Here is a 144179-nt window from a genome sequence, read left to right on the forward strand (position 1 = left end):
CACAAGGGATTATGGTACATTGTTTCAAGAGCTATTGAGCAACCCCAACCTACCACTCCTCTTCCAAATGATTGGGATCCTATCAAGCATGAGAAAGTTGTGATTACATGGGATTTAGATGATGCTCATGTATATTCCGCTCTTCTCTAATTGCATTTCTTAGAGGTTTTATTAGCTGTTACCTCGTGTAAGACATCTTCAACTGTGTGAGAGAAGCTTTAGAAGTTGTACAAGGCTCCCTCAAATGTGCATGTAGTTACCCTCTATTGATAGCTCCAACAAATGAAGTTTGAGTCTCAGGATATTGTTCAATCTTTCTTACTTTTGTGTTACATAGGTACATGATAAGCTTCAGCACATGTAGTTTACCCTTGTAGCCACTCAACCTATGGCAATTGTGCTCTATAAGTTCCCTTCAAAATTTGATGTAGTAGACAACCCAATGCCCATACAAACATGATTGACATCTATCAATTTCACTCATATATGCTCGAGGCTACTTGAGGATGAGGCGTCATTTTGATTAGAGGGGAGGCTTTCATCTTGGCATTGCAACCATGATGAGGCATTTACACCTTCAAAGAAGGGTGACAAGAAGAAAAATTTTGCGCGGCCCAACACTATCACTATGGTAAGTGCATGTTCGTCCAAATGGACCATATATTGGGTTCAATGGCTTTTTTATCTATTGATCAGTCTAACTATGAAAAGATTACTAAGTCAATGTATTGAGGGGAAGAATCTTCTATTTTGCAAATCTATTAAAAAACAAAGACTAAGCCAATAGATCGATGGATTGGATTTCTAATACCATTCAATACAATAGTTTTGGGAAAAATTGAACTTCAAAATAGCCAATATTTATGTCTCGAAAAGGTACTTCCAAGAGTCAATAATAGGAATAAAAATATTGCTTGTCTGCTTTTATGCGCTAATTCGCTAGTTTCTTGGTGCTTCTTTTTGCAGGTTTCTTCCCTTACATGGACTTCGTCGTTATTTCCTATAAGCTTTAGAGACATGTGTGCAAGGATTGTAAGGAGGTAGAGGCTCCAAGGAAGAAGAAGCAGCAACAGGATATGGATCCTATCAAAGAGTTATCCTCATCCTTCTTTGACTTTGACTCGGATCCTTCAACCGAGGGATAGATGAAGGCATGGAGAGGGTCATCTTCTTTATAGAAGGGGGAGGGGTTGTCTATCCCTCTCTCTACTAATTTCTAGTGCTATTGATGTGGTCATTTGTCACAAGTTTCCAATGTTAGAGAGGGAGTGTGAGAGGGTGGGGAGATGGGGCGAATGCACTTCATCTATACATGTATACAAGTGCAAAGGATCCAAAGAGGGACTTTCCTTTTGCTTTGGCATGTTTTGAAATCCTAAAATTGGGATTGACTTCTCGGTTCATGATGGGTTGTTCCTTGATAGAGAGCAGGATGGGCTCTAGCTAGTTCAAGCTCACATGAGGGGACACATTGACAGTTTGGTCGAAGGTAGGGAATCTATGGTCCTAACATTGTTTCACCTAGCAAATGACAAGGGTGGTGGATGCAAACGACAATGGTGATGGATGAAGTGGGTTTGAGATGATGAAGATTTTGGGTATGCTTTGAGATTAGTCTCATGCATTTCCAATTTTATTATCATCTAAGTCTAAAAGCAAGCATATAGGAATCCTTGTTCCCTCCCCCCACTCCCCTGTTCACCCCGAGGTGGCCCAGTTGTTGGATGAGTATGATTACATTCTAGAACACCCCTCGTGAAGCAAATGAAGCTTCTTAGACTACCCAATTTGCACAAGCGACACCTCTTCATGCAAGTGAGGTTGTGAAGTCGCATTTAGAGTCATGTGTTATTTCTAATGCAAGTTCTATACAATGGCATTAGCATATATTACTATGGCTATCGGGGTGAATGCTGATAATGTAGCTCTGAATGTCTTTAACCAAGCAAATTACGATGCAAACACGAAGTTGGTTTTATTGACAAGCTATCCAACTTTGTTGTACCATTATTTGTTGATATCAAAAACCAATGCATAAATCTCCTCATAGACATAGGATGGATTCAAACTCATGATGTTGATATCCTACATAAGCTGAGACTTATGGTATCAATCTCCTTGCCATACAGATCGTAAATTTAATGCTGAAAATGGTTATAGCAAATTCAATCGGATGATCACCCATGTGTCTCTTGCGTCTAAGAATGTCAACTTTTGCCAACCATGATAACGACTTTAGATTGCCCTTCTCACGGGGGCACATGAGAGACTTTCCAAAGGAACGAACGTTTGCACATGATTTATGAATGGTTTCGTGCCGAAAACGGTGTCGTGCCTTTATTGGCATTGGCTTCCCAAAAGAATGTTTGGATTCCGGATTCCAGAACGTTCAAAAGACCAAGTGAATATCCGTTTTTTTAAATATGTATGTAAAGATTTATCGACGGGCGAGGACGTGCCACGTGATAGGGACTTACGTATATTTCTCTTTCCAGGTGGCTATCCTGAAGGACCGTTCGTACGTAAAGTGATACGCTAGTTAGCGTGCAGCGGCCGCTATTCTGAGTCGTCTTCCTGAATCCTGCTGCCGCATCTCCGCGTAGAAGAACATCACGCAGAGAATCTCTCTCTCTCTCTCTCTCTCTACCCACCATCGCCGTCACCAAGCAGCGGTGAGCGCTTACATTCTACGTCCACGAGCATCGGACACCACCGAGACAGATCGCTTTCAGTACCACCTGCATCCTTCTCGTCATCCTCAGACGCCGCGCCGCAGCAGCAGCAGCACTACTACTACCAGTACTGCGATATGAACAACAACAACTACTACTGTAATACTCTCGATGAAATCGACATCCAGCGTGTGCTGGTGTCGATGGAGCTCCCGGCACCCCTGGCGTCGCTGCCACGCTGGGTGGCCGACATGGCCCGCCAGCATTTCCGCATCCTGGAGCCGAGCCCGCCCTGCCCGCGATGTACTCCTCCTACCACTCATCATCATCATCATGGGCCTGCTGCGGCCGGAAGCAACAGCAGCAGCACAACAAGGTTCCGTTATCTGAACAACCCCTCAGGCAAGTCGCTCCGCCTTCAGCCCGTCTTCCGCTGCGAAGCCTGCTCCAACACCTTCATCCTCTCCGGCTCTGGCTCTCTTCGTGGCAAGTACCGACCGCGCACCAGCAGCTGCACCACCACCGCGACCACCCTCCATGGCCAGAAGAAGATCACAGCAGCTAGTAGTACCACTACTACTAGCACCTCGTCCTCGTCAGTGAAGCGCCGCCGTAACGCCCTGCAGCAAACTGACAACATCCCACCATCTTCATCATCTGATCATCCTGACAATGGATATCATCCTGTTTGGATAACAAAACAGGAGCATGTGCAGCAGCCAGCGCCGCCCACCAGCTCTTGCAAGCGACCTCGGATACAGCAGCACATGTCCAGGCATGATGTTGACCAGCAGCAGCAGAGTAATGCAATTGTGCCTGATCGTCATTATAGTGGTACCGCTCGGCACAATCAGCTCGATCAGGCACACCTGCAACAATCATCATCAACGGCCTGGCCAGCAGCCCTCCTATCTGCAGGCCACGCCCCACGGCCTCAACGTCCCTTGTATTTTTACGAGCTGCAGCAGGCCGGTATAATTCAGCAGCAGCGACAACCGCCGCCACTATGCCATGATCATCAGCTCATACAGGACTCTCCTGCTGCAGCACAGCCACCACCTTTGGAGAATACTCATTCTGACCATCAGCACCTAGTCCTGCATCAGGACACCAATGCAGATGCACTCTTCATTGATGACCTTGAGAACATTACTCTCCCGGGCAGTGTGGCAGATGTACCTCCTGATCACATGACGTTAGCGGGCATTGACCATGACTATCAATCCTCTGAACAATGGCCACAGCTAGGGATTGCTGCTGACAATCTGCCTGGCATCAATCCAAACCTCTTTGATGCAGTTATCGATGGTGATCTCATGCCTGTTAATTTTGCAGATGACGAGTATCCACGCGCTGCTGCAGATGCAATCCCTGATCACAACACAGCAGCTGGCATTCATCATGATGATCAGTACTCCGAACTATGCACCCTACAAGACACTGCTGCTGCTCAGCTGCCTAACATGGATCCCAACCTCCTGGATGCAGCCATCGATAGTGATCTCATGCCTGCTACTCTTGCAAATGATGATCCGTGTGCTCCTGCAGATATAACCGATGATCAGGAGACGTCAACTGGCATTCACGATGATCAGTGCTCCAAAAGATGGCTGCTAGATACTGCTGCTGATCAACTGCCTGACATTGATCCCAACCTCCTTGATGCAGTCACTTATAATAGTGATCTCATGCCTGTTAATGTCGCAGAAAATGATCATCATAACAACTCTGACATTCAGCCGTCTGAATCATCCTGCTTTGTGCTACTAGATGGTGCAGATGATGCTCTGGCTGCCAGTCACATCCCCACCGTCCAGCTCGACCATCACATTTATGACCTGCCTGTTGCAGATGATCTTGATCTTGATCACAACTGTGGTACTCGCTATGAATCTACATCGACATGCTGGTTATTAGGGACCGGTCAGGATGATGATCTGTGGGGTATTCCCAGCTGCTTCCAGCTCAATGATCTGCCCGATTTACTCTCACCGACTGCTACGTACTACAGCACTGCCCCAATGAATGTTGCAATGGCCTCAGCAAGCAGCGGCTGCAGCCGGATCCCAACTGTTACAATGTCTCATGATGATCATCACATGAACTGTGATGATAATCATTTCCATGACGACATTGGTATCTTTGACTTACGCCTACCCTTGATGCGAGACCACACTGTTAGCTGCAGCATCCTCCCCCAACAATTGGATGCCAGTGGCTATATCGAATCTAACCTGGGTTCAAGCGTTCTAGCATATTAATGCCTCTAACCTTAAGGGGCCAAACTTTGCAGTCCCTTCACCTGTACTGCCTTTACAAAAAAGGATAAAGAGAGCAGCTCTCTTTCAGTGATTGCAGATTGAACTCAATGGAGCTGCACATTATCAAGTGTGTGCTAGGAGCTCAAATACAAGATTCTCAAGCTACCAATTATTATCGGTCAAAGCCTAATACAACCTCAGAAGAGCAGCAGGCGGATGACGGCCATCTTATCCCTAATTCTCTGTTATTTGGGACCAGCTAATTTGTTGAGGCATTCGAAACAGTGTAGAATTCGCTTTCAAGATGATTAGAGCTTGCCCATGCAATTGTACATTGTTGGCACATTTCAGAGTTGAAAATGGTATGTAGTATGTATGCAAAAAAGCTTCAAAGAAACAGTATGATATGTAGTCTGTATGCAACAAAGCTTCAAACAGACGGCCTGTATTTCATTAATTTAATAATGCGTACAATAGAAAAAATTGGCACAGTTCCTTACAACTCTAGCAGTGAAGGGCATCTTGGTATGTCTTACATGTGAGGATTGACAAACTGCAGCAGTGAAGGGCATCTTGGTATGTCTTACATGTGAGGAGTGACAAGCTGCAGAATGGTGATCACATCCAGGGAAAGAATATGTCCTATTAGAGCTAGTTGTTTGTGGGCTGAGCTAACCTGTTAATGTTGGAAGAAACTATGTCAACAATTTGGGATTTTTCTTGTGTTTTCTCCTACTAAAATCGAAGGCATGGGCTCAGACAAGGCAAGTATCAAAAACTCTAACTTAGTCCATGGTGTTAGATTAAGTGGACTGCTCTCTGATTTTGCTTTCAAATTTTTTGGCAATAGGCCCTGTAACTGCATTCACAAAGAAAACGGCTCCCCATATCTCCAGATTGGACTCAAACAGCTTACAGTTACCTATCCCTCTTGGTCTCTTCAACCTTTCCCTTCTGCAATTGCTGCAATCCCCCCTTCCTATTGTGGATCATGGACCCCCTTTTGATTTTGCCTAGTAGTCCCCCTTCCTATTGTGGATAGGTATTTTAAGTGCAGAGAATTTGACATTGTGACTGAGTTCCTCTCTACAATCCCTTGAATACTTCAGGTCACCCATCTTCTCCTGCTACAATCCCCCTTTCTTTCCACTACTTGCTAGTCTTGTAAGTAACATGCCTACCTTCCAATTCATTCGAAGATGTCCATCGTTTAATGGAGCTGCACTATCTGATCAGCATTTTCAGATCTGAAGGAGGGTAACTATATATTTCATTACTAGCGCAAGATTTGTGGTAACACCTACAACTGATATTAATCCGAGAGCATTTCATTCATGGCATAAAACTGAACTGAACTAACACACATAATTTTAACATACCCGCTAATCTAAGCTAGCCATATAGTATGGGCTAGCTAGAGCCGATGTTAATCAAAAAGGAAGGAATCCTCCACCGCAAGTGGGTTGATCAACCTCAGACGCCACATTGCTTGTGCTGCCACTAAAATGAGATGTTCCGATCACACAGGCTCGAATTCGGGATATGTGTAAAGTATTGTGCTAGTCGATAGCCTCGGCGCCTATGAAGCCACCAACCGAGCAACAACCGTCTCTTCTTCTTTTTGCTTCCTTCTTCTTTCTACTTCCTGGGTGGGAAGGCTCATCATGCTTCTCTGGGAGCACAAGGAACTTTAGACACTAAACTCGATGGTAAATAGACTTATATCTACTAATTGCATAAATTTTTTTCGTTAGTAACTAGGGTTTTTTAAATTGGAACTAGGTTTTTAATTTTACTAGATAGATGTGAAACTATAACTACTAAAATAAGTGTCTATATGGTAAATCAAGGTAAAATTTTATATATCACCTAATGTAGCCATGTTTATTGGATAAAATTATGAAGCTATGGATAGATTGATAGGCTTAACCATCATCAACCATGTAGTCAATCTCAAATTAGACAATGTGAATACACACTTGTAATGGATATGTTTGGATGCATCCAAAATGTACATGTGATGTAAGATACACTTGTGAATTTTGATAAATTTTAATTCCTACTCACATAGCACAAATAGTTTATACATCCACAAATAAACATTAAAACAAAGAAGAATCTTGTTCATTTCAACTCAATGATGTGGCTCTAAATCTTGAAATTCCCATCGAATTCCCTATGAAGTGTGGGATATACCTAGCATCCGTACAAGCGCAAATAGTTATTAAAAGTTATTTGAGCCCCTTACAAACTAGGAGCATATCCATCCATTAGCAAAATAAAAAAAGTTCAAGTTGTAATAGCCTTGTTCTTAAATGATTGACATAGAACCTCTTGAGTATGTGGAAACTTGAAGAGGGGAGTTCTCAATAGATAGTCATGGCACGTGGTCTATTCACTAGGGTAGCTTTATTAAGTTCATTAAAAGCAACATTTCCTACCAATATGTGGCATATGCTCCCCCTTTCATGCATGTAGGATATTTAGGGTGGTGAATAAGGAGTAAGAGATGATGGAACACATAGCACAAACACAAAGCAATAGAAGCAAGACAATTGGATGGAGATGGATTATGCTAGCATGAACATGGAAGAGCTAGAGAAGAAAATTTGGGGTGACAAAAAATATGTCAATGAGAATTAGAAGAGAGTCGCAATAGAATTTGGGAAGCAAGTGCTATGTGTATGATTGGTATCCTTGTTGCCATGCATTAAGCAAAGCAATGCTAAGTATTCTCTATGCAACATGTATATGTATTTTAAGGGAAGGTCCCCCTTGAGGATGAGTTTGCTAGATTGTTTTGGATCACCTCTGGATCAAAGCGGTGCTCACATTGTTTTGCTTATCATGAGGTTTCTTTTGGGTCTTGATTTCATCTAAAGAAAAAATAGATTGGGTTTTGGGCTCAGTTGTTTGGCTTAAACTAAGCCTTGTTTCGATGCTTCCATGGCATATTGATTTTATTCTTGAGGAGTCTTGCAAATTGAACACCCAATATGGGCTAGTTGTCATGGACTTCCTACTATGCTAGATGGAGAAGTTAATGTGCTAGTAGAAGTGCTAGGTAGAGTGCTCTATGTTCTTACAATAATATCAAGTAGTGGAGCAAGTGGCCTCTCATACTTTGAAATAAGAGGAAGAAGATCCTTGAGATAGTCTAGCTTTTTTACCCTAATGGGATTGAGTTGTTGGTCAATGTCAATTTCTCCCTCTTCTTAGATACATGTTTCATATGCAAAGAAGATGGGCTTAGATACATGCTTCATATGCAAAGAAGATGGGTGCTCTGCAAAGGAATGCCCAAAAAGTAATTGAGCTTTTTTACCCTAATGGGATTGAGTTGTTGGTCAATGTCAATTTCTCCCTCTTCTTAGATACATGCTTCATATGCAAAGGAGATGGGTGCTCTGCAAAGGAATGACCAAGAAGGAATTGAGCTAAGAAGAACCCAATGAGAAAATAGAGATAAGGAAGAACTTCAAAAGAAGCAAAAAGAAAAAATCTTATAGATTGAGAAGGGTTAATTCAAGGAAACAAACAAGCCTCAGAAGAAGGAACCTAAGGAACAACCTAATTATGAGTTGTGATCCTAGAGATGCCAAAGTTAAAGCAAGATGGAAACAAATAAATTCAACCACCAAATTCTTTGAAGTCTAATGGAGGTAAAAAATAAAAACTTTCCCTTTAAATTTTTATTGCAAATGTTTTATTGACAAGGCTATTTTGCTATTTTGGATTATGGAGGTTCAAACAAAGATATTATGTTAATTAGTTGGCTCACAATGATCTCTTGGAATGTGAGGTGCCTAGGAAGTCCATCTAAGAAGGATGTGTTTAGTAGGAGAAAGAAATGAAAGCGCCTCTCTTTCAACACCTCCTTTTTGGAAAGGAAAGGATTCAACCTACAGTTGAAGGATGCTTGGAAACAAACCAACAATTCAATGGCTAATCCAACGTAGAACTAGCACTACAAGATATAGGCCTTATACCGACGTTAAAAGCAATGAAAATGTTCATAAAGAAATTTACCCCCGTCGTCGCAAAAAGCATCGTTATGGGTGACGTCATAGAACAATCTTTATCAGCGTCAGTATCAAATGTGATGCTGATACCAACGCAAATAGCGAAGCTAATAATGAAGCTTTGCGACGCTAATAGCGACGCGCATAGTAAATTTGCGCCACTAATAGCGATGGTAATAGGAAAAAAAATTTGTGGCAAGGCTTGCTACCGTGCTATATATAGCACTATGTGCTTTATTTGGGCCATACAAAATAGTTTTAGTAATGTGTACAATGCTAATGTAAATAAAGGCAAAGTGTACTTAAATCATAACATTGATACATGAAATAAATACATAATCGTGTAATGAAAGCGACTGGTACAATCATGGCAAGATACTACTACTACATAGAAAATGTCTACATAGATCACGTGAACAAAAAATAAGAGTATGTGAGCTTTAGGGATCCAAGGGCGAGCTATAGATCCTAGCCATCCGAAACTTTGTCCCACCACAAAGGAGCATCGAACGGACTTTGCAAAAAAAGAAGCAACTACACATCAGTCCACCATATAATATGGTGGCAAGGAGTCATGGGAGGCTGAGTTTGTAACTATTATTTGATTTCTTTTTTAAAATTAAATTTCGTAATTTATTTCACTTCATTGTGTAGTGTGTTCTAATACGTTGTATGTTCAAATTGTTTTGTAGTATCATATTGTTGGTAGGATGCCTACTCCTAGAGAGGTAGGCTACCATCGAGGTCATAACCGGGCGCCCACTTGGCAGCATTTCTACGAGGAGGGACTCATCACGGAGGAGCAATATAATCACGCCATGAGGATTCCACCACTAGAAGAGGTATGCTTTATTTTTTACATGAAAAGTATAGATAACTCTAATTTATTATTTGTAATGGTATTTATATACCTTAATCCTTTGTGTAGGCGAATCCTGATGTAGTTGAGGATAGCAAAGGGGGGACTAGCAGTAGCGGCGGTGGCAACGGCATTGGCACAGGCAGCGGTGGTGGTAGCGACGATGATGCCTCTTTTGAGAAGATATAGAGGAGCCTCATGCATGCATGCCTCCCCTTGGCTTGTAATTTTCATTTTTGATATGTATTACTTTCAGCTAGTGCTTGCGACCATGACCATGCTTGAGGTCACAAGCACTAGAACTCATAATGTAAAAACGTTTCATCTATATATATGAAATTTCGTGTTCTACATACATTGTTTTTTTTTCAGTATCCAATCTTTGAAATAATCTTTCTATGTTTTCCCTAAGCATAAAATTTGATGTTGATGCTGGTTTTTTTCATACCTCTGTTTTGCGCGTCTATCAACGCGTCTAAATTGCAGGATAAATGCACGTCTATTCTCGTCAAAAACTTGCAGAGTAAACGATTTTTTAGACACGTAGATACACGCGTCTATAGACACACAATATGAATATATCCACTTTTTTATAAATATGATTATATATTTACATAGCACGTCAATAAGCGCGTCTATATGCACGTTGACTATAAGCGCGCTTTTAGACGCGATACTGTAGGCGCAGGAGTAGACACAGTAATAAATGCACCCGACATTTTTTTTCACAGTTCAACTATTGCGTCTACAAGCGCGTCTATGGAGCCTTTTTGTTGTAGTGTATGGACATGGCTGCCCTATAAGTCGCTCATCTTTCCTATCCGTAGTTACTAAGTTTAATTAAAATACATTATTGTATGGTGGACTGATGTGTACAGATTCTCCAAGACGTTGGAGACAGCGGTGCGAGGCGGCGAGGGCACGACTAGAGACCGGAGTGGTCCATCATCTTGGGAGTGGTAGCCATAGGACATATCTAGAGGACTTTGTAAGTTTTCTTTTGTTCTGCTTGCTTATTTTTTTGCAATATCCTTTGTATTGACAATAGCGTTTCTAAAAGTTGTATTTTGTTTTTTTTGCAGCACTCCATAGGAAACCGCGATCCCACCGGCCTTGAGACTGGATATTGAGAGAGGCACAGTCTCACTGCATTGATCGACTGATTGTATGGACGTGGTGGCCCTGTAAGTCGCTCATCTTTCCTATCCGTAGTTACTAAGTTTAATTAAAATGCATTATTGTATGGTGGACTGATGTGTAGTTGCTTCTTTTTTTGCAAAGTCCGTTCGATGCTCCTTTGTGGCGGGACGAAGTTTCGGATGGCGAGGATCTATGGCTCGCCCTTGGATCCCTAAAGCTCACATATTCTTATTTTTTGGTCACGTGATCTATGTAGACATTTTCTATGTAGTAGTAGTATCTTGCCATGATTGTACCGGTCGCTTTCATTACACGATCATGTATTTATTTCATGTATCAATGTTATGATTTAAGTACACTTTGCCTTTATTTACATTAGCATTGTACACATTACTAAAACTATTTTGTATGGCCCAAATAAAGCACATAGTGCTATATATAGCACGGCAGCAAGCCCTGCCATAAATTTTGTTTTTCCTATTACCATCGCTATTAGTGTCGCAAATTTACTACGCGCGTCGCTATTAGCGTCGCAAAGCGTCATTATCAGCTTTGCTATTTGCGTTGGTATCAGCATCACATTTGATACCGATGCTGATAAAGATTGTTCTATGACGTCACCCATAACGATGCTTTTTGTGACAACGGGGGTAAATTTCTTTATGAACATTTTCGTTGCTTTTAACGTCGGTATAAGGCCTATATCTTGTAATTCTAGTTCTACATTGGATTAGCCATTGAATTGTTGGTTTGTTTCCAAGCATCCTTCAACTATAGATTGAATCCTTCCCTTTCCAAAAAGGAGGTGTTGAAAGAGAGGGTCTTTCATTTCTTTCTCCTACTAAACACATACTTCTTAGATGGACTTCCTAGGCACCTCACATTCCAAGAGATCATTGTGAGCCAACTAATTAACATAATATCTTTTTTCGAACCTCCATAATCCAAAATAGCAAAATAGCCTTGTCAATAAAACATTTGCAATAAAATTTTAAAGTGAAAGTTTTTATTTTTTACCTCCATTAGACTTCAAAGAATTTGGTGGTTGAATTTATTTGTTTCTATCTTGCTTTAACTTTGGCATCTCTAGGATCACAACTGATAATTAGGTTGTTCCTTAGGTTCCTTCTTCTGAGGCTTGTTTGTATCCTTGAATTAACCCTTCTCAATCTATAAGATTTTTCCTTTTTTCTTCTTTTGAAGTTCTTCATTATCTCTATTTTCTAATTGGGTTCTTCTTAGCTCAATTCCTTTTTGGGCATTCCTTTGGAGAGCACCCATCTTCTTTGCATATGAAGCATGTATCTAAGAAGAGGGAGAAATTGACATTGACCAACAACTCAATCCCATTAGGGTAAAAAAGCTCAATTCCTTTTTGGGCATTCCTTTGCAGAGCACCCATCTTCTTTGCACATGAAGCATGTATCTAAGAAGAGGGAGAAATTGACATTGACCAACAACTCAATCCCATTAGGGTAAAAAAGCTCAATTCCTTTTTGGGCATTCCTTTGCAGAGCACCCATCTTCTTTGCATATGAAGCATGTATCTAAGAAGAGGGAGAAATTGACATTGACCAACAACTCAATCCCATTAGGGTTAAAAAGCTAGAGTATCTCAAGGATCTTCTTCCTCTTATTTCAAAGTATGAGAGGCCACTTACTCCACTACTTGGTATTATTGTAAGAACATAGAGCACTCTACCTAGCACTTCTACTAGAACATTAACTTCTCCATCTAGCAAAGTAGGAAGTCCATGAAAACTAACCCATATTGGGTGTTCAATTTGCAAGACCTCCTCAAGAATAAAATCAATATGCCATGGAAGCATGTAAACAAGGCTTAGTTTAAGCCAAACAACTAAGCCCAAAACCCAATCTCTTTTTTCTTTAGATGAAATCAAGACCCAAAAGAAACCTCATGATAAGCAAAACAATGTGAGCACCGCTTTGATCCAGAGGTGAGCCAAAACAATCTAGCAAACTCATCCTCAAGGGGGACCTTCCCTTAAAATACACTACAACAAAAACACCTCACAGACGCACATTTAGACGCGATTTTTGAATATAGAGAAATTCTTACGGGCGCATCTATCTACCTGTCTATTTGCGTGTCTATAAGTGCATGTATCAACGAATTTAAATGCACAAATAGACGCACAATAGACGCACATATACACGTGCATATAGACACGCTGGTAGACGCGCTTTTACAAGCACTAATAGACGCGAACGGAAAACAAAAAATATCCTTTTTTTTAAGATATTTAATTTCTTTTTTAAATTTGAATTATAAAGCGCATGTATAAGCGCGTGTAGTCTACATTATAGACGCGCATATAAACACGAATTATCTGCAATTTAGATACGTTGATAAACGCGCAAAACTATAATATTGGTGAACTATAATATTCCTCCATCCATGGCAATTAATAAGGGACATGTGATGTTGTCCCTTCTGATTCCTAAAAAGCACAAGGTAAAAAACATGGACATTTACTTAGAGCCTTTGATTGAAGAGTTAGAAATGTTATGGGAAGGTATTGAGGTGCAAGATATAAGTGCATCTGCATCCTCTAGAGATTTCACATTGAAGGCCATGTTGTTGTGGACCATGCACGACTTTCCAGGATACGAAGAGTGTTTAGGTACAAGTATATAACTCTATATTTGAAATTCAAGACTTGAATCAATTGCATTTTATTAATTCACTTGTTTTTTCAGGTTTAACCAGGTCAAGATATCATGCATGTCCTATTTGTGGTCCCTCTCTAGTTTCCTCTAGGCCGGCACGTTTAAAGAAGGTTATCTACGACAATCATCATCAATTTCTTCCTATTGACCATCCCAAATATGTTCTCCCTACTAATGGAATGACTCCACAATCTCTAACCATTCGAGATTGGAAGGAGAGATGGATTAATGCTGACAGCCACCCTCCACTCGGCATGGGTCGGTAAGAAGTGCATTTCTCTCGATTGACTTTAAGGTATTTAGCATGATGAATTGTTTACATAATATATTGTTTGTTTGTTAGGTTCTCTATATTTTTCATCCTCTGTACTGGACTGAACTCAAGATCAATCACCTGTTGGACCCCATGCACGTATTCAAAAATGTTGTATCTACATTATGGGATCACTTGATAGGGGCTCATGATTCAGTTAATGTAAGGGAGGACTTACGTAACATTGGTCGCATGAGACGAGCCTGGCCATGCATTCGACCCAGAGGAAAGATTGAGCTACGCCATGCACCTTGGATGTTGTCAAAGAACGAGGAAAAAATAGTGAAGGAACAAATATATAGCTTTCAAACACCCACAGGATGTATTAGATGTCTCAAGGGAGCCTTCATAAAGAAAAAGAAAAGAGATATGGAGCAACTATCTGGTTTGAAGTCCCACGATTGGCACAAAATGATTCAAGTAAGGGTATCTCTAACCATGAATATAGTAATTAGTGGAGTAACTATGTGTAAACTTTGGGGTATGATGACTTTTTCCTCAACTAATCATTTGATCTATGAATATTGTTTACATTCAGTTCGTACTTCCTACTAGCATATCCCATTATGCCTCCAAAGATGTACGTGATATCATTTATAAGATTGGAGAGCTTGTGAGGTGTGTATACATTGTATTTTTTCATTATATATCTTTGAATTTCTACACAAAAATAAACAATTCTCAAATACATCTTGACAGATATGTGAGCTCGAAGGAAATTGATCCAAACACATTGCAAGATGCTTGAGTATTATCTGTTGAGGTGGTTTGTTTGGTGGAGGAAATTTTTCCTCGATCCATTTTGACTACTCAATTACATTTACTCGTACATTTGATTGATGAGATCGCACTCTGTGGGGCAGCTCATGTAAGGTGGATGTTTTTTCTTAAGCGCTTCATGAAAACCTTGAAAGATTTTGTGAGGCAAAAAGCACGGCCTGAGAGAAGCATGGCTGAGGGTTGGTTAGTGCAATCATCCCTTGTTTATATCTCTGAATATCTTGCTGAAGTGGATCCCTCTCAACCACGACTATGGAAAGATGATGAAGACTTGAGGATGACCTCTATAGTACCTCAAGAAAAAGGAATGAGTAAAGTGCTAACAAAAGAAGAACTTCGTAAGTTAAATAGTTTTTGTGTGCTCAATAGTGATGTAATGAGCAAATGGGTGACACTATATAATGAAGCAAGTGCAAGTAAAAAAACAAAAGACAAGAATTTCACACTAGATATGGACGTAATGTCTCATTTCCAGATCATCTAAATGTGCTCCCACGTCATATTGATATAGATTGGTTACATGAGAAAATGGAGAGAATGGAAAAAGAGGAGGAAATTAATATATCTCAAGAAGAGTGGGAATACGCACGAGGTTGCTTATCAAAGGTGAGACATACTATCAATTAATTTGTTTCTATAAGTTTTATTTTATATAAATAATTGACATGTTTGATCTTTTATCTTTTACTACTAGTGCACATTATTCAATGCACTTTGGTGTGAGGGTAAACATCTTCAAACTCAACGTATAGATGAAAAGAGAAATACCCAAGATTGTGGTGTCCTTGCTCACTTCGAGGATGCCAATAGTACCATGGAAGGTTATTGTGGCTTGATCCAAGATATTCTAAAGCTTGACTTAAGGCGATTCTTTATATATGTACTGGATGTGAAGTGGTTTAAAGAAGTGGTAACAAATGGTGAGCATTACACAATCAGACGTCATCCAAGTGGTTTTGTAATCATTGACTCTACAAAATTTTACCAAAACAAGAATGACACATTAGTACTACCTCAACAATGCGAGCAGGTATATATGCAAAGGCTAATTTTTTTATATGTATACATGTGATACATATACACAATATAATAAGTACTTAAGTTTTTTGCTTTTGTTTTTCAAATACAGGTTGTGTATCATCCAACGGTAAACAATAACCGATGGTGGTATGTCATCCCTATGTCTAATCGTTCAAAACCAATATATGGTAATATTACCGACATAGAGATAGCAGATGACAATCCAACAATTAATGATGATGTGCATGATGACACCATAATGGATGATATGCGTGATATAGTACAAGATGAACCTCACGAGGATGTTCAAGGAAACGTAGAAGAAGACAATAATGTGATTGTCGATGATATTGATGAAGTTATTGAGCAATATAGCAACACATCTGATAGTGGGATAGACTTATTTGTTTCATTACCTCTTGGTAACATAGACCTAGAAGTAGATAGTTTAGCAAGGGCTGATCTCATTGAAGATGAGATGGATCATTCACTGTAACATACTTAATTTGCTTATTGATTCAATGTGTATTTCTAATTCTATGGTTTTTATCATGCGCACACGTGCATACTCAAGAATCAATAGTCAATTTTAAAGCTAAATTGAATTTTCCATAATAAAAAGAAAGTATCTTTTATCATCTTCAAGTACGTAGAGAAATTACGAGATATATATTGCAATGCTTGCTACTAATTGTAAGGTTTCTGTCGTTTGCCGCTAATTACTTATATCAGGCTTGTCAACTGGAGGAACTGCCATTCATTAGAGAGCAATGAAAAAGTAATTATTAACTTTATTTTTTTAATTCAATGATTCAATGTGTATTCTTAATTCTATGGTTTTTATCATGCGCACATGTGCATGCTCAAGAATCAATTTTAGGTGGTTAAATAATTATTAACTTTGGTTTTTTAATTATGTGAATTGCTAATTTTAGGTGGTTAAATAATTGTGTGTCTACCGGTGCATCTATATTAGCATCTATTTGCGCGGATATATAGACGCAAAATTTGTGTCTATTTACACACACGTTTACACACACTTATAGATGCTGTGATAGACGCGCCCGACTTTGCGCGTCTAACATGCACGTCTATGCCTCATTTCTGTTGTAGTGATGCATATACATGTTGCATAGAGAATGCTTATGATTGCTTTGCTGAATGCATGGCAACAAGGATACCACTTATACACATAGCAGTTGCTTCCCAAATTCTATTGCGACTCTCTTCTGATTCTCATTGAAATATTTTTTGTCACCCCAAATTTTCTTCTCTAGCTCTTCCATGTTCATGCTAGTATAATCCATCTCCATCCAATTGTCTTGCTTCTATTGCTTTATGTTTGTGCTATGTGTTCCATCATCTCTTACTCCTTGTTCACCCCCCTAAATATTCTACATGCATGAAAGGGGGAGCATATGCTACATGTTGGTAGGAAATGTTACTTTTAATGAACTTAATAAAGCTACCCTAGTGAATAGACCACGTGCCTTGACTATCTATTGAGAACTCCCCTCTTCAAGTTTCCACATACTCAAGAGATTCTATGTCAATCATTTAAGAAAAAGGCTATTACAACTTGAACTTTTTTTATTTTGCTAATGGATGGATATGCTCCTAGTTTGTAAGGGGCTCAAATAACTTTTAATAACTATTTGCGCTTGTATGGATGCTAGGTATATCCCACACTTCAGAGGGAATTCGATGGGAATTTCAAGATTTAGAGCCATAGCATTGAGTTGAAATGAACGAGATTCTTCTTTGTTTTAATGTTTATTTGTGGATGTATAAACTATTTGTGCTATGTGAGTAGGAATTAAAATTTATCAAAATGCACAAGTGTATCTTACATCACACGTACATTTTAGATGCATCCAAACATATCCATTACAAGTGTGTATTGGCATTGTCTAATTTGAGATTGACTACATGGCTGATGGTTAAGCCTATCAATCTATCCATAGCTTCATAATTTTATCCAATAAACATGGCTACATTAGGTGATATATAAAAATTTGCCTTGATTTACCATATAGACACTTATTTTACTAGTTATAGTTTCACATCTATCTAGTAAAATTAAAAACCTAGTTCCAATTTAAAAAACCCTAGTTACTAACAAAAAAATTATGCAATTAGTAGATATAAGTCTTTTTACCATCTAGTTTAGTGTCTAAAGTTCCTTGTGCTCCCAGAGAAGCATGATGAGCCTTCCCACCCAGGAAGTAGAAAGAAGTAGGAAGCAAGAAGAGATGGTTGCTGCTCGGTTGCTGCGCCCAGGCTATCGGCTCTGGCACAATACTTTATACATATCCCAAATTCGAGCCCGTGTGATCGGAACATCTCATTTTAATGGCAGCAGAAGCAGTGCGGCGTTTGAGGTTGATCAACCCACTTGCGGTGGAGGATTCCTTCCTTTTTGATTAACATCGGCTCTAGCTAGCCCATACTATATGGCTAGGTTAGATTAGCGGGTATGTTAACATTATCTGTGTTAGTTCAGTTCAGTTTTATGCCATGAATGAAATGCTCTCGGATTAATATCAGTTGTAGATGTTACCACAAATCTTGCGCTAGTAATGAAATATATAGTTACCCTCCTTCAGATCTGAAAATGCTGATCAGATGGTGCAGCTCCATTAAACGATGGACATCTTCGAATGAATTGGAAGGTAGCCATGTTACTTACAAGACTAGCAAGTAGTGGAAAGAAAGAGGGACTGTAGCAAGAGAAGATGGGTGGCCTGAAGTATTCAAGGGATTGCAGAGAGGAACTCAGTCACAATGTCAAATTCTCTGCACTTAAAATACCTATCCACAATAGGAAGGGGGACTACTAGACAAAATCAAAAGGGGGTCCATGATCCACAATAGGAAGGGGGGATTGCAGCAATTGCAGAAGGGAAGGGTTGAAGAGACCAAGAGGGATAGGTAACTGTAAGCTGTTTGAGTCCAATCTGGAGATATGGGGAGCCATTTTCTTTGTGAATGCAGTTACAGGGCCTATTCCAAAAAATTTGAAAGCAAAATCAGAGAGCAGTCCACTTAATCTAACACCATGGACTAAATTAGAGTTTTTGATACTTGCCTTGTCTGAGCCCATGCCTTCGATTTTACTAGGAAAAAACACAAGAAAAATCCCAAATTGCTGACATAGTTTCTTCCAACATTAACAGGTTAGCTCAGCCCACAAACAACTAGCTCTAATAGGACATTCTTTCCCTGGATGTGATCACCATTCTGCAGTTTGTCAATCCTCACATATAAGACATACCAAGATGCCCTTCACTGCTGGAGTTGTAAGGAACTGTGCCAATTTTTTCTATTGTACGCATTATTAAATTAATGAAATACAGGCTGTTTGTTTGAAGCTTTGTTGCATACAGACTACATATCATACTGTTTCTTTGAAGCTTTGTTGCATACATACCAAATATCATTTTCAACTCTGAAATGTGCCAACAATGTACAATTGAATGGGCAAGCTCTAATCATCTTGAAAGCAAATTCTACACTGTTTCGAATGCCTCAACAAATTAGCTGGTCCCAAATAACAGAGAATTAGGGATAAGATGGCCGTCATCCGCCTGCTGCTCTTCTGAGGTTGTACTAGGCTTTGACCGATAATAATTGGTAGCATGAGAATCTTGTATTTGAGCTCCTAGCACACACTTGATAATGTGCAGCTCCATTGAGTTCAATCTGCAATCACTAAAAGAGAGCTGCTCTCTTTATCCTTTTTTGTCAAGGCAGTACAGGTGAAGGGACTGCAAAGTTTGCTTCATTGGGGCAGTACTGTAGTACGTAGCAGTCGGTGAGAGTAAATCGGGCAGATCATTGAGCCGGAAGCAGCTGGGAATACCCCACAGATCATCATCCTGACCGGTCCCTAATAACCAGCATGTCGATGTAGATTCATAGCGAGTACCACAGTTGTGATCAAGATCAAGATCATCTGCAACAGGCAGATCATAAATGTGATGGTCGAGCTGGACGGTGGGGATGTGACTGGCAGCCAAAGCATCATCTGCATCATCTGCACCATCTAGTAGCACAAAGCAGGATGATTCAGACAGCTGAATGTCTTATAATGCAATTGTGCCTGATCGTCATTATAGTAGTACCGCTCGGCACAATCAACTGGATCAGGCACACCTGCAACAATCATCATCAACGGCCTGGCCAGCAGCCCTCCTATCTGCAAGCCACGCCCCACGGCCTCAACGCCCCTTGTATTTTTATGAGCTGCAGCAGGCCGGTATAATTCAGCAGCAGCGACAACTGCCGCGCACTATGCCATGATCATCAGCTCATACAGGACTCTCTTGCTGCAGCACAGCCACCACCTTTGGAGAATACTCATTCTGACCATCAGCACCTTTTCTTGCATCAGGACACCAATGCAGATGCACTCTTCATTGATGACCTTGAGAACATTACTCTCCCGGGCAGTGTGGCAGATGTACCTCCTGATCACATGACGTTAGCTGGCATTGACCATGACTATCAATCCTCTGAACAATGGCCACAGCTAGGGATTGCTGCTGACAATCTGCCTGGCATCAATTCAAACCTCTTTGATGCAGTTATCGATGGTGATCTCATGCCTGTTAATTTTGCAGATGACGAGTATCCACGCGCTGCTGCAGATGCAATCCCTGATCACAACACAGCAGCTGGCATTCATCATGATGATCAGTACTCCGAACTATGCAACCTACAAGACACTGCTGCTGCTCAGCTGCCTTACATGATCCCAACCTCCTGGATGCAGCCATCGATAGTGATCTCATGCCTGCTACTCTTGCAAATGATGATCCGTGTGCTCCTGCAGATATAACCGATGATCAGGAGACGTCAACTGGCATTCACGATGATCAGTGCTCCAAAAGATGGCTGCTAGATACTGCTGCTGATCAACTGCCTGACATTGATCCCAACCTCCTTGATGCAGTCACTTATAATAGTGATCTCATGCCTGTTAATGTCGCAGAAAATGATCATCATAACAACTCTGACAAGGAACTTTCAATGGATCCCCATATAGGAAAAAAAAGAGAATTCCCCATGGAATTCCCTAGTTGAAAATACATATAAGTGGGGAAAGTAAAAACTAGGGAAAATGGGACATTTCCTAGTGAGAATAAGTAGGGAATCACATAAGACATTTCCTATATAGGAAATATTTCTTATATAGGAAATTCCTATGTAGGAAATATTTCCTATATAGGAAAATACAAAATTTTCTATGTAGGAAATAATTCCTATATAGGAAATATTCCATATATAGGAAAAAAATTCTAGAGGTGATTCCCTAGGTACTCTCACTAGGAAATATCTCATTTTTCCTATTTTTTACATTCCCTACTTATATGTACTTTCAATTAGGGAATTCCGTGGGAATTCTCTTTTTTCCTTATCACTTTATCTACTTTGCCCTTACTCTTAGACATGCTAATATCAAAGAAGAAATTACACAATAAATTTTTACTAGAAATTTATATAGAGAATGTCATCATTTCTAAGTAAGGATCAATAACATACATCTAACGATCAAAATAGATTAAACAAATTAAGACATCAACATCTACTTCTAGCAACCAAAAGAAAAATGAAAATACTTTTAAAGGAGCATAGAACTAAAAACTAATTAAGCAACATGTGTGTCTTGATTGTTTTATCCCTTAAATCTCCAATATGTTGCAAAGTAATAAATGTTTGAGTAATCCCTCAAATCTCCAATATGTTGAAAAGCAATAAATTCTTAACTCAAAGTAGAAGTTATGCTAAAACTTCCACATCATCTAGACTAAGCACATTGCTATTTTTGTTTAATACAACTTTGCCATTTCCTAGTAGCCAATAAATAATCTCCTTAATCATATCATCACTTGTTGGCTTCTTTGTATCCTTAATCAAGACTCGAAAGCTAGCTTCAATCTTTTTGAGATTCATGTATGTACTCTTTAAAGAAAAGTACATATCATGAATTGTAGGCACACCAAGATACTTCAAAAGTATGGTTTCCATGTTCTCTTTTGTCATATTAACCTGCATTGAATAACAAAAAGAGAATAAGTAACTTATTATACTATGTATAGATAATTAAATGACACGAATTATAATATGAAAAGCCATAAATTTAACTACATGACTATTATATATATATATAAACATAAACTATAAAGCTACCCTTTAAGCATCATTTGAAATGTTAATCTCAAAGCTACAAATTGAACTACATGACTACAATTATATATATCTAATTAAAATATAAATTAACAATAAAGTTATCCTTTGAGTATCATTTGAAATGTTAATCTCAATGCCTTGGTTTGGGAGATCTTTAAATTCCTAATTCAAATAAAATAAAAAAAATAGATTATGCTTTTCATGTATGACATAAACAAAAATATAAACATTTACATCTAGCACCTTTGGTTCTTTTTCGTTGATATTGATACCTCGTTTCATGCTCCTTTGTTACAAAAGATCCTTCATCTTCTCACTTGGCTAGTCAACACGTAAAATAAATAGTTATGTAATAAATCATATCTTTAGTTATTCACTAAACTATGACGCTATTGTTCTCTCACAAACATATATCAAATACCTTCCTCTTTCTTTGACTTTTTTTAGATGTTTCATTAATGTCATCATCTGGATTAGCCTACATTCAAAACTAAAATTAGTGATCACATGAAAAACATTTATATAGAAAAAAAAGTTACATACCTTATCATTGCTTGAACTATGAATACTTTGTTCTAGAGTTTCTTGACGTTTAGTTGAGTACATTATTTTGTCTAAACCATGTGACAATAACTTTGAAAAGATGGCACAATTTTCCATATCAAGTGTCTCATCTTCATTTTCAACATCCTACATTTTAAGCATGTAAAGGATAAGATACTGTTAAGAACATGAATCATATGGTCAATCTTAAATTTAATATACAGCAAAGAACCTCATTGGATGTATAACATTGAAATTCTTCAAAGCTCTTTTCTTCCTCCACGAACATATTCATCTATGGGAAATGAAAGTTAATGTATAAGTATCTGTATAAGAGACATTCTTAAAGAAAGTTATTAGATATGAGCTTAAAAGCATTACCTGGAATGATAAATATATTTGCTTGCATTATTGTCCTTCAAAGGAACTACTTTCTTCAAGAGGCTACATCAACAAAATAAGATCATGTGTATACATCAAATGTCTCTAAAATATATGGAATCAAGTATAAAAATGATAAACATATGAGATTATAAGATACCTTTTCCAAACCTTGTTCATTCGCAATATCATCCATGCTAGGAATGTATACATCAAGTTGATTAGAATCAATAGTAGCAACATATGGTTCACTCTGCCATCAATAGACAGAAAAAGAACCAATCCTAGACTTATGATATCAAACTTATAAATCATATCATCTTACCATTGATGATGTTATGTCATTTTATACATTTTGAAGCTTATCTATATCATCCACTCCAAGAGATACGGATAATTCTCTCTATATGTCATAAGATTAATAGTTCAATAACTAAAAATCTACACCTCAAATATTAGGAAAGCCAATTAAAAAAAGTAATAATCAACTTATCTTCTTTAAAATATCTTTTTTCTTCAAATACTTTCTTTCATCTTGCTTTGTACTCTTCCACCAGTCATATATGTCGTTCTCTCTCCATATGTACTCACATCCAGTAAACTTCAATGGTAAAATCTCATGGTGATTCTCTGATATGATTTTCATGATATACTCTTTATCCGCATTTTTATAACGTAGATCATTTGGGTTTAAGGATTCAAACCACCTATGTACTCGATGATAATTTTCGAGCATGACAGTGTGTTGACTTTTAAAGTATTCAGCCAAGAGCTTTGTTCCATAAAGTCTACCCTTTTCTCTAAATTTCAACATGGGTGGCCGATAGATATGATCATATGATGGTATGCGTATCACTCCTATTGATACTCAAGTGATCAAATATCATTAGTTAGTATAACCATTTCAAAAAATGACTCATTATCAACATAAGAAAGCTAGTAATACCTAATTCTTGGCTTGAAGAAGTGTTAAGGCAGGCAATCTCAATGTCTTCCTTTCTTGCATTGTCTCTTGTGTTATCTTTAGTAACTTGTTTACCTATATATACATAGAGTTAACCAAAGCTCACAATAATACAAGGTTATGAAAATTTTCAATAACACAAAAGAAAGTAATTAGATATTTTGTATCAATTTGGGTCACCAAATTTGTACAAGTTTTTTATCCTTAAAGTTGGTACCTGCATCTTGACTTGAAGAAACATTATCGCAAGTAACCTCCTGATCTCCCTTTCTTACATTACCTCTTTTCCCACCCTTTGTTTTTATTTTATCTATGTTTATATATATACACACAATTACTCAAAGTTTAAAAATATGAATAACTATGAACATTTTAAATTAGGCAAAGAGACTAATTAAAGCCAGTTAATCTCAAAATGAGTCACCTAATAAAGCAAGATGTAATATATGTACAAATTTTAATTTTCAAAGTTTAGTAGAAATAAAGACATATACCTGTATCGTGATTTGAAGAGACATTAGGGCCAATGACCTCCTTAGCTTTTATTGTTCCATTATCTCTTGTACCATCATTTGTGATTTTGTTACCTTTATGTATACATAACAAACCAAAGTTTAGAAACATAAGAGACTTATATTTTTTAAAAAGAAGTGCTATATCAAACTAAATCACTTAATTTCTTAGCACTTGGATTAGAACACATGAATTAGTAATAAAATTAGGTATAAATTTAGTTATTAGAGTTAGTTACCTTTCACTTCTTCCACAACTGAATCCACAAGCCCAAGTAGTTTGGGATCCTCACTCATCATTTTCTTCAAAAGAGCCATTATCTCTAGATTAGAAGTCACATGGCAAACCTACATAGGCGTGGTAACAATAAGAAAGTGTTTGCAACGCATATTTGAAAATGTAAATTACATTAAGTAATACAAAAAAAAAGACTTCAATAAACATACCATCATAATGTTTGAAAATGTAAATTACATTAAGCAATACAAAACAAAAGACTTCAATAAACATACCGTCATAACATTGTTGCCTCATGCTCATGCGAACGCCACATGGTAGGTACAATCTTTCTTTTATTGTCAATTGCAATTACTTTTGTTTTGAGTAGTACTTGCCATTGCCTTTTCATGGATACACATAGCCACCAATCCTTCCAATCTTGATCCTTTATTCTCACTTTCCAAATATTTTCTTGCAAGTGTACATTAGTTAGCCAGCCCACTTTTACTTGCTTCATTTCATAGTGTACTACTCTTATAACGGCACATTTGAGGTCATTTGGCTCACATAAAGCATCTAGAGGAGACTTCATATAGACAACATCATTTTCCTCTAGCCAAGGAGGAATGCAACCGATGCAACCTATCTTAATCAAACGTGACCTTGGTCTCAAGTCTTTTGTCTCATATGTGATGATATTGTTTCCATGTTGAAGTGGAATAAATTTGTGTAACAATGATTGTATTGGTCTAATACAATCCCATGAAAATGGAACAAAATCATTTTTCAAGACACTCATACCTGTAGTGGTATCCACAACTAGACTTTCATGGTCACTTTCAACCACAATACATTGTCTGTAGTAATAAGCTCCAAAAAATAGTTTCACCTCACCATTGCATTCAAACGAAAAAATTGATGATATGCATGCTTTCCAATGGCGAACATCTATGTCCACTCTAGAGTCTTCATTGCATCTTACCACCACTTTATCTCCCACTTTATAAACTTCTCCCTTTAGAAAAACCTTTTTATATTCTGTCACTATTTCCACCTCTATGTTGAAGCTATGATGAACATATCTCTTTTCTTCATTAGTTGCATCCCTGCGTCTTAACTTCTTTGCTCCTATGGTTATTCCCTTTGTTAGAGCTACTCTTTTTCATGCACAATCATTAGCCTTTTCTAAAAAACTCCATATTTCTTTTGCTTTCTCCACACATGATACATGCATGAGACCTGATGCATGCCATTCTGGACATTCATCGTACCTATTAGAATCCACTAAGTATCCATCAGGTGGTAGTAAAGCTTTGTGGAGTTCTCTTGTCATCCTTTGATATGGTATAAGTCTATCACGTTGGTCTTTTGTAATATGCATAAATATCCATGATCTTTGGTAGTTTACATAAGAAATCTCATTATCTTTGTTATTTGTTTTGATATTGACATATACTGAGACCATACGCTCATAAATTTAACACCAGAAAGCATCATGACTACCATGTCAAATAATGTCATCCAAGAATTCTCCAAAACCTACATTTAGTAAGGCAAGAAAATATATACGATTAAAGTGAAATATAATTGCTATATAAATGAAGAAACTAAGAAAATAAAAAATATTTATACCTACAACATGTTCCAAAGGAGCTGAGTTTGATCCTAAGAGCTCCTCAGAGCTTACTCTCCATGAACCAAGCAATTCTCTCAAAGTGTCTATATTTTCTCTAGACCAACCATGGTCGCGAGTGTAGTTGTAAAAAGCATGAGCAATGTCTATCAGAATCAATCCTAGGTCATAGAATACCTTTGGGATACCTTCAATCTCACATAGTACATAAGGCAAACACCATTGAATCCACTTTTGATTTTCCTCAGCCTTGTAGCTCTCACAATACTTACTAGGATATCTTGGCCAACGACCATAACGAATAGAGTACGGTGTCACTTTAGTGACACGATGTGTTGTCTCATCAATTTTTACTTTCATCCTGTTATCCACAGACCTTATTAGAGCACATATATATTTTGAGAACAAATTTAGAGCCAAAATATGCATGCAATCATATACAAGGTCCTGGGATAAATCAAAGCCATAGAGTTCATATAGTCTCCATAAGCATGATCTACCAGAAAGTCCCGCATCTTTCAAAATCTCTTCTCTTTCTGCTTGGGTGAGGGCTCGATCTGCCATAGTCAAAGAACTAAGCATTTCATTGGTTGAATCTTTTAATTGGTCTATATCTCAACTAGAATCTATTTTGATCAAACAAGTAGCGTCCTGAGCCCTCACCCTCCAAAGTGGCTATTGCTTTTTCTCTACGACAAAACGATTGACCACCATCTTTGAAAGATCCAATCTTGCACTGAGCTGGATGGTCTCCAGTTACCATCATTAGCATAGCACGTGCAATGAATCTTCGACTAAGAGAATTTTCATGCTCAACAATCTGTGTGAGTGGATAATTGAAGTCTACTTCAAATCCATCAACAAATAGACTTTCTAATTCATCTATCAATGGCTGTATGAATATGTGAAAGAGTTTACTAGAGCTTCCAATAATTTTTTTGCAACTGAATGGAATAAATAAAACCGGTATAACTCCAATAAAGGAGCTCTTTCCAACATTGAGAATTTTGATTTCAATAACTCCACAATTCTTCTAGGTTGTCTTTGAGGCTTGGAATCCATCCCACTGTAATAACAAGGCGAAATTGCATGGATCACCCTATTTATCACAAAACACACCACATTTTAGTAACCTATATCAAATTTCATTTATATTAATTAAAAAGATGAGCATGATAATAAAGTGTACCTTACAAATCCTTTTGTACCCATGTATTTGAGTTCGACATGATTTGCAGATAAACTTGTAGGCACTCTCAATATCATCCCATGAATGATCAAGCAATGGTGACCTTTGGGCAGAAGGCCAAGCTGTATAGACTTGTTTGCAATGCATGTTATTACATATCAATGGAAGCTCAAAGTATGATTCAAGATTCCAAAAATCATTTACACTTTTGCATTTTGTACCATCCCAAAACTCATTTATTGTTGAATCACAAAGTGTATTGTCATGTATTAACCATTTGTTTTTATTTCTCCACATTTCCAACAATTCATGGCATAGAGTTCTACTTCTAGTTAGTAGACGCAATTGTTTTCTAATGGAGACATAGTCAAAAGAGAGCATATATTTTCTCGGTAGAGAACACTTGGAACACTTTTCACAACATTGTGAACAATCACGCTTTAACTTCTTCCTTCCTCCTTTTCTGGTGTTACACAAACATTCAATTGTGTCTCTAATGTAGTTATCCTCCTTGCTTGGCTGATAAAGCAATGGTGCATGAATAGAGCTCTCACTTCCTTGGCATACCCTGTAACATTGGGAGTTAACCATACCTAGCCGTGTAAACATGATACCAAGTTTCTCCCAACAAGTAGGAGTATTTATACCATTCAAGTCTCCATCCCATGTGTTAGGCATTTGCACTAGTAGTTTGGCCAAGCTTGGCATATATATATTGTCCATATGTGCTTGGGGGGGATTAGAACTGACCATATCACCAATAAGAATTTTAAGCATTTTATCTTGAAACTCAATTGAAGCTTGATGCTCATCCCAAAGTGCTTGCAATTGAATTATTCTTTGAACGATTTTGTCAAATAAAGATGATTCAACATCATCCATCTCGAACGCTTCATGTTATGGTTCCACCTCATTATCCTCCCTTTCGTCTAAATTGTCAATCTCATCTGATGGGTCATTATGGACCTCATCTCCCATGTCATTATGCTCTAGTAGAATGTCATCTTGTGGTAGTCCTTGAGAGTCACGCACTACAACAAAAACGAGGCATAGACGCGCATGTTAGATGCGCAAAGTTGGGCGCGTCTATCATTGCGTCTATAAGTGCGTGTAAATAGACGCGAATTTTGCATCTATATATCCGCGCAAATAGACGCTAATATAGATGTGCCAGTAGATGCACAATTATTTAACCACCTAAAATTGCAATTCACATAATTAAAAAACCAAAGTTAATAATTATTTAACCACCTGAAATTGATTCTTGAGCATGCACGTGTGCAGATGATAAAAACCATAGAATTAAGAATACACATTGAATCATTGAATTAAAAAAATAGAGTTAATAATTACTTTTTCATTGCTCTCTAATGAATGGCAGTTCCTCCAGTTGACAAGCCTGATATAAGTAATTAGCGGCAAGCGATAGAAACCTTACAATTAGTAGCAAGCATTGCAATATGTATCTCGTAATTTCTCTACGTACTTGAAGATGATAAAAGATACTTCCTTTTTATTATGAAAAATTCAATTTAGCTTTAAAATTGACTATTGATTCTTGAGTATGCACGTGTGTGCATGATAAAAACCATAGAATTAGGAATACACATTGAATCAATAAGCAAATTAAGTATGTTACAGTGAATGATCCATCTCATCTTCAATGATATCAGCCCTTGCTAAACTATCTACTTCTAGGTCTATGTTACCAAGAGGTAACGAAACAAATAAGTCTATCCCACTATCAGATGTGTTGCTATATTGCTCAATAACTTCATCAATATCATCGACAATCACATTATTGTCTTCTATTGCGTTTCCTTGAACATCCTCGTGAGGTTCATCTTGTACTATATCACGCATATCATCCATTATGGTGTCATCATGCACATCATCATTAATTGTTGGATTGTCATGTGCTATCTCCATGTCGGTAATATTACCATATATTGGTTTTGAACGATTAGATATAGGGATGACATACCACCATCGGTTATTGTTTACCATTGGATGATACACAACCTGTATTTGAAAAACAAAAGCAAAAAACTTAAGTACTTATTATATTGTGTATATGTATCACATGTATACATATAAAAAATTTAGCCTTTGCATATATACCTGCTCGCATTATTGAGGTAGTACTAATGTGTCATTCTTGCTTTGGTGAAATTTTGTAGAGTCAATGATTACAAAACCACTTGGATGACGTCTGATTATGCAATGCTCACCATTTGTTACCACTTTTTTAAACCACTTCACATCCAGTACATATATAAAGAATCGTCTGAAGTCAAGCTTCAGAATATCTTGGATCAAGCCACAGGGTATTTCTCTTTTTATCTATACGTTGAGTTCGAAGATGTTTACCCTCACACCAAAGTGCATTGAATAATGTGCACTAGTAGTAAAAGATAAAAGATCAAACATGTCAATTATTTATATAAAATAAAACTTATAGAAACAAATTAATTGATAGTATGTCTCACCTTTGATAAGCAACCTCGTGCATATTCCCACTCTTCTTGAGATATATTAATTTTCTCCTCTTTTTCCATTCTCTCCATTTTCTCATGTAACCAATCTATATCAATATGACGTGGGAGCGCATTTAGATGATTTGGAAATGAGACATTGCGTCTATATCTAGTGCGAAATTCTTGTCTTTCGCTTTTTCTTCTTGCCCTTGCTTCATTATATAGTGTTACCCATTTGCTCATTACATCACTATTGAGCACACAAAAACTATTTAACTTACGAAGTTCTTATTTTATTAGCACTTTACTCATTTCTTTTCCTTGAGGTACTATAGAGGTCATCCTCAAGTCTTCATCATCTTTCCAAAGTCGTGGTTGAGAGGGATCCACTTCAGCAAGATATTCAAAGATATAAACAAGGGATGATTGCACTAACCAACCCTCAGCCATGCTTCCCTCAGGCCGTGCTTTTTGCCTCACAAAATCTTTCAAGGTTTTCATGAAGCGCTCAAGAAAAAACATCCACCTTACATGAACTGCCCCACAAAGTGCAATCTCATCAATCAAATGTACGAGTAAATGTAATTGAGTAATTAAAATGGATCGAGGAAAAATTTCCTCCACCAAACAAACCACCTCAACAGATAATACTCGAGCATCTTGCAATGTGTTTGGATCAATTTCCTTCGAGCTCACGTATCTTTCAAGATGTATGATGTGCTTGTTTATTTTTGTGTAGAAATTCAAAGATATATAATGAAAAAATACAATGTATACACACCTCACAAGCTCTCCCATCTTGTAAATGATATCACGTACATCTTTGGATACACAATGGGATATGCTAGTAGGAAGTACGAACTGAATGTAAACAATATTCATAGATCAAATGATTAGTTGAGGAAAAAGTCATCATACCCGAAAGTTTACACATAGTTACTCCACTAATTACTATATTCATGGTTAGAGATACCCTTACTTGAATCATTTTGTGCCAATCGTGGGACTTCAAACTAGATAGTTGCTCCACACCTCTTTTCTTTTGCTTTATGAAGGCTCCCTTGAGACATCTCATACATCCTGTGGGTGTTTGAAAGCTATGTATTTGTTCCTTCACTACTTTTTCCTTGTTCTTTGACAACATCCAAGGTGCATGGGGTAGCTCAATCTTTTCTTTGGCCGGTCCAATGCGTGGCCAGGCTCATTTCATGTGACCAATGTTACGTAAATCCTCCCTTACATTAACTGAATCACGAGCCCCTATCAAGTTGTCTCATAATGTAGATACAACATTTTTGAATATGTGTATGGGGTCCAACGGAGTACGTACAACCTTCGTACAACGGAGTAGATGATGCTACATATAGTGGATCATCTAGCTTCGTAGAGTGACCTTCTCCCTGAACCGGTTGCGAAAATAGATGGTGTACAATGTTGTCCAAAATCTCATCCTCTACGACTTGATGGGGCATTTCATGAGGGCTACTATCATGGTCGTCAGTCTTTACTCTTCTTGAAGACTCTGCCTCCTCGCGTCGACATTTTGCAGCCTCTCGATGCCCAGGAGGGAGCATCTGAGGATGTGGCACCGCATCCTGCTCAACCACAAAAGGGAGTTTCATGTACGTTGATATATCATTCCCGTAACATAGACTAGCAATCTTAGTGGTAAAAAAAAAACAATGAATACCGGTGATTTTTCTCGGTCCCATTCTCCATACAAGCTGAGGTGTGACATTGCAATTCGATGTGCTGGAAAAATACACCCTCGACAACGATCATACATGCATTTAATTTTTCGTCGTAGCCATGCATCTCGATTATGAAGACGCAATGTTTCATCCTCACTTGAGGATGTGCTCATTGACTCATCAGCATGCACCGCACTAGGTGATGACGACGACATGATTAAACCTAATAATTCATGACAACATCAAATTAAAATATTTGTCATTCATATGTTTACATAAGATCTCAATTTTAAATACACAAAAATCATCATAAATACATTAAAACTTATGATAAGAATTCACTATTAAAACTTATCTTAAAAACAAAAAATTATGATAAAGCCTAAATGTGTGTCTATATTCGCGTCTATCCTCGCTGTCGTATTGCTGCGCATTCGAGGTGTGAAAACCACCCAAAAGTTGCGTGTGGGATTTGATACTTTGTACATATTTAATTGTTGTGTTTATATTTTTGTTCTACGTGGAAGAGGGTTTGGAGTAGGAGGAATTAATCCATAATGATCTGATTGACATGGGACTTTGGAACTTAGAGTTGAAGATGGCTTTATACAAAAAGTTCAGTAGATTCCTAATGATTTAAAAGCAGTTTACAGGAATGTTTTGGAGAGAGAACAAGGGATCAGTTGAATAGTGGTTCTCTGAATAGAGCTGGTTCTGAGATATCAAGTGTGGAGGAACACAAGTGTGTTGTGGGCTAAGAATGATGTGGGTGAAGCTTTCTATGTAGGAACTACTTCATTGAAGAAGGCTTTCACATGACCGTGAATGGAAAGAACATTACTTCCTTCGAGTATCGGCAGAACTTGAAACCATCATTGGTTGTAGATGTCAAGTTAAAAGGCAATGTCAAACCCATTTCAGTCATGGCCACTGGCCTGCTAACATCAGAGGATGTTAGACAAGTGGATTTTGAAGTTTCTCAAAAGCACCTCCTTTACCTCCCAAGAGGAGGAATGAACTCTTCATTGGTGTATTTTCTATTGGAAATAATATTGATCGTCGCATGGCAGTTCGGCGATCATGGATGCAATATGAAGCCGTTCGCTCTAGTCGTGTTATGGTACACTTCTTTGTTGGACAGTATTCAAATAAGCGAGTAAACAAAGAGCTTTGGAGGGAGTGCTTAATTGGGAGAAGGCGCGTTTCTTAAAAAAAAACAGGGAGCGCAATGTATCGAGAGTGTGGGGGAAAAAGCAAAGGACGAAAAAAACAGAGGGGAATCTACTAGGAAAAAGAGAGGGAGATTACCAATTATGCTTTGCTGGCTAACCATCAACAAGTGCAGAAAATTGCTGAAGGAGCTAAACTCCGAACTGCTAAGGCGAAAGAGAAGACAAGAGAATTGGAAAAATTGAAGGAGTAGAGATCAACCGGATGCTATCAAGACACAGAAGATAGAAGAACTTGAGGCTTTTGCTCTATCAAGAATAAAAAAAGATCTTCATGTTGAATGCTCGGCTTGCTGAAGCAGAAAGCATGACTCATGATGTAATTAGGGAGCTGAAGCTGATGCGAAAGGGTGCAGAGTTGAAGGGAGCGATTCGAAGAGGAAGAAAAGAGGAGATTCAATTTCTTTGAAGAGGAGATTGCAGGGGCTTCTGCAGCTCAAGGAGAACATCATTTATAGTACCAGTGGAAGAGATATCTCAGGCTTCGTCTTAGGAGCTCTGTTAAGTTGTCTTCAGCTGTTTAGTAGTGATGAGCTGGATGAGGATAGATCAGATCAGTTCGAACAGGTAGACAAATCTAGCTTCTCCGAGCGTGCTGGATTAGTCTCAGTTCAAAACGATTCTGTGGGATGACATTGTGCATGTTGTTGATCGCAATCTTAAGCTCACTTACAATTTTCAAGTTCACACTACATGTGTGCACTATATGCAGCAGCTAAAGCAGCGGAATGTGCTTGAGAAGATGTTGGTGATGAAAGGCTAAGTAGTGGAGGACTTGGACAGCAGTTCACTTCATCCAGTTCACAGAATCGAATTCTATTGCAATCAGCCTCTAAAATTGCAAAAACAAGTGGAAGTCAAGATGCAAGTTCTTTTGCAGTAAGTGGAATTATTGACACTAGAATTTTCACCCCAGGAGAACAGTGGAGAACCCCTTCAGCATTGACATTTCAACCTCTAGAATCTGGTCAATTTTCAAGATGTACAGAGATAATGCCAGATCAAAAGCAGAAGTATCTTCAACATTTACAGCAGCAGTCACAGTTACAGCTACTACAAAATCTTCAAGCCTCTCAAAATGAAGCATTTCAACATCAACAATTTTATCTTCAATTCTTTTTTTCTCAAAGAATCTTCCCATATTTGGAGATCCTTATAGACAGTTGGCTTAAGCACATATGCTAGAGCATACACTGAATCCAGTTGTAAAACTCTATCAAAGCTTGGTACTCCACATTCCTATGAAACTTTCAACCTGCAACAGAGATCTCAGACTTTCAGATTCTGCATTATGATCTGTAAACCTAGAGCCATTAAAACTGAATCAGATGTCTTTGAATCAATTTAAAACAATATCAACATGGCAATGAAAATGCATGTTACACAAGTTTGATCTTATCACAATTCTATATGGTGAAGAATTACGTATTTTGGAAGACCTATGACAGAGTTTTAACTGTACAAGAGCTGTGTATATCTATCCAAAATTACACCAGATCTGGATGGCTGCTACAGAAATTTTATCTATTCAAGAGAGTTGCAAATTATATGACATGAGTATTCATCAAGTTGTTTATTGGAGATGCTCCCATTCAGATGTAACTGGATATATGTCACATATTATCTAAAATTGAGCTTTCAAATTGAATCTGATCTCGCTTGATTGATCTTCTATCCTGAAATTAGTCAAGGTCCTCTGTGGTCGCGACTTTGCTTTCGAAAACCCTTTGACATCTTTGGTGAACCCGACGTGAAAGCATCGCAGAAATTTCAGGATGGGAGATACTTCAGCCTCTATTTCAGCCTCTTCCACGATTCCAGCTGCATCTTCTACTTCAGCTCCATCAATGACTGCTGCGTCAAGTACTTCAACAGAGGATCTAAAGTAGATTTTGCAGAATATGTCCATGTATATGCAACTCCAAAATCAGCAGACACAATTGTATATGCAGCAGCAGCAACAATTGCATCAACAGCAGTTGTCTCAGCAAAGGCAACTCTATTCGGAGCAGGAGAATGCAAACAGCGCGACTAAGGCTATTGAAGTAGTTGAGAATGAGAAGAAGCTATTTGATGGCCGTAATGTTTCAGCATATTTGAAGACCTATGAGATCAGGATGGGGTTTTTTGGAGTTCCAGCTGGACTTATGAGTAAGTACTTCCTTCGTCTTGTCACACCCGCTTTGAGGGCAAAAGTGACTGATCTTTTTATTCAAAATACACATTGGCAAGATTTTAAGAAGGCCCTGAAAGAAGAATATTTCCTTGAGGACTTTGGTATGGCTACTCAGCGGTCATTCCGAGAGTGGGTCTACATGCCAAACAAAGGTCTAGCTGCTTCAGAGTTGATTCGAGAATTCGAAGAGAGGTATAGTCAGCTTGATGCCATTGAACAAAGAGCATTGGATGTTGAAAAAGTTGAGCTTTTCTTGCAAGCTGTAGATCTTGCTCTTCAGGAAGAGTTGGGTGAGCTTCTTGAGGATCGCACGAAGCCTATGGGTCTTAAAATGGATTGGCAGGATGCCCAGGATGCAGTCTCGACTTTGACCAAGAGGAGGATATGGAAGACTCGCCTACAGAATGGTTCCATGACACCGACACCATCATCTGCTCCTATGCCTGCTTCTATCCCTGTTATTTCTTCTCCTCCTCAGCCAGTTTCTTGGCCTATGCCAGTGCCTACTGTTTCCACTCCACCTATTCCTCCTGTTCCACGACCGATGCCTGCACCTTCTGCTCCAAAACCATCCGCTCCATCGGTGCCTACCTCTCTTGATGACATAATCAAAGGCATAACGGATTTGACACTGGAGTAAGTTAAAGCCGAGTTGGTGGGAAAATTGAAAGAGTAGTTTGCTTTGACTGCGCCTACTACTTCTTCTAGTGCTCCTATTGCACCTAGGAGAGATCGGAGATGTATTTGGTGCGATAGTACGGACCATCAACATTGCAGGGATTGTGAATCTTTTCAAGATGCAAGGAGGAAGAATTTGGTATATTGGGGACAAGATGGTAAGATTTGGTTGACTGAGACAGGAGCTCCACTTGCTACCAACTTTGGTAAAGGTGGAATGAAGAAGTTAGTGGATGACATGGCTGCGCGTACTTCTTATGTGACAGCTAGAGGTGATGCTTCTGCATATGGAGTCCAGATTGAGAAGGGATCAGAGACTCAGTCAGCACTATGGACTTATGCTATGGAGACTGCAAACAAGGGAAAAATTCAACAAACTGTTTTGACTAGTGCAGGCTCTAGCATCAAATCAGAGACAGGTTAGGATTCGCCTATTGACAGGTACTCTATTTATGCTTATTTGGCTAAGTCTCATGGAGCAGATGTACTTGTTGAGGAGAAGCGTAAGAGGGATGAAGAAAATCCAAGTGCAGCTAAAAAGACTAGAGGGGGTGAGTTTGTTACTCCACCTACTGCAGGACCGTCTTCAAGACCAGGGCCAGATTGACAGATGGAAGATGCTCAAAAGAGAGAAAAGAGGCAAGAGCCTAGAGAGAGAAAGCAGCCAGGGTTTAGATTGATGTCCGATATTGAGACATCTACGGACATGAAGAAAATCTTTAATGACAAAATACTTGGCAGTGAGGTGACTTTCACTATTTCTGAGGTTTTGGGCATCTCGAAAAGAGAGTTTCAAGATCAGTTTCAGGAGGTTTTGAAGAGGAAAAGACATGCATTGCCTACCATTGATACATAAGGAGTTTTGATTGGGGAGTTGGATGAAGATGAGGATGAGGTTATGGTTGAGAATGCTTCTATTTTTCCACAGGTAGAGAAGAGGGTTCAGCCTATGCATTATGCTGAAACTGATGAGCCTGTCTTGATACCCCGTAGTCACTTTTTGCGGAGTCATTGGGCTAGGGCAACTACAGAGACGATGGTAAAGATTGGAGAGAAACAGGTGCCTTATGTTGCTTTGGTGGATCATGGTTCAGAGATTAATCTCATAGTTCGTGGAGTTTATGAGAGTAACAGATGGCCTATGGATGTAGAGCATGGGTGGCATATGAGAGCTGCCAATAACACTGCAGGTGATTTGTATGCTGTCTGTCCCAGTGTCAGGGTTTCTATTGGTGATGTAGAGGAGGATTTCCATTTCTTTGTGCAGGATTCATGCCCTTATCCCATAATTCTTGGACAGCCATTCATCACAGAGATGCGCATGGAAACAAAGGTAATGGATGATGGATCTACTTATGCACGGATTCGCAGTAAAGATGGTATGAGAGCAGTTCAGTTTATGACTGTGTGTGTGAACCATGTTAGAAACAGGGATACTCTCAGAGATGCACCTTTGCCCACTGTGAGGGATTCGGATTTTCATTAGGTACCGCCGTTTCGCGAGACGACGGTGGTACAGGGCAGAGGAGATTGGAGTTCTCGCCTCCTGGCAGCAATGTTTTCTCCTCCGGTTTTGTTGGGATTTCAGCAAATAGTTCGATGAGCTATCAAAAGATTTCTAGGTTTCCTAGAGCTACCAGGCAATATATATGCAGGAATGAGAAATTTTTAAAAAATGTAGGAATTTTGGAGGATGATGAGCACATAGATGGGTTGTATGACAGTATGATTTGTGGATATATGATGGAAGAGATGGAAGATATACTGAAAATTGATATGCAGAATTATCACAGTAATGTATTAGTGCAGTCCCTGGACATGTTTCATGAAATTGCAGATTTTGTGTCACAGATTGAGTCAGAGGCTGAGGTGGCTCAGTAAAAAGTGTTGAGTGCTGAAGAAATTCAGCAAACAGAGTTTCCAGCTGGTTATGATCAACTTTCAGAGACACAAAGGGCTGAAAACTTTCAGCCAACAGAGTTTACTGCTGAAATATTTCAACATTTAGAGTTTAGGGCTGTTCCTATGCAGTCCATAGAGCAGAGGGCTGAGGATATTCAGCCATTGGAGTGCAGAATTGCTGATTTACAGCAAGATTTGAGTAATGCAGAAGAGCATAATGAAGCCAGGGTTGACACGAAATACAAAACTGTGGATAAGAAGGTGAAGATGGTAGCTATACCGCTTCCACCTGACGACGGTGGTACCGCCGTTTCGCGAGACGACGGTGGTACAGGGCAGAGGAGATTGGAGTTCTCGCCTCCTGGCAGCAATGTTTTCTCCTCCGGTTTTGTTGGGATTTCAGCAAATAGTTCGATGAGCTATCAAAAGATTTCTAGGTTTCCTAGAGCTACCAGGCAATATATATGCAAGAATGAGAAAATTTTAAAAAATGTAGGAATTTTGGAGGATGATGAGCACATAGATGGGTTGTATGACAGTATGATTTGTGGATATATGATGGAAGAGATGGAAGATATACTGAAAATTGATATGCAGAATTATCACAGTAATGTATTAGTGCAGTCCCTGGACATGTTTCATGAAATTGCAGATTTTGTGTCACAGATTGAGTCAGAGGCTGAGGTGGCTCAGCAAAAAGTGTTGAGTGCTGAAGAAATTCAGCAAACAGAGTTTCCAGCTGGTTATGATCAACTTTCAGAGACACAAAGGGCTGAAAACTTTCAGCCAACAGAGTTTACTGCTGAAATATTTCAACATTTAGAGTTTAGGGCTGTTCCTATGCAGTCCATAGAGCAGAGGGCTGAGGATATTCAGCCATTGGAGTGCAGAATTGCTGATTTACAGCAAGATTTGAGTAATGCAGAAGAGCATAATGAAGCCAGGGTTGACACGAAATACAAAACTGTGGATAAGAAGGTGAAGATGGTAGCTATACCGCTTCCACCTGACAGTGGTCAGCAAATAGAGAGGGCTGCTAAACAACCAATTTTGAGGAATCTGGAGCATATTGGTCATAAATTTTCAGTAGAGACTCTTGCTGAATTGAAAATTGGAAATTGTGATTTCTTGCTACCCATAGAGAAGCAATGCTTTCAGGAGATGCTTGAGCGAAATGGAAGGGGATTTGCTTTTTCCCCGCATGAGATTGGATGTGTAAATCCTGATATTGTTGCTCCTATGGTGATTTTTACTATTCCTCATATTCCATGGAATCTCCGACCTATTCCAATGCCTAAAGCACACCTGCCAAAGCTAATTGATTTATTGAATGAGAAAATCAGGATGGGAATTCTTGAGCCTTCATCTGCACCATACTCAAACATGTGATTTACGGTTCCAAAGAAGAATGGTACTCTCCGATTTATACAGGACATGCAGCCAGTGAACAGAGTTACTATCAAGAATGTTGGTATAGGTCCAGTTGTGGATGAGTTTGCAGAAGCATTTGCTGGACGTGCCATCTATTCTTTAGGTGATTTGTATTCGAGATATGATCAGTTTCAGCTGGCTTTGGAAAGCAGGGACATAACCACCATGAGAACTCCTATTGGGCTTGTCAGGATGTGTACCTTGCCTCAAGGTGCAACTAATTCTGTTGCACATATGATGAATGCCATGCATAAGGTCCTTCATGATTACATACCTCAGTTTACTATGCCTTTCTTGGATGATGTGCCCATTAAGGGGTGTGGAGAAGAAGAGAAAAATGAGAGTCTAAATGATCAGGGATGCAGATACTTTGTGACTGATCATATTTCAGCATGTGAGAAGATTTTGGCCAGGTTAGAAGAAGTGAACTTGACACTTTCAGGGCAAAAATCTATTTTTGGAGTGAATGAGGTTGTCATTGTTGGACATATGTGTGGATATTATGGCAGGAAACCCTTACCTGATAAGGTGAATGCTATAGGCAAGATTGCGGAGTATTATTCTACCACTTTAGAGGTATGGAGATTCATTGGAGCTTGTGTGTTTTATATGATTTGGATACCTCATTTTGCACACATAGCAGATTGTTTATATCAGCTGCTTCGAAAGGGAAAGAAATTCTATTGGGATGAGAGCCACACTAGAGCGATGCGGAAATTGAAGAAGTTATTGCAGAATGCTCCTACTCTCAGGAAAGTGGATTATAATTGTGGAAAGCCTATTGTATTGACAGTTGACACTAGTCCAATTGGCATAGGTTGGGCTGTGGGTCAAGATGATACAGATGGAAATAAGTATGCTATTCGGTTTGGGGCGAAAGTCCTAAACGAGAGACAGAGGAGATATCCGCAAATTAAGAGGGAGTTGCTAGGGATTGTTACGGCTCTCAAATGTGACAAGGAGTACTTTATTGGAGCTTCAGTTGTGGTAGAAACAGATTGCTTGCCATTGATTGGTATGATTACGAGTTGCTCTACTCCGGATATAGCCATGTTGAGATGGATTGTATACATCAAGTCATTAAATCCGGAATTTAAACACATAGTAGGGAAGGATAATCCAGTGGCAGATATGTTGTCTAGAGCCAGATATGATGATGAGGAGATGCTATTTGCAGAAGAGGATGATGCAGAAATTTCAGCCACTATGGTTGATCATGTTTGCCATGTCTATGATATTGTGGCTTTCATAGAAGAACTCTATGTTGGAGATTGGTTGCAGATTGGCAGGTACCTTAGTACACTAAGCAAAAGAGATGAATGGACAGATGAAGAGTTCAAGAAGATCAAAAGGAAAGCCTATGGTTATTTTCTCAAGGACGGATTTCTTTGGAAGCATCTGAAGAAAAGAGACAAATTACCTTTACGGGTTGTCTGCGATAGAGAGACACAGTTACAGGTGATGAGGGAGTTTCATGAGAGTCCTTGGGCTGGTCATAGAGGAGTGTGGGCTACTTATGAGAAAATCAAGGAGAAATATTGGTGGAAAGGCATGTATAGAGATGTTTCTCACTTTGTTGAGACTTGCAGAGACTGCCAGATGTATTCGGTAGTGCGTCATCGAGATGAGCTTCATCCGACCTATCCGTTATGTATTCATTATAAGTGGGTAGTTGATTTGGTTACTATGCCTATGGGTCTATGGCAGATGAGGTATATTGTTTTGGCTAGAGAGGATCTTACCAATCATGTTGAGGGTAGATCTTTGAGAATGAAGACCACTAGTGCAGTGTGTAAGTCCTTATTGGAAGAAATTTTCTGCAGGTATGTCTATGTGGGTAAGATCACTACGGATCGCGGTGAATTGGATGTAGATGAAGCTAGGGAGTTTTTCTCTCAGCTAGGAATCAAGTTGGCTCTAACTACAGCATATAATCCAGAGGAAAATGGGAAGAGTGAAAGAGGGCATCCGCCGATAGTGAAAGCATTAGCCAAAGCATGCAGAGGACGGATTGGAGAATGGCCGAGACTTATACCATTTGCTTTGTGGGCTGATCGTACGACTCATAGTGTTACCACAGGATATATGCCTGCAGAGTTGATGTATGGTCAGAAACCTATTATGCTGACTGAGACTTGTGCTTTGACTTGGTCAGTTTTACTTTGGCAGGAGGATTTGACGAGAGAGGAGCTCTTAGCTATTCGAACTCAATAGCTGGAGAGAAGACCAGAGGATATTCAGCTAGCTATTGACAGGTTGAAGGTTTCTAGATTAAGAAATAAGGACAGGTTTGATAGCAGGCATCACTTGCGGCCTAGAGCAATAGAAGAGGGAGATTGGGTATTAGTCTTTGATAGCAGCCTTGAAAATCAACATACTGCACTTCGGAAGATGGTGAAAAGATGGTTTGGGCCATACATAGTCAGACATGTCTTTGATAATGCAACATATGAGCTGACAAAATTGGATGGGACAGTGCTTAGAGTGCCTATTGCTGGAAAAAGAATCAAGATTTTCAAGAAAAGAGATGAAGAAGATTATGCATTGGAAGAATTTGCAAGAGAAGAGCAACGAGAAGAAACTCCAATGGAAGAGACAGATGATATGACAGATAATTTTGTTAATATACCGGAAATGCATAATGAAGAGATTGATCTATTTGTGGATCTTGATGATAACGATCATGGGTAGTTGGCCCATCCGGAGGATGTGCAGGATTAGAGGGGGTGGATGTTGTATTGCTGTGCATTCGAGGTGTGAAAACCACCCAAAAGTTGTGTGTGGGATTTGATACTTTGTACATATTTAATTGTTGTGTTTATACTTTTGTTCTACGTGGAAGAGGGTTTGGAGTAGGAGGAATTAATCAATAATGATCTGATTGACATGGGACTTTGGAACTTAGAGTTGAAGATGGCTTTATACAGAAAGTTCAGTAGATTCCTAATGATTTGAAAGCAGTTTACAGGAATGTTTTGGAAAAAGAACAAGGGATCAATTGAATAGTGGTTCTCTGAATAGAGCTGGTTCTGAGATATCAATTGTGGAGGAACACAAGTGTGTTGTGGGCTAAGAATGATGTGGGTGAAGCTTTCTATGTAGGAACTACTTCATTGAAGAAGGCTTTCACATTACCATGAATGGAAAGCACATTACTTCCTTCGAGTATCGGCAGAACTTGAAACCATCATTGGTTGTAGATGTCAAGTTAAAAGGCAATGTCAAACCCATTTCAGTCATGGCCACTGGCCTGCTAACATCAGAGAATGTTAGACAAGTGGATTTTGAAGTTTCTCAAAAGCACCTCCTTTACCTCCCAAGAGGAGGAATGAACTCTTCATTGGTGTATTTTCTATTGGAAATAATATTGATCGTCGCATGGCAGTTCGGCGATCATGGATGCAATATGAAGCCGTTCGCTCTAGTCGTGTTATGGTACACTTCTTTGTTGGACAGTATTCAAATAAGCGAGTAAACAAAGAGCTTTGGAGGGAGTGGGAGAAGGCGCGTTTCTAAAAAAAAATAGGGAGCGCAGTGTATCGGGAGTGTGGGAGAAAAAGCAAAGGACGAAAAAAATAGAGGGGAATCTACTAGGAAAAAGAGAGGGATATTACCAATTATGCTTTGCTGGCTAACCATCAACAGGTGCAGAAAATTGCTGAAGGAGCTGAACTCCAAACTGCTAAGGCGAAAGAGAAGACAAGAGAATTGGAAAAATTGAAGGAGCAGAGATCAACCGGATGCTATCAAGACACAGAAGATAGAAGAACTTGAGGCTTTTGCTCTATCAAGAATAAAAAAAGATCTTCATGTTGAATGCTCGGCTTGCTGAAGCAGAAAGCATGACTCATGATGTAATTAGGGAGCTAAAGCTGATGCGAAAGGGTGCAGAGTTGAAGGGAGCGATTCGAAGAGGAAGAAAAGAGGAGATTCAATTTCTTTGAAGAGAAGATTGCAGGGGCTTCTGCGGCTCAAGGAGAACATCATTTATAGTACCAGTGGAAGAGATATCTCAGGCTTCGTCTTAGGAGCTCCGTTAACTTGTCGTCAGCTGTTTAGCGGTGATGAGCTGGATGAGGATAGATCAGATCAGTTTGAACAGGTAGACAAATCTAGCTTCTCCGAGCATGCTGGAGTAGTCTCAGTTCAAAACGATTCTGTGGGATGACACTATGCATGTTGTTGATCGCAATCTTAAGCTCACTTACAATTTTCAAGTTCACACTACATGTGTGCACTATATGCAGCAGCTAAAGCAGCGGAATGTGCTTGAGAAGATGTTGGTGATGAAAGGCTAAGTAGTGGAGGACTTGGACAGCAGTTCACTTCATCCAGTTCACAGAATTGAATTCTGTTGCAATCAGCCTCTAAAATTGCAGAAACAAGTGGAAGTCAAGATGCAAGTTCTTTTGCAACAAATGGAATTATTGACACTAGATTTTTCACCCCAGGAGAACAGTGGAGAACCCCTTCAGCATTGACATTTCAACCTCTAGAATCTGGTCAATTTTCAGGATGTATAGAGATAATGCCATATCAAAAGCAGAAGTATCTTCAACGTTTACAGCAGCAGTCACAGTTACAGCTACTACAAAATCTTCAAGCCTCTCAAAATGAAGTATTTCAACATCAACAGTTTTATCTTCAGTTCTTTTGTTCTCAAAGAATCTTCCCATATTTGGAGATCCTTATAGACAGTTGGCTTAAGCACATATGCTAGAGCATACACTGAATCCAGTTGTAAAACTCTATCAAAGCTTGGTACTCCACATTCCTATGAAACTTTCAACCTGCAACAGAGATCTCAGACTTTCAGATTCTGCATTATGATCTGTAAACCTAGAGCCATTAAAACTGAATCAGACGTCTTTGAATCAGTTTAAAACAATATCAACATGGCAATGAAAATGCATATTACACAAGTTTGATCTTATCACAATTCTATATGGTGAAGAATTACGTATTTTGGAAGACCTATGACAGAGTTTTAACTGTACAAGAGCTGTGTATATCTATCCAAAATTACACCAGATCTGGATGGCTGCTACAGAAATTTTATCTATTCAAGAGAGTTGCAAATTATATGACATGAGTATTCATCAAGTTGTTTATTGGAGATGCTCCCATTCAGATGTAACTAGATATATGTCACATATTATCTAAAATTGAGCTTTCAAATTGAATCTGATCTCGCTTGATTGATCTTCTATCCTGAAATTAGTCAAGGTCCTCTGTGGTCGCGACTTTGCTTTCGAAAACCCTTCGACATCGCGTCTATTTCTGCGTCTATATTCGTGTCTATCCTCGCGTCTATCTGAACAATAGATGTGCATATACATGCAAAAATAGATGCACACGTCAAAATTCAAACCATACTTAAATCATTTCTTTTCAAACTACGCCTTTCCTTTCCTGCGTTTTTTGCGGTTCTGAAGCTTGAGTTTAGCGGACATGCAGTCTCTTCATGCCTCACCTAGTCTCTTCATGCCTCACCTCCTCATGACTCACCTCTTCTTTCATTTCAAACACACAAGAAGGGAAAAAGGAAAGCCAAGGAGAGGAAGAAAGAGAGAACAAGAGAGAGGAGAACAAGAAGAAGCAGCAAGCAAGCAAGCAAGCAAGCATCAAGGGAGGGTAACTTACCAAGGAGAGGAAGAAGGAGAAGGAAGAAGCGCCACCACCTGCCACACCAAACACCCAAAGTGACTCTCTCTCTCTCTCTCTCTCTCTCTCTCTCTCTCTCTCTCTCTCTCTCTCTCTCTCTCTCTTTGTTTCTCTCTTCCTCTCTCTACTCTGTCTGTGTATTTAGGATTTGTGATTCCATTATGTATTGCATTTTGTAAATCATCAATGGTGGTCGTCGGGCTAAAATTAGACGCGGGCTAAGATAGATGCACTGGACAGAAGGTTGACTTTGGAAGCGCGTCTGAGGGCGCGTCTAACCTGCAATTTAGACGCGGGGATACACGCGCGAGGTCTCCCAATTCTAATAGTAAACAATATATTTTTGCAATGATGAATGTGACCAATCCCATGTTTGTGTTTATCAGTTTTCTTGTTGATGAGAAGCATTAGCACTTAAGTTTTATGCTGAATGTCTAAAGAAAGCTCTTTGAAAATGTAGGTAATATATGATTTTTTGTATGCAAATAAATTTGTCTTTTTCCTGTGTTTTTTTTTGCAGATGTCATATCCTGGTTCATCTAGCAATGACCCGGATTTGGATCGCATGAATGATACATTGGCCTCCTTTGGCAGGGGAGTCAATGCATTTTTTGGAGGTTTTCCTAGTAGGGAAGACTTAATGGGAGAGATGACCAGACACCTTGGCCGCTCTCCCACAGCAGACGAGGTGTTCAGTGTCATGTCTGGAATGCCTTTGACGTCTTTGCCTGGCACTACTTCCCAAACTCCACATGCAGGTACTCCATATGCAGGTACTCCACGTGCTCCACGTGCATCGGTTGAAGCACAAGCATATGCACAAGCACGTGCATCTGCAGAAGCTCGTGCGTCCAACGAGGCAGAGGGTAGTCGACAGAGAGGGAGGAGGGAGAGTCGAGGGGGAGGACGAGGCTTGTGTGGGGGTCGCCTAGGAGGTGGCGAGCAATCACCCTCACCACTAGATCACGTAGAGGAGGTTGTACGCCAGTACTATAGAGTTACAAATGCTGGTGGCATCTTTCATGATGATGAAGGAAGGGATGTAATGGCGTACATGAGGAGCGTCGTGCATGCGACATATAAATATTATTTCATTGCCTTCAAAAATCAGAAAAGCGGCTTGTGGCATGAGGTGTTGAGAGCAATCCATAGGAGGTACCCAAATCCTGAGGGTCAGCGATTCTCGGATGATTGGGGACGCACAAAAGTGAGGGATATGCTTCACAACAAAAGATCCCACCTCATGACACGGGCCACAGACTCACTGCGTAGGCAGGAGAAGGGGCGTGGAGCCTATAGTCAACCACCTATGTGCCACCGCATAGAGTGGAAGAAAGCCAAGAAGAAAGCAGCAGAGAAAGTGAAGAGTCGCCAGCACGCAAAGGCGCGATGGATCCAAATGGAAACCATGGGATCATCACATTATGGATCGGGCGGCAGAGAGTCGTGGGAGGCAGAGTTTGTAAGTATATTTTGATTTCTAGTTTTTTAAAATTTATATTTCTTTTAATTCTTTATATATTTTATTCTAATATATTGTGATTCATAATTGTTTGTATATATCTAAATGTTTTGCAGACTACCATCGTTGGTAGGATACCTACTCCTAGAGAGGTAGGTTACCATCGAGGCCATAACCACACAGCCACATGGCTTCACTTCTATAAGGAGGGTCTCATCACTGAGGACCAATACAACCGGGCCATGAGGATGCAACAGCCAGAGGAGGTATGTTTTTCTTACTTTCCTATTAAAAGTATAGCTAATTATAACTTTTTATCCACCTTGTCTATGTAAGCAACCCTGATCTTTTGTGTGTGTAGGCAAACCAGGATGTGGAGCATAGCGAGGAGAGGGATAGCGACGCTAGTAGCCATGGTGATACTAGCAAAGATGTTTCCTCTTCAGATTCGTAGAGGAGCACCATATCTCCTCATGAGGCCTTCTTTTCTTGTATATGTATGATCCATCTTTGAGCTTACTGCTTGTGGCCACGCTTTAGGTCGCAAGCACTTAAACTTCCCATGTAAATGCTTTTGATATATAATGAATACATGGACTTTTATTTTCAATTCTCGTGCCCGTAAGATACATTGTCTTTTTCCCAAATGCACAATCTGATGTATGGGAGGGGAAAAAAAAAAACCAGAGAGCACACATGCTCTCTGGTTTTTTTTTTCCAGTTCTATTTTGCGAGTCTATCCGCGCGTCTAAATTGTAGATAATTTGTGTTTATACGTGCGTCTATAGTGCAGACTACACGCGCTTATACACGCCCTTTATAATTTAAACTTAAAAAATAAATTAAATATCTTTTTCAAAAAATGACATTTTTTATTTTCCGTTCGCGTCTACCAGTGCTTGTAAAAATGCATCTACCAGCGTGTCTATATGCGCGTGTATATGTGTGTCTATTGTGCGTCTATTTTTGCGTGTAAATTCGTTGATACATGCAATTATAGACGTGAAATGGTAGACGCGCAATTAGACGGGCGGATAGACACGCCCGTAAGATTTTCTCTATATTCAAAAATCGCGTCTAAATGTGTGTCTATGAGGCCTTTTTGTTGTAGTGACATAAACCAAGATTAGTAGTGAGACTTTTAAATCTTTCCTCAATTTTTATGTGTCTTGCATATGTTGAGTGAGGAACCATACGTCCACCTCCACAATATGTTCTGCATGTACACCACAAACGCATGCGTCTAGGCAAAGAGTGAGATGATGGTTGATCCATAGGAGGGTTATCTTCACTCATAGGAACATCATTGTTAGTAGAATTTTGACCTTCTTGATGAGCCAAAACTGATGAATGTATTATCCCATTCATATCCTTGCGACTGTGTGCATAGTAAGTTTGTCTAGTAACATTCTGATAACTAAGGGTTGAATGCCTACACTTATAATTGCACTGACATCTCCTTAAATTATTCATTATGGCTTCCTAAAACATAGACATAAATAAAAAATAATCAATCTATATATTAAAGCTACATATCAAAGGTTATACATCAAACGGAAAAAAAAAAAGCATTACTCAAAGGAAAGTAGACTTTTATCTATGGTGGAAATAAATTATATTCAAGAACCATAAGCATAGTCAAGGAGGTTTAATTAGAAAGCTGCAAAGAGTAGAAAGTGTATGAACTTACAGCCTTGTGAAAATACACTTTAGGTAACAATCACACTCCCTTATAGAATACCTTTGCATCAAAATCTTCCAAAGATGCATAAGACTTAGTTTAGCAAAAACATGTGTCTATTATTTCTAAGGGTAGAGCAGGGATACGATAGTGCTATATGGTTTATAAGCATATTCATAGGGTGAAAGAAAAGTATGTTCTCTTGATATTGTTATCTCAAAGTTTTATATTTATTATGGGCACATACATAAACTAGATCTTCCAGTAAAGTATAGCTAGATGTACGTTATGAAGTGGTGCAAAGGTATCACTTGGTTCATGTGAATTGAAGGGGAATTCAGGCTAACAATGAGTCTACAAACATGAATAGGCTATAGAGAGAGAGATTATGAAACCCTACTTGGAAAGGAAGATCGGGCCGGGTTGGGCCAAAAAGACCCATCACATCACTTATTATTTCCCTAGTATGGTTAAACATCTCCTCAAACAAGTGATACTTGGAGCTTACTATAATAAACTTATGCTCGAGAAAACCTAGCATAAAAAGCAAATAAGAGATAACAAAACCCAGCTTGGATAGGAAGATCGTGTCCCTAGGGCTAATAAGGCCCATCACAACAGTTATCATTTTCCAAGCATGGTTGGACATCTCCTCAAAACAAGCAAAGTAGAGATTACAAAACCTTGCTAGGATAGGAAGATCGTGTCCCTAGGGCTATAAATAAGGCCCATCACAACAATTATCCTTTCCCAAGCATGGTTAAGCATCTCCTCAAACAAGCAAAGGAGAGATTATAAAACCCTACTTGGATAAAAATATCGTGACTCTAGGGCTAATACGGCCCATCACAGCAATTACCATTTCCCAAGCATAGTTAAACATCTCCTCAAACAAGTGATACCTATTTTAGTGTTATTTTTGTAGCCTAAGTCATGAAAGTATAAGTTCTTATATTTTAGTGTAAAAAGTAAATCACAACCTTTCAAGTGAACAGTGTCACCTATAAGGACACTCAGGGAAATACATGGCAATCCTACGTAGAATACCTATTCTTGCAAAGTATGCCTTGTAAAAATACACTTTAGGTAACAATCACACTCCCTTATAGAATACCTTTGCATCAAAATCTTCCAAATATGCATAAGACTTGGTTTAGCAAAAACATAAATAAGATACCGTTGCTATGACGCGGTTGGGGGGCGCTGTGACGACGCTGTGATGGGGCTAGGCGCTCACCACAAGCGGTCCATAAATTGGCTCAAATTCCATGGTAGTGACCCTGGAAACCTCTATGGCACCAGCAAGGTTGTCCACCTCCTCAATGGCAGCCTTGCGTTCTATGACCTGCAGACCGACCGCTTCTGGCGCAACAGCACCAACTGGATATGGACGGACTCCAGTAGGAGTGATGCCCTCACCAACACGCACTCTTCATGTACATGTCGTTGTCCCCCTTCAGGAAGATGTAGCGCAGCAGGGATACGGGGTACTCCCAACACAACACTACCACTCCGAGGACTAGAGAAGGATGATAGCAACAAACGAGTAAATGAATACATAAGGAAGGAGAGATTGTTTTCCCAACGTCTCTCTAGTGGACTTAAATGGATAAGTTGGCATCATCTAGAGAATTCCAATAATCCAAGAAATGTGCATCTTCAACACCAACAGCACCACAGATTCCATAGACATTGCCATGCTGTAGCATCATATATGCGAAGTCACAAGATCTTTGGCAGCTTGGAACAACAGTGCGCAACGTTGCTTCGCATGGTTTGCAACCTCCATGTTGAAAAGGAAAATGGTAAAGCTATACAAATACATGAGTTCCATTATTGATTTTGGTAGACCAAGTGCTAGCACGAATGTTGCGGATTGAGCAGAAAGATGTCTTGACCTGGAAAGAACAATGGGCCAATTTGCATTGAAAGCACTATCAATGAGAGCATGAATCAAAGGATAGAATAATCATGAAGTACCAAACACAGAATAGACCGTGAAGGTGCTTCGAAGCTCAAGACATCAGCCAGCGTTAACTACACGCACGATTTGGGTGTAGCGACGTCACGCACAAGATTCGATGTGTAGAAGTAGGGTTGTTGACAGGTTGCATGTGATGAAGTCGAAGGCAATGTTGAAGATACGGGTCACACAGAAGCGATGTAGAGCTCCGCAAGCGTCACTCACCTCAACCACGTTCCACTGGTTCGGGTTCTGTTCCAATGCATTATAGCCGTTCAGGTCACGATTGTAGCTATTGAGGTAGAGGCCATCTACTGTAGAGCGAAAGGCCAGCTTGCACAAGGGCGCTCAGTCTTGGCCTCCAGCTCCCTCCTCTAAACTAAGGGCATCCGTTGGCGGGAATTAGGGGGTAGGTAGAAATCCGCCATCCCATGAATACACTTGATATAAAGAATTTACATATAGAAACCCCCTTGAGCTTGCCATATCAAACCTTAAGGGTGTGCATCCATAATGATACAGTAGAAATAACGCCCACATTTGGACTGAACTACCAGCAACCAAATCCATCCTTACATTTATCTCTAGAATGACACACACAACATAGTAAATGACCAAGGGAAGCAACTATTTAGTCTAAGTCCTATAAATGACCCAATATGCTAAATTTATGATTCATGGCATTAAACCCACAATAGAGCTCAATATTGTTCAAAATTTAAATGATGGCTCGATGGGACTAGGTGGGCTTTCTAGGATAGCCCAACTAGCCTCAAGCAAGCTACCAAGTTAGTGTTAACAAAGACTATTGATAACATGACTTTAGAAAAATGCTATGAATGTGAGTCATAACATTACAAGAACCATAATCATATTATTTTTAAGTCGTTGATGACTACTACCATGTCTTTGAGCAAGAGATAGCATGCCACATTATAGTACTGCATAATTTTCCATATGGATATGTTGAGTGTTTTGGCCTATGCTCATTTTAGTTGGATTACTTTATGCTTTTCCTACTTTGTGAGCAACATAGATTTATAGCATCTTACTTTTTTATCTTGATAGTGTTCTACTTCAAAGCTATTCATGGCATGTAGGTATAGCATTCACCATAGATACATGCTACAAGCAATGCATACCACTTCAAGCTTCTTCATATGACATATGCCAACGTTTTAGTGCATAATTTTCCAAGTCATATCATGTATGGAGCCCATCAAGAAATGCATGGCAAGGAGCTTGGAGAGGGGCATTCAAACCACATTTTCTAATTTATATGGATTCTCGATACTCTGGATGTGGGTACCTCTTTTCTTTTATTTTCATGGAATATGTTTTGCCAATAAGTGTGGAGGTGATAGAAAAAAAAACAAAAAAAGATCCAAGGTACCAAAAAACTACCTCAAGTCAAAACTACGGATTCAACATTTCTATGGATGATGAGTGCAAGTCAAATTCTTTAGAGGAGCAACGTTGCATAAGTGGCTTACCTATTTATACCTTTTTTAATGGTCCTTTGCATGTACTTGGTATCTCAACTTGTTGTCTTCTTGCAAAGAGCTAACATCTAATCTAATAAATACTTCATCTAGTAGGGTTACAAGTTTAAAATTCAAAGGAATTGAGAAGAGGGATTGTAGAAGCAAGTTTTGTCAATATATGACATTTTGTATATGTTTGAGGACCTCATTATTAGTGTCATCTACTAAAATCTCCACCAATTGCAATGCTAGATCATCTACAATATAACTAATTGATTTATTTTGAACAAGTAAAGGAAGTCCTTTAAATCAATGTGATCAATAAAAAAATCAACATAACAATAAATAAATTTAGAGGAAACTAAATAGAAATAGAGAAACATACATATTTTTAAGAGAGAATACAAAAGAGACAAGTGTGTGCCATGCTTTCTAGCTAGACCATTGTCATTTTGTTATGGGAAAAATGAGAGAAATCATATTCATGCATTCTTGATTACTGATTAGTAAAGATAAAGCAAAATGTAGAATATTAATTATGATGCCAACTAACTTGGGTTAAAATTTTAAAGCTTGAACAAGTAAGGCAAATCATTACCTAAGCATGCTAGTTTTGTATAGTAGCAATATAAGGCTCCTCCATTTACGAGTCCCCATTTGTAGCTGATATCCCATAGAGTTTTAGAGCCTTTCAAAACAATAGATCAAAATTCTTGGGGGGGGGAAATGATAATCCTTTGAGGTGATGCCTGCTTCTTGCACCAAATGATTAGTTCAAGGCTTAGCCACATTTCTATTAAGGTTAGCCACTTGATCTTGAGACTCACATATTCAACTAATTGCCACTAGAGCATGTTTAACTCTTCCTCAACAATCACATCTATCTCTACATTAGCATTTGTGGATGCTAGTCTTATTAATTCCATGATAGCATAAACACCTTGATGTACATCATTATCTGCTCATAAAATAACTCTCCAAGTCACCAATTAATGATGCTTTATATTATAGATTACTCAACTTGACACAAAATGCATTACATAGGGTAATCTAATCTATGTCACAATTATTACTTAGACACTTATCCAATTATCATCAAGCTATCTGAGGGTTCATGTTATTATCTTTAGTAGAGGAACTGGATGACAACATTAATTACTGTAACCCACTCATGACAACAAATAAGAGTTCGGATCTAAGGCTACCTAGCATATGATGTTGTAAATCTCAATCTATGTAATTGACTAGAGTTTGTTGCATTTTTCCTAGTTTGGTTGCTATTCTTCCTAGTTATAGTGTGAACTTTCTATATAGTAAGTGGTCTAGAGTTTGTTGTGCACCCCCCTTATCACCACGTGTCACCCCCTCTCTCTCTCTCTCTCCCGACGCGAAGCACTGGGAACTAGGCGTGGAGCGCCTAGTACACACACACACACACACAGAGAAAGCGTGTGTTTTCATAGCACTTCTTCACTCATGTATAAAATTAAACTCAAAATCACAAGGTAACCAAATCCATAAACATACATAGACACATCAAATTACCACATGCATAAAAATACATGTTAATGCATATCCACATCATCATTGATGCACAATCATGTTCACTAAGAACACAACGATGTCGTATTGCTGCGCATTCGAGGTGTGAAAACCACCCGAAAGTTGTGTGTGCGATTCGATACTTTGTGCATACTTAGTTGTTGTGATTACATTTATTCTCTGCGTATGAGTATAGTAGCGAGTATGAAGGGTTTCTTTCAGTCTATGTTGAACAGGGTCAAGGAGAGAAGACATTACAATTATTCAAACAAATGCATGAGGAGGATATCTCTTTGGATAGTATCACACTTGTCTGTGCTTTAAAAGCTCGTGGCAACATGGTGGTTGTTGATAAAGGCCAGGAAGTCCATATGGAAATTGTAATGAAACATCTTGAAAATGACATTTTTATTGGCAACACTTTGGTTGGCACGTATGCCAAATGTGATTCCCTTTCCGAGGCGTTAAACATTTTTGACAGTCTGCCAGTCCAAGATTTTGCATCTTTTAATGCAATGATAAAAGGATGTGGCACAAATTTAGATGGTAACCAAGCCATAGATCTCTTCAAGTGTATGCAAGAAAAGGGATGTTGTCATGTTCACATGCTTGTTGGGTGCATACAGTCATGCGAATTTGGCATGTGAGGGCCGAAATATTTTCAAGTTGACGACAAATAATTACGGCATTACACTCATAGTAGATCACTATACTTGTTTGGTTGAACTTCAGAGGGAATTCTGGAAATGATGTCTTCCTCACCTTCTAAAGATATGTGGATAGGGAATTTTTCTGGACAAGGGGAAAGGAGCCGTGCTTTGGGGGGAAAAGAGGAGTTTTTATGTTTTTGAATCAAGCTTGGAGGATTTGCCCGGGATTGATGGATCTGGCATACGATTTTTTTGGAGAGGAATCAGAAGGCAAAAAGGGAGGACGATCATCTGCGCTGAATATGGATTTGGGGAGGACAATCCTCTGCGCAGAATAGGGGGAGAAAACGACGGAAAAAGCTTGAGAAAGCTCGGAATGCGGACAGGCTCAGACTGAGTGCGGAAGTCGTATGCAAGAGAGAGGATTGGAGGAGAAACAGGGAAGATAAAGGAACAGGAGGGGAATTCCTCACTGGATTCGTATGAGGACGAACTGAGACGCTTTATAAAGCCTTTCCCTATCTGCAATCGAAAACACACGAAGAGAGCTTAACAGCAGCTTCAGCAAAGTACAGAAGATCCTGGATGAGAACAGCGTGCTTATTGGGGAGATCAACCAGAATCATGAATCCAAGATGCTTGAAAATCTCACCAGGAATGTGACATTGATCAAGGAATTGAATAGCAACATTTTCCAAGTGGTGGACCTCTACTCGGACATGTCGACGTCCTTCGTCGACCACATCGATATCGTGCTGAGGCAATGGCTGGATCAACTGGTCAGAAAAGGGTGCATGGCCTGACACACAACACACTCCCTCGTAGAGATTTTCGCCCAAAGCAAAACGCATAGAATTATCACAGGCTCACAGCTAGCAAATCAATCTTCCCAGCGATGAAGATCTTAGATGATGGCCAAGCTCTCCGTCATCCCTGTACGCCAAGAGTTGCCTGCCTAGACGTCTCCGCATGCCTGGCCTTGACCCTAAGGACGTATGAGCAGAGGTCGTCGAGATCGTTCCCGGGGTAAGCAAGGTATGCATCCTTGGAGCAGAAAGGCTTAAAGCCATCCTTGATGAACTAGATCTTCCACCATGGCGGTTCCACTTGCCATCTGGCTCGCAGCTCTAGGACACGTCTGCGACATACGACGATGATATGTTGGTCGAGAGAGTGCCTAAAAACTCCGTGCGTGCTGTAGGTGATCGAATTTCAAACAGGCCTCCTTCGGATGTTGAAAGAGAAGAAGGGAAAAACCAGGGCAAAGCGTTGCTGAAGCAACAGAGCTCGCTTGTCTGATGAAAAGCCGCTTGACTCGCTTGCATAGCTCAAGGTTCTCTCTGGTCAACTTCGACACAGCTTGTCAGGATCCTGAACGTTTCTTTGTTCCCCAAAGGCATGCCATGTCTCAGCCCTCGCTCTTACACAGCTGATCAACCTTTGCAGGGTCTGTGATGTGAAGAAGCAAGGAGGGATCTTGACAATTGACAACAGCTGTTATCGAGATGTTGCATATACACACTGATTTGGTTTTCAGGGAATGATATGCATAGGCAACATTTGACTGCTTGTTAAAGACCTACGATTTCTTGATTCCTGACCTTTGGAAAGAAACAAGGAAACAGAGGGGGGGTGACTGAAAATCCTTTGACAAGAGGAGTGTAAACTCGTGTAATCAAAGAAGACTACCTTTTGGCACGTTACCAAAGCAGAAAGATTTGGGTATGGAGGGATGAAACATGAATCAACTCTATTGAAGCTCATGAGGAGATATGTGTGAAGAAGAAGAACAAACTGTCCATAGAAGAGAAGAAAAACAGTCATTCTTGGGAGAATAACAACAGTAATTACAACTGAAACTTGAGCTTGGGAATTATGTTCTCTCATACGGTGTTAATAGATATGGCTTGAAAAGCTTTTGAATCGAAAAGCCCTCATCCAAATGTTGCAAAGCTTTCTTCTAATTCAGATGATGGCATGTCAATGCCTCATGAAGAGCCATCAGTTTTGTCTTGATTTAAGTACCATTAGTCCTTGAACCATACCATCAAACTAACTTGAAGAAAGAAGTCATGCTGTCCAAATTTCCAGCTCACCGATTTTATGTTTGTTCCTAATAAAGAGTGCCAGAAATCTGATTTATTAGCCATAATTGATGACTATCTCTGACAATTCAGAGGCTGCTCAAGTTTCTTCTTCTTGAAACAGTGTCTTGGGATCATTTTCTCATCTTGATTATTTACCTGTTTGATCTTCTATCCTGAAATTATTCAAAGTCCTCTGTGGTTGCGACTTTGCTTTCGAAACCCTTCGACATCTTTGGTGAACCCGACGTGAAAGCGTCGCAGAAATTTCAGGATGGAAGATACTTCAGCCTTTATTTCAGCTTCTTCTACAATTCCAGCTGCCTCTACTTCAGCTCCATCTATGACTGCTGCGTCAAGTACTTCAACGGAGGATCTAAAACAGATTTTGCAGAATATGTCCATGTATATGCAGCTCCAAAATCAGCAAACACAATTGTATATGCAGCAGCAACAACAATTGCATCAACAGCAGTTGTCTCAGCAAAAGCAACTCTATTCGGAGCAGGAGAATGCAAACAGCGCGACTAAGGCTATTGAAGCAGTTGAGAGTGAGAAGAAGCTATTTGACGGGCATAATGTTTCAGCATATTTGAAGACATATGAGATCAAGATGGGGTTTTTTGGAGTTCCTGCTGGACTTATGAGTAAGTACTTCCTTCGTCTTGTCACACCTGCTTTGAGGACAAAAGTGACTGATCTTTTTATTCAAAATACACATTGGCAAGATTTTAAGAAGGCTCTAAAAGAAGAATACTTCCTTGAGGACTTTGGTATGGCTACTCGGCGGTCATTTCGAGAGTGGGTCTACATGCCAAACAAGGGTCTTGCTGCTTCGGAGTTGATTCGAGAATTCGAAGAGAGGTATAGTCAGCTTGATGCCATTGAACAAAGAGCATTGGATGTTGAAAAAGTTGAGCTTTTCTTGCAAGCTACAGATCCTGCTCTTCAAGAAGAATTGGGTGAGCTTCTTGAAGATCGCACGAAGCCTATGGGTCTTAAAACTGATTGGCAGGATGCTCAGGATGCAGTCTCGACTTTGACCAAGAGGAGGATATGGAAGACTCGCCTACAGAATGGTTCCATGACACCTACACCATCATCTGCTCCTATGCCTACTTCTATCCCTGTTATTTCTTCTCCTCCTTAGCCAGTTTCTTGGCCTATGCCAGTGCCTACTGTTTCTACTCCACCTATTCCTCCTGTTCCACGATCGATGCCTACACCTTCTGCTCCAAAACCATCCACTCCATCGGTGCCTACCTCTCTTGATGACATAATCAAAGGCATCACAGATTTGACACTTGAGTCAGTCAAAGCGGAGTTGGTGGGTAAGTTGAAGGAGCAGTTTGCTTCGACTGTGCCTACTACTTCTTCTAGTGCTCCTACTGCACCTAGGAGTGCTCCTAATGCACCTAGGAGAGATCGGAGATGTATTTGGTGTGATAGTACGGAGCATCAACATTGTAGGGATTGTGACTCTTTCCAGGATGCAAGGAGGAAGAATTTGGTATATTGGGGGCAAGATGGTAAGATTTGGTTGACTGAGACAGGAGCTCCACTTGCTACCAACTTTGGTAAAGGTGAAATGAAGAAGTTAATAGAGGACATGGCTGCACGTACTTCTTATGTGACAGCTAGAGGTGATGCTTCTGCATATGGAGTACAGATTGAGAAGGGATCAGAGACTCAGTCCGCACTATGGACTTATGCTATGGAGACTGCAAACAAGGGGAAAATTCAACAAACTGTTTTGACTAGTGCAGGCTCTAGCATCAGATCAGAGACAGGTTGGGACTCGCCTGTTGACAGGTATTCTATTTATGCTTATTTGGCTAAATCTCATGGTGCATATGTATTTGTTGAGGAGAAGCGTAAGAGGGATGAAGAAAATCCAAGTGCAGCTAAGAAGACTAGAGGGGGTGAGTTTGTTACTCCACCTACTGTAGGACCGTCTTCAAGACCAGGGCCAGATCGACAGATGGAGGATGCTCAAAAGAGAGAAAAGAGGCAAGAGCCTAGAGAGAGAAAGCAGCCAGGATTCAGATTGATGTCCGATATTGAGACATCTACAGACATGAAGAAAATCTTTAATGATAAGATACTTGGCAGTGAGGTGACTTTCACTATTTCTGAGGTTTTGGGCATCTCAAAAAGAGAGTTTCAGGATCAATTTCAGGAGGTCCTGAAGAGGAAAAGACATGCATTGGCTACCACTGATACACAGGGAGTTTTGATTGGATAGTTGGATGAGGATGATGATGAGGTTATGGTTGATAATGCTTCTGTTTTGCCGCAGGTAGAGAAGAGGGTTCAGCCTATGCATTGTGCTGAAATTGATGAGCCTATTTTGATACCGCGTAGTCACTTTTCGCGGAGCCATTGGGCTAGGGCAACTACAGAGACGATGGTAAAGATTGGAGAGAGACAGGTGCCTTATGTTGCATTGGTTGATCATGGTTCAGAGATTAATCTCATAGTTCATGGAGTTTATGAGAGTAACAGATGGCCTATGGATGTAGAGCATGGGTGGCGTATGAGAGCCACCAATAACACTGCAGGTGATTTATATGCTGCTTGCCCTAGTGTCAGGGTTTCTATTGGTGATGTAGAGGAGGATTTTCATTTCTTTGTGCAGGATTCATGCTCTTATCCCATAATTCTTGGTCAGCCATTCATTACAGAGATGCGCATGGAAACTAAGGTCATGGATGATGGATCTGCTTATGCACGGATTCGCAGTAAAGATGGTATGAGAGCAGTTCAGTTTATGACTGTATGTGTGAACCATGTTAGAAACAGGGATACTCTCAGAGATGCACCCTTGCCCACTGTGAGGGATTCGGGTTTTCATTAGGTACCACCGTTTCGCGAGACGACGGTGGTACAGAGGAGAGGAGATTGGAGTTCTCGCCTCCTGGCAGCAGCAGTGTTTTCTCCTCCGGTTATGTTGGGATTTCAGCAAATAGTTCAATGAGTTATCAGAAGACTTCTAGGTTGCCTAGAGCTGCCAGGCAGTATATATGCAGGAAGGAGAAAAATTTGAAAAATGCAGGAATTTTGGAGGATGATGAGCACATAGATGGTATGTATGACAGTGTGATTTGTGCAGATACGATGGCAGAGATGGGAGATATGCTGAAAATTGATATGCTGAATTGTCATGGTAATGTATTAGTGCAATCCCTGGACATGTTTCATGAAATTGCAGATTTTATGTCACAGATTGAGTCAGAGGCTGAGGTAACTCAGCAAAGAGTATTGAGTGCTGAAGAAATTCAGCAAACAGAGTTTCCAGCTGGTTATAATCAGCTTTCAGAGAGACAGAGGGCTGAAAATTTTCAGCCAACAGAGTTTACTGTTGAAATATTTCAGCATTCAGAGTTTGGGGCTGTTTCTATGCAGTCCATAGAGCAGAGGGCTGAGAATATTCAGCCATTGGAGTGTAGAATTGCTGAATTACAGCAAGGTTTATGTAATGCAGAAGAGCATAATGAAGCCAGGGTTGACACGAAATACAAAACTGTGGATAAGAAGGTGAAGCCGGTTGCTGTACCGCTTCCATCTGACAGTGATCAGCAAATAGAGAGGGCTGCTAAATAGCAAATTTTGAGGAATCCGGAGCATATTGGTCATAAATTTTCAGCAGAGACACTTGCTGAATTGAAAATTGGAAATGGTGATTTCTTGTTACCCATAGAGAAGCAATGCTTTCAGGAGATGCTTGAGCGTCATGGAAGGGGATTTGCTTTTTTGCCACATGAGATTGGATGTGTGAATCCTGATATTGTTGCTCCTATGGTCATTTTTATTATTCCCCATATCCCATGGAATCTCCGACCTATTCCAGTGCCTAAAGCACACTTGCCAAAGCTGATTGATTTATTGAATGAGAAAATCAGGATGGGAATCCATGAGCCTTCATCTGCACCATACTCAAACAGGTGGTTTACAGTTCCAAAGAAGAATGGTACTCTTCGATTTATTCAGGACATGCAGCCAGTGAACAGAGTTACTATCAGGAATGTTGGTATAGGTCCAGTTGTGGATGAGTTTGCAGAGGCATTTGCTGGACGTGCCATCTATTCTTTGGGTGATTTGTATTCAGGATATGATCAGTTTCAGCTAGCTTTGGAAAGCAGGGACATAACCACCATGAGAACTCCTATTGGGCTTGTCAGGATGTGTACCTTGCCTCAAGGTGCCACTAATTCTGTTGCACATATGATGAATGCCATGCATAAGGTTCTTCGTGATTACATACCTCAGCTTACTATGCCTTTCTTGGATGATGTGCCCATTAAGGGGTGTGCAGAAGAAGAGAAGAATGAGAGCCTAAATGAGCAGGGATGCAGATACTTTGTGACTGATCATATTTCAGCATGTGAGAAGATTTTGGCCAAGTTAGAAGAAGTGAACTTGACACTTTCAGGGCAAAAATCTGTTTTTGGAGTGAATGAGGTTGTCATTGTTGGGCATATGTGTGGATATTATGGCAGGAAACCCTCACCTGATAAGGTGAATGCTATAGGCAAGATTGCAGAGTATTGTTCTACTACTTCAGAGGTACGGAGATTCATTGGTGCTTGTGTGTTTTATATGATTTGGATACCTCATTTTGCACACATAGCAGATTGTTTGTATCAGCTGCTTCGAAAGGGGCAGAAATTCTATTGGGATGAGAGCCACACTAAAGCCATACGGAAATTGAAGAAGTTATTGCAGAATGCTCCTACTCTCAGGAAAGCGGATTATAATTGTGATAGGCCTATTGTATTGACAATTGACACTAGTCCAATTGGCATAGGTTGGGCTGTGGGTCAAGATGATGCAGATGGAAATAGGTATGCTATTCGGTTTGGGGCGAAAGTCCTAAACGAGAGACAGAGGAGATATCCGTAAATCAAGAGGGAGTTATTGGGGATTGTCACGGCTCTCAAATGTGACAAGGAGTACTTTATTGGAGCTTCAGTTGTGGTAGAGACAGATTGCTTGCCATTGATTGGTATGATCACGAGTTGCTCTACTCCGGATATAGCTATGTTGAGATGGATTGCATACATCAAGTCATTAAATCCGGAATTTAGACACATAGCAGGAAAGGATAACCCAGTGGCATATATGTTGTCTAGAGCCAGATATGATGATGAGGAGACTCTACTTGCAGAAGAGGATGATGTAGAAATTTCAGCCACTATGGTTGATCATGTTTGTCATGTCTATGATATTGTGGCTTTCACAGAAGAGCTCTATGTTGGAGATTGGTTGCAGATTGGCAGGTACCTTAGTACACTAAGCAAAAGAGATGAATGGACAGATGAAGAGTTCAAGAAGATCAGAAGGAAAGCCTATGGTTATTTTCTCAAGGACGGATTTCTTTGGAAGCATCCGAAGAAAAGAGGCGGATTACCTTTGCGGGTTGTCTGCGATAGAGAGACACAGTTACAGGTGATGAGGGAGTTTCATGAGAGTCCTTGGGCTAGTCATAGAGGAGTATGGGCTACTTATGAGAAAATCAAGGAGAAATATTGGTGGAAAGGCATGTATAGAAATGTTTCTCACTTTGTTGAGACTTGCAGAGACTGCCAGATGTATTCAGTAGTGCGTCATCGAGATGAGCTTCATCCGACCTATCCACTATGCATTCGTTATAAGTGGGTAGTTGATTTGGTTACCATGCCTATGGGTCTATGGCAGATGAGATACATTGTTTTGGCTAGAGAGGATCTTACTAATCATGTTGAGGGCAGATCTTTGAGAACGAAGACCACTAGTGTAGTGTGTAAGTTCTTATTGGAGGAAATTTTCTGCAGGTATGGTTGTGTGGGTAAGATCACTGCGGATCGTGGTGAATTGGATGCAGATGAAGCTAGGGAGTTTTTCTCTCAGCTAGGAATCAAATTGGCTCTAACCACAGCATACAATCCAGAGGGAAACGGAAAGAGTGAAAGAGGGCATTCGCCGACAGTGAAAGCATTAGCCAAAGCATGCAGAGGACGGATTGGAGAATGGCCAAGACTTTTACCATTTGCTTTATGGGCTGATCGTACGACTCATAGTGTTACCACAGGATATATGCCTGCAGAGTTGATGTATGGTCAGAAACCTGTTATGCCGATTGAGACTTGTGCTTTGACTTGGTCAGTTTTACCTTGGCAGGAGGATTTGTCGAGAGAAGAGCTCTTAGCTCTTCGGATTCGACAGTTGGAGAGGAGACCTGAGGATATTCAGCTAGCTATTGACAGGTTGAAGGTTGCTAGACTAAGGAATAAGGACAGGTTTGACAGCAGGCATCGCTTGCGGCCTAGAGCAATAGAAGAGGGAGATTGGGTATTGGTCTTTGATAGCAGCCTTGAAAATCAGCATACTGCACTTCGGAAGATGGTGAAAAGATGGTTTGGGCCATACATAGTCAGACATGTCTTTGATAATGCAACATATGAGCTGACAGAATTGGATGGAACAGTACTTAGAGTGCCTATTGCTGGAAAAAGAATCAAGATTTTCAAGAAAAGAGATGATGAGGATTATGCATTGGAAGAATTTTCAAGAGAAGAGCAACGACAAGAAACTCCAATGGAAGAGACAGATGATATAGCTGATAATCTTGTTGATCTACCGGAAATGCGTAACGAAGAGATTGATTTGTTTGTGGATCTTGATGATAATGATCATGGGTAGTTGGCCCATCCGGAGGATGCGCAGGATTAGAGGGGGTGGATGTCGTATTGCTGCGCATTCGAGGTGTGAAAACCACCCGAAAGTTGTGTGTGCGATTCGATACTTTGTGCATACTTAGTTGTTGTGATTACATTTATTCTCTGCGTATGAGTATAGTAGCGAGTATGAAGGGTTGCTTTCAGTCTATGTTGAACAGGGTCAAGGAGAGAAGACATTACAATTATTCAAACAAATGCATGAGGAGGATATCTCTTTGGATAGTATCACACTTGTCTGTGCTTTAAAAGCTTGTGGCAACATGGTGGTTGTTGATAAAGGCCAGGAAGTCCATATGGAAATTGTAATGAAACATCTTGAAAATGACATTTTTATTGGCAACACTTTGGTTGACACGTATGCCAAATGTGATTCCCTTTCCGAGGCGTTAAACATTTTTGACAGTCTGCCAGTCCAAGATGTTGCATCTTTTAATGCAATGATAAAAGGATGTGGCACAAATTTAGATGGTAACCAAGCCATAGATCTCTTCAAGTGTATGCAAGAAAAGGGATGTTGTCATGTTCACATGCTTGTTGGGTGCATACAGTCATGCGAATTTGGCATGTGAGGGCCGAAATATTTTCAAGTTGACGACAAATAATTACGGCATTACACTCATAGTAGATCACTATACTTGTTTGGTTGAACTTCAGAGGGAATTCTGGAAATGATGTCTTCCTCACCTTCTAAAGATATGTGGATAGGGGCTTTTTCTGGAAAAGGGGAAAGGAGCCGTGCTTTGGGGGGAAAAGAGGAGTTTTTATGTTTTTGAATCAAGCTTGGAGGATTTGCCCGGGATTGATGGATCTGGCATACGATTTTTTTGGAGAGGAATCAGAAGGCAAAAAGGGAGGACGATCCTCTGCGCTGAATATGGATTTGGGGAGGACGATCCTCTGCGCAGAATAGGGGGAGAAAACGACGGAAAAAGCTTGAGAAAGCTCTGAATGCGGACAGGCTCAGACTGAGTGCGGAAGTCGTATGCAAGAGAGAGGATTGGAGAAGAAACAGGGAAGATAAAGGAACAGGAGGGGAATTCCTCACTGGATTCGTATGAGGACGAACTGAGACGCTTTATAAAGCCTTTCCCTGTCTGCAATCGAAAACACACGAAGAGAGCTTAACAACAGCTTCAGCAAAGTACAGAAGATCCTGGATGAGAACAGGGTGCTTATTGGGGAGATCAACCAGAATCATGAATCCAAGATGCTTGAAAATCTCACCAGGAATGTGACATTGATCAAGGAATTGAATAGCAACATTTCCCAAGTGGTGGACCTCTACTCGGACATGTCGACGTCCTTCGTCGACCACATCGATATCGTGCTGAGGCAATGGCTGGATCAACTGGTCAGAAAAGGGTGCATGGCCTGACACACAACACACTCCCTCGTAGAGATTTTCGCCCAGAGCAAAACGCATAGAATTATCACAGGCTCACAGCTAGCAAATCAATCTTCCCAGCGATGAAGATCTTAGATGATGGCCAAGCTCTCCGTCATCCCTGTACGCCGAGAGTTGCCTGCCTAGACGTCTCCGCGTGCCTGGCCTTGACCCTGAGGACGTACGAGCAGAGGTCGTCGAGATCGTTCCCGGGGTAAGCAAGGTCTGCATCCTTGGAGCAGAAAGGCTTAAAGCCATCCTTGATGAACTAGATCTTCCACCATGGCGGTTCCACTTGCCATCTGGCTCGCAGCTCCAGGACACGTCTGCGACATACGACGATGATATGTTGGTCGAGAGAGTGCCTAAAAACTCCGTGCGTGCTGTAGATGATTGAATTTCAAACAGGCCTCCTTCGGATGTTGAAAGAGAAGAAGGGAAAAACCAGGGCAAAGCGTTGCTGAAGCAACAGAGCTCGCTTGTCTGATGAAAAGCCGCTTGACTCGCTTGCATAGCTCAAGGTTCTCTCTGGTCAACTTCGACACAGCTTGTCAGGATCCTGAACGTTTCTTTGTTCCCCAAAGGCATGCCATGTCTCAGCCCTCGCTCTTACACAGTTGATCAACCTTTGCAGGGTCTGTGATGTGAAGAAGCAAGGAGGGATCTTGACAATTGACAACAGCTGTTATCGAGATGTTGCATATACACACTGATTTGGTTTTCAGGGAATGATATGCATAGGCAACATTTGACTGCTTGTTAAAGACCTACGATTTCTTGATTCCTGACCTTTGGAAAGAAACAAGGAAACAGAGGGGGGGTGACTGAAAATCCTTTGACAAGAGGAGTGTAAACTCGTGTAATCAAAGAAGACTACCTTTTGGCACGTTACCAAAGCAGAAAGATTTGGGTATGGAGGGATGAAACATGAATCAACTCTATTGAAGCTCATGAGGAGATATGTGTGAAGAAGAAGAACAACCTGTCCATAGAAGAGAAGAAAAACAGTCATTCTTGGGAGAATAACAACAGTAATTACAACTGAAACTTGAGCTTGGGAATTATGTTCTCTCATACGGTGTTAATAGATATGGCTTGAAAAGCTTTTGAATCGAAAAGCCCTCATCCAAATGTTGCAAAGCTTTCTTCTAATTCAGATGATGGCATGTCAATGCCTCATGAAGAGCCATCAGTTTTGTCTTGATTTAAGTACCATTAGTCCTTGAACCATACCATCAAACTAACTTGAAGAAAGAAGTCGTGCTGTCCAAATTTCCAGCTCACCGATTTTATGTTTGTTCCTGATAAAGAGTGCCAGAAATCTGATTTATTAGCCATAATTGATGACTATCTCTGACAATTCAGAGGCTGTTCAAGTTTCTTCTTCTTGAAACAGTGTCTTGGGATCATTTTCTCATCTTGATTATTTACCTGTTTGATCTTCTATCCTGAAATTATTCAAAGTCCTCTGTGGTTGCGACTTTGCTTTCGAAACCCTTCGACAACAGAGATGCTACCATAGCCTGAGCGTCAGATTTTGGTGTAATTGCTCGTGACGTACTGCATGGCTTGGTGTTGTGAGGGGGCCCCCACTACTCGATCCAGTCCACTTGACTCCTCACTTATGGCTCCGTGCGCGGCTTGGTCAAGATGGAGGGAGAGCGAGTGATCCACGGGCCCGACTTCTTTTAGCTCGCTCTAGGTTTTCAAGCATTACACACATCCACCATCACGATCCATACATCCCAGTAGCCAAGCATCCAAAAGGTTCCCCACACAAAGTAAGTGTTATTTTATAGTGGACCACATAACCACTCGCCCTTTGGCAGTTGCATTTCCTTTGGCACCTGCTCCGCCGTTCCAGCCATACCAACACAGTAGCTCGACTTTGGAGACACGACCTGGCTTTGCCCACTTATTTGTATCGCTCGCTAGCATCCACGAGCTCCAGTTTATTTGTCCTCGCTGGCACCTACGAGTTTCAGACGGTCTAAACACAAAGAGATCGTAACATGGATTTGCCCACTTCTTTATACGCTCGCCGGCCTCTATGAGCCCTCACTTGTTTATGGTCATAGAGGCGTACAAGTCTCGGTCCAATATGAACCACATTTGGCTTGGTTTATTTTCATTCGCCCCAAGTCCACGAACTGTGACCCGATTTCTTTAGGCTCCCTCCAAGCTCAAGAGCTAACATTTTTACATTCTCTCATGTTAAGAATTTTGAGAGAACGTGGGGATTCCCTTTGGTGTCATTGAATTGAGGTGCATCATGCTTAAGCAAGAGGTAACTTGCATAAGTCTACATGAAAGCATACCAATTTTGTTTACGATTGACCTCTCCCATGGTATTACTGTTGCAAAGAGGACGATGATGTATTACACGTATACATGCAAGAAATTTAGGTAGCCATCACTCAAAAATTTATTTCACTGTGCTATTGCTTTTGGGAGACTTTTGTGGATCAACAATACTTGGACACATTTGGAAAGCGTATTTCTAGACAATAGGGATAATAGAGGCATCACATATATTTCCTCCTATTCCATCATTTATGCTACTATAGATTGGGATGAGGATTCTCTATATGGTTGGTATGATACTTCAAATACCTACTCCAGGGCTAGTCCATATCCCAATGTCATCCAACTTATAGGAATGATTATGCCTTGGATTATGTAGGGCATGACATGGACTACAATATGATGCTTGTGTATTATACTTGGACCATGTTGGTCATTATCAAGAGACCACAGATCATTCACACGCCAGCTCCTCAATAGGATGTTGATGCCCTCTAGGAAATACATGCACAAAATTTAGGTAGCTAACACTCATATTTTATTTCAGTGCGTTATTGCATTTGGGAGCCATTGGTAGATTGGCTAGTACTTCGATGCTCTTAGGAATTGTATTCTTCAATGAATGATAATAGAGCCTCATGGCAATTCTAGCATAACTAAATACAACAAAAACATTAATACTCTTTAAGGATGAAATTCAATGTTTCCTTTGGTTCTAATCCACAACATCCAACACATTTTGCTAACCTAAATGCTAATTCATGTAGTTTCATTTGAGAATAAAACCCCCAATGCATGTAGTGTGATATGAGCATAATGTGGTTGGATGCATCTACATCATCAATACTTTCTCATTTCTCATCCTCTTGCTTGATGATTTGCTTCCATTGTTTGTTCTTGTTCTCTCCTGCTTGATTGTCTTTCTTCAACATCAGAATCTCTATAGACTTACATGTCCTCAATGTGCAAGTGTGTCCAACACTAGCATGTGCCATCACTTTCCATTACACACCTTGCAGTCTTTTCACTCTCACATGGTATACACCTTTCAAGCACGACATGATATTGGAAGATACTTTCAAAAACACATCACTGAAGGTTGTTATACATTACAAGATTGGTATGCATACACACACAAAAACACACACACACACACACAAGGCATTTCATTGCAATACTGTAAAAAACAATCTAATAGTAACTAAAAAGGTTGCGTTTTTGGGTATTTTGCCACTTTGACTTCATTTTTCCTAGGTTTATTTGAGAATATGCGTTGTACATATATAATACAACAAAATCTTTGCTTATGTATGTTAAATCAAACCACCTAGTAAATTATTCCATTATAGCCCCATAGAGAGAGAGAGAGATAGAGAGAGAGAGAGAGAGAGAGAGAGAGAGAGAGCACAAAGTTGTTACCCTTAAGACTTCATTTTTCCTAGGTTTATTTGGGAATATGTATTGTACAGATATATAATACAACAAAATCTTTGTTCGTGTATGTTAAGTCAAACCACCTAGGACATTATTCCATTATAGCCTCATATATATATATATATATATATATATATATACATACATACATACATACATACATACATACATACATACATACATACATACATACATACATACATACATACATACATACATACATAGAGAGAGAGAGAGAGAGCGTGCACAAAGTTGTTACCCTTAGAAGTTAATGTTAATGTTATAAATACAACTATAATATATTTATATTCTCATGATTAATTTTAGTTTACCAAGCCTTTCTTGTACACCCATCATAGCTACCCATGTGGTCTAGGAATGGGGCCTCAATAAAAGTTAAACATAGAAATAAAATAAATAAAATACTAAATATTAATAAAGTAAAAATAAGATTGATCTAGTCACCTTAGTCGAGTATGTGGGCTAGGTGTGGGGCCAGCAATTTTGGCTAGGTGTTGTATACCCAAAGCTAGAAATTTTAGTGTTGTATAAGTTGTAGCAAAGGCACATTCACTTTCTACAAGCTTGAGTACTAGCACAAGAGGCACATGCTATGGTTGCACAATAATCTCTTAATCACTTGGCATTTCTAGAAATGACATATGTTGTAAATGTGATTATAAGAAAATAAGCTCGAATGCTTGCATGGGAATGGAGGGGATAATGGTTGGCATGGAGCATTGTGGAATTGTAATATCTTGTGTTTTGTCCACGCATGTGTCTCTTTGGGTGTGAAGGGGGGACTCGTGGATGAAATTAAAACAAAGGTTGAATAATCTTTACAAAAGCCTTTCCTTTCTCTCGTCAACTGGAGCCGCCTCAAATTGCAATTGAAATATATGTTCCTCGTCGTTTTCATTTTTCTTATCCTCATCACCACCATGATAGTCATCATCACCTTTGTCCTTACCTTCTCGAAACGATCAGTATCAACTTGAATTGAGAAATAGAGAATTGTGATAAACATCATCTTTATCTTATCCTCATTGTACCTTGAATTCCCTATTACATAAAAGTAGGGAATCACATCCTTATAATTCCTTATGTAGGGATTTTCAAAGGAATGTGGGGAATGCTCTATATTCCCTATCATAAGATGTAGGGAATGTAGGGACTTTCAAAGGAATGTAGGGAATGCTCTATATTCCCTATTATAAGATGTAGGGAATGCAATTTCCTAGTTGTAGATGGGGAATACGTACTTGTCTACATAGGAAATATTGGAGAATTTCCTATATTTCACCAAATTGCCTATGTGGGGAACGATTGAAAGTTCCTTGTGAACGTTTCTTCCTTTGGAAAGTCTCTCATGTGCCCCCGTGAGAAGGGCAATCTAAAGTCGTTATCATGGTTGGCAAAAGTTGACATTCTTAGACGCAAGAGACACATGGGTGATCATCCGATTGAATTTACTAAAACCATTTTCAGCATTAAATTTATGATCTGTATGGCAAGGAGATTGATACCATAAGTCTCAGCTTATGTAGGATATCAACATCATGAGTTTGAATCCATCCTATGTCTATGAGGAGATTTATGCATTGGTTTTCGATATCAACAAACAATGGTACAACAAAGTTGGATAGCTTGTCAATAAAACCAACTTCGTGTTTGCATCGTAATTTGCTTGGTTAAAGACATTAACAGCTACATTATCAACATTCACCCCGATATGCATAGCAATATATGCTAATGCCATTGTATAGAACTTGCATTAGAAATAACACATGACTCTAAATGCGACTTCACAACCTCACTTGCATGAAGAGGTGTCGCTTGTGCAAATTAGGTAGTCTAAGAATCTTCATTTGATTCACAAAGGGTGTTCTAGAATGTAATCATACTCATCCAACAACTGGGCCACCTCGGGGTGAACAGGGGAGTGGGGGGAGGGAACAAGGATTCCTAGATGCTTGCTTTTAGACTTAGATGATAATAAATTTGGAAATGCATGAGACTAATCACAAAGCATACCCAAAATCTTCATCATCTCAAACCCACTTCATCCATCACCATTGTCGTTTGCATCCACCACCCTTGTCGTTTGCTAGGTGAAACAATGTTAGGACCATAGATTCCCTACCTTCGACCAAACTGTCAATGTGTCCCCTCATGTGAGCTTGAACTAGCTAGAGCCAATCCTACTCTCTATCAAGGAACAACCCATCATGAACCGAGAAGTCAATCCCAATTTTAGGATTTCAAAACATGCCAAAGCAAAAGGAAAGTCCCTCTTTGGATCCTTTGCACTTGTATACATGTATAGATGAGGTGCATTTGCCCCATCTCCCCACCCTCTCACACTCCCTCTCTAACATTGGAAACTTGTGACAAATGACCGCATCAATAGCGCTAGAAATTAGTAGAGAGAGAGGGATAGCCAACCCCTCCCCCTTCTATAAAGAAGATGACCCTCTCCATGCCTTGATCTTTCCCTCGGTGGAAGGATCCGAGTCAAAGTCAAAGAAGGATGAGGATAACTCTTTGATAGGATCCATATCCTGTTGCTTCTTCTTCTTCCATGGAGCCTCTACCTCCTTACAATCCTTGCACACATGTCTCTAAAGCTTATAGGAAATAACGACGAAGTCCATGTAAGGGAAGAAACCTACAAAAAGAAGCACTAAGAAACTAGTGAAGCGCATAAAAGCGGACAAGCAATATTTTTATTCCCATTATTGACTCTTGGAAGTACCTTTTCGAGACAAAAATATTGGCTATTTTGAAGTTCAATTTTTTCCAAAACTATTGTATTGAATGGTATTAGAAATCCAATCCATCGACCTATTGGCTTATTCTTTGTTTTTTAATAGATTTGCAAAATAGAAGATTCTTCCCCTCAATACATTGACTTAGTAATCTTTTCATAGTTAGACCAATCGATAGAGAAAAAAGCCATTAAACCCAATATATGGTCCGTTTGGATGAACATGCACTTACCATAGTGATAGTGTTGGGCCTTAAAATTTTTCTTCATGTCACCCTTCTTTGAAGGTGTAAATGCCTCATCATGGTTGCAATGTCAAGATGAAAGCCTCCCCTCTAATCAAAATGACGCCTCATCCTCAAGTAGCCTAGAGCATATATGAGTGAAATTGATAGATGTCAATCATGTTTGTATGGGCATTGGGTTGTTTACTACATAAAATTTCAAAGGGAACTTATAGAGCACAATTGCCATAGGTTGAGTGGCTACAAGGGTAAACTACATGTGCTGAAGCTTATCATGTACCTATGTAACACAAAGTAAGAAAGATTGAACAATATCCAGAGACTCAAACTTCATTTGTTGGAGCTATCAATAGAGGGTAACTACATGCACATTTGAGGGAGCCTTGTATAACTTCTAAAGCTTCTCTCACACAGTTGAAGATGTCTTGCACGAGGTAACCGCTAATAAAACCTCTAAGAAATGCAATTAGAGAAGAGTGGAATATGCATGAGCATCATCTAAATCCCATGTAATCACAACTTTCTCATGCTTGATAGGATCCCAATCATTTGGAAGAGGAGTGGTAGGTTGGGGTTTCTCAATAGCTCTTGAAACAATGTACCATAATCCCTTGTGCACAAGCCATGCCTTCATGACAATACTCCATTGGAGATAATTAGGGCCATGAAGTTGATCATCAATAGAGTAGTAGGAAGGTGCCATTTGGAGAGGATAGCATGAGAATATAAAGAAAAGAAGAGAATAAAAAAGAGAGCACAATACAAGTAGCACAAACTATATGGCACAAGTTCACATGCATTAGTGTAGAGATAACTTATCACAAAATGACAATTGAAATAGGAAAAATCTAGCCAAATGAGTAGACCTACAACAAAGAAAAGTAGTCCTCGATCTAACACAAATGTCTAACAACATGTCAAAAGTAGGTGTAGCAATGGAAGTGTAGAAGATGGTTGTATGAAACTACACAAAACAAGAGAAAAGAAAGAGGGACCATGAGAAAGGAGAAACAAAAGAATATTGCAAAGAACTTAGAAAAATGTTTTAGAAAGGGAATCCATAGACCAAACATGGGATAGTTGAATACAACAATGAGTCGCTTATTTTGATGTGGCATTGGTGGTTCCCTCTCTCCAACAAGACTTGCAAGTGACTAAGTAGGCTAACAATGACTAAGGAGGAGAAAGGTATGACCAATAAATAAGCCACAACTATTTAAAAGTCAAATAATAATAGGCTTAATCATCATTATTAGTCATCAATAGGCATTGAACTCTACTTTGGCAATGCATTGCAAAGGATTTGGCCCACAAATGGCCTAATTGACCCATTCTTCGAACCATGAAGAAAACTTATAGGCATGTCTATAGTCTTGTTAACTATCACATTAGCAGACCTGTGTATAATTTCACATGCAATTTACAAGAGATGAAACATAAATTCTTATGGATAAACACTATCCATCTATAACTTTCATAGTAGTCTCCATTTGCATTTCTTACGTGTTTTTTTATGGCACTACAAACATGCTCATGGCAAGGGAAAGAAACCAAGGAGCCGCTCATTGTAGAACAATTTTGCAACTAGACCCAACCCACCATCCTCCTCTTCCCCTCCCTTCCCCCCCTTTGTGAGTCTTGGGCATTACTCTTACAAATCAAATCCACATATTATGAAAATATCACTATATACAATAACATAATTTGACTCAAGAAGACTTTGGACTACAATATACACCAACAATTTTATAAAAGATTCAAATTGAGCAAGTATTTAAAAAAGTAAGTTCTTGAGTTGTATATTCATAAACATATAAATAGTTTGGAGGCATATCATACCTTTCTTATTGAAGAGTTTCCACAAAGCATATAGAAATAACATATAGAATACATGGCAACTTGCTATATTGAGCATGCCTTTAAAAATGTAAGGTGAATTGCCATATTAAGCCTACCTTACAAAGTGCATGGCAAGTTGTCATATAAATCTAACTCCCGTATGGAATTGAAAAATCTCATATATATATAATTACTTGGATAGTTGTATCTTAAACATACCCAAATCAATAATATCTACATCTATGGAATCTTGCAATACTTCAACCAATAATATTGTTGTAACTCCTTTGGTTGAACCCATCATTTTTATAAGTCCCTCTAGTCTCTCAACTTGCTCCTGTCACATTCTCCTAGAAATGTAAGCTTGCATATTGTATTGTGCCCAACAAGTGATGTTTTGATTTCATTACAAGCATACCCATGGGTGATAAATAATGAAACTTGATGTCAATAAACCATTGATTTTGTGTTTTTCCAATATACAAAAATAATGCCATAACATGATTTGCATAGAATTGAAAAATTTTTAGATTGTAGACAATGATGCAAAACTAATCAAATATGCTTCAAGAAAATATCAATAAGATATCTATAGACTCCCAAAGCTCATAGCTACTGCAATTTTTGGAAAATATTTAATTAAGTGTAAATAACCTTTTACATAAAGCTCCAAAGGAAAATACTAAATAATAAAACACACTAACAAGTGCATGAATTACTTGTAGTGTTTGGTAGATCTTGAAAAAAGGCTTCCATATCCACATTTTTCCAATCTTAGTAAGCCTTTAACAAGGAAAACCACATTTTTTCAATCATAGTAAGTGTTAATAGGGTAGGAGACCTTTAATTAGCACATTTCATGGAAAAATAAATGAGGAGACTAGAAGAACATTTTGTTGGTTCTCCCTAGAAGTTTCTTCTTGAGAGCTACAACAAAAGGCCCTCTAGCTCTTCATTTATAGAGTTTGGAAGTCTTCTCTAAACCACTTTCTATGTTGTTTTGAATTTATTCTACCCTTCTATCTTATCATTTTGTGCCCCTAGCTCAAAACCAATACATGTAACATTCTCTAACATGAATTATTTATACATTGAGAAGACAAATACAAAAATAGTTAAGTACACATGAATTATAATACAAGTCAAAAACATACATTCTCAACATACAAAATCCCTAGACATCACAATTGTACCTATAGCATCTTTTAAAAATGACATCATGTACACACTATTGACCCTTCATACAAAATAAAGGTTTGATTGGTTACATTATCTAGATTTCAACATGCTCTATTTTTTTATTTGAGCATTTTAATAAATCTTTAATCTCACTATTTACAAAATTGTTAAAACATGCATCCAAAAATTAAACATTCATAGCCTCAAACACCACTTCATCTTCTTGCTACCAATCATTAGGAACTCATTGAGTGTCACACGTTAGGGAATTGAAGCCATGCGAGCTACAACTATAGTAGTAGAATTTGCAATGAGTTCAAGGCAATTTATCATAGTAGGATTTGGCCACATCTTCAATCATTTGAAGCTCAAATGCCTTGAAAATGGCTATGGAAATTTTCTTTAGCAAGCATTGAAGTCTATTACATTGTCTAAGAGCCATAATCTTTAGGTTTCAAGTTGAAACAAATAGAACAACAACATTATTCATAGACCTACTCACCTTTTTCTTCAATTTGTGGATTAATATCTTGGCAATGATCAATGGAGGCTTTTATGTTTAACATTGTAGGATATTTGATGGCATTAGCTACCCCATTAACATTATGCTTATCTTTCCCAAGCTTTTCAATAGGGAAACCATGGATTCTTGGTAAAAACTTCGAAGATCTTCAAGATTTCTTGAAACTTTTATTTTGTTTTCACTACTCTACACTTAGGGTTGTTCATTATTCATGGAATGACCATTCCCCCTCTTGTTTGGAGTCATCTTCTTCATCTATACACTATTGACAAAAGGGTACTCTCAAGCCTTGCTTGAATCTTGAAGAAATTTTGAGGAAAGGCATACAATCAAGTCACAAGAAGTCTCTCATAACAATCAATTATAAGGATCAAGAAAGACTCAAGCTCGAGATCATTATGGGATGAATTTTGTTCTTCAAATGTTATTTGGTTTGGGAGATTTGCTATCTAAATCTTCATCTCTTGAATGTAATCATCTTTGAATATTGAGGAATGTTGAAAAGGAAGTCTATGTAACGTGTCCCCTAGTATCATCCAAGACACGTCTTAGCAGTCCATCGAAAAGGATGTCTAGAAAGCTCCGCCCGGCACTCCCATGGAATGTTACGGGTTTTGCGATCTAGGTCTTTCCGCGTCTGCCACGTAGCGGAAGTATCCTGGCCGTTCCCACTTAGGATCGACCGGAATTAGGGTTTTCCTGATGGGTCATTAGCTAACAGCAACTAGCGTCAGACCCGAGAGAACTACTTTACGTAGAAACGCCAGGTCCGAAGCGGATTCACGCTGCACTTGGTTCAAGGAGAATGGAAAACGAGAGGGATGCAAAGCTCAACCTCTCTACCATAAGGCATAGTCCCATTCCGTTCCCCTAAAACAGCGTAAATCGGGTAAGACGTAACTTTAGGTCATCGTTCTCGTTATTCATTTTGATGATGATGATCATTCCGCTGTTCTTCGAGATTTTTGAGAAAAGTTCCCGGCTAACCGAGACCACCTAACCGTAGGACGGACCCATGGCCCATCCTCCGCACTTTCCTCGGTTTGTTTTAGTTATGTAATTATCTAACACATTAATTTGACATATAACAATCAGCTTCTTTAATTAACCTTGTTAAGCACTGGTTCCTTCACGTAATCTTATCACGTGACATAGAAAAATAACATCAAGCAAGTTCTTTTAACATTTCATCATTTTATCTTTGAAATACAAGGAGTTCCACCCGTTGGCTTGTCCATAATCTGCCCGAAGGCTATCCAATAATCTCCAAGGATCACTATTCCAAGCTTCCGCCCGTCAACTAGTATGCGGGCCTTGAGATCCAATCCCGAGTCATGTTAGCCTCTTGTGCAGGACCCGGAAGGCGAGGGATTTACGGCCAGAGCCCCCCCTAGCACCCAAGCGTCCTCCTGCTCCAAGTAGAACTCAACGGAGAGACCTCTCACGGCGGGTTCGGTCCACGTTCCCGGCGCGGTCAACAACCCCCTTGGTTAGGGTCAGGCAAGCAGTCGGGGGTAACTGAAGCTGCCTTTCCCTTCAGGCCTTTAACCTGAAGTATAGGTACTCATTTAATTTGTAATTCATAATTCAAATAGAGCTCTAAAATCTCTAGCAAGCACAAACATTTCCGTTAATCAACCGAGTTGTTTGGCAAACTGCTAAGGAAGTGTTCTTTCCTTTTGAGTGTAACAGCACTTGTTCCCAAGGTGTATTGGCAAGATCTTTTACATTCCGGTGTAGGGCATACCCAATTTGGTTAACCCTAAAGTGCCTTAGATATGCTAGTTTCTGGTTTACAACTCTCCTTATTTAGAAGGATATCCAAAAATACGTCTTTTTTTTTGCAAGATAACCTACGTAGGGATCTGTCGTCCTTGATGAGGGTTTTTACCCTTCTTTTACCCCTTTCTCCTTGTGAATCAATCACAAGACTAAATGATTTCATACTTGTTGCGTAAGTCCTGCAATGGAATAATCTGTTTAGATTCTTTAAGTTGACGTATGTCAGGCCTAGGGTTTCTTCTTTTAAGAACCTTAGGGCCAACCCTAGTTTCTTATCTTTACAAATTTATTGTCCCTACAGTAAGGAAAGTAGTCAAGTGTTTAGGGTGTGAATGTTTCTATGTTTAGATTGGTTCTGTTATCTTTTGGAAGGTAATATTAATCGCCTTGTCATGGTTTTGCTATCCTTGTGACAATTTACTTCCTAGTCAATACAATTTAATTTAACTTCTGTTTTCCTTAAAGATGAGCTCATGCCAACTAACAACACTTGCCTTGCTAAGATGTGCAAATATTCAAGATAACTTCCTAGTAATTTGAGCATCGAAAGAAACCTTTCATGAATTTAACCATTTACAACGATTCGTTGCAAAAGGAATAAGACTAATGGTGCAAGATATAATTTCTACATCTTAGGAATATATTACTATAGTAAATGGTTAATCTTGCTCGTAATTTATAATGCTTGATGCAATTTGAAGAAAGCTAAGTTTTATACATTGTCATTTATAAGCTAAACTCCTTCGTTACAAATAACTTGGCTATACCCTATCCTTAACAATTTTTCTTTGCATGATCGACTTAAAACTGAATTAACGCTAGGAAGAAAAACCTGGCTTTGAGGTGAGATATCCACATGGATACCAGGGGATGACCCTCCCACAGCTACACCTTGGACTTTCTTCGGCGGCATCGTAGTTTGAATGTGAGATAGCCTTTTCCTCTTTCTTCTGGAATTCCACCGTCTTCTCCTTCCTTCCCTTTCTTTTGTCTTTTTCCCACTCTTCCTCCTTCACTCCTTCTTTTCACTCCCTTTTCTTTCCCTCCCTATCTTTTATCTCACGGCTATTTTTCCCTTACGGGATACCATTCGAGGCCATGATGATGGTTTGGATTTTTAGGTTTGGGGGGAAAATAATAATGGGGATACGGGGGATTTGGAAGAAAGCTTAGGGAGTTGTGGAAAAATGAGAGTTATGAGGGGGGTTTAAAACCGGGGGGAAAAAGGGAAAAAATGACTTTAGAGGGATTAAACCCGGGGGGGGGGGGGGGGGGGGGGGGGGGGGGGGGGGTGTGAAAGGGGGCTAAGAAGGTTCTTTAGAAGCTTCCCCCCAAGAAGCTTCTAAAGCTTCCACGTGGGAGGGGGGAAAAGCTTAGACGATTTTGTTTATGGCGGCTTGAACCAGGGCGAAATGATGGCCGAGACAGATCTTCAGTGACGATCCTCCTCCCTCACGACTGTCTTTGGCAGCCTCACGACAATCTCTGTTCCTCTCCATCCTGGTGACTGCAACATCCCGTCCCTCACTCTCCTTCTCTACGGCAGCGTCACAGCTCTTCCCCCAGCTTCCTCTATTCCTCATGGCTCCAGCCTCTCTCATCTCCAGCGGCCCCCCCTCATTTAAATAGTGGAGGGGAGGGGGATCTTCCCTCCCTGCGTGTCATCACGCATGTTTCCCCTCCCTCCATAAGGCTCCACCAAGGAGCTTAATGGCTCCTTCTATTCCCCTCCCCCTCCAGCTCGTCAGTCGGCTGGAGGGATAAGGGGGGAATTTTTTTAAAAAAATCATTTCTCCCATTTTTTTCATATTCATTTGAGACAGGTTCACGCGCGTGTTTTTATAAGAGAATCGGGATATTACAATCTACATCAATGTTGATCACTCATTATACATGCATTCCATTGAAATCAAAGCTTTAACTCATCAATGAATATCTATTGCGGTAACCTTCAAATTCTTGATTCGTCTACCCATCCAATTGTTGAGTCATATTCCATTTTCTTGGAGGTTCAAGAATTCAAAATTTTCATTCTTGAAAGACAGATTCTTCATTTGAATGCTTGATTCATACAAATTAGTCACCAAAAGGGATTTTCTTAACCTCTTACTAGGTGCTTATTGATTTGAAAATTCTCATTACTAGTCCTCTTTTTTTTGCTCCTTTTTTTTTGTAAGAAATTAAAGAGATATTATCCATTGTAAGAGAGATAATAGATAAATCAATTAGTAATAGACTATCCCCATAAATCCCTCCTATACCTAAGCATTATTCCATTCAATTTTACACCTATTGGGTTTCATGAAAGATTGAAAAGGCTATTTCTAGCACATGCATCTCATAATTGTTTGATTAGCCTAGTATGATCCTTGCCATGTATAATACCAACAAGGAAAAAAGATGCTTGGTAACACATCTAGACAAAAGAGAGGTGATCCTTCCTTGTTGTTTATGACCCTAACAATTTGGGTCTAGGAGATACTTCTCCAACCTTGGGTGATCTTGAGACCACAAACTTAATTGCATCTGCAGGGATACCAGTAGTACCACATGGGATTGAGAAGACAAAAATGGAGTTGATGCACCCATAGAAGCTTTAGAAGGAGATTAATGATATGTAATGCCTTTTCACACTTTTCTTGTCAAAAGTAGATGAGAATCAACCCTCTATTTCTTCCAAGGATATGGACCCTTGCCTATGCAAATTATTGGAAGAATATAGAGACGTATTGGTCTCTATTATCAAAGCAAGAAATGGATCACCCAATTGACATGGCACCCAATACTAAACCCATCAACAAGCCACCCTATAGACTATCAAAGTCTCAATGGGAAGAGGTGGAGAAACAAGTAAAATAGTTGTTGGCAATGGGGTTTACTTAGCCCAGACACTCCCCTTTTTTCTCTCTAATGCTTCCTATTAAGAATAAATATGGATCTTTTTGCATGTGTATTCACTATAGAGATCTCAATAAGAATACAATCAAGAACAAATATCCCATTCCTTGCATGGATGACCTTTTAGATGAGCTTAAAGATGCCAAGGTGTTTACTGAGATTGATCTTCATTTAGGCTATCATCAAATATGAAATTGATGAGGATAGGTTGATCATTTATGAGCTCAAAAGATCATTGGTCAACAGTAGAAAGTTCAAAGAAACCATACTATTATGGAGTACCTCATCAAATGGTGGGCTTTACCATTGGAGGAGTCTACTTGGCAGCTACCTACTTATTTGGACAAATTTTCATGGCTTCTTCAAGAAGATTCTTTATCTATAGAATTTGAAAATGGTAATTTGTATTAAGTTTTTTCATTAAAAGTAATTGACCCAATGTATCAAATTTGGATTGGACAACTCTCCATGGCTTCGTCAAGAAAAATCTTGATCTATAGAATAAGAAAACAACAATTTGTATTAAATTTTAATTAAAAGTAATTGTCTTAACTACATTACATTTTGATTCTTAAATTATGGATGAGTACTTTGGCATGTCCTCTACATTTGCATATGCCATTCACCTCATTCAAAGGTGCCAATGCAAAGATATGGTCTTTTTTTCTACTACAACCATGTTTTGAATAGCAATCACACTTTTATAGGTTTGTCACAATTGTGATGATTTCTTGTTATGGGACAAAATTTACTACAATATGGAGTATTCAGTAGATATCCTCCATAATCAAGGTTTTTATGATATCTATTCTTTTGTAGCGTTATCATTCTCAGGCTTTGAGGACAATTCTTCCTCAAGAAAGGATGGTCTATAGTGAAGGATAAATTGCTATACATAAATTATTGTATGAGCCTTTATTAGCCTTTCTTATAACTTTGGGGAAGAACTTTTAGTTGGCTTTCGTTTGGGACTTCAGGATTTAGTGTAAAAGGGCACAATTTCCATTGTAAGAAACTTTTGGCTCATTTCACAAATACTCAATTCTTAGCTTTGCATTAGCTTTATTTTCCTTGTATTTTCTTGCAACAACCATGGCTTCCTTGTGCTATGGATTTAATGGAATAATTATCCATGGCATAGCCTTGATTTAGCATTTCTTTGTGTAATTTCCTATTTTCTAGGAGTAGATAGTTAGTTTAATCTTGTTAGAGGAAGCATATTTTACATAGGAACATTTAGTTTCATCTTGTTAGAGAAAGTCTCTTTTATAGGTTGCACAGTAGGAATCAAATTTGAAAACAAGTTTCAACCAACATTCCATTTAAATCATCGTAAACAATCTCTACTCAAAACATGTTAACTTGCATGTTCGAAAAAAAGGCAATGTATGAATAGAAATTTGAGATTTAAAAATTGATGCGAACCATAAATTATTGTGACATTTGAAGTGAGTCGAACCTTTGATCTTTTGAGAAGATAGTTATTTCTAGCTAATTGAGCATCTCTAGTATCATGGACAACATCTCTCTCTCTCTCTCTCTCTCTCTCTCTCTCTCTCTCTCTCTCTCTCTGTGTGCTATCTATTTGCCCCAAATATTTCTCATTTTTTAAGGGATTTTTGGAATACCTAATTTTGGTGCTCATCAAATTTAATGGATGCATTAAATATTGCAAAAAAACTATTCCTTTTTTTGTGTTTGATTACATGGTTATAACAGTGTACTTTTTGTTCACCCCTGCACGAGGTTAAATGGGTAATTTACTAGGTTGTTAAATAGACCCACAAATTGTAACGTGTCCACTAATATCATCCAGGACACGTCTTAGCAGTCCATCGGAAAGGATGTCTAGAAATCTCCGCCCGGCACTCCCATGGAATGTTACGGGTTTTGCGATCTAGGGCTTCCCACATCTGCCACGTAGCGGAAGTATTATGGCCGTTCCCACTTAGGATCGACCAGAATTAGGGTTTTCTTGATTGGTCATTACCTAACAGCAACTAGCATCGGACCCAAGCGAACTACTTTATGCAGAAACGCCAGGTCCGAAGTGGATTCACGCTGCACTTGGTTCAAGGAGAATGGGAAACGAGAGGGATGCAAAGCTCAACCTCTCTGCCATAAGGCATAGTCCCATTCCATTTCCCTAAAACAACGTAAATCGGTTAAGACATAACTCTAGGTCAACGCTTTCGTTGTTCGTGTCCTTTGACGATCATCCCGCTTGTCTTCAAGATTTGAGAAAAGTTCCCGGCCAACTGGGACCACCCAACCGTAGGACGGACCCATGGCCCATCCTCCGCACTTTCCTCGATTTGTTTTAGTTAGGTAATTATCTAACACGTTAGTTGGACATATAACAATCATCTTCTTTAATTAATCCGTTAAGCACTGGTTCCTTCACGTAATCTTATCATGTGACATAGAAAAACAATATCAGAGAAGTTCTTTGTTAATACATCATCATATTTATCTTTGAAATACAAGGATTTTCGCCCGTAGGCTTGTCCATAATCCACCCGAAGGCTATCCAGCAATCCACAGGGATCACTATTCCAAGCTTCCGCCCGTAGACTAGTATGCGAGCCTCGAGATCCAATCCCGAGTCACGTTAGCCTCTTGTGCAGGACCCGGAAGGCGAGGGATTTACGGCCAAAGCCCGTCAAGCATAAGGGAACTACAAGACATACATGTGTGCTGATTTCTTCTTCTCTGTTTGCTACTTGGACCTTCAAGGGGTGGTGTAATGCCATAGGAATACATTTCAATGGCTGATTTATTGACAAATTTGTGCGTGCTTCCTCTATCCACAAGGATAAAAACATGCTTCCCATTGATACTGCCTTGAATGCGAAGGGTACTGGGGCTACGTGAACCTGTCCAAGCATCCAAGGGGATCGAGCAAAGGGAAGTGGGAGGTGGGTGGGATGTTAAATCAAGTATTTGTGAGGGCGCACCGCCCGGGTCAAAGGGGAACCCATCCTCCAAGTCATAGAACTGCTCATGATCAACATCCTCCGTGGGCTCAATATGGTCAATGTCCAGGTCATCCTCCTCATTGTGCCAATCTTCCATGACATACATGCTATGAACTTTGACCTTAGCTGACTTGTAGAGGCATTTGGATGCATGATCAACAGTGTACTTATCTCCACATTTAAAGCGTAGGCCCTTTTCTTTCCGTTCTTTGACAACATCTAGGGAGACGAACCGTTAACTACTGGATCCATGGGAAGGTGATGCAGTGGATTGTTTTTTTTCAACATACCAATTTTCAACCATAGAGCCCGATGTTGTCCCAAAAGTGCCCGTTTTTCTTTCAGCATGGAAGGTGGGGTAAGTGGGTACTTTGGGGCTGTTATTAGGCATAGAAGAGCCTCGAAAACCACCTCCGTATGGGGTTGATCGTGAAGGGATGCGGGGAGGTCCAACACCTTGCTAAAAATGCTCATTCTTACAGTACTTTCTTGCATATCTCTCAGTCAGTTCGATTGTATCAAACAGTGTAGTGGGTTTTTGGGCCATGACATCAACTGATAGACTCGGTTCCAATCCATAGATGTACTTGTGCAATTTAGCATCGTCACTGATGCTTTCCACATACATGATCAAGTTCATGAATTGATTGGTGTAGTCACATATAGTGAGGTTACGTTGGTCAAGAGTGTACCATCTTCTTGCCAACCATTCTTTTTCCACAGGGGACACAAAAACTTGGACCATATGCATTTTGAAATCTTCCCAATCAATGAACTGTTGATTCTCCCGATTGATATAGCACCATCAAGTGTGGGCAAAACCTTCCAAGTGGAGAGAAGCAAAAAGTATTTTCTGCTCATCAGTGTGGGGGTAGATGTTGAAGTAGGACTCCAACTTGGACATCCATTCTTCCAGGTCAGATGGTGAGGGAGATTGCCCATTATACTTTGTGAGAATGACCTTGTCACGCAAATCATAGGGGCCATGCTGCCCATGAGATCCTTGTTGTCCATGCATCCCGTGGTGGCCATACATGCCCTGCTGTCCATACATCCCTTGCGGTGCATTTAGCCCATGTTGTCCATTATAGCCATGCTGTCCATGATTGCTAGGCTGGCCATTTGTACCATATTGTCCTTGATGGGGCTGATTCATATGTGGTGCATGGGGGCTCCTAGGTAGAGCGGGTGAAATTCGACCCAAGGTAGGGAAAGGCCTCAAGTGAATGTTGCTGGCATGGTGGACAAGGGAATTCAATAGGGGCTCATCATGCATGTGAGAGGGTTCCCCGATCTCATAGGTAGAAGGGAAAATTTCCTTAGCGCCAAGTATACCATGTGGCCCATGCGACGGTTCCTAATGTGGAGGGCGTCTAGACTCGTGTCTAGAGTCATTGATCTTCTCTTGGGATGAAGCGGTTGCTAACTGAGCAACAAGAGCAGTGAGCTGTTCCAAGGTCTATTGGGTCTTTGAGTTTGAGATGGCCATGTGCTAAATCGCTTCATCAAACTTAGACATCATATGGCAGTGGTTGGTGACCATATCGTTGTGGCGTTCCATATGATGGAGCTCATGTTGACAAAGGGTGTGATTAAGAAGGGTATAGGGGTCCGTTTCAGGCATGTCCTCTTGTGTATCACCATGGTAATCTTGCGCCGAGCTTGGTTCCTCATTCATGGAAGTCTGGGAGTCTCTAATCTTCCTCTAGAGTTCCTCTTGGGCCTTGCTTTTGCCTTTCTAGCCAGCCATCTTAATGCAGTCCAGAAGACTTAGCTGTCAGTAAAAAAGGTGTAACTCTTAGTAGGAAACTCCGATTGCTAAGGTTTTGGGCTCAAGTCGGAGGGGTTGACAGCCTATTAACCTTTATGACAGAAAATGATCATAATTTTCTGTAGGGGTTTTACAGTGGCTGTCCTGGAGCGGAACCTGTCCATAGTGACCCTAGTGCACAAACATTGGCATAACTTTCACACCGTAACTCCGATAGGGGAGATTTTTGACTTAAAATGGAGGGGACAAAGCCCTCTTTGAGATGAGCAATAGGGTTTACCCCCAAATTTAGGACAGAAATTTCTGCAATTGGATCTCTGTGATAGACCTGCATGACTGTGACCAAAAAAACACTGTCTATCCCTTTGTGCCAATGTCTGAGATGGATAGAGCATAGATCAAGGGGCCTAATCTGACACCTAAATATCATCTTGAGCATACTGAGAATAATCCCGAGCATCATTGCATACCCATCAACTCTACCATTCATGCATAAGTACATTCAGTACCATACATCTCCATAGACTGCACATACCTCAAGTGACATACATGGGTGCCATTATCATTGTGGGGTATTCAAGAGGGATCATTAGGATAGGGGAGTGTGGCTTATGGAAGTACTTACACTTGCAAACAAGTATTGGGCTCCAAATCACCAGGAGGTGGGCAAAGTTCCCCCCGGGCCGGGTTGTGCACCCCTTTAGGGTCTTAAGTGGTAAGGGAGTGTCACCTCTCTTTTTTCTTACCACCTCGCCTGGCATCGGTCTTTTTCCTCAGCCGGAGTATACATGGCAGACATTTTTAATTAGCAATCAGCATGAGATGCATTGGAAAGGAGACATTGGGCCTTTTCATGAGATGCAATGAATGATGAGGGTTGGGGTAGGGGTTACCTTAGCAGTCCAGTGACTCAATAGCTGCTACTTACCCACTTTACAATGGCTAATATTCTTCCAAGATCATAAGACAAAGTAGTGGTTAAGGTCAGCCATTACAATGAAATCCCGAGAAGAGATATCATGCTTGTATGCAATCTTGAATCTCTCCAACAATGGATTAAGCTCAACAAATGGCTAAATTGAGAGATTAAGATCAGAGTGGCATACCTCTTTAATGCTTGTGATGACCGTTGGAGCCCGAATCATCATGATGCCGCTTGCTCCATTGATGAAGTTCAGTTGTTGGTTGGGCATCCGTGGAAGAGTGCTTCAGCCTTCGAGTGCTCTTGCTGATGAAGAAGATTCCCAAGCTTATCCTCGAGCTTGAGCTTCGAGGATGGGAAGCTTCAAGTGAAGCTTTCATGGCTGCCCGCAAAGCTTCCATGCATGCTGAGCTCAATGACTTCATCCGAGCAAGAGAAATCCTCCACGGGCTGAAGGGGTTGTGGGGTTGAGCTCTCCAAGTCAAAGGAAGCTTCAGTTTAGAAGAATCCATGGCTGCCCCAAACTGTTTCAAACAGTCTTAGCTGTTGTCCACCATGGGAGATAATTCTTGAGAGCAAGGATGCCAAAGGGGGAGGACCAAGGAGCTGGAGCAGTGCCCTGGAGTGGCAGGGAGGGGAGGGCAACAAGAGGGGAAGTGGCAAGAGGACTGGGAGGAGCAGGACAACCAACGCAAAATGCGTCACAATTGCGGGGCTATTCTGTAGGCCTCCTAGATAGCAAATCCCCCCATTCCACCTCTTGATCTGGAGCTTGGGAGGTCAGGGATGAGGTCTCGGGGCTGGTTGATATCAGGGAGCACCTTCAGATCAGGTTTCTTGGGATTTCTTTGGACTGACAACCATGCCAGCTTGTAGGAGAAGAGAGAGAAAGAGGGCTAAGGCAAAAAGTAACTGAGGTTTTGCCCTCTTCCAACTCCTGGGACTCTAAACTTGGCCTGGAACCCTTAAAATTTGCATGAGGCAAAAAGTAACAGAGGCTTTGCCCTCTTCCAACTCCTGAGACTCTAAACTTGGCCTGGAACCCTTAAAATTTGCATGAAAAGAAGTGATGACCTGCTATTTTAACCATTTTACCTCCAGATATGTCTAAGTCTCTAGCCATAGCTCCTGCTTGCTCCAAAAAGCTGGAGTTAATTGCAATCCTTCTTGCTGTAGCTGTACATGTAAGCTGAGTAACTAGGGTTTTTGGGATTTGAAAAGGGAGAAAGGGGAAAGAGGAAAAGGACCAAAGCCTGAAGCTCTGATACCACTTGTAATGAAATAAGCTGAGGGGATAGAGAAAGAGAGTTGAGGAGAGAGAAAGAGAACAAGAAGAAGAAGGAAGAAGACTAGAAGAGGAGAGAGAAAGAGAGAAAAGAGGAGAGAAAGGAGAAGGAAGCTATGGAAGCTGGAGATGAAGGTGAAGAGTGTGATCTTGATAATAACCGGTTGCCCTAATCTAGGGCTCTTACACCTTAAATACCCCGGTCAGTGTGACGAAGTGTCTAAACCCTAGTCGGTGTGTATCCCGCTTGTTACAGTGGGGGGTTCCATCCACCTGTTTCCCTTAGTAGGTGTTCATTAGTTATCTAATTAGGTCCTATCACGTTTGTGTGTGACATTTAAAATCAGCTTCATTAATTAAGCCTTTTAGGGAACAAGGTTCGTTTGCATAATTTATTGCATAGATATGATTACAAAGCAAGCAATCCTTTGACAAGCAAGTTCAAACAAATTTCTTAACTTATATTCATGTTAATCTTTGTCTCTTTTCCATACAAGAGAAATTATGTATCCCTTCTATCCAACAGAAGTAGCCAGTCCAAATCACATAGCACCATAATTTCCATCCATTATCTAGAATAGGATCTTCCAATGCCATAGATGTTGGACTCATGACAGTCTTCAACTCTGTTTTGGACTAGGCAAGGGGTGTCTAGAGCTCCATCTGACCCTAAGCAGCCAAAGAGTGAGACACACTTTCTGTAGTTGGCCTTTTCACCACTCGACCTTCGGCTTGTAAATTGAGCAGTGCTCTCTTGGGTTGAAACGAGGCATGGCCTTGGAGATGATCCATCGGCGTAAAATATCCTTCCTTAATTAATCCAATTAAGAATCAAGCACAATTAGGACAATTAGCCTGATATCATCTTCCAAGAAAACATTCATTTATTCCCCATGGAAACTTGTCATCACTGACCCCTACCACATGCATTTATCATCAAATACAAGCACTTAAAATAATCATCCAAATCACATCCCAACAATCAATTTAATGCAAAAGCATTTAGGATGTTATTTGATCAATCAACAAATAACAATGGTATCATTTTCCAAACATTACAGGAATAGTCGCAATAACCTTTCCATTGCATATTTTCTCCCCCCCTTGGGATTAAGAGTGATTCTATGTAAAATCTACTTAACATTTCCTTCCTTCAGCTAAGGCATATATTAAGGTTTCAAACACTATACAAGACATAAGTTCTATTAGTCCCTTACATTGATTGATGACCCATCCTTCTTCCCAACAAGTACAAAAGCATCGCTCTTCCCTTCGACTTAGGGTTTCATAATCCTTGAGCTCTTCACTTGCCCTAGAGTTGTTGTTGCATCTAGACCGATCCCGAATAGGATTGATAAACATAGTCGCTATCGGACGGATCCCAAGGCATCTTAGTCTTTAATCCTTATGATCAACACACATCTAAAGCATCTAAGGCGTAATCCATGATGCAGTGTGAAGAAAAAAGTGCAATGGAGGCCAAAGTTAGTGTGGTAGAGAATCTCTCAAGTAGATGGTGTATTTCTACACATAAAAGCTTTATGAATCACCTTAGTTTAGGAGGAACATGGTGAGAGGACATGTTTTTAGCCAAAGAAGGGGTCCAAATTCAAGTGGGCATAGGCCAATTTGAAAAGGCACTTTGCATAAGGTTTGCAAAGGCATGATTTTTAAAAGGACCAAATTGTGGAGAGAGAAGAATGAGGAGAGAAAGTGTACAACAAACCCATACCATGATGGCATCTTCATTCATTATATCCTTCCTCGCAATCGACACTGTTTAGCACTTGTGAAGGTATAACCGGAGCCTACTCATCGAGCCCTATGTGATGATACTAATTTTGTATTATGATTCAAACAAATAAGTATTCTAAAATTTTAGTATTTCTCTCTCCTTGCAACAATATAGTCTTTCTCTCTCTCCTCCTTTATATGTAAAGTGCTTGTCATGGGAGAGGGGGAAGGGGAGTGTGAGTGTGAGAGAGAAATGAAATATGATAAAGAGTGATAAAAAAAGTTACTAAATATTGTGAGAGTTTTCCAATAATATTAACAACTTGTAAAAGCATTAGCAATCTTAGTTTTTGCACGAGACAAAACATGCATTATAGTGTGGAAGTTGTCTACATGTACACATATTAATATTCATGGCAATGATGGTGAAATGAAAAATAATTTTGGAATGCGGAAAATAAATATCAACACTCAATTTTCAAAACTTCAAAATTTTTGTTTGCTTTTTTTTGTGAAATAGATAGCTTTTTAAAAAGTTAAAAATAAATAAATAAGTAATAATAGCTCAAAAATATTAAATATTTCATAAGTGCCAAAATACATAAAAGATATTTCATATACAACTTCAAATTTCACAAAAAATAAGGTTTTTATGCTTAAAATAAGCATTTTGATAGCACATGGGTGCCCTAGGTGCTATTCATAATAATTTAAATGAATCAATGAGTCATAAATATGATATATCTTACTAAAAATTCATGATTTTCAATGCATATAATAAGTAAGTTGCTCTTGTGCTAATTATGTGCCCAAAGGTAGCATGATTTAGAAAGACTCTATGCCTTTGGATTCATGGAACAATCTCGAGGAAGTTACTATACGTATATTCTCTACATCACGTGCATTCAAGGCCTATTCATAAATATCCTTATCTGTGATTTTTTCTTGAATAAAACATAACCCTTTTCTATTTAATATGTAAATAACACATTTATATTACACCCTTCTATATGTAAAAAATGTATAAAAGTGGTATTTTAAAAATACCTTTTTTTAAACCCACATGATGCACACATATATTCATGAGTACCTTACTTAAGAGAACAATGTGGCAATGTATAGAGAAAAATCATGGAAAAAATGAAAATAATATTTAATGTGCTTGTACTTTGTTTTCCACAATGAAGATGCTTGAGCACATTTGATGATACCAAAAGAAGCATAAAAGCACATTTGATGGCACCAAAAGAAGCATAAAAGCAAGGCATAAAAATATCCATGCATATATCACAATTTTATCTTTTGTAAAGGAAATAATATTCCTTTGTTATAAAATCACCAAAAAGAGATCCTACATGAGGGGGTCACATCCACATCCATCATTAATAAATGGTATCCACAAAAGTGTATGTGCATGCACTTTTAAAAGGTTAGAAAGAATTGAAATGTAAAGGCTAAAGCCTTACAAATCCAAATGTATCAAAAAACGCAAAGAAATAATAAAAATATGAAGGGTTGTATCTTTTGGAAAAAATATGGGGTGGAGTGCACAGCTGATTATGTGTCTCTTTCTCTTCTTTCTTTCAAGATGCACACATTGTCCCTTTGTGGTGCTAATATTTCTCTCTCCTCTCCTTTGCAGTTGCCCTCCCATGAATAGAAACAACCACAAAACTAGAGTAGAAGCATGCAAAATCTATGCACATGGCTGAGCCATTAATCTCAAAACAAGAAAGAATCACAAATCTTGCACTTAACAATGAACAGAATCATCATCATTATATTCATCATCATCTTCCATAACTTCAGTTGTACAAGAGAAAAGAGAAAAGGGAAAAGAGAAATTTTCACACAAAAGACAGAGGATAGAGGAGAGAGAAATATTGGCACCACAAAGGGAGAATGTGCATATCTTGGAAGAAAGGAGAGAAAGATGAACATAACTAGCAGTACACTCCAACCCACCTTTTTCCCAAAAGACACACAACCCTTCATATTTTTATTATTTCTTTGATTTTTTTTTATACATTTGTATTCATAAGGCTTTAGCCTTCACATTTTAATTCTTTCTAACCTTTTAGAAGTGCATGCATGTACATTTTTGTGGATACCATTAATTAATGATGGATGTGGATGTGATCCCCTCGTGTAGGATCTCTTTTTGGTGGTTTTACAACAAAGTGAATATTATTCCCTTTACAAAAGATAAAATTGTGATATATGCACGTATATTTTTATGCTTGCTTTTATGCTTCTTTTGGTGTCATAATTTTCTCCCACACTAAAACATGAAGCGTCCTCACAAACCTTGTCAAAGAAGAAACATTGTCTAACATAACACTTCCAAAATTGTTAGTAATACAACTTTGATCACAGGGATGAGGACAAGGCCTAGCCATGGTAGGGTATAGGACTCCAAATCCATGAACACACTTCCAAAATTGTTAGTAATACAACTTTGATCACAGGGATGAGGACAAGGCCTAGCCTTGGTAGGGTATAGGACTCCAAATCCATAACCACCAGAGTAAGGGAACTCTTGCCTCCATTACTCCCACACTGAAAAATTAGCATACTTGTTCAAGGATAAGGTTTAGTCTTCAATAAGGGATCATAAGCACAAATCCTCGATCCAATAGGGAAAGAAAGATGATCCCATCATGTAGCTCCAAACACACTTGACGTTTTGTTAGCACATTACAAGGATACGGAGGCATAGCGACGGCGCTTTTCGACGTAAATAGTGACAGTGCTCAGACAAAAAAAACATGGGCCGAAACCCGAGCGCGTTATTTTGCGTGAGTAAATGAAAGAGAGAGTGAAAGGGAGAGCAAAAGGGGGAGCGAACTCCATCTTGCATTTGAGAGGGAGAGTGAGAGAAAGAGAGAAAGAGGGGGAAGGAAAGCTTCTCACCGCCATCGCCGTCATTCGCGAAGAAGAGGAGGAAGTGTACGAAGGGTGAAGAGGAGCCGCCGTCGCGAAGAGGAGCCGCGGAATCCATCCTCAAGCAGCCTTTACAGTGAGTACATTGTTCCTTATTGCTTTTTTTTGTGTTTTCTCTTTCTCTTTTACTTGTTTTTGTTAAAAATCATATGTATTGAGAGAGGGAGAGGAAATAAGAAAGGGAGAGAAAGAGATAAAAGTAAAGAAGGAATGAGAGAGAGAGAGAGAGAGAGAGAGAGAGAGAAAATTAAACATAATAGGGAGAGGGAGAGGAAATGAGAGAGGGAGAGGAAGAGAGAAAAGGAAAGAAGGAACGAGAGAGAGAGAGAGAGAGAGAGAGAGAAAACATTAAACATAATAGGGAAAGAGAGAAAGAGAGAGAGAGGGAGGAGGGAGAGGTTGTTGTTATTGTTGTTGTTGTTTTATTTCTTATTTTCTTTTTTTATTGTTTGTTGTTGGTGTGGTAGTGGTAGTGGTAATGGTAGCGGTAGCGGTAGCGGTAGTGGTAGTTGTTGTTTAATTTCTTATTTTCTTGTTTGTTGTTTTTGTGGTTGTCATAGTAGTGGTATGGTAGTGGTAGTGGTAGTAGTAGAGAGAGAGAGTTGTTGTGGTGGTCGCAGTCGTGGTCGTAGTCATCATAGTCCTGATTGTAGTACTAGTATTAGTAGTAGTAATAGCAGTTTTCTTGTTTATTGTTGTAGTAGTAGTAGTTTTTCTTTTCTTTTCTTGTTTATTGTTGTTTAGCTTTCTTGTTTGTAGTAGTAGTAGTAGTAATAGTAGTAGTTTTTTCTTCTTTTCTTGTTTGTTGTTATTATAGTAGTAGTAGTAGTAGTAGTAGTAGTAGTAGTAGTAGTAGTTTTTTCTTCTTTTCTTGTTTGTTGTTATTGTAGTAGTAGTAGTAGTAGTAGTAGTAGTAGTAGTTGTTGTTGTTGTTGTTGTTGTTGTTGTTGTTGTTGTTGTTGTTGTTGTTGTTGTTTCTTCTTTTCTTGTTTATTATAGTGGTAGTGGTTTGTCGTAGTCGTAATAGACGTAGTCATAGTTGACGTAATCGTGGTTGTAGTAATAGTAGTGGTTTTCTTGTTTGTTGTTGTTGTTGTTGTAGTAAGAGTTTTTTTTGTTTTCTTGTTTATTGTTGTTTAGTTTTCTTGTTTGTTGTTGTTGTTGTTGTAGTGGTAGTAGTAGTAGTTTTTTCTTCTTTTCTTGTTTGTTGTTGTTCTTCTTCTTCTTCTTCTTCTTCTTTTCTTGTTTATTGTAGTGGTAGTGGTAGTAGTAGTGATGGAGAGAGAGAGATGTTTTGTTAAAGGAAATTGGTACTAGAGAGAGAGATATGTTTTGTTAAAGAAAATGAGAGAGGGGGAGGATGAGAAAAAGGAAGAAGGAGCGAGAGAGAGGGAATAAACATACAGCATAATAAAGAAAGAGAAAAAGAGAGAGAGATGGAAGGAGAGGAGAGAATGAATGGATAAAAAACAAAGAGAGAGTGGTGGTGAGGTCCGGTGAGGTCCAATGCAATACCACGAGACGGGAAACACTCCGACATACGTTAATTTATTGGTGGATGGAGACTTTACATACGTTAATTTTTGTTGAGTTACAAGAGAAGAAATCCCTTCAAAAACAATTTAAGAAAGAAAAAAAGAATGATAACAAAAACAAATTATTTGTCGTAACGTAGACAAAATGGAAAACGATGAAGGTCGTAATGTTCAAGATCGCGAGGCATATCTTAATCAGCGCGTCCCATGTCCTTGCTCTCAATGTAAGCTGGCAATTAGATGAAAATGTCGATTGTCTATAGAACACGTATGATGCTTCGGCGAGTTTCAATCTGAGATCATTGATCAGGCAATCTTAGATTTTGAGCAAACGGTAAGAAAATTTTATATCAATCATGCATTGTATTCGCAAGCTAATTGAATACCATATACAAAAAGATTGGGTGTGGCTAGCAAATTTTATATCCAGGGAGGTGACGTCTCATTCCAAGGAGGAGTGCACCCTTTGCGGCCAATTAGAAGAGTTCATGGGTGTGCGATGGATGGAGTGTCTGAGCCAATCTACCACTTGGAAGGTACTACCCTATCTATACCGTCAATACTAGAGGAGACAGGCAGCCTTCGAGACTTACCTACAATCTTGGAGCCTGAGATGGAGACCATGATCGATGCATTGATTTCCATGGATGTCAAGACTTCTAATCCGCTTAGAGAGGAAGCATCTATAACATTATATGATGGGTGCCGAATATCTCACCTAAAGATACTACTTGCACTCCTAAGTGTGCAAGAAAAATATGGGTGGAGCGATGTGAGTGTGACCGAGTTGATCAAGTACCTTGTACATACACTTCATTGATTTCTTTTCGAAACTATCATTAAAAACATTTGTGATTTTTCAAGGTGTTTTATGATTTTTTTTAGGTTACTAAAATATCATATATTACCACTTGCAAATACCATGCTTGAGTCTCGTGATGATGCACGACATGTTTTACGAAAGCTTGGCATGGACTACAACAGCATCCATGCATATATCAACGATTACATACTGTTTCGAGGAGAATACGAGACTATGGAGACATGTCTAAAGGTTCTCATAGGTATTGTTAACCCCAAGTCGAGATGGAAGAAAATGGCGAAAAATGAAGGAAAAAGCAAAAAAAGCATGGAAGAAGAGCAAAGACATGTAGGCTACCTCTAAAAGCTAAGCCGAGACCAAAGGCGCAATTTTAAATGAAAGGCACCTCAAAAAACTTGGAAAACTCTTGTAAAAGAGCGTCAAGCTCCCTCCTGTGCCAATTGTAAAATATTAGACAGGCATAGGCTAGAGGCATAAGGCTAGAAGAGGGAAATGAAAAAAGGACCTTGCCACAATGGCCTGTCATGTAAAAAAGGGGATGGGTGCCCATGGGATTTTAGGGTTTGTATATATAAAGTTCAAAAAGTGAAAAAGAAGCTCATTCTTTTGTGTGTGGCTAACAAGAGCTCTCTTCTTCTTCTCTTCTTCTCTTCTTCTTGCTTGTGTGTGCTCTTGAGAGAGGGAGTGTGTGGGAGTGAGGGATCAAGAGGGTGAAGCTCTTCACCATCTCCTCTTCTCTTCTTCTCTTCTCTTCTCTTCTTTTCTCGTGTGTGCGGCTATGGAGGATGGAGCTTGGAGATGGAGGAGGCTTGAGGATGCTTGAGCTAGCATCAAGAATCGTGGAGCTACCGAGATGTGCGAGGTAGGAGGCTACTCACATCGGCATCAGGGTAAGCTCACTACACTCATAGGATCGACGGCGCGTCAGCTAGGTGAGAGATAGCCATTAGAGCTCACTTGAAACGCTTTAAGCAATAAGCAGTCCGTGGGTCTTGGCGGTTGAGCGTGAGCTCCCACTGCAGGTATCGATAGGACTTTCAAGGGCAAGCCATCCCTCAAAAAGTTCTTAGACACTTTTCGCTTATCCCCTGCATAAACCAAATGTTTCATACGTCCGACATAGCCAGCTTGACAACGTGGCATGCACAGAATAGGTCCATAGATGGAGTTCAACAAATATCAGCAGATTCACGGGCATGGAGCCACATTGACTCTACCTTCCCAAGGATCGAGAGCCAAGGAATCTTCGGCTCGATTTTGCAATGGATTGTGTGAACCCATTTGGTTTGTGCTCAATTTCTTACAATGTGTGGCCTATAGTCCTTGTCAACTACAATATCCCTCCATGGCTTTCTATGAAGAAATAACATCTCATCCTTAGCTTACTCGTTCCCGGCCGCTACAAAGTCAAAAATATGGACGTGTATCTTGATCCATTAGTCGATGAGCTTAAGATTTTGTGGGAGGAGGAGATCATCGTGCAAGATATGAGCAAGCATGATGGTCGATAGTCCACCATTATCATATGGACGATGCATGGCTTTTCGAGATTTGGAGAGTGTTCAAGTAAATAGGCTTCCGTTCTCATTGGTAATATCTATCATAGCTCATTCAAGTTTTTATTCACTAGATAGAGGTATCCGGATAGGTCTGGTTACCTCAAGTTATCATGCATGTCCATTGTGCGGGCCACAGTTAAACTCCCGAAAGGTCACAGACCATGAAAAAGATGGTGTATTAAGGACACGCTGCTTTCTTGCCAAAGGCTCATAAACTCAGAGAAGATTTTCTTGGATGACCTCCAACATGTATGCCCAAAGCTGGCATGAGATGAAAATGATCCACACGGAGTCACATCCAAACGGAATGCGACGGTTCTCAATTTTCTACGAGTTGCCATATTGGACCCATTTACAGATCAACCACTTGTTGGATCCCATGCATATTTTCAAGAACGTGGGCAACTTGCTATGGGACCACATCACAGGAAAGAGAGACACTATAGGGGAATGAATGGATTTGAAGGAGGTAGGCAAGATGGAGGCACTTTGGCCGCAGTCGAGTGCTAATGGTTGAGTGCTGATGGTCGCTGATGGTCGATTTATATTAGTGTGCTTTGTATGATTTAAATTGATTATGTTAACATCATTTTTTGTCTGTGCAGGTGAAATTTGTGGATTTTTAGATCATCAGGATGAGTCAAGAGATGAGCGACGAGAAGCTGCAGGAGATCTTCACGCGCATGTCTCCAGATCAGATGGTGAGATTCACAGACATGGTGAACCAGGAGCTGCCTCGAACACCATCAGGCCGCTCTATTAGATCTACTTCGGCACAATCTAATGCTTTAGTTTCAAGCAGATGAGATCCACGCTCCAAACTTGGGCCAGACAGAGGGGGCAGTTCAGGGGGATGTTGCAGAGATCCGGATGCAATGAGCTCGCAGTTAGCTCGGGATATAGATGCTACTCCTCGCTCTCGTGGCAATTCGAGAGAGCGTGGCTCAGGTGGTTGTTGTGGAGGCATGGACGCGATGTCTCTGTCTTGTCGTTCTACTAGAGTTGTGTCACCTCCAGGATTTGTCACACCTATGGGGATGTCTACTCCACTAACTCTAGATTTTGCTCAGCCGTCCGCAGGTGGCACCCTTATGGGTGCTACTCCGATAGATACTATCCCGGTCGATACACCAGATATATAGAGGTCTCTTGGATATGCCCACTAGGAGCATGGTCGCAGGTGGGAGAGGACCCATCTTAGGCATACCCCAGAGGGGTATGCCTACCTTGTAGATGATAAGTCAGGAGCCATCATCATGAATGATGAGGGAAGGAGGGTGATGGCTCATATGAGAGAGTTGTGCCAACAAGTTTTTCGGCACAACATCATGGATCATTGGAAGAACATACCGAAGAGGGGAGGAAGGACTACATAGTAGCATCCTTTCATGAGGAGTTTTCGGTACCAGCCGCAACAGATAGGTTTTCTACAAGCTCAATGATGGAGTGCATGTGTGCATATATGTCACACAGACAATCAGACGCACGCAAGGCACTCAAGAGTGGGGCTTCAAAGCCCAAGTGGCTAGATGTGGACGACTGGCACCGACTCAGGGAGGAGGCTATAGATTCTCCAGGACGTTGGAGATGGTAGCGCGAGGTGACGAGGGCACGACTAGAGGCCGGAGTGGTTCATCATCTTGGGAGTGGCGGCCATAGGACATATCTGGAAAACTTTGTAAGTTTTTCTTTTGTTTTGCTTGCTTATTTGTTTCCAATATCCTTTGTACTGACAATGGTGTCTCTGTCAAGATTGTGGGAGAGAAGGAAGGAGTCTCACTTGTAGCTTTCTTGCTTGCACAATGGGGGAATACACACACAGGTGGAGGCTGAAAACAGTTTTCCTCTTCTTAGTTGTGTAAGCCAAAAAGAACTCTAGTACAAAGAAATAGAAGAACCTTATATATGGGTCTCAAACCAAACTCAACTTACTAAGGTGGCATACTAACTGAGCCACGAACTAGTGTAGATAAGGATAGTTGTCATCTAGCTATTATTCATGGGCAGTGTACCAACTGCATCTGCAATTAACAAGTCGGTGACATAAATGCACAACAGTCACCCTTGCATATCACAAGTGAAGCTCGATATCTCAACACTCCCCCTCGAGCTCAATCCCAATTCTTACACACCAAGCAGGTCTCTGAACTTGCGCAGCTTCTCTGCGCCCAATGCCTTCGTGAATATATCAGCTACCTGATCCTCTGTGCTGACATAAACTAGATCAATAAGACCTAGTAAAACCCTCTCCCGCACATAGTGATAATGCACCTCAATGTGCTTTGTTCTAACATGATAGACTGGGTTATTTGCCAAGTATATACTACTCATGTTGTCACAATAAATGACAACTGGCCCATCTGCAGGCTGATGCATATCATAAAGTAGCTTATGCAACCAAGCTACCTCACATGCAGCCATTGTTGCGCCCCTGTACTCAACCTTTGTGCTCGACAAGGCAACTGTAGGCTGTTTCTTGCTGCTCCAATTGACTGCAACACTCCCAAAAGATAACACATATCCACTGGTAGATCCTCTATCAGAAATACTACCAGCCCAATCAGCATCAATGTATCCATGCAACTATATCTGAATCCCAGTCTCATAAAGTAGTCCATACTACAATGTGGACTTCACATACTTGAGTATGCGTCTAGCCGCATCCAAATGCGGTTTCCTTGGAGCCTGCATAAACTGACTTACCAATCCAACATCATAGCTCAAATATGGCCTAGTGATAGTCATATAAATCAAACTTCCTACTATGCATCTATACATAGTAGGGTCTTCCAGAAGCTCACATGCATCTGCGCTCAACTTCACATTCTGCTCCAAAGGAACTGAAATAGGCTTACAGCCTGTCCTCCCATATTTGGATAGCATGTCCAATCCATACTGCCTCTACAAGAGCCGTATTCCACTTGGTGATCTAATCACCTCAATGCCCAAGAAATAACGCAGCTCCCCCAAATCCTTCATCGCAAACCTCTGCTTCAATAGCATTTTCACATGAAGGATATCTTCATCACTGTCACCTGTCAGAATCAAATCATCAACATAAATGACAAGTAGCATAATATCTTTCTCTGTTTTTCTCACATAAAGTGAGAAATCTGCCTTGGAAATCTGAAAGCCAATAGTGATAAGATACTGTCCTATCTTGTCAGACCATGCTCTAGGTGCTTACTTCAAGCCATACAAGGCTTTCTTCAACCTGCAAACAAACTCAGGATGAACAGCATGCACATAACCTGGTGGCTGCTCCATGTAGACCTCTTCTTGCAAATCACCATGCAAAAAGGCATTCTTTACATCCATCTGATGTAAAGACCATCCCTTTGATACAGCCATAGCAATGACTGCTCTTACGGTTGCCATCCTTGCAACCGGACTGAATGTTTCTTCATAATCAATGCCATATGTTTGTGCATACCCCTTGACTACTAATCTTGCCTTGTATCTATTCACATAACCATCTGCATTGTGTTTCACCTTATTAACCCACTTACAACCAATTGCATTCTTAGCTTTAGGCAAAGGTACCAATTCCCATGTGGCATTTGCTTCCAAGGCATCCATTTCTTCATCCATGGCTTTCTCCCATTTTTCTTTTCCCATGGCTTGCTCAAAAGAAGTGGGTTCTGGTTCCTGTATCACTTTGACCATATATGCATAGTGAATGGCTATAAATCCATCATATTTCAGCCTATCCACAGGATACCTAGCTCTAGTAGACCTACGCAAAGTAGGTTTACTCCCAGGTGCTCTCAAAACATCCGTGGTCTTCCTTACTCCATGTGTAACAATAGAAGGAATACCCAACTCATCATCAATGCTCTGTTCTGAGCTACTGGATTCACCATCCACATAAGAGTGACCTGCGTTCACATCAAACATGGGCTGATCTACCTTCTCTTTTCCTTTTCATGATACCTGCATACCACTATCTGCATTGCTTTGAGAAGATTCTCCTAATCTCAATCTGCCTGTCCATGGCGAAGAATGTGAACCACTGCTAGAGGACGCTCCAGGTCCACTAATATCTTGTGACTGCTGCTGTGAATTTTGTGGAGCATTACCATTTTGAGCATCTACATTATCAATCACATTTACTGGTTTATACCAGCTACTCATCTCATCAAAAACAACATCTCTGCTCACTGTAAACTTACGAGTAGAAGGGTTATAGCATCTATACCCTTTTTGCTCTACAAAGAGTAACCAATAAAGATGCACTTCTCAGCTTTTGGATCCAACTTGGATCTCAACTCATCTGGCACATGAACATAGGCAATGCAACCAAAAATTTTCAAATGAGAAATATATGGTTTCCTACCAGTATACCTCTGCTCTGGAGTCATCCCATGTATTGCTGCAGTGGGAGTCCTGTTCATAATGTAGACTACTGTAGCAACTGCTTCAGCCCAGTAAAAATCTGGCAAGTCTTTTGCATTGAGCATGGCATGAGATACCTCTCCAATATGCCTATTTTTCCTTTCTACAATTCCATTTTGTTGTGGGGCATGACTACATGAATATTGTTGCTTTATGCCATGCTCCTGCAGGAACCTTGCAAACTCATTTGAGAGGTACTCTCCCCCTCCATCTGACCTTAGGCATTTTATTTGCAGGCTTGTTTCTTTTTCAACCATAGGTTTAAGAGTTTTGAAATGCCCAAACACTTCACTTTTCTTTTTCATGAAATACACCCAAACTTTTTTGTTATAGTCAATAATAAAAGTAACAAAATAATGACAGCCTCCAAGAGATGCAGCTTTAGTAGTCCACACATCAAAGTGGATTAATTCCAATGGCTTCTTACTCTCTTGAACATGTCTAGGAAATGGTTTCCTTGCCTGTTTTCCAAATTGACAGGCTTCACATACCTTATGCATTTCTGCAACCTTGAATTTAGGCAATCATGCAATAATATTTCGAGCTTGCATTGATTTAAGTCGTTGTACATTAACATGACCAATGCGTTTCTGCCAAATATTAATATATGCAACTACACTGGTCCCATGTGCAAACATTGTTGCACTCAATTCAGGCATGTCTGCATCCAACGTAAACATTCTGCCCTTCTTTTTTCCTTTTGCTATCAAGCGACCTTTATTTTTTATATCCTCAACAAAGCATCCATGAGAATTAAATCTGACCTGCAAGCCCTGCTTAACCATTTGACCAACAGAAACCAGGTTCTTGGTGATATTTGTGACATGAAATACATCCGACATGTATTTCTTTTTCCCATCCTACATAGACAAATGAATTTTTTCCAATCTACACAATAGGATGTGCAGTATCATCACCAGTCTCCACAAATCCTGGTTTTTCCATTTTCCTTGCATCCTGCATCCATTCCGCATGACATGTCATGTGGTTTGATGCACCTGAGTCAACATACCACACATCATTTCTTTCTTCTGCACTTGTCACAGAATTGGTCATGTGCTGCACCATAAACAAATGCTCATTTCTATCATCACCCTGTCTAGTAGAAGATGCATAATTCCCTTGTTGCAATTTTTCATTCATGATGTCATTCTGCTTTTTATAGCAGTCTTTAGCCATATGACCCATTTTACCACAGTAGTAGCATTCAACATTGCTGTTTGCATTTTGGTCTCTTTGCCATCCACCACGACCTCTTTGGCTCCCCCGGCCTCTAGAGTTACCACGTCTCCTCCATAGGACTGGTTTTCTTGAGTTTGCTACATATTTTGATTTCTACCATGGCCTCTAGATCGGCCTTCTCTACCTCTGCCTCTACCTCTTCTAGCATTTGAGTAGAAGACAACTTCTTTTGAAGTTTCTCCTGAAGAAGATGCACCACCATTTCTCTGCTCCTCGAAAATTAGAAGAGCAATCAACTCCTCAAAATCAGGAAATCTTTCACGGATGGAAATCGATGTTTGGAACTGTGCATTATCCTTTCTTAGACCATTCAAGGTCACAGAAACTAAATCATCATCTTCCATTGGCGACCCAATGGAAGCAAGTGCATCTGCAATCTTCTTCACCTTCATGTGGTAGTCATTGATGCTCATACTTTCTCTTTGCACATTGTGCAACTCTTGCTTGAGCTACATTTTCCTGGCTTGCATATTTGTGCTATACATTTTTGACAAAGTATCCCATGCTTCCTTTGGCGTACTTGCATCCTGAATATGCACAATCATAGAGTCTGAAATACTGATAGACAGTCAGTACATAACTTTTCTGGCTCTCCCATGCCATCCCTTAAATGCCTGCATTTGTTGTTGATTGGGAACATCAGGAAGAACTGGTTCTTCATCATTTCCTGCAACGAATTCCCAATATCCTTTTCCCATAAGGAAATTCGTCATTTTAAACTTCCATGCTTTGAAGTTGTTCTTGTCAAGCTTTTCAGTGACAATCTGTGAAAGAGAATCAGACGCCATTACAGAACATTGTAAAAAATTCTGTCACTGCAAAGAACACAGCTTCAGCCTCACAAGGGAAAATCTGCAAAACTGGCGAAAGTGGTATTTGACCACACAGTCACTTCCTAATGACGATTTTGCATCAACAGGCAACAAGGATGATTCTGTAACTCCCAATGTCTCTGCGCACAGGCATATGATGCAATTTCTACATTAACTTTTCACCGACCTGTAGAGCAGTGGTCGCACAGCATAAAACAGGGCCTTTTCCTGAGTGCGTGCAGAAAACTTTCGCTTCCAAAACAGGCCCCGAAATGGCCTCAAATCAAAAAAACAGAGCAACCAAGGGCTAAAGCCCTTACCCGCAGCATATACTGCCCTATTGCTACACCGCAAAGGGCGTCTCAATCTGAGACAATGCACCTTTGCACTTCCTGGCTGTGCTACCTATAGAGACTTGCTCTCAAAATAGAAAAATGAAAGCAACACTGGTCCTCTTACCAGAACACCGTGAACTTGGTTTTCTTTCTTGAGCTCCTTACCACGAACAAGGCTCTTATACCATGTCAAGATTGTGGGAGAGAAGGAAGGAGTCTCACTTGTAGCTTTCTTGCTTGCACAATGGGGGAATACACACACAAGTGGAGGCTGAAAATAGTTTTCCTCTTCTTAGTTGTGTAAGCCAAAAAGAACTCCAGTACAAAGAAATAGAAGAACCCTATATATGGGTCTCAAACCAAACTCAACTAACTAAGGTGACATACTAACTGAGCCACGAACTAGTGTAGATAAGGATAGCTATCATCTAGCTATTATTCATGGGCAGTGTACCAACCGCATCTGCAGCTAACAAGTCAATGACATAAATGCACAACGGTCACCCTGGCATATCACGAGTGGAGCTCGATATCTCAACAGTTTCTAACAGTTGTATTTTGTTTTCTTTGCAGCACTCCATTACAAATTGTGATCCCACCAGCCTTTGAGACTGGATATGCAGAGAGGCACAGTCTCACTGTATTGATTGACCGATTGTATGGGCGTGGTGGCCCTGTAAGTCACTCATCTTTCTTGTTCGTAGTTACCATGTTTAATTAGAATGCATTATTGTATGGTGGACTAATGTGTAGTTGTTTTTTTTTTTACAGAGTCCGTTCGATGCTCCTTTGCGGTGGGACGAGGTTTCGGATGGCGATGACCTATAGCTTGCCCTTGGATCCCTAGAGCTCACACACCCTTCTTTTTTGGTAATGTGATCTATGTAGACACTTTCTATGTAGTAGTAGTATCTTGCCATAATTGTACCGGTCACTTTCATTATGCAATCATGTATTTATTTCATGTATCATTGTTATGATTTAAATACACTTTTTAAGTACACTTTGTCTTTATTTACATGAGTATTATACACATTTCTGAAACTATTCTGTATGGCCCAAATAAAGCACATAGTACTATATGTGGCAGGGCAGCTTGCTGCCCTGCCACCAAAAAAAAATCCCTATTACCATCATTACTAGCATCGTAAATTTACCGCACGTGTCGTTATTATCATCGCAAAATGTGTCGCAAAGCATCGTTATTTGGAAAAGGGTTTCCATTGTGATTGCTAGTGACAAGTATCACAAGGATGTGTTTTAGAATTTTAGAATATGTGCTTAGGTTGGATATTTTTAGCTTTTTTTTTCTTTGATAGTGTTATGTATCACTTTAAATTTGTGTCATTATTTGCTCTTTAAAAGGGCATTGAGGGTTGGCTATGTGGACATAAAGATCAAGAAGGGAAAGGGGTGAAGATTTTTTTGCAAAATGGTGATGGTAAATACTTGAGGCCAATGGGAGGGTTTGTTAAGAAGGAGGCAAGGGTAAGGGTAAGGCTAAGTTAGCCACACAAATCTTTGACTATGTGAGGGAAGTAGAAGTAGAGCATGGGAATGGTCACTTATGTGAATTTTTGTTTTTAAAGTTAAAGGTTAAAATAAAAAGAAGATTGGGGTTTTCAATTCACTTGTGTAATAAAAAGAGGATTATAGTAGGAGTGGGAACGAGTGTCACGTGAAGGTTTTATTTAAAATTTTTGAGTTTGTCTTAAAACTATGATAACCTTAAGTTCAAACTTGTGAGTTGCTTTGCAACTAGAGGCCGAAGGGGTGCAAAATCCAAATCTTGGCTTAAAGTAAGAGGCATTCAAGAAAGTTGGGCAATGGAAGAAGAGTGGATTATTTTGGACAATGAGGAAGAGGAGGTCGTTTTGGTTGCCCTGCTCATCCCCTTTTTCAACAACCCCTACCTCATCCTCTTTTTCAACAACCCCTACCTCTACCTATGCCACCTTGTGCCCCCCACTTCTCCCTCTTTCTATTCATATGTCTTTGTGTCTGTGTGGTGCTTCTTCTTATGATTGAAGTCCCTGAGTGGGGAAATAGTGCACCACATAGACTAGGTTGCCCCTCCATAATGAGGATGTCCCTTCTTCTCTGATAGTGTGGGAAAATCAATTTTCGATGCCCTTATATGGCTTGCTCAAGCAACCCGACTTGAAAATCTCATCTTGGTTCTACATGAGCAATTTCATGCACTCGATGGGTGTAGCCACTACCACGCACATGGTGGATGATACCTTGCCCATCAAAATGTCATCCATGAAGATGGACCCACCTTCTTCTTCTCCTCGGTCTTGTCTTACTTAGCACAAGTGGGCATGAATACTTGCCTTCTCTCTCTCTCTTTGTATGTGGAATGATTTTGGATATTGTCAAAAGGCCCATGGACAAGGAGAGTAGCCAATGAAGAGCCTTACTCCATTTTCTTCAACATCTTCTTCTTCTTCTAATAATGTGTGCCTTGCCTTCTACAACCCTCGAGTACTTGCTCCCACTTCTTCTTCTTCTTCTCGTTTGCTTGCATGGAGGCCTTATTCTTAATAATGTCTTAAATGCTAGACCTTAATCTAATTCTAGGTCTATGGTAGTGTAATAGTATGAGGTGCAAAAAATGGGCCGGGCCAAGATGATGACTACTGAGAAAGGCATGTTGCATGTGTGGTTGAAAGGGATAGATAGGTGAAAGGAAGGTAGAAGATGGTTAGGAGAAAGAGGAGGAGGCAAGAACAACAATTGAGGGTGACAAGATTCACGGTCTTGGGTACTACTCTCTTACACCATGGCAAGGGGAAGAAGGGGCTAGAAGCATATTCATGACCACAATTGCGAGCAAAACCCTTATACTACTTTGCGAATTCTCTCTCTCTCACTCTCTCTAAAATCTTATTTCTCCTCCTCTTTCTTCTTCTTTTCGGCATTGCCACCTTCCTTGGTAGGCTTCTTCTCGGCCTTGGAATAAGGAAAGATAGAAGGGCATGTGATGATGTGTGATTTTAGGCACTGATGAACTTGGTGATGGCCTTGATGCCCTCAGAAATAGCGTGCTTGGAAAGCTCCCCAAGTAGGATGAAGTGGAAAGCTATCTAGATCTCCTACAATGTGATGGTGGGCTTCTTATTGTAGCAGGTGAGGTAGGAGGCCTCATGGGAGAGCGTCTTGAAGATGTCATTGATGAAGGAGTTTGTGATGCCCATGGCCTTGGAGGAGATGCTGGTGTTTGGGTGTACCTAGTTTAGCACTTAAAAATTGTAGATCTTGTAGCTCTACATTGACCTCTTGGCCTTCTTCTTTTGCTCCTCAACTACTATATTTCCACTAGCATCTTCTATCCTGCAGTTTGATTCATCAATATGCCCATTCACAATAACAATTTGGGGTCGAGGTTCCCTCTTCTTCTTCTTGTTGTTTGTCTGCCTCTATCTTTGTCTCTTGATCATCTTACCTTAAAATGACATGATGGTGTGATCTTCCTATAGTAGAACAACCTATGGTATCCTTGCGCAAATCTTGCAAGTGTGGGTGCATATCTTAGAGTTTTTGCTTCAGTTCTATTGTCTATCTTTATTTTTCATGATTCTTGCTTGTGATGGGATGCCTTAGAAGAAATCTTGAAACCCTAGTACAATCTCTGCATTGCCACACGTTTGAGCACCTTACTTCAACCATAGACTCTCCTTCCTCATCATCATCACCTTCTTCTTTGTCTTTCTCATCAGCTTCTTATTATTCTTCTTCTCTATCGGCATTGTCTTCTTCTTCCTTGTTGACTACATCATTGTCATAAATTTCTTTACTCTACTAGTTTGTGGCATCTCTGCATAAGGAAAAACTACTTTCTAAGGCAGTGCCACCAATGTTTATGCCTCTACAAAAGGATATGGTCACCATTATTCCTTTCTTCCTTTTTCTTCTTTGGTTTGTCAATGTAGTTTTTGTTATCTTCTTCTAAAATCCTTCTAAGTGCATGGAGATGACTTCTTTCTCTTCACAAGTAGACCTTTGAGAAGGGTCAACAAGAATCATGTTATGGAAATTGAATTAGAACCATGACTAACACTTATTGCCAAAAACTTTACAGCTCTCTTGCACCACCATTACAAGTCTTGAGATTAGCCTTTTCCCTAGCTGTGCACCAAAATGAAAGTTTCCCTCCCACGAACAGAAATAACCACAAAACTAGGATAGAAGCATGCAAAATCTATGCACATGACTAAGCCATTAATCTCAAAACAAGAAAGAATCACAAATCTAGCACTTAACAATGAACGGAATCATCATCTTCATCTTCATCCTCCATAACTTCCATTGTACAAGAGAAAAGAGAATTTTTTGCAAAAAAGTTAGAGGAGAGAGGAGAGAGAAATATTGGCACCGCTAAGGGAGAATGTGTATACCTTGGAAGAAAGGAGAGAAAGAGGTACATAATCAGTCATGCACTCCACCCCACCTTTTCCCAAAAAGACACACAACCCTTCATATTTTTATTATTTCTTTGATTTTTTTTATACATTTGTATTCGTAAAGCTTTAGCCTTTACATCTCAATTATTTCTAACCTTTTAGAAGTGCATGCATGTACACTTTTGTGGATACCATTAATTAATGATGGATGTGAATGTGACCCCCTCATGTAGGATCTCTTTTTAGTGAATATTAATCCCTGTACAAAAGATAAAATTGTGATATATGACAGATTTTCTATATAATAATGAGAATCCATCATACATAGGTCATGAAAATCATAGAAGATCCCAAAAGTGAAAAAGATATCAAATTGCCTCATCACGCCACGTTTTTACAATTGCCTATAAACTACACTTCATGAGGCATCTAAGGACTGCCTCACATATAGAACTAATATGACTAAGGTAAAACCATGCTAAGGGCACAATACATGAAGTGTGAAACCATGGCTAACACTTGGCATAGCTTGGTGGATGGCTAGCACAACCATGACTCAAGCCCTTGCATAATTCATGGTGTTAAATGCCTTATCCAAAAAACTGACATACCTAGTGAGAAAAATTATGCCTTACCCATAGCCTTGCACCATGAATTAAGCTACAAAGAGAAGTGATAAGTAGATCCTCTCTTGTAGGATACTTATAGCCCTCTAATATGGTTGCATAATCCACTCAAAAGATAGTCACAAAACATAAAGGCATACATAGTGAGTATGATGGAAAAATAAAGAAACAAAATTGATACAATGGAGCAAAATAATGTATCATGAGCATCATGAGAGTCAGTGATAGATTGCTCATGTGATACAAGAGGTAAAATATCCATGTCACGAATCTTATCCTGTATAAGCTCCCTAATCTTTACCTATTCACTAATGTCATGCAATACATAATTGATATCAACCTTGTCAACATCAACATCCAAAAACCAATTTTTAGCATGATCAGTCTGCTTAACACTCTACAAAGTAGTAACCATTTCTACAAGTCTATGATACTTAACCTACATCCCATCAATTTTCTCTTTAAGAGCATTCTTTTCATGAATAAATGCTTCCATATTTATAGACACAAATGACTATTGCAACATTGAATAAGGCTAAGAAACAACCTGTGACATCCTACCAGCAATAGCAACCCACTGATCATGTATCACACGAATCAAAGTTTCCCTCATAGTAGCCAAATCTTGCTGCATGAACATAGAACCATCCAAATCCACTTCCATATCATGCAAAAGTTACTTCTCAACCTTAAGTAAAGGCTTGGGGAAGTTACTATATGTATATCCTCTACATTACGTGCGTTCAAGGCCTATTTATAAATATCCTTATCTTTGAATTTTTCTTGTATAAAACATAACCCTTTTATATTCTATCAATAGATAACCCCTTTATATTGTACCCTTTCATATGTAAAAAATGTATAAAAATGGTATTTTAAAAATACCTTATTTTGAACCTACGTAATGCACACATATATTCACCAGTAACTTACTCGAGAGTAAAGGTTGATGATAGGATGCACTGTAAGTAAACCCCACTAAAGGTAGGTATTGCATCCACTACTTAGGTTCCATGCAAGTAAGCTCTAAGTATGTCTTCGATGACTTGCTTGACTCATTCAGTTTGCCCATGAGCTTGAGGATGATAAAAATGATGCTAAAACAAAGTTAGGTACCAAGGCCTCAAATCAACTCTTCCAAAAATGAGAAGTGAAAAGAGAATCATGATTTTTTATGATCCTTTTAGGAAATTCATGCATCCTAAATATCTCCTCCACAAAGGTCCTTTACAATATCTAAAGCCTTGTAGTTGTTTTTAACTAGCATAAGGTGAGAAACCTTAGATAGCATATCCATAATGACTAGGATTGAATTGTTTCCTCCTTGGACACTAGGTAATCCAACTACAAATTTCATGCTTATAAATTTCCACTTCATCTATGGGATGTCAAGTGGTCAGAGCTTTCCTAGTAACTTAACACACTGAGCCTTTACACCGATTTGCATCTCAAGCATTCAGTGACATATTTGAGCACATGTCCTTTGAGCTTTTCCCAATGAAAGATTCTTCTTATAGTGTTGAGAGTCTTTGCATAGACCAAATGTCTTGAGAAGGGAGAATCATGGGCTTCCCAAAGGATCTTATTTTTGAGATCTTGACTTTTTGGGATGCATAGCCTCATCTTGAAGTATACAATTCCTCCTATTATAGAGAAGTTCAAATACTTGAACTTGAACTTAGGGTCTATCTCCTTTGATAGAACTTCTTTTATCATCTGTTGATATTTTGGGTCCTTACCTACTTCCTCCTTAGATATTTCTATGATTGGGTTACTAGGCATTGACATCATTCATATTAAAGATCTTGCCTTGTATAAACACCACATTGGGGAATATGGGAATTTCCCATAAGTTTGGGACGTGTGGTCAAATATTTGGATTTGTCATAACTTGAACACTATAACTCCAAATTGAGTGCTCTATAGCTCAATAGGTTCCATTTTTCAAGTGCTTTCCAATGATAGCTCACATCATATAGTTTTGAGAAACTTATGGACATGTTATCCGGGTGCCACCTTTTTAGTTTACAAAAAATGGGAATTGGGTGATTCCCAACAAACTCACTAATATTGTGTTTATAGTTCTTTTGAGATAAGAACATTGAGAAATGCTTTATGTCTTAGAGCTTCTACCATGACATTTTCTTTACCTAGCCTATACTTGATCTCAAAGCCATACTCTTGCAAGTCTTCAATCCATCATTGTTGCCTCATGTTTAGGTCTAGTTGAGTAAAGATCCATTCGAGACTCTTATGGTTGATGACTAAGGTAAACTTGTTGCCAAGAAAATATTGTCTCCATAATTTGAGAGCATAAATTACAATAAGTAGCTCCAAATTATGGGTAGCATAATTACTCTCATGAATCTTGAGCTTCCTAGAAGAATAGGCTATCGGATGGCCTCTTTGCATTAGTACACATCCTAACTTCAAATTCCTGGTTTAAGTTACATAGTTTTAGAACAGGAGTTGTGATCAAGCTTTGTTTAAGTATCTCAAAGCTCGACTATTCAATGGGAGTCCATACAATGGCAGTCTACTTCTTGAGTAAATCAGTCAAGGGTGCAACAATCAAGGCATAGTCCTTTGGACTTTCTTAATTGTTTTTAGGGATACCCATTCGTATACATCTTGAACCTTGGCAAGATTTACTGCAATCCCTTTATCAGAGACTATAAATCCAAGGTACTCAGTCTACCCCTTAAAGAAGGCACATTTCTTCTTCTTGGCAAAAAGCTTGTGTGTCCTCATTGTTTCAAGAATAACTCAGAGTTGCAATTCATGATCTTCATCCCTCTTTGAGTAGGTCAGGATGTCATCGGAGAACACAAGAATAAAGTCATCAAGATAGGGGGCCAAAAGATGTCTTACATCAGCCCATTAAAGGTTACAAGTGCACTAGTTTATCCAAAAGGCATCACAATGAATTTTTCATGGCCATACCTTGAAATACAATTTTTGGAATGTCTTCTTTTTTAATCCTTATCTAATAATAGCTTGATCTTAGATCAATCTTTGAGAATATCTTTGCACCTTGAGGATTTTCAAGTAATTTGTCTATCCTTGGGATTGGATATTTATTCTTGATTCTCGCCTGGTTGAACCCACGATAGTCAATACAAAGATGGAGGGTTTTGTCCTTCTTTTGGAACAGCAGGGGGGATCCCCATAGTGAATTACTTGGATAGATGTATCCTTGGTTCAAAAGTTGCTTGAGTTGTTCTTTCAACTCAATGGCTTTTGGAATGGACATACAATAGGGTCGCTTTACTATTGGTGTTAGCATCATGGTGCTGGCGTTATCTCATGATTAACTTCTCTTAGTGGAGAAAGTTTTGCCAACTCTTTAGGGATCACATCTGTATATTCTCTGAACCAAGATGGTTCTTCATCATCTTTCTTTCCTTTCTTGATCTTATTAAGTTTGATTAGGTAGACATGCAGTCCTTTTCTTAGCCTCGTCACCATCCAAGACGTTTTTGCTAGCGGGATTCTAGGGTTCTTAACTTCTCCTTGAGTAGTTATTAACTCTCCTTTTGAATCTAAGAACATGATTTGACCTTTTTCATGATGAATATGAGTGTCATTAGAGATTAGTCAATCCATTCCTAACAAGAATTCGTAAGCTCCTAAGTTCGTAACACTGAACCCCATGTTGGAAAGATTGTCTCCTAAGTTGAAGTCTACTCTTCTAGTTTATTGAGCAAAAATTACCTCTTTTCCATTGGCCAATGTCAATGTAAAGGGTAAAAGGGATGGTTATCTTAGTGAAGATAGAAATGGATTACATCTAGGAGTTGAGTGAGTGCATAGATTTTTCAAAGGACTAGCCTCCAACTACACATGGGCCCCGTCTGCATCACTAAGATTTGGAATCTATCACCATCATTAGAGGACACCTCACCCTAGCACACAAGTCAATATCCACATCATGGTGTCATTTGGATCTTGCACAAAATCTTACAAGCATGGACCCCTTTTGTCACATGCTTGTATGTATTTATATACATATGGGGAACTAAAGTCAAAGCAGCTTTTAGAAGCCATTTTTTATAATCTCAATAACTCCCAAGAAAAAGCGAATTTCAAGAAAATTTCCACGATGCCCGATTGGTTTCGACCTGGTCTACAAAGTTGCAGAAGAAACTTTTTTCAAATACTTCACGAATTTGAAGTTACGAAGGCGCAGACTGCTGGCTACATGCAATTTTCTTCTCTCTTTCACCACACCAACTTTCTACTCTGTCCTTCTTATAAATATATTATAACAATGTGCTTTGGGTACCCACCTCTTGTAATCTAGCTCCATGTCTCTATTTTGTCTACCATCACCCTTGGCTTCTTGCATGATGACCAAGGTGGGGACTTGTCCCATCCACTACTCTCCATATTTTCAAAGATGCCATACATTATCTAGGATTATGTTAATCAAGAAGATTAGCTTAATCTAATCCCTCATGGAGGCTATATAAAGAACCCATGGTGAATGGAGAGGAAGGACAATGACAAGTCTATGAGAGAATTCTAGAATATCCTCATCTCTTTGAGGTAAGCTATGAGTAAGTTCTTTTATTATGTAGTATAATGGCAAGGTTCCTCTACCTCTTCTCCTATTATCTCCCTCTCTTCTCATCTTCTCATTCTATGTAGCATAATGGCAAGCTTCTTCTACCTCTTCTCCTCTTGTCTCCCTCTCCTCTCATCTCTCTCTCTTATATTCCAATATGGTGTCTAGTACATATATTCTCTCTTGTAAATTTGTGTCTTGGTTCTCTTGATTCTCTTTGAGAAAAGGGATGTCCTAGCCCATCCTCCCTTTGGCTAGGTGGTGCCCCTCTTTAGTTATCTTAGTGAGGATTGGAGGTTGGATGGGTAAGAGGCAACCCGTTCATCATTTCAGCCCTCAACATGACTTCATGATCAACTCCATTTTCACCTCCAACTTCAGTCAAGCCTCTTGTCTGTCATAGCTAGACTACACCTACCCACCTTGGAGCTTGTGGATCTCTTCAACTAGGCCATCTCAACTGAAGCTTTCTTCTAGGCATATCTTCTTGACCTCAAGGCGCTCCCTCTTGATAACTCAATCATAGATATTGATGATCTCTGACTTCAACATTCTAGAAATTTGTGTTTGCCATCCTAATCAAGCTGCTGCCTAGTCATACGATTCAAGCTCTGTGTATATGCAGTGCTTTAACATGTAACTATAGGGCTTCTTTAGCCCTTTGTATAGGCCTACTCCCTACCCAGGATTGGCCAAAATGCCTACGTGTACACATTGTTGTCGTTGTTTTTATCAGATGGGTCTGAAACCCTAATAAAGTCCTCCATAGCCAAGAGTACTCAAGATTTTTCCTCTTCTTTATTTTCTCTCTCCTACCACTCTGGTTTGCTGGGCCACTGAAGAATCTAGTAAGATTTATCCTCAAACCATTGAGGAGGGAATATTTTGGAGATTTTTTGCAAATCTTTTGAAGCATAGCCCTTCTCAAGTTTTTTACCTTGTCACTCGAGTCTACTACCAAACTAGACCAGCATCAAATCAAGGAGGGGATTTGGAAGATTTGGAGTAGCTTGGAGTAGATTTTTGAAGCTTCTTGAAGATCTCAAGTCCAACAAAAGCAAGCAACACTCAGTTTGTCATAACTAGTAGCTCTTGATACTACTCATCTAGTGTCTCTTGACACTTGTGCACACTCAAGATCAACCTTTGAGCTAAAAACTGAGAAATCTGGGAGTTGATTTGCTGCTACCTTTGCAACTCCAATAAGACTCTCCAATTGTCAGTTTCAAAGGGGTTAGGTTTCACACCTAGAAGACCCGCATCAAGCTTATCCTAATGAAGAAGGGTCTCTAGGCCATCACAAGTGGCAAAGAAAAGAAGCCCCATGACGTGGACCTGGCATTACTAGGCAAAAGAATGATGATAAAGCTCAGGCCATTATCAAACTGGAGCTAGATGACAACTATATCCACCATGTGGATAACTGTGATACTTCAAATGATACATGGAAGAGACTTGCCACTTTGTTTGGTGCATAATCTAAGTCATCAGAGTATGGTCTCTTGATTGAATTTTTCAGGCTTGACATGAAGTCCATCACATCACTTGCCACACATCTAAATTACATGGAAGGAATTCTAACCTAGCTTACATGAATCAACATTAAAATGGAAGAAGATGTTTGCATTGGTTGTTCTACTTAAAATTTTGCCTCTTGAATATAATAATGCATCAACAACCTTAATCAATATGCCAAACCCTAAGCTTGTTGATATCCATGCATCACTGTTAGAGGAGGAAAAGAAGCTAAAAACTAAGGAAGAACCAAGCACCTCTAGAGATGAACAAGTGTTATATGCTGGCAACGGGTACAAAGGCAAGAAGGACCAGCTTTTCTATGATTTTTGCAAAAGAACCAGACACACTGAGAAGTTATGCTACACTAGAAAGAGATCCCAAAAGGCCTATCTTGCTGCAGTGAAAGAAGAAGAAGACCATGGAGCAAAGGAAGAAGAAGACTACCAAGAGAAGGACAAGCCTCATCAGTCCTTCTATGCCTACTCTGATAGATTATTTTAGCCTTGTAATGTCTAAAGACCAAATGCCTCTATCATACACTTGTAAACTCCTCATGTAGCCTTGTACTACAACCTCTGTACACTTTGTGAGGCCCCTGTTACAGCCTCTGGATGTCCACCATGTTTGTGGTACACCCACACTCAGCCTTTTTTGTGATAGCCTCTGGATGTTTTGCCATGTTTATGGTGTGTCCACACTTTGCAGGTGTCGCTTTCACTAAAGCCTCCATACACTTTGTACTACTGGTTGTGATTGAGTAGGGGTGTTGAGATATTTGCAATCGCACCTACTTCAGTCTCTTTAGATGGAGCAGTGAGGGCTCAGGACAAGAATCCCATAAGCACAATAGGAGGATGTGCTTCCTAGAATTTCCTATAAAGCATTATACTTGCCTTTCATTTTCATGAAATATATGATGATACTTTTGTCATTTGAGAATAGTGGTTTTGGTAGGAGCCAAGTGGAAAGGGAAAGCAAGTGAACCCATAAAAGGACAACCAAGGTTAGGGAAATCAACCTGGCAAGAGGGGAGGACGAGCCTCAACCTATGTACATAGCAGACGACCTAATCGAGAAGGAAGAGCATGATCTCATAAATCTCCTTAGGGAGTTCACTGATGTGTTTGCATGCTCTTTAGACAAACTAAAGGAATAGATTCGAGTATCGTGACTCATAACATTCACATGATCCCCATGATGCAACACCAGTCAAGCAATGACCATATGCAATAAATCCTAAGTATGCATACACCATAAAGGGAGTTTGATAAACTATTGAAGGCATGATTCATTTATGAAATGGAGCATACAGATTGGGCATAAGCCATAGTCATAGTCATGAAAAAGAATGGGAAGATTTGAGTGTGTGTAAACTATAAGAAGGTCAATGCATCCATTGACTGAGACAATTACCCGCTACCATACAAGGAACACATGCTAAAGAGAGTACCAGGAAAGGAAGCCTACAACTTTCTAGATGGCTTCTTGGGCTATAACCAAGTGCAAGTCCATCCGAACGATAGGCACAAGACAACATTTGCCACCGAATGGGGGTATTCATACCATTTTGAGTGACTAATTCTCTTGCTACCTTCTAGCACCTCATGTGTGCCGTTTTCAAGAACATGCTCAAGAAATGGTTGGAAGTCTTTGTTGATGACCTATGTACCCACACCAATTGGGAAGAGCATTTGGAAAAGCTCCGAATAGTTTTTGAATGGTGTAGGCAATACGGTTTCTCATTGAACCCCTTAAAGTGCCAGTTTTGGGTAAAGCATGGTTGCATCTTAGGGTGTGTTGTGTCAAAGAATGGGATAGCCATGGACTTTTCTAAAGTCAAGGTGATTATAGATATTCCCCCTCTAACCAACTGCAAGGGAGTTCAATATTTCTTAGGCCACACAGGATACTACCAACGGTTTGTACTAAACTATGCATTGATTGCTAGACCTTTGTACAAGCTACTAATAGTATTCGAGTGGACCCAAGAATGTCAATAGGCCTATGAAAGGCTTAAAGTGGCTCTAACTTCAACTCTTATCTTAAGAGCCCTAGATTGGTCCATCACGTTTCATATACACATTGATGCATCAAGATTTGCCATGGGAGTAGTTTTGTGTCAACATGGCAAACATAACCTAGACTATCCAGTGAGTTTTGCTAGCAGATAGATCACAGAGATAGAAATGAACTACTCCACAATGGAGAGAGAAGAGTCACCCATGGTGTTCAACTGTAAAGAAGTTCAGACATTATCTTCTAGTGACACTGTTCACTTCTTTGTGAAGTATCACACATTGCTTTATCTTATGAATAAACATTGTGTAACATGACACATTGCTCAATGTTTACTTATGCTCTTAGAATTAGACTTATCTGTGGTCATATGCAAGGGAAAACAACATTATATGGTAGGTCATATGTCCTACATTCCATGAGGAGAGGCCATTAGAAAAGGAATCAATGATAACCTATCGGATGCACATCTTTTTAAAATATACGACAAACGAGAACTTCTTAGAGTAGACTTCACACCGTATTGGGTAGAAGACATAGTCCATGTACTCGAGAACAAACTATCGAAACAAGCAATAGTGAAAGTTAGATTGAAAAGACTCATCTTGAAGATCCAACCTTATCAGTTGATTGTAGGTCAACTATATCGGGTAGGATAGGATGGACTTTTGAGAAGATGTATCTACGAACACAAAATGTATAATGTAATCAAGAAAGCTCATGGCGGAATAGCTGGAGGGCATTTCAGTGGGGGGACACTACCCCACACAAGGTGCTCTAGTCCCAATTGTGGTGGCCAATGTTATTCTCGATGCAACTAAGTTTGTAAAGCATTGTGATGAGTACCAATGAACGCCAACCATTCGAGAAGATGGGGAATCAATTTCATTGGTCCAATCAGTCATTTGTAGCTCAATATTCCCAAGCCAAATACATAATTGTTGTCATAGATTATCTCACCAAGTGGGTAGAATCTCGAGCAACTCACAAAAATGATGCAAAGACCATAGCCAAGTTTCTTTGGGAGCAAGTAACCTTGTGGTTTGGCTATCCCATAGAGATGGTTAGTGACCAAGGTACACACTTTATCAATGAAATGATTTCTCACTTATTATCCACCTTCCTAATAAGCCATAGAAAGTTCTCTCCATCCTATCCGTAGGGGTCAACGATCAAGCCGAATCCACACATAAGGTCTTGGTGGGTATTCTAATGAAAGTCATCTCTGCCTCACGCAGTGAATAAGACAAAAAACTTATGGTAGCTTTATGGGCATACCAAATGGCCTATAAAACAGCCACAAGACAAAATCTCAGGTTGACCTACATAACTAAAGCCATTTTGCTAATGGAATTCTTTGTTCCTAACTTGAGAATAGCAACCTAAGAGTGATGGGAGGGCCAAGAAGCATAGACAAATCACCTAATGGAGCTAGAATGCCTCTCTAAAACTTGTCTCATTGCAATCCACGTTCTAATCTGCAAAAAGGCATGCCGCAAGAGTAGGTTTGACAAATATGTCAAGCAATGAGACTTTGAGCAAGGAGATTTAGTCTTGCTATACTTTGTCAAAGAACACAAGAAAAAAATGAAGTTTAGAGGATTGGGATCCTTCAAAGTTTGTACTGCCAGTAGAATGGGGAATGTGGAATTAGAAACCTTAGAAGGATAGGGTATGGAAGCTGCATAAAAGAGTACCACCCCCATCACATCCACTTTATGAACCTTTGATCATGGACCCACCATCGAATGTGAGGGTTGCAACCATCATAGAGCTTGAGGATGCGGATGAGGAAGCAATAACACTAGCCTACTTGTGGATCATTGTGACCTCCCAAATGACGTGTACCCTTGATGTGCCAATTGACGAGGGAACCAATGCCAATATCCTGACACATGAACACTGGACCACATTGAGTCAACCCCAATTGCAGTCAACCAACACAAAACTGATCCCATTTGGGAGCCAATCCTACCTACTCTTAGGAAAATACAAATGGATGATTTTTATCGAGATGACTGAGAGTCTACCCATCATTTTCTATGTGTTTCCCAACAAGCAAAGTAAGGAGACCCTATTGGGACGAGCGTTTAAAAAACAAGCTCATTGCAATGTAGACTACGACTTGCAGTGCATCCACCTTGCCATTGAGCATGTTAGAATTGTAATGGCTTTCAGTAAGAGCACTGTAGTTATCCCAAAACTTGTGGTGCTACTAGTAGCTAAACCTAGTGTCCATCCTAAGGAGGGGAGTGGTACACTCCCACATGCTTCCATGGTACCTACCTTGACGCATCAGAGAACCATGGCCCAAACAATCAAGTGGGTTCCCAAGCATAAACCACAGTTTCACAAACATCAAACACTGGGTGTGTGTAATTTCCATACCTCATGCTCTAGGCCTAAACGGCGCAGTTGGAACTCCTATAATGCACATGTAACTAAGAAACACTGGGTTTCGAAAGCCACGCTCTGTGAGCCCAAGGATACTATGAGGGTAACACCTCACTGTGGTTGCCCAAACTTGCGAATGCTAAGTCGGATCCTCAATCTCAGGCCCCACAAACCAAGATTCTGCATCGTCAATCAAAACAGGGGAGGAGAAGAACTAAGACAGAAGGTGCTAAATCCTTGAGTGCTCAAATGGTCTATTGGCCAAAAGTTTCAACCAAGAGTCCATGAGCAATCAAGCAAGGCCTTGCCTAAAGACTCTAACATAATCACCAAGAACCTTGAGGCCAATGCATCAATTAAGTTGCAAACCTCACAATCCAAGCCTACATCACCCACTGAGAATCTTTCGCAAGTGTCCCAAGTCAACTTGTCCTACTCAACCAAACACTTAAGCCACCGCCACCACGATGATTCATTCTTGAAGTGGCATCCAATATGGCCATGGCCATAGGGGATGACTTGACTACATGCATTGGATGGCTGGATTCAACTTTCACATTGTTTGCTAGAAGTTATGAACGTTTAGACCTAGGCCTACTTACTGAGCCTATATTAAACGAGATACATTCCTTACTATGTTCTTGGGAAGAATACAAATTCATCTTTATTGAAACTTTCACTATTGAAAATGAGATGATTGGTAATGAAACATCACGAGAAAAGGCCAAAAGCCAATGTCTGATCACATCTTATCAAAAAAAGCAAAATTTCCATGCCACTCTAGGAACTCTCTGAACTCCAACAACTCGTTGAATTTGAGTCCAATTTCATATGCAAGTGGTATAGTTTGTGTCTTTCATGGGCCCAATAGGGATACCAAATTATGATCAATGAGGAGCAATGACATGCCATCAAGATTGTTGATTACAACTAGACCTATGTGGCCCCCACCTCATTTAGAGTGTTGGCCATAACTAGGAATCAACCATTAGAAGACATTCTCATGCTTCATCCATGCCTAGTTAAGATTCTCATAGATGAGGAACTCCATATTGTAAATCGGCTCAACTCATGCTACCTCTTGATTGATGTATTGACTTACATCATGCAAGTAGACATTCGTCCCAGTGGGATTTGGTAACCCCAAGTTTTACGACTAGTTCTTGAGAATGTAAGGCACATCACGAATGCACTGAATGCCCATACACTTTGATTTCCACAATCCTAGGATGATATTCATCCTTTCTAAGGGGAAGGGGAGTAATGGATGAATCCAAAATCTTGAGGGAGTGGTGGCAGTCGAAGAGGCAATGGCGCAGATGCTGAAATAATGAAACCTTATCAAGTACTAGGAAAAGGTGGGACAAGACATAGACCACATTAAATGCACTGAATTCATGAGGACCTTTGATGTCCAAAGGAATATTGGCATGGTGACCATGAGGCAAAGTGACACCTCTAGAAGTGTGGTGGTTTGCCTAAGTTCAGAAATTGTAGAGAAGGCACTGGGGCTAGCAAAGAAGCCCAAAAAGGGACCCAAGAGGGATGTGTATGGAATGCTAGGGATGGACAAAAAAAGAGTCTACATCAATGATGGAATTAGCCTAGCAGATATCCCACATCCCACCATGTGGTTACAGGCTAAATTGATCCATACACTTTTTTCAAGCTAGAGATACAATGCCCTTATAAGTAGAATCGGTGTACCCTTATTGGAAAGCCTTGTAGCCAATGCCCTAGTGGATGAATTGGAACACATACGTCCGAAAAACAATACATGCCTTGGCAAAGGTACTAGCCGCAACACCAAGGGTGGTAGGAGAAGAGTCCCTAGCTACCACGATAGAGTTCGAAAGGAAAAAACTTGCATTCGAGGCCTCAATCGCATGTTTTAGAGGAGTATTGACAACCATTCTCCATGAAGATCTAGAGGAGGAGGAGAGAAAAGTGGTAGAGGAAAACCTAGAGCCATCACCAATTCACTAGGAGCTATCACCAATCCATGAGAAGCATCACTCTCCCACTCCAGAAAGTCGGACCATCTCAATTTTAGGAGGAGAACCGAAGGGAGAAGAAACCCATGAGTAGCAGGACAACACAACAAAAATCACTAATGAAAAAGAGAATGACCAACCAACTCAACTACAAGAAGCCTCAAGGAGAGAACATTTACTGAGTAGCAAGGCTTAGAACTCTCTAGCCAAGGGGGAAGAAGAATGAAGATTACTCTCAAAATCCCCATATGGAAGGCCCACTCCACCGTTGAGGAAGACAGAGAGCTACATCAAATGGTGGAGGAGGAGTCAAAGAGGCTAGAAGAAGAGCACTGAAAGAGGTAAGAAGAGGAGGAAGAAAGGTTAAGAAGAAGACAAGAAGAAGAGGAGATGACCCTTGCCATTCGAAGATTAGTGGAGTGGCCCTCCCGATCTCAAGAATTGGCAATGATGAGCCCAGTAAGGAAGGATGTTCCAAGCACGAGCATAGCAGCGGAGGAAGCTGGACCAAGACTAGTGGTGAAAGGCAAGGGAAAAGCCATTACAACCAATTCCACTAGTCTTGGCCACACCAATAATCGCCTCAACATAGGGTATTGTAGAAGGGGTGGTCAATGAAAGCAATCTCATGGCCTGGGTGTAGTACCTAGTTAGCGAATCGCAAGAAATTGCACTTGCACCCAGCGAAGGAGCCCCTCTTGTAGGAACCAAGAGACTAGCAGTAGCAACCGAATGCAGAGTCACAACAAGGACAAAAGATACCCCACTTAGAAGTGTCAACCACTTCAGTACCTTTGGCCATGTGCCATAATGAAGATCAAGATAAACCAGTGAAGGAATTTCAAAGCCAACTTCACAAGGAAACCGAAGACAAAAAGGCCGTACTTAGAGAGCTCAAAAAAGAAAAAGCTCTATTTGTAGACTACAGAATGGAGTAAGTAAGGGTAATGAATATCATTAATAGAGAAATGATCTCATTAAAAGAGGCCTTGAAGGCGAGAGAGGGAGAGGAGCATCTCAAGGAGTGTTGTATGATGAAGAGAGGGAGACTCGCATCTCCTTGGAAAATATGTGCGCCTTCAACTTCCATGAAAAGAAACACCTAGAGTTGGAAATAAAGGAGCTGAAGAGGCAAAAAGAATAGGCTACGAAGGAGCTACAAGAGGCAAGAAACCAACGAAATGAGGAGAATAAGAGAAAACTAATGGAGTTGTACAACTAGCTACAATCAATTCTCCATGACCAAGTGAAAAGAAAAACCCAAGAACAAGAGCAAACACATACACCATAGCATGAGCAAGAACATGTAATTGCCACTCTAGTCTAATACCAAAACCAAGGGTTAGAGTAGATGAAGGAAAAAGTAGAAGAATGGGCAACCAAGAATGAAGATTGAATAAAAAACTTAGCTTACAAGCGCCTCCTAGCAGAAAGCAAAGCCACGACTGTTGAGACAGGAATGTTGGAGCAACAATGCACATTCTTAAGAACAATGTTGAATGTCATGTAGCCAGGAGGAGAAGAGATAGTGGAGCAGCTCAAGAGAAAGCTAGAATTGACAAGGAGGGCTCTACAGCACGGACTCCATGACAAGGCACCCAGGACTAGCACTAGTTTGGGACTAGAGGAGCAACACACTCACCTAACCTCAAGTAGCTTAACCACACAAGAACTCACTCTGTTAGGGCTTGGGAAGTTAGAATGGAAAATGCAACCACTGCAACATGAGAGCCACTAGAGCCGGTCCTAGAAAGAAGGACCTGATTTCGAACCAGACTGTTAAGAGGAGGAACAAATGCATGAATCAAGCCCCCCTATGCAACCACAAATGCAACCACAAGTGCAAATAGAAGAGAAAGGGGAGGAAGCAAGGCCACTTGAAAAAATGGTGGAGGCAAGGCACAAGCGCACGGAGCAAGTGAAACATGCCTACAAAAAGTTTCAAGCCAGGACATTGCAAGTCCCTCAAATGGCCATCCCTCAAGGTCAGAAGTGTGATCCTATCATTTGGGACCAAGAACTTGCAGTGTGGGAGAAATGGAAGAACCGTAGCCCCTTTGAGTTCTCTTTCACCTTCCCTTGCTCACCTAGGGTGATGGAGGATGTCATCAAACTTTTACCTAGTTTGAGATAGCTAGAGGAACAAAGGAGGCACCCCACAAGGTGGCAACAAGAACTTGCAAACTATTGGAAAGATAAGGTAGTAGAGGTATCCCAAAGGGTAGAGGGATATGAGGCACAATCAAGGTGGCACAAGAACATTTGGGACTCTAGCCTAGAGGCTTGGATAACTTTCTGTAGCACCCTACCTCATGAGCATGATGATCCTATCTACATGACATACCCAAGAAGAATTGGAGTTCATTTCAACCCGGAGGTGCATGGTAGATATGACTTCCCTGTGATCTATAATGTAAATGCATGAATCTTTGAAGAGAGCTTGATTTTTACCAAAAGGGACCTCCACCCATCTATAGCAAGTTTCCTTACCGACTTCTCCTCATGCCCTAACCCCACTTTCATCACCATGTGTAATTACCTTCGCCTATTGCGAGTACTATTAAAACAAAAACGTACTATAGAGGAAGAGCGGCTATTGCCCCTCCTTTTTGGCCTTAATGTTGGGATTGACAGTTGTGTTATGGTGCACCTCATGATGAGAGCCACTCTTCTGCCAGCATTTTGCATGAAGCTCTTAGAGGACATGAGTGATAATAGATTCACTGGCTATAACCACATATTTCTGTCATCTACTCCACTCAATGTAAAAACTAGCTGAAAGGGATATCTACAAAGTAGGGTATTCCTCAATAAAGCCCTCAAGCCACCATGTAGCTTGGCCCCTACTTCACAAATGAGATGCCTCTTAGCATACTCCATTATTAATTTTATTCATTAAAAAAGGAGGAGAAGAAGAAGAAAGAGAAAGAAAGAGAAAAAAGAAACAAAAAGAGAAAAGAAAGGGTAAGAAAAAAAAAACACAAGGCCAAGAAGGGAGGAACTAGAAAGCAAAGAAGCACATCAAGGAAATCAACCATTTGTACTCTCTAAGAGCATCACAAGCATCACCCTATCCCATTCCCTACTTCATGTACTTAGGGCACCTTAAGGGCAAGACACACATAGGGAGTTTTTGCTCTTAGACCTATCTCCCTAAGTCACACACACAACACCTCCCTTTGTATAAGAACTCGATTCTCAAGTGTGGGACAACACCTTGGGCTTGTGGTAGAGTAGAGATTCTGTAGCTCAATTTACAGGTAAATCTGCCATATTTTGTGGTGCCAAAATTTATTCATTTAATTCTCCTTCATTGGCATCCACAACTCTCTATCCATTTTGATGTGTCTCTTCTCCATAGCCAATCTCTTGAAATCCCATCCTCAACCCAGATGGAAAACCTTCAACCATCTGAGCCCTTATCAAACAAGTGTCATCATGGGACTGACACTCGGCTAGGAGGGGGTAATATTATAGCCCAAAATGAAGCCCAAGATAGAAAGCCCACGGAAATAGAAGGCAACCCAAGGTGGTAGCCCAAGGCGAGAAAAGAAGAAAAGAAAGGTGAGCTTAGAAAAATGTAGGAGAAGCCTTAATGCAAAAGGAAGTGCACAATAATGAGTGCATCAAATATTCTAGCAAAGAAAGTGATGGGTACATTGTAATTCATTTGTAAAAGATCAGCACCCAGATCCTTCCTATGTAATTTGTAAATATAGATGGTCACAGGCGAAGGAACCGTGAAAAGAGAAAAGAAACAAAGAAAGAAGACCTTGGATAAAACGATCGATCATGTAAAAAGGGATGGGCGCCCAAAGAGGAGGGCATGTATAAAAAGGCAAAAAGGTAATGGAGGAGATCGTTCTTGTGTGTGGCCAAAACTAGCTCTTGTCTCTCTTCTTTTTATTCTTGCTTGAGCTTGTATTTGAGAGAGGGAATGAGTGTGTGAGGGTGAGGGACCATGGTGGAGAAGCTCTCCATCTTCTCCTCTCTTCTTCTTCTTCTTCTTCTTCTTCTTCTTCTTCTTCTTCTTCTTCTTCTTCTCCTCTTCTCATGTCTCACGTGCGGCAATGGAGCTTGGAGTTTGGAGCTTGAGTATTGAGCATGCTTGAGATTGCATCTTGGATCGTGGAGTTATGTCGGGACCTAAAAGAGGCCCGACACTGGCTCTAAGGTACTAGTCGGGCCTGTACTACACATCCAAACCACCCCTTATGGATTCGTAGCGCTAGGAGCATCTAAGGGGTATACTATTCTAACCTCAAATACAAAACTTTATGTTTGTATGGATTGTAATCCAATAGATAACCCTTCCCACACTCCTTAGAGGAAGTCCCTACACATATTGGTGTAATATACCATGTAAGCAGAGACAAAGGGAGCTTCCCTCAGTTGATTTCTGTGGCCCCACTACGACTCTCCCACACCTCAAGGATTGGCCCCAAGATGTGTGTGAACACATAAAGTACGTACGACACATAATCCACTCTTTTAATCAATTGATCCAGGAGATAATAGATAGTCCTCATCACTGAATATTTCCCAAAGAGATCGAACCACTAACCCTACAACTTAGGGTACCTCACCTCCTCAACATAGGTCATTATTAATAAAATAATTCCTGTGCATTCCCAAGATGATACCATGTGTTGCGATGCAATGCAATTGTGCATGATTTATAGTGCTCAAACAATTTTCTTATTGACAACCAGCATTGTGAAGGCACAAAAACATTTCTTTCCATGCCTTTACTCTAACCTAGATCATTGCGTTGCCTAGGGACAACACCGAGTATGCTCATGCTACTGGACCTTCTTAATTTTAAACCACGCGTGTCCTATATACCATACATTAAAAAAATGAGAATTCAATATATTATTAGCAATCAACACCCTCCTTCTCCCTACTGCTTAAGGTTATGCATTCGGTGGTAGGTTTAGAGAGCATTTTTAATGTATTTTTCCTTCATGAAAGCAATAAAAATCCCCTTTAACATAGCGATAGGGCTGAATTGAGCCTAAACCTCATGCCTCAGCCTTATCATACATTCATAAACACAAATATTACTTTTTTTAATTTTTTGGATTTAAAAAATCCATTTTTTATATTTTATTATTTTTTCTATTTATTTATTGATAATTATCAATATTTTCAAATTTATTGATTTGGATTGATTGATCTTATTGAGAATTATTTTTCTATCACATTTCATCCCATACGAATATCATATGCATAACAAAATCCAAAAAACGCATGATTTTCCTTAAAACCACAATGTTGTGAGTTTGGTGTGTTTATAAATAAATTATTAGTTGACTGATTTTTCTTGATTTTTTAAACATTTTTGATAGATCAGAGCATTGATAACAAAATGCAACCATTTCCAACCACATTTTATCGTAAAACGATTAAATCTATGGCTTACTCATAAAACTGTACCTTATGTCATACGTATCTCGTGATTGGAGGCTCGCTGACACTTTCCAATAGCCACTAATGATTCTTCCAACCTTGATATATACTCCTTAATGCTCTAGCATCATCCCATGATCAAAATCTTTTATCTCAGCCCACCTCCTTTTCTCATAAAATGAACCATGGAAATACACAAGAGGAGAGAGGAGAGAGAAAGACTAAAAAGCTGATCTCTTCATAGAATGCATCATTTTCTGATTTAATTCTTGCGATGGGAAGTTTGAAAAATATCAATCTTGCTGCTCTCTTGTCTCTCTCTGATGGCCAAGTGGCACAAAAATCCATTTTTTAGTATAAAAATGGGGCATAAAAAAAGGCGACCCCTCCCCCCCATGATTCAGTTGTGGGTGTTTTTATCTCTTAATTAAGATATTAAGCTTAATCATCAAAGTAATTATTTTAATTCCTCGTATTCACACTGGAAACGAAGTGGATTCTTGTATTTTTTGGTAGGGCAAATAGACTTGGATTCGAGACTAGGCAAGCAACTCTGAGGCATTGAAATTTATCAACTTGGCCTCCATCGTGCACTTTTTGGCTTGCTGATCACATAGTTGCTTTATAATGGGAAACCTTGCGAGGATTAAATGGGGGGTAAAAAACGGACTCTGATTGATGAAGCGAGACTTGCATTGCATTCGTGGCATCGAAATCTATTTAGGAAAACTCCAGCTTATCGATTTGCAACCATTTCATTTTCCATGAAAAATTGATCTTTTACACCTCTTGGACACTTTTTTGCTCATAAATGGGCTTAAAAAATCTGCTCTCATTAGCAACCACGAGATAGGGCGACTTAGCCAGTTGAATCCCACAAACTGATCTACACAAACAATAACCATAAAAAGCATCAAACTGCCACAAAACAAAATACTCAACAAAGCATAACAACATCTCTCACCCTACCCCCTAATAAAATCAAGGCATGAAAATCCTCAAAGGATAGATCCAATATAATCTGATAGAAATCCAGAGTGAGTCACTAACCAACCACTCTAACATAGAAAAGAACCATCAAAGAAGTCATCCTAGGTGGTGGCCTGAACTACAGACCCAACTTAGGGCAACTGGACTAGGGACTCCTACTAGGCGAGGACTCCTATAGCACCTGGTCATCATATATTTCCATTTAACATATTTTTCTTTCAAGATTTCCATACTCAGGCGTGTAAAAAGGAGGGAGCTGAGCGTAGCGACCCAAGGAGAACAGGGTATCCGTCTCAAGTCCTAACTCAATACCTAAGAACCTACCAATCTCTCACAAGGTAACACTTCAATCTTTTTCTCTTTTATTTACTTTTATTTTTGCTCCAACCTTCCTTAGTATATCGTTTCCAGCTAGATAACACCCCTAGAAAGACAAGGCATCAGGGTTTCACTTTTCACAGGAACCTACCAAGCCTTCGCAAGGTGATAATCAACTGCTCTTGATTTTTTTTCTTTCTTTTCTTTTCTATTTTAGGGGTTATAATCCCTTTTTACACACATTTGCATGGTTATATTTGTCTCTTCTTTTTATTTTGGTATGCTTCTCTAACTGCCTTACACTAGTAGGGACTCCTAGAACAATTGCCCTAGTAGGCTAGTAGAACAGGGTTACTAGGCTGCCTTGTAAAAATAGGTCTTAGAATGCCTGACAATGTCTTGATAGGAGATAGACAACTAGTCAAACCTCCCTCAAATATACCTAACCTAACCCTAGGCCTTCATGCCTTGATTGCGAGTCCCCAACAAAAGAACAAATCTCCCCAAGTGCATAAACACATATAGTAGAGAGACAAAGCACTCATAAAGAAAGAACATCACTTGGACTTGGCCACAAGAAGCTTCTACGCAACAAAAGGCTCCCTCTAGGTTTTTCTAAATTTGTGTAGCACAGCACTAAAGCAAACTTATTAACTGCACTTGTACTAAATAGACACATTTCCATGTTGGCCTAATGAAATGCGCCATTTCACTATAGAATGACTGGCCCTCTTGGCCTAACGAGATAATGCACAAAATGACCATTTAGTAGCATATTGCTGAAACAAACCCTTGGTCCCGACATAACTCTACTGAAGCACAATATTGGACCAAGGATAAGGGCTTCTCACGCCCTAAACTAAATGCATCAGATTATTGGCTAACCCCCTACATAAATAGCAAGGGGTGTCTGATGCATATGATGATAAACAATCCTATGTGTGCATGACAAAATGGGAAGGTGCTCAATTACTATCTAACTTATAACCCAAACTAGCCATCAGTGGCCAAAATTCAACTGGTTGATTACTAATTGTGAGTCACCTTTCACCAAGTGGATACCACCACACCGAGCTATATTTAGCTCCATAATTAAGACCTTGTATTATTCCATATTATTAGTAAAATATTTTCCTAAAATATTCCCATTTTTATAACAAACCTATGTGGGGGATCTTTAATGACCACACCAACACTTGCATGCTTATCGAGCCCTTTAGAAGCTCTATCAAAATACAAAGTATAGATCCTGTTAGGGCAAAAAACGCTTCAAACAAGGCACTTTTGTTAATCACAAGATTAAGGAAAGGGCCAAAGAGAGTTTGCCACGTGTGTAAGAGTATGGTATTCTTGTCTCATTCTTTTTGAAGATAGTAGAGTCCACTTCGTGATTCTCTCATTCTTTTTAGCCAAAATCTCCAAATTCTAACATGTTTTGGTAGTCGCAAAGTCCTTATTTACTTATAAAATCTGACAAAGGACATGATAAAGATGTTATGAAATTAATAATGACTTTTGAAAAAATCAAGAAATTTTAGTGCCCGATATATTTTAATTAGTCGTCTTAATATTCCTTTTTAGTTAATTTTCCTTTCTCAGTGAGCTTCTTTCTTTGCTCATTCGCCTTTCTTGGAGAGCTTCTTTCTCTATGAATTCAATCTAAGTATGGCATCTAGAAGGCGCCCTTCTCGTTTAATAAACTCATCCACCATCTATGCAAATGTACTGACATATTTGTCTTGGTATTTACACATCATGTAAAAAGATTAAAAAAAACCAGAGTAAGATATTAAATTGGTGAAGGTGGGATACCTCCTTTAATAGAGAAAATTCATTCGCTATTAATTAAGTTGAAAATCGTAAATGTAGCTAAGCAGTGATTAGAACATAGGATATTCAAATAAATTCACTTTAGCAACATAATAAAGTGAGAATATGAACCCTAGGATCATGTAAAAACTAAAGAAGCAATCTAATCTCCCTTTGGAAAAAATTGAAGCTTAAAATATCTACGAAAATATTCACTTGATGACTTACATGACTTCAAAAGAACACATTCAAGATTTCAAGATTCCAAACTTGGTTTCCACAAATTAAGACAAATCTTAATTGATTCTCAACATATAAGACTACAAAAATTAGTCAAGGCTAATAATAAGATCAATCAACCAACCTTTGATGAAGACAGAGATTAGGTCAAGGAAGATTGCACGAGCAAAGACTAAAACAAGTTAGAAAAAGTGGTACAAACGAAGGGAAGATCCAACAAAGAAATACCAAAGGGAACTTAGGATAATCCGAAGGGAACTAGGAGAAATCCAACAAAGAAATAAGACCCAATTGGAAATAATTCTTGTAAGATAAAGATCTTACTTTGATTACCTTCCTATTTGTGTAGAAACATTAGTTGGAAGAGAATTGCTTGTGCTTGTGCTTGCAATTGTACATACAAGTTACTTGATGCACTTTGGAAGTTTTATCAAGTTGATCAAAACCTTAACATACCAAATTTTCAATAGGATAAAAGAAAACTGCACTAGACCTTCCCCAAGGCTAGTTGAGGATTCCTTTTCCAAGCAGATTGGTTTTGTGGCCTCTGAGAGTTCAGAACAACCTCAATGGCAAGAGCTCACTCCATAGTAGGGTCCTTGGGCAAGAGGGGTTGAGGGTGCCAGGGGAGCTCTGGTTAGTAAACTCTTAGACTCCTAGAAATTGTCCAAACCCATGCAAGTCTCAAGATGGACTTCCCAAGGATCCTGAGTTAGGGGCAAAAAACTTGGAATTTGAGCTATTCTTCCATATAGGAGGAAGGAAAATTATTAAATAATATTTTTTATTAAATAAAAGAAGTTATTTTTCAAAGGATTATTTTTATTGTTTGAGTGTTGTGACTTAAATTACGTGAAGGAACACTGCGACTAAAGGGACTAATTCAGAAAGGTGATCTTAACTATACAATATAAATATGTTAGGATAATTAGATAATTAAAACAAACCCTTGAGAAAAGCGGAAGGGGGAGATCCCTGATGAGTCTATCCTATGGATGGTTGGTGTTGCTGAGAGTTTTCCTTAAGACACTAGAATTAGAAAGTGGCTAAATACGTGACTATCTAGTGTATATCTTGAACAAATGCTATTTTAGGGGAATGGAGTCAAGACTATATCTTATGGGTAGAGGGATTGACACATATTGATCCCTCTTGTTTCTCACTCACTATGAACCAAGTGCGACATTGATCTACTTTGGTTTGAGTTGACTTGCAAATTTAGTGGCTCAAAGACTAATGCTAGTTAACCTAAATATGAGACCTTAGTTTACTTAGAGAACCTGACATTTAGGTCGATTCTCATGGGAATAGCCAAGATCTTCCATTGCAAAGTGGGCTTGAGAGAATTTAGGCATCAAACCCTATGTTATTCGAAAAGAGTACTGAGTAGGATTGCCTAGAAAATAATCTTGATAGATCACTAAATCATGCCATTGAGGTTGCCTCAGAGCACACACATCATACGTGGTATCAGAGAGAAAATAATTAAATTAATGCAATAGAAATATTTATTTACAAAAATATAATTCACCACTAACAATCAGTGGAAACACATTCACAATAATGAAGATTGGAAAGGTATTTTGAACGCTGTTTATCTCTGTGATGCATTCCCTTGATTTTGATTGGTGGGATTGCTTCATAAGGACATTAGAGTATATGCATAATCCTTCATTGCTATATCGAGAGCATCGGTGGATGCAAAGTGGAGTCTACTACTTCATCAATACCAAATCAACTTGCCTATCTTCAAAACAATATTAAAAGAATCAAGTGAATGGAAGACCTTAAGTTGGTCAAGTTATTCATATTTGAAGAAGCACATCCAAATCCTATCCTCAACATAGATGGAGAACATGCTCACCAAAACCTTTATCTTTATGATCAAGTATTGTATATTCTCCCAGTTGGGTGCATTGCCATTTTAGGATGCTCGCACTGCCACAATTATTATAAAGATGGTTTCCCAAATCTTCTCCAAAAATACAAAGTTCTAAATATATTTGATGAGCCTCCAACCTACAAAATTATTGATGTATATGAATTTCACAATTAGAACTATTGTGACCCAAAAATCTCACTAGCTCGAGTCAAATTATCTATTTGATGAAATAAGAAAATTTGACTAGCTCTATTGCAAGCCTTGCGAGTTATGAATAATAAATAGTCTCATTCTTGAAAGATTTTGTACTTTGTACTAACCTTGTATTGTAAATTTAAAATTCATGGATTTAAGTATTAAATAAACCTTAAAGAGATGCAAATATTATAAGCATACAAGATGTGCAATTAATCTTGCAAATGTTAAAAATTTCATCTAGGAAATGATGCCTTCCATGTCTATTCTTACCTCGATGGAAGCGCAAGAGAAGAAATTCCTTATCAAAAAAATTAAACCACTTGAGTTTGATGGTAAAGGAAAGGATGTCAAGTATGAAGCAGAAAATTGGATTAAATCTATGGAGGATTATTTCGCTATTGGTAAGCATTGCCCCTACTAATCAGGCAATGCTAGCTAAGCTAAAATTGATGGGAGGAGGCCGACACTTTGATGGAAGTAATGGTGGAAGGACCAAGGGGTCGTGGAAGTAACCATTACTTGGGGAAAAATTAAAGGAAGTTGTATGTAAGCAATACCTCCCATTGGTATACTGCACACTGAAAATGAATGAATTCTTTAGCTTGAAGTAATCCTACCTCCCACCGGCATACTGCACACTCAAAATGAATGAATTCTTTAGCTTGAAGTAATCCAAATCAAGTTTGGAAGCCTATTATTCTAGATTTATGTCCCTTTTGAAGTATCCCTCACCCATGGACATCAATTATCAAGTGTCAAAGTTTTGTCATGGGCTTCCATTGGATGCTCGTCTTGAAGTAATGTACCCATCCAACTTACAAGATGCATTAATTCAAGAAAGATCCCTTATCCAAGAACTTCAATCAAGATCCAAGAGTGGTAGATTTTGGGGACAAAGTCATCTATACAAAGGACCACAAGGATATATAAAGAGGATCCAAGGGCAATATTAGATTAGTCAAAGGAAGAAGGCCAAGACAAGTGCAGTTAGAAATTTTGTATCGGTAATTGGCAATAAGGAGACACCAAGATGTTGCCATTGCAATGAACCTGATGAATTCAAAAGACAATGCCCAAAGTTAGGTTAATCAATCTACCGAGGATAATTTCATGGCCAGAATTGAGCAGTTTCAACCACAAAAGGGAGAGTAGCTAAAATAACCTCTTGTTCCTCCCATTTGCTAGAGTTATCATAATCGAGAAGCAATGTAGCATACCTAGTGCTTGAAGAGTAAACCCAAAGTGATATGGTAAGCTCTTGATAGGGGCTTTGGCCAAATTTTGTGGTAATAATCCGGGTTGTAAAAAACCCGGATCGTTAGCCCTCCCCTTAGGCTAGAGGTATTCATGCCTTAGCTTGATAATGATGGTCCAATAGAGCAAGGAGGACTACACCCCCTCATTGGTGGCTCTTCATTGAATGAATGCTTCAAAGTGTTCATATTTCTTTAAAAATAAGGCTTCAGTCGCCATCCATTTACCCTTGTCTTGTGAACCTTCCCATCCATGTCACCTAGCTTATAGCTACCATTTGGATATCTCCTTATGACCATGAATGGCCCTTCCCACTTGAACACAAGTTTAGCATCCTTTCTATTATTAAAGCGGTTATCATAGTGTAGCACAAGTGATCCTTCCCTTATGTGTTTGCTAGCCAGCTTCTTATTAAAGGTCTTCCTCCTCTCTTCAGCCTGCATGAAATAGTGTTGGACTGCTGCTTCTCTATCTAACTCCAGCCTCTCTAGATCCAAGATCCTTTCCTCTAACTTCTTATCTTGATTCTTCTCTTGACTGGCTACTAAAACACGCAAACTGGCCAGTTCCACCTCTATAGGAAGCAAAGCTTCTTGGCCATAGACGAGGTGAAATGGAGTATAGCCAAGTGAGGTTCTGAATGAAGTCCTGTAGGCCCAAAGAGCTGCATTCAATTTTTTATCCCAGTGCTTGGGGTGCATGTGTGCTTACTTGGTAATTATCTTACAAATCAGCCCATTCACTTTTTTGACCAAACCATTACACTGTGGATAGTAGGGAGTGGAATGCCTGTGCTTGATTTTTAGCCTTTCCATTAGCTCCCCTACTAGGTTCGCCCTAAAACCAGGACCCTGATCAGAGATAATTTCCAAAGGTGTGCCAAACCTGCAACAAATATTTTCAAACACAAATTTTCCCACTTCTTGGGCTGTGATCCTACTAGTTGCTGAAGCCTCTGCCCACCTCATCATGTAGTCCACTCCCATTATGATGTATTCCTTGCCATATTGAGTTTGTGGGAGTGTCCCTATTGCATCAATCCCCCATTTCTCAAATGGGCCATATGTAGTTATGGAATTTTGTTCCTCATGCACTAGCTTCCTTGTTCTGGCCTTTTGGCAATTGTCACAAGTGCGGCACCAATGTTGCACATCTCGATGTAGACTAGGCCACACAAAACTGGCTTGGAGAATCTTCCTACTGGTTATTTCTTGAGCAAAATGTCCGCCACAAATCCCTTCATGGCAGCTCTTAATCACATCTATAATCTCCTTTGATGTTGGCACCCTTCTAAGCACTGCATCCTTTCCTTTGCAATACAACACATCATTTATCAAACGGTATTTAGTGGCCTTAGTAGCTAGCCACCTTTTCTCACTTTTACTCATATGTGTAGGTCCCTCACCTTGTTCAAGAAAATAAAGCACATCTTGTAGTTGAAACTTACCCTGAAACAAGGGAAGCTTTACTGTAATGATGCCCACCATTACCTCTTTCAATTTTTCAGCTGCTAGAGCATCTGCGTCTCCATTTGTGCGCCTTGGCACAAAATAGACTTGGACTTTCTATAGCTTTCTCATGAGAGTTTTAGCTTCTCTCATTTTCACTGCTAAGTTATCATTTTTACAAGCCCAGATTCCTTTCATTTGCTTAACAATTAGCATAGAATCACCAAAAACATTAAGCCGAGTGATACCATGTGAGAGACACCACCTCAAACCTAAAAGCAAGGCTTCATATTCTGCCTCATTGTTAGAATGGACATCCTCCAAGCTGATACCTTCTCCATAAAGTTTATCACCTTCGGGACTGAACACCACTATTTCTACTGCCGCTCTGTCTTTAATACGCTTGTAGGCCCCATCGAAGTAGAGGGCATGGGCATTCTCCACCCGTGGCGGCTCCTCAAGAGGAGGTGTCTCCTCTTTTACCTTTCCCTTCTCCTTTTCCTTCTTTTGATAGCATCTATGGGTCAACAAATCAGCTAGGCAAGCTCGAGTAGAATCCTCCACCTTGAAGGTGTAGTCAAACTCTTGGAGTTGTATCACCCACTTAGCGATTCTAGCTAAAACATCCATGTGCTGTAAGGCATAGGGAAAATGCTCTTCTGTCGTGATCACTGTGAATGGCCTAGGGAGAAGATAAGGATGAAACTTTCTTATAGCAAACATTAGAGACAAAACCATCACCTCGACCATCTTGTACCCTCATTCTGATGCTGTCATTACTCTACTAGAAAAGTAAACCGGTCTCATTAATCCAGTTTTAGCATCCTTTTGTATTAGTGCTGCCCCTAGAGCATCTTCCCCAAAACTCGGATTGACAAAAAACTCCTGATCCCAACAAGGCTATAAAATTATAGGAAGGGTGCTAAGAGCCTTCTTCACCTCGTGAAAGCACCTTTCGCTTTCTTCACTCCACAGGAGCTCCTCAGAGTGGGTTAGCTGTTGCAGTGGAAATATTAATTGGGAGAGGAGATGAATGAACCGCCCCATATATCGCACCTTCTGAATGAAAGAGGTTAGTTGCTTCACAGGAGATGGTGATGGCACCGCCAATAAGGCCTTAACTTTGTTTGGATCTGCTTCAATGCCCCTCTCACTTACGACATGCCCTAACAAAGTTACACTGCTTTCGCCAATGCGACACTTCTCATGGTTTAATTGCCCCCCCCATTTGTGCAATTCGGTTGAAAGCTTCATCCACCTTCCCTAGATGTAGAGCCTTAGAACTATAAATACAAAAATCATCAATAAAGACCCTGATGGATTTCCCAAAATATGGCTGGAAGACATAATTCATGAATCGATGGAAGGTAACTGGGGCATTTGTTAACCCAAATGGCATTACTTTGTAAGCAAAACAACCCCAAGGTGTAATGAAGGTGGTCTTCTATTGATCCTCCTCAGCTATTCGGATCTGGAAATAACCTGAATACCCATCACAAACAATGTATCTCTCATGCCCGGCCACCTCGTTGAGTATTTCATCCTGAAAGGGAAGAGGAAAGTGATCTCTCTTTGTTGCAGCATTTAGCGGCTTGTAGTCCACATAAATCCTCCATTTTCCATTCTTCTTGGGTATCATCACCACAGGTGAAACCCACTCTGAATCCCCTATTGGATAGATGAAGCCTGCCTTTAAAAGTCGTTGCATCTCAGTGAGTAGAGCATTTTGTTGAACTACTCCCAATCGTCGTAGTCGCTGCACCACTGGCCGTGCTCCCTCTTTTAGATTAATGTGATGTTGTACTACTGTCACACCGGTGATGTGTTCATAATCAGAAATAAAAAGTGCAGAGTGTTTTATCACCACTTCCATGTAGGCTTCCTTCTCCTCAACTGATAGATCCTTAGCCAACATTTTTTCTAACCCCTCCTTCTCGACCTTTGGAAGCTGCTGTAGAATTTCACTACTAGAAGGCCCTTTTAATGTAATCCCCATCACTTCTAGAGAGCTTTCTTCCTCCTCATTAGAAGACTCTCCCTCTGTCATAAAGGACTGACCCTCGCTAAAACTCCATTCATCAGCGGTGGTCTCTAACACAAGATCCTCCTGTCGGCCCTCCTTCATGTTGTAGATAGTGCTCTTCCATTTTTTATACAGCCCCTTTTGTGGCCTTAGCTCTAAAGCCCCTGTCTCCCAATCTTGTCTGGCTTTCATTCCCATTAGCCATGGTCGCCCAAGAATGAGCGGATAGCCGTCCCCCTTCACTGGCATCACATACATATCAAGCTCCAATTGCACTCCACACACCTTTACCTTGACTTTCCTTATAACTCCCAAACAATTTACTACTACATTGTTAGCCATTTTGGCCCCAAATTTAGTAGTTTCATTTACCTCTAATCCCAAATGATGCATCAACTTTTCCGTCATGACACAAATCTCTGCACCTCCATCCACATATGTCTTTGACACTCTCTGCCCATTGATTTCGGCTTCCACTAGAGGCACAATATCTTTCATCTTTCTAGCCTGGATTGCATTCACATGTCTATTCTTCATGGGTCTAATGCTTACCATCTTTGACCATTGTTGTCGCACTGTTGGAGATAGATGTAGTAATTGGGGCCATGAAATTTTTTGCCCTTGATTCCTCACATCAGCAAGCAAATCATAAGCTCTAGTACCTTTACCCAGGGAAAAATCATCTGGCTCAATGTGTCGGCGTGAGCGAGCCCTCCTCTTTTTATTGTTGCATGTCTTTGCAACCATTGATGACTCTGCCTCCTCTTCCATATTTTCAACCTCCTTTGGTGGTGTAGGCTCCATTCTCTCAATTCTCTGGGCTTTCTTCATCGGCATTGCTTCAACCTCTACTACTTTGGCCTTCCCTTTGACATCACTCTCATCTAAACTAATTATCCTAACATCATGATTCTTTGGCGGTTGGACAGGCAAGGGCGGCACCTCTGCAAGTGGTTGAGAATACTGGAGAACTTGAACCGGTGGTGGAGGCCCTGGATTCGGTGGACAAACCTTTCCCTAGGTGGTGTCACTTGTTGTCCCCTCCTTCTTGGTTGGAACCCATTTCCTGGAAAATGCCTAGGATGAGGGCAAAAGTACATACCATGGCCAGTCTCCCCACAATTATAGCAAACATACTCTCTTTCTTGTCTCCTTGGACCTCAATTGCCTTCGTTTATGAGGGGAGGGGGTCGTACTCCTTGCACCAAATTTAACGAAAGGCTTTCAAGTTGATTAGTAATGCGTTGTAGGAGCTCTTGCTGTGGTATCTCCAATTTAGGTGGGGCCTCTGCTATTTCTCTAGGCCTTGGCATGGTTGGTAAAACCTGTATGGGCTCAACTCCCCCCTTCAACTGGGCTTGATACTTCAATTTTCTATCTTTCTCCCTCGCATAAGTGACTGATTCTTCATAGGATGTGGGAAACTTTCCTTTGACCTTATCCCTTAGTAGAGGATGGAGTCCGGCTAGAAAACAATCTTTCTTAAGGCAATCAGGTACCCTTTCTCCCTCGGCCAAAGAGGCTGTCCATTTATCCCACGATTTTATAAACATGCCTTCACATGCTTGGTACTCCCCTGGTAAGGTTTGGCAAAGATCTAAGAGTTGTCTCCAAATATCTTCAGGTGGCTCTGTATCTTGGTACTTGTGCATGAATGCGGTCTTGAGATCCTCCCAATTACCCCTCGTAGCCTCCGGGAGAGCTTGATACCACACTCGAGCATCACCCTTTAGAACTAAAGAGAAGGCCCGTACTTTGGTTGCTTCATCATCCCAACCTGTGACTAGGAAGGCCATTTTTAAGTCATCCAAAAAGTCTAGAGCTTTTTCCCCTTTGTGCCCAAAAAAACTTGGAAATGCCATGTTGCCTTAGTAGAGTACGAAGATGAAACGTCTAGACTTAAGTTGTATTTTATAAGGGGAAGGATGAATGGGTTCACAGATGCATTGATTTCAGCAAGACGTCTAGGCCCCAGTATACTTCTAATAATGCCTTGGAATCTAAGCTTTGTGCTAGCTACAATATACATAGTTTCCATAGCAAGTGGACGGATAGGTCCATACAACTCATTCTGATTCATGAGAAACTATTATAATAGGATAAAGACATGTACATTGAAGGATGCATTGTAGTCTAGCATTGGGAAGATTATAGGTTTTGGTGATACAAGAATCTCCCTTAATCTTTCAGCCCCAAAGTACATGACAAGACGCTGCTGGAAGAAAATCTTCCTACTGATGCATACATTAACTCAGATGTTTTGTACAGAGTGGAAGGTGTAGAAATTCGGGCCATTATTATTATTCATGAGTGGAGACTACTTAAGGGAGTAGAGGGAATGCACTTTCTTGAATTATGAAGGATTTTTCCCAGAGTGTTTTTTTTTTGAACCCACCAACTTTGCTATACGGAGAATTTGCTCACCAGTTATTGTTCTTGCCTTGGTGTGTCCATCCTCGGTGACATATATTTCATAAGGTGTGATGGCCACCTTTTCAACCACACCCAACCTTCGAGCTAACAACAGTTGAAGGTAGTCTCCATACTTTGCACTTCTACAAATCTCCACACCGTTCATGCATAGTTGTCCTCCTTTGATGTGGATTAGGCCAGAGAGAGAGAGGGATTTGATGATTTGGAGACGAGGACCTCTCGGAAGGGCCTTCACTTTGTTTGCAAAACACTCACCACAATTATGAGAACCTAGCAATTGATAGCAACATAATTTTTTCCATTGTGAGATAATGGAATTTCTAAAGTGAACACCTTTTACCCGCATGCGTGCCGTCATCCGATAGGCATACGTTCTTTCTTGAGCTTCTTTAGGAGACAATTCTGGGAGTTGTGGACTTCGACCAGCTTCAAAAATAGTTGGTGAAGGCGTTGAGGAAGAGCCACTTGGGGAACTTGTTGTAGAGGATGCACCACCATGTGTTGTATTTTTATTTAAGGAGGTAGAGAATTGTGGTTGAGAATGTCCTCAGCGAGGGCACCAAAAATGAGGGTTGAAATGATGAACGGATTGTCTCTTACCCATCCAACCTTCAATCCTCACTAAGATAACTAAAGAGGGGCATCACCTAGCCAAAGGGAGGATGGGCTTTTCTCAAAGAGAATCAAGAGAACCAAGACACAAATTTACAAGAGATAATATATGTACTAGACACCATATTGGAATATAAGAGAGAGAGATGAGAGGAGAGGGAGACAAGAGGAGAAGAGGTAGAAGAAGCTTGCCATTATGCTACATGGAATGAGAAGATGAGAAGAGAGGGAGATAATAGGAGAAGAGGTAGAGGAAGCTTGCCATTATACTACATAATAAAAGAACTTACTCATAGCTTACCTCAAAGAGATGAGGATATTCTAGAATGCTCTCATGGACTTCTCATTGTCATTCCTCTCCATTCACCATGGGTTCTTTATATAGCCTCCATGAGGGATTAAATTAAGCTAATCTTCTTGATTAACATAATCCTAGATGATGTATGGCATCTTTGAAAATATGGAGAGTAGTGGATGGGACAAGTCCCCACCTTGGTCATCATGCAAGAAGCCAAGGGTGGTGGTAGACAAAATAGAGACATGGAGCTAGATTACAAGAGGTGGGTGCCCAAAGCACATTGTATAATATATTTACAAGAAGGACAGAGTGGAAAGTTAGTGTGGTGAAAGAGAGAAGAAAATTGCATGTAGCCAGCAGTCTGTGCCTTCATAACTTCAAATCCGTGAGGAATTTGAAAAAGTTTCTTCTGCAACTTTGTAGACCAGGTCGAAACCGATCGGGCATCGCGAGAATTTTCTTGAAATTCGCTTTTTCTTGGGAGTTATTGAGATTATAAAAAACAGCTTCTAAAAGCTGCTTTGACTTTAGTCCCCCATATGTATATAAATACATATAAGCACGTGACAAAATGGGTCCATTCTTGTAAGCTTTTGTGCAAGATTCAAATGACACCATGATGTGGATATTGACTTGTGTGCTAGGGTGAGGTGTCCTCTAATGATGGATATAGATTCCAAATCTTAGTGATACAGACGGGGCCCATGTGTAGTTGGAGGCTAGTCCTTTGAAAAATCTATGCACTCACTCAACTCCTAGATGTAATCCATTTCCATCTTCACTAAGATAACCATCCCTTTTACCCTTTACATTGACATGCCTCCTAAGAACTTGTTCCTCCCATTTTCTAGAGTTATCATAATCGAGAAGCAATGTAGCATACCTAGTGCTTGAAGAGTAAACCCAAAGTGATATGATAAGCTCTTGACAGGGGCTTTGGCCAAATTTTGTGGTAATAATCCGGGTTGTAAAAAACCCGGATCAATGTCAATGCCATGCTCACCATGGCTGTGATACCATGTTGAAATGCATGGATCTGAGCATGGCTATGGCAACTTAAAGATATAGAGTGAATTCATGAAGACATTGAGTTGAAGATAGAATGTCACACAAGTGAATTAGGTTCCAAGATTGAGACTTGGACTCATAAACACAGTCTTGTGTGGTTGGACATTGACTCAGTTACATAATTGAAAGGACAAAAGTACCATCATGTACTGCATGAAAATGAAAGCCAAGTACAATGCTTTATGGGTAAGTTTAGGAAGCACATCCTCCTATTGTGCTTATGGGATTCTTGTCTTGAGCCCTCACTACTCCATCTAAAGAGACTCAAGTAGGTGTGATTGCAAATATCTCAATAAAATACATGTGCCTTAGGTGGAGTGGAAGGTCCCCCTTGGTGCACCAGGTCCCAGAGGTGGTTGAGATATCTTGGGGTCGCTATCAAAGCTTGTTTCCAACTCGGAATTGTATTCACCCTCCTCACTGGAAGAAGTTGTCTCCCCTGGTGCTCACAACTTTGAAGTTGTCTCAACTCCAAATAGTGGTGGGGGCCAAGGACAAGATAGCTCTGCTTGCTTGTGATTTACCACCTCAAGACATTCTATCCAAGCTCAATCGCAGTCTACCTTGGCAACTCCTTTTCTCACTAGAAACATGTTTATCTCTCAAGGTTTAGAGTCTACTCTTATCTACTTAATTATCCTTCATTCCAAATCATATTCTATGGTCTATTCATCATCAAAATTTTTAGACTGGGCATGTACATTGCTCCATCTTGTTCCATAAGATCCTTGAGGGGATTTAAGTTGGTGGGGCTTGTTGAGACTTCAAGCTCTTGTGTGTGACACCGATAGTGTCTTAACTGTGTCCAGTTGTATTAGCAAGTGTGGGACATTAAATAAGTTGATGAATTTAGGCTATGTGTGAATGGTCTGTAAACCTAAGTGTTGTATTCACTTTAGTTATATGTGATATGGAATAATGAAAAGAAGGAGATGAGAGCATACAACTCCTCTCTATTATCTCCAACCCTTCTCTCTATCTCTCTCATACAGTTGATTTTCAACAAAGTACTGCATTGGCAGGTCAGGTCGTAGTGGTACGATGTTATCTCCATGGACAGGGAGATTACGCAGCTCTGGCTCACCGTCCCCATTGACACCATATGTCAATGAGGGGGAGATATGCTGTGGTGGATAGCAAAGGGAAAGAGCAAGATTCTGATGATACATCTCGTGTGATTATACCTGGTAGGATGACTTCGAGCTATGACTCACCTGACAGTCTAGACAATGAGCTTGATATTTTGACTATGTATATGCCTAGAACTAGGTAGAACAGATATATTCCACCTCATGAGAGAGGGGAATTGAGTAGTGAACCACATCTTAGATGCTCGCAAAGAGTCAGTGACCCTGTGGATAGGCTAACTTACAGTGGTTATTCTGCAAAGCATTATGCTTATATGATAAAGGTGATGAAGGTCAAAGAACCTACTACATATGCTGAAGTAGTGATGGATAAAATTTGGTGCACAGCTATGGATGAGGAAATATCTACCTTGGCTGAAAATAGAACATGGGATCTTGTGCCACTACTAGAAGAAAAGAAGACCATTGGCTGCAAATGGGTCTACAATATTAAATGCAAGTCGGATGATGGCAGTGTAGAGAGGTACAAAGCTAAGCTAGTTGCTAAAGGATATGCTCAACAATATGGGTTAAACTATGAGAAAATTGCAATAGATGGATGTTAAGTATGCATTTCTCAATGGTGATTTAGCAAAGCATGTCTAAATGGATCAACTTGAAGAGTATGTACACCTTGATTTTCAGCATTATGTATGTAAGCTAAAAAAAACATTGTATGGGCTGAAGCAGGCTCCGAGAGCCTAGCATGCAAGTATCAATAATTACTTGTAGAGTTTGGGATTCACTGTTGGTAGGGCTGATCATAGTCTGTTTACGAAAAAGGTAGTACGGGTTATCTATGTTGATGATGATTTGATAATCGCATTTGAGTTGCCTGAATGTAAACCATTGGACACACCTCATCAGAATGCCAAGTTGGACATTAGCACTGGAGCTAAAATTGATGATGTGACTATGTACAAGCAGATGGTTGGAAGTCTGATCTACTTGACCATCACCAGCAGGCCTGACTTGAGTTATGTTGTTGGGCTTATAAGTCAGTTCATGCAAAAGCCCAGAAAGCCACATTTGGATGTTGTTAGGCAGATTATGAGATGTGTAAGGTCCACTATAGATTATGGCTTATTTTATGTGAAAGATAAGCCCTTGACACTGGTTGGATACATGGATGCAGATTTGGTAGGATGCTCATATGACCGTAGATCTACAAGTGGTTATGCTTTTGGACTTGGAAGTGGATGATCTATAAGTGGTTATGCTTTTGGACTTGGAAGTGGGATGATCAATTGAAGCAGCAAGAAGCAACCTATAGTTGCATTATCTAGCACTGAGATAGAGTACAAGGGTGCTACATTGATAGCATGCGAGATTACATGGCTGCTCATTTGGACATACAAGTGGATGCACCAATGACCTTGTTATGGGACAATCTGAGTAGTGTACTACTAGCAACAAATCTAGTTTATCATGCCAAGACTAAACACATTGAGGTACACTACCATTTTATCAGAGAGATGGTTTCTTCAGGGAGGGTAAATCTTATGCATGTGAAGACTGATGAACAGGTTGTAAATATCTTTAACAAGTCTTTGGGTAATAAAGATAAGTTCAGTCAATCTAACAACTACTTGGTGTACAAATCTTATCTTGAGCTTGAGGGTGAGTGTTGAGACATCAAGCTCTTGTGTGTTACCGACATTGTCTTAGTTGTGTCCAGTTGTATCAGTAAGTGTGGGACATTAAATAAGTCAGTGATTTTAGGCTGTGTGTGAATGGTTTGGTGACCTTAGAGTGTTATATCCACTTCAATTATATGTGATATGGAATAATGAAGAAAAGGAGATGAGAGCATACAGCTCCTCTCTATTATCTCCAACCCTTCTCTCTGTCTCTCTCTCAACAAGGCTGGGTTACCTGCAAGTCTCCTTGACAAGTGCTTGAGGATTTCGTAAAGTTCAAGTTTGTTTATTGGGACATCATAGGTAAGTAATTGAACCAGGTTTTCCCATGGGGCTTTCGGCCATCATGCACACAAGTACTATGGGTAGCTTAGAAGGGATGGCGTTCTTAGGGTTGCTTGCAAAGCCCACAGCTTGCATGTATTCATCCTCTTCCTCCAAGAATAGGAGATCAATGGTCACCAACACATGCATCTAGTCTTGCTCATCCTCAGGGAAAGTAATCTACTTTCTTAGAGGCCCATTATCACTTCTCACTTTTGATTCCCCTTCAACAAGTTAGAGATGGCATCTAAGTCCACAAGTGAGATCTTCCAAGTGTCCATTTCTACTTGGACTGGTTCAAATCTATTGCCCAAGAATATTAGGCCATTACCCTAGTCCTCTATTACTCTGGTATTTCTCATCCATGGCGTCTCGTAGTAGTATATCATAATCCACTCCCTTCATGATTATCAAGTTCACTGAGAATTGGATTTTTGCTATCTTTATGGCCAATCCTTTAGGACTCCAAAGGTTCTAACCTTCATCCCATTTGCTAGGATGACATTGAACCTTGCAATTTCCACCGGTGGGTTTTTCCTAGTTTGTAGGACTACATGACTAAGTACACTAACCCCTAATCCTATGTCCACCACTATCCCCTTTCATGTAGTATCTCCCAGGCTAACAACAAATAAGACTACATGTATCTCTGTGCCCTCTCAAAAGGCATTTATTTGTGGGGACCTAGACATGGGATTCAATGTTAGGCTTGGTATGTGTGCCCCATGGCATCATGGTCTTAAAGGTAGTGTGCTTATGGTCATTACTGTGTTCTACCCATTGGTTTAATTCTTGCCAAAGTGTGGGGTTTCATCTAAGCAGTTCTCCCAATGATTGTGTCACATGAGTTGTTATGAGTGCGGCTAGCAAGCCTCCATCCCTCTTTTCCTCCTCAACTTTGTGGGTTCCTTGCCAATGTTCTTGAACTATTTGTGTAATCCTGGTCTTCTCGCTTTGCCCATGCAGTTGTTCATGTGGTGGCATTGCCTCTCCCACCCTCAAATATGTGGGTGACACTAGTGGGCTCATGGTTGAGAGCTCCTTAATCTCTTCCTCAACTATAGGTTTGACATCTTAAAGGTGGGCTTGTGCTTCTTTTATCCACTCCTTGACCTTATCTGCAACCTTCACCTCTACAGATTGGGTTAGGGTACTTCCCACTTTAGCGCTAACTTCTCTCTCATCTTAAGAGCATATGTTTCTATTTCAACATCCGTAACTTGATTTCCTTTGGTGAATGTGGTCTCACTCAACTATTATTTTCACCTCCATTCTCTTTTTCCTCCATCGTTGATTCTTCTTTCCTATGGAGGATGCATCCAAGTTGCTAGGCCCATCAGAGTAGTGAGATACCGGCCTGTTTCATTTGAGCTTGTGTCATGACTTTTAAGGGAATATATGTAGCATCATTGTTGCATGACTCAACAAAAAAGAGCCTGAGTGGCACAGATGGTACAATTATCGAGCTAGTGGAGGGATTTTGCCTAGGGCAATTTTCTTGCTCCTTTTCAGGGCAACAAGACGAGATATGCCCTGGATGAGACCACATGTCCAACATGATATGGGTCCTTGGTTCTGAGCTGAGCTTCTCCTAGGCCTCTACCTCTTCCTTTGCCTAAGGCCATGACCAGCATAGATCTATAGTCCATCAATATTGGATTTCTCTCTTCATCATAAGAGACATAAGGATCCAAATAGGAAGCTTCCTCTAGGGGTTTCTTCATAAAGTGCACTAGAGCTTCACTCATTGGATGGGTAACGATATGTGCAAGAGGTCTAGGGATCCCTGTAGGGTTGATATATGTCCTCGATGTAGCTAGATTTGAATTGTTGTGTATGCAGGGAGGGCCAAAGTGGATCCCTTTCCAAAATATGTTTTTCTAACCCTTGGATAGTATGGTTGCACATAAGGCTATTGGTAGGGCAACCATCTTGGCAACTGACAATGCATGGCATGATGCCCGAATCTTTCGTAATTTGCACAAGGTCTTGATCTGGGATTGGAGCATTCATATGGTAAGTGACTTCCTTCACAGTGTTTATACACTACACATGGAGTCACATAGGTCTTTGTATTGACTCTTGTAGTCTAGCTAGTGTCAAGATTGTGGGAGAGAAGGAAGGAGTCTCACTTGTAGCTTTCTTGCTTGCACAATGGGGGAATACACACACAGGTGGAGGCTGAAAACAGTTTTCCTCTTCTTAGTTGTGTAAGCCAAAAAGAACTTAAGTACATAGAAATAGAAGAACCCTATATATGGGTCTCAAACCAAACTCAACTAACTAAGGTGGCATACTAACTGAGCCACGAACTAGAGTAGATAAGGATAGCTATCATCTAGCTATTATTCATGGGTGGTGTACCAACCGCATCTGCAACTGACAAGTCACTGACATAAATGCACAACGGTCACCCTGGCATATCACGAGTGGAGCTCGATATCTCAACACTCCCCCTCGAGCTCAATCCCAATTCTTGCACACCAAGCAGGTCTCTGAACTTGCGCAGCTTCTCTGCGCCCAATGCCTTCGTAAATATGTCAGCTACCTGATCCTCTGTGCTGATATAAACTAGATCAATAAGACCTAGTAAAACCCTCTCGCGCACATAGTGATAATGCACCTCAATGTGCTTTGTTCTAGCATGATAGACTGGGTTATTTGCCAA

The sequence above is a fragment of the Lygodium microphyllum genome, chromosome 8 (genome assembly GCF_053477565.2).
Source record: "Lygodium microphyllum isolate KBCC chromosome 8, Lygodium_microphyllum_v1.1.10, whole genome shotgun sequence".
In the NCBI taxonomy this organism is placed as follows: Eukaryota; Viridiplantae; Streptophyta; class Polypodiopsida; order Schizaeales; family Lygodiaceae; genus Lygodium; species Lygodium microphyllum.